Genomic DNA, 143,796 nt, shown 5'->3' on the forward strand with positions numbered 1-143,796 from the left:
CACAATCTACATTAACCAGCTAAATTAGTTAATTAGTCTATTTTACCTGTGAAGTTCTCACTTGCTGTAATGTTGCACAGGCCATTGCAAACATAAAATCTGCAAACAACAGAGAGGAATTACGTCCAGTGGCCGACAAACTGTGCTTTAACTAGTTTCACTGTAAACTACAACGAGCACATTTTAGCTTAATTAGCTCATTTTAATTAATCACCTGCTAAACAGTGTATTGTAACTAACATAGTCTGCTGGTAATTAACTTGTACTTACATGGCAACAATACAATAATATTTTAGCAGAACAAAACAGTACAATCTTATTTTTAATCTAAAGCAAGCTAGTTTAGCTAAAAAAAACCAAAAACAAACAACCGTTCCCGCTAATTGTTTGATTGACGGGCACCAACAGCGGTGAACAGGTAGCCAATCACAGAGCGAGGAGTCAACAGGTAGCCAATCACAGAGCAAGGAGTCAACAAGTAGCCAATCACAGAGCAAGGAGCTCCTCCGCGGTTTTCTGCTAAGGAATAAAAGTAATAATGACAAAGACGGCTATTTTTGGGTGTATTTACGCATTAATATAACATATAGCGAATTTAAAAACCGACATGTTACATGAATAATACATCTTTTGTGCTGTTCAGGTGCTTTGTGTTGATGCAGTGCGGCCCCCGCGTCGCCCCCAGTGAGCTTCGTAATCTCATTGGACGACGGGCTGTCAATCACAGCGAGCGGCGCTGGCAACGGCCTCCTATTGGCTCATCGCGGACCGATGCTGCTCGTCTATTGGCTACTGTATATGCCACTCACCCGCGGCGAGAAACACCCTCCCCGGCGGTGACGTCACATCTCGTTACGCCATTTTTGTTGGGGAGCAGTCGTGTCCAGAGAAGGAGGATTAGATTTAGCACAGGTACATCAAACCGTGCCGCGTTAAACTCACCTCTTTGGGTCGTCCGGCGAGAACGTGACACTCGCTCGTCTCACCGCACTCACGCAATGTCGACAGAAAACGTGGACTCGGACACTCAGGTGGACTACGAGGACGAAAAGCAGGTGTGTTGTTTTTCCGACTGCCGTCTTGGTGTTGTTGGCTAACCACGGAGCGTGCTAGCTGGAGGTGGCTAACATCAGCTAGCACAGGAGAAGTGTGCAACGCTGCAGCAAAGGCGAGGAGGGGGGGGAGGGAGGGAGGGAGGGAGGTGGGGGGGATGTTTGGGGTTGTTTTTTTTTTATTTATTGTAGATGGCCCACCTTACGTAGCACCTTGCCTGTGTGTCACTTTGTTGTGTCCCTTGCCTTGTGTCATTGGCTGGCAAGCCCACAGCAGCTCGGGCCTCATTGGTCTGTCCTGGAGGGGGTCTGAAAACGTGCCATGGAGGGCTGACAGGCTCCCAGATAAAGACCTAACTCGGTGGTTTGTACACTTTTGGAAACACATGCATGGAAGCAACCAGCTGACCTGTTCATCCTGACTGGCCTATGGCTGAAGATGTGTGATGGTCTACTCCTGACAGTGACAACAACTGCAGTGTGACAGTGCTTCCGCATACAGTGGCACAACAACGGCAGTGATGTGCACGTTGTTTGGATCAGTGCTAACGTTATATATTTATATATATATATATATATATAACATCTGCTGACATCAGGAGGTCAGCAGATGCATCCAGTGGCATTTGTTTTGCTCAGTTTTAAAGGCCTGCTGTTTATTTCTACTGGTTAAGTTTGTTGATGTTTGATATTCTAGAAAGCGTAATTTATGTTATATACATTTATATACACAAAAAGACACGTGCTGATGTTTCATTGACATTATTCTGGGATGCACAGTGATTCAAGAGCAAACTGGGGTTATTGTTTTCTGCTGGTATTCTTAAGTACTTCAACATTTATGAAGAAAAGTGATTTAGCTGTTTGTTTTGATAATGCAAATGAATTGTTAATGTTTTTTTTTTTTTTAAAAAAACAACCCCCAATATATGAGAAATATAGCAATAGTTGATAAATGATAAATACATGCACCTGATTGGCTGTGCAGCAGGTTAGAAGTTTCAAATGTTGGCTTCTGTTGACAGACCTGTTGGTTTTTGTGCTTAAGCTTAGATGTGTGCACATACCTTAAGACATTAAGTTGCAGTGAATGGTAATAGTGTGAAATGTTTTGACAAACAGCTTTACTGATGTAGTAACTGTCGCACTTAAATCAGTCAAACTGTGTAAAATAAAGACCTCCTCCTACACATTAGGGCCTCCTTCAACCTGCTGACCCAAAATCACAGCACTGCTTAAACCCACATAACTTTATTTTATTTATTTGTCAATGTCACAATGTTTGTAAAGATACCAAATGTATCAAGAATAATTGCGATGCGTTATATATCCATATATAAATCTTTTTTTACTTTAAATTTAACAGTCCTATTGAATAATCTTTCACCCTCTGAAAGGCGATACAGCTTCAGTGAGGCACCGGAAAAAGCAGATACTGTATATCGATACGGGCAAATAGCGTGGAGGAAATGTTCAGTGAAACTTTGAAGCTTCCTAAGGCGATTTTTCCAGTTTAAAAGTGTTCTAGAGGGTGCACAAAGAACGTGTTGTTGGATTCTGCAGTTTCCCTGCATTGGCGCCGAATATAGTAGCTCATAAATTTCTCGTCATGAACCCAAGTGAATCAGCACACTCGGTGCCACACGTCCCCCCCCCCTCCTCCTGAGGGAATCTGTTCATCGGCTTCTGTGTCCTGAGTCACATTTTATCCCTGCCCCAGCAAGCTTTGCAGGCTGAGTGCCCTATCTTGACTGCATAGTGGAAGTAGGTCTGTGCTGTGGGCTGCTTGCTTCAGGTATACATACAGGGAGTGCACGAATGTCCTTTTTTGGAGTGTGTCCGGTTTTGACCTACATGCACTTTACATCTACTGTTTCTTCAGATAGTTTTAACGTGCAGTCACAACACTTGATTCACACTATGTACACAAACAAGGTGTGTCCTGTTGGCCCAAATGACTGGCCTCAATAACTACCTGACAGGGACTTGAATGACAGGTATCTGACCAGTTTGGCCACTGTTAGTCAGTGGCAACAGGACAAATACTTCCACTGTCTTTACAAATCGCCACCTCAGGCTTCTGTATCCCCCTCCTGGTGTAAGAGCCAGAAGGTGTTGTCAAGTTGTTGTTTCTTTATGTGAATTCCCAGATTTCTTCTAAAAAGTACATAACCACTTAATGAGTCATTATATTTAGTGTAAGGATTATTTATGGCAGGCACAGAGTTATAACGAGGGTTATGTCCACATCAACTGAAAATAACAGCATGCAAGGACTTGTCATTTAACAATTTAGCATATCATGCTTAAAGGGACGTTTCAGAATTTATCGTAAGAACGAATTGTTCATAAAGAAGTACATTAGGCTTGTATAGACTTGTATAGAAGTTCATTTTTTATGGACTAGTTTTTAGCTTTAACAGATGCATACATGAGGCTCTGCCGTATAAAATCTTTCTAAACATGATTACAAAAGATGGCTTTAGCTGTTAGTTGTAAATGTAAGCTTCTAAAAATAATGTAGACCTCTTTTAAGATCTGTTTGTACCAAGCTTGTCCTTTTTCCTGAGTTATATCCTCTATGGCATGATGGTGATATGAGAGACCATAATATAAGAACATTCATGCTGTGACTCATACTATCATAATCTTCAGTTCCCATTAGTCATTGTCATAGTTTTTAGCCCTATTCACAGCAGGTTTTCAAGTGCAGTTTTAGTGTTTTTGAAGAGAGAAGGGGCCCTGATTACCACAGTAGACTTTACTGCGGGAATTTGGTGTTTTTGTAGGAGCAGCAGCATTTTTTTGAATTGTAGCATAACCACAAATGAGTGCCTGTCACATAAGCAGTTGTTCCAGTTGTGCTTAAACTTCCCTGAAGATGTATCAGCTGACACCCTGTGTTTTCTTGCAAAGGAGGCGTGTTTATGTCTGTTTGTTCTTGTCTCCACAGGACTCCCAGGAGAAGAATGCAAACCCGGTGAAGGCAGAGGAGGCCAAGCTGAAGGCCAAGTACCCTGGCCTGGGCCAGAAGCCCGGTGGCTCAGACTTCTTGATGAAGAGATTACAGAAAGGGGTAGGTGACCATGGTTTCTCCACAACATGGTCAGAGAGGAGAAAAGTGAGGAGACAGGATTGTGTCTGATCAAAAAGTGGTCACAGATTTGATCCCCACAGTAGGTATGTTTCTGTCAACGACCCCCTGAATCCCTGCTCGTATACAACATGCTGCATTTGTTGGAAAAAAAACAGAACTGAAAAAGTTTCCAGCTGTCTGGTCCAGCTGATTTTTGCACTGTGATTAATCAAGCCCCAGCATATCACTGTCCTTGAAAGCAGTGTTTGAAAAGCAGATACTTGCAACATACCTTGCATTCATTCTCCTATTTTCTCTAAATTGTTTTATATAGTTCTTAATCTTGCAGAAAACTGACCTCATAGAGACACCATATTGAGATGTTTTTAGCGGGGCTGCAATGGAGCCTCATTGTACAAAATGTTTCTGTCATCTAAATCACGACTGATCAATGTTATGTGTCCCAAAGAGCAAAAGCTTCTATCTGCCATTTTGTTGTCCATTCAACAATCCTACGGGGCTAAATCCATTGAAGCAGAGAGAGAAAAAATAATTTGTCCACTGTTTGAACCTCAGTAGACCAAAATGCAATGCAGCCACATCGGTGGCATGTGAAATATAACAGCCTTGTTCGATGGATTATTTTTATGTGTAATTTGAACAGCAGGGCAGAGAACACAGAGGCATCGTTCTCTCTCTTCTCCCACTTTCATTCTCAGTCTGAAAAAACTGTTGCTCTCTCCACCTACACATAATGTATATGTTCGAGAGAACTTCCACCTCTGGAGATTGTTGAAAGTCACTCTGGGAAATCACTGACTAGGAGTAGGAGTAGCTGAGGCAGGCTGAGGGGAAAGCCAAAAAGTAAATTGCAGTAGTTAATCATTGGATCTCTCCCAGAATGAACATCATCAGAGGCAGATGATGTCAAAAACATCTGAGATCCATTTAATTCATTCATTTTTTTGTCAAGAAAATCTGCACAATGCAATACTCAACGTGGTCACTTTACAATCTTATCTTTTCGTGTTAAAAGGTAAGTCTGTCTTTATACAGTGCTCTCACTGTAATAAACCTCCTGTCCACACTGGCTGTAAAAAGATTCCTTCTGAATGAAATTCCCGCTGAAGAAACAAACTCCACGTTCCCAGTTCTGTGCAAAAATGCATTCCAGGGAATTTGATACTAAAAAAAAAACTTCAAAACAACTTACTTTCTTGTTAGCATTTCAGCGTCACACATGAGCACATGTATTTTGAAACAACCACTGTATTCAATCACAGAAGTCCCATCAAAACAGACAAAAGTAACCACAATCCTAGCCTTCATAGCTGTGTCCCATAATGGCACATGTGCAGTGTAAATTGTTTTCAGACATTAGGGACCGACCAGAAGAATTATTCTCATTTAGCTGTTTGTTAAAGCTAAAAATCATTTTTTTGTGTTTTAACACTTTCAGTATGCATCACGATTGTTCGTTAAGACGTTTATCGTGGCTCTATGTAGCTGCTGTGCAGTATGTGTGGTGTTTTCTACTGGCCTCCTTGTTCTTCTCATCTTTATTATAATAATAAATAACAATAAAGTTTATATAGCACATATCAAAACCAAAGATTAGAGTGTTTTACAAGGAAAAGATACACAGAAAAAACACACAGCATATGTGTTATATATGTATATAATACATAATCCAAACGAAGGCTTATCATAGAAGCTATTTAAAAGAGGTAAAGTAATTTAAGAGGGTATGTAAAAAACCTTTTTGATAAAAATCTGTTTACAGAAATTATGCATGTCTGAGTAAATATGTGGGTTATCTCAATGACAGTGTGTTTTGGAATGCAGCAGCATAGGAAGTGATTGGGTCGGAGGTGGTACAGGCCAACAAGCCCGGGCGGGGGCATGCAACACGTCTAACTCAGACTGCTGAAGCTTTGGTTGAACTTTGGAATACATTCTTGCACAGAACATGGATTTCGTGCTCCCTATCTCAAACATGGGGATTGCATTAGAAAGGGTTCTTCAGTTGCAGGGACTGATAATTCACATCTGTAACTGTACATATGGGAATGTGAGTATTGTTTTATGACAGACATACATCTGTCAGATCCATGTTGTCTTCCCATGTCTTTCTTTGCTTATTTGAACCAGTAAACATCTGTGAGCATCTCTTATCTCTTTTCTCACACAGCAAAAGTACTTCGACTCGGGCGACTACAACATGGCCAAGGCCAAGATGAAGAACAAGCAGCTTCCTGTGGCGGGGCCCGACAAGAACCTGGTGACTGGCGACCACATTCCCACGCCGCAGGACCTGCCCCAGAGGAAGTCGTCCTTGGTGACAAGCAAGCTAGCCGGCTAGCCTCCACCATCCCAGAAGCACCCTCACCCCCCTGGGACTCCCGGCAAATGTCCCTCCTCCTCCTCCTCCTCCTCCTCCTCCTCACCCATGTCCCAAATATGTCCATCCCCTCCCCTCTCTTCCCTTTTCATCCCCAGGCACCACAGGCTTTAACATGTCGGGCAGAGTTGTATAAGTTAAAACTCCATTTGCTTGTATGTGGGTGGGGCGGGGTGGGAGGGATGGAGGTTTAGGCGGCCCTCAAGGTCACAGCCTTCTCTGCCTCCCCACCACGCACAGCTCTGCCCACTCTGCGCACTCTGCTCTACCGCCTCCCTTATGTCTTGGTTTTCGGTGTTCCAAGATGCATCACAGTAGGTGTGTGTCATCGGGCAGGGGTTGGATGGGGTGAGTTAATGCACTTTGTAGTCTCTATAGTATGCTTTGTTCTTTTTTTTGCATCCTAAATGACACCAAAATGCGTGTGAGGGAGTTAGGAACCATGATCGCAGCGCGTTTGTTGATTTTTACGTTCCCTATCTATGCTGGTGGCTGGCGTCGGCGGGAGGGGTTAGAAGATGTATGTGAACAATTGCTTGCGTACCAAATCTGTGAGGGGAAGCTGCCTAGTTTAAGAGTTCTTTAGCATTCACTGACACCATGTTGGGAAATGGAGGAAGTGAATGGAGGCTTCCTTTAGTCTCATCCTTTGGTCACTTTTCGTCGAACAAAATCCGAGGTCATCTGCTGCAGCTCAGCCAAACAGGGATTTGAACCGCCACCTGTTTTTTTTTTTTTTTCCCTCTCTCTGCTCATGTTGCTTTAATTCTTGACTCCCTTTGCTCCTGTTCTCTCTAAATATGCTGCATGATTGTAACATGTAACAAAAAAAGGAATTTAACATGTTTTTAACGGGAGTGGGGCATCTGCTTAGTGATAGGAAGTATCAAAACAAACACACAAAGCCCTCAAACGTCCATAGTCACACTTCCTTCCCTCCTTTCCTGTTTGCTGTCCTGACAATCCATGTACACACGCTCCAGTTAGGGGCCCAGCGTAAGAGCCAGCTGACTATATCCTTGTATTATTTTAAATGGCTGGGAACCCTGCCAGTCTCCGAGTTCAGTCTTAGTTTGGTTGCTGTTGAGTTGCATCAAGACGTGTGTTTACTATGAGCCTAAAAGATTTGTGGGGGGATTGAAGCACCCTGCATAGAGTATATGCTTCTGTAAATAATACTCAGACAAGCACGTAATTCGTGATAAGCTTGGCGCTTTGAGGACCAGACCAGCTAACATGCCTGAGAGAAATGGTAGTGCTAAATCGACTCACTTGGAATTACATCCTGGGATTTCTGGCTTGGAAATTCTGTGCTTTACCAGCTGAGCCAAATGTCACACTGCAGCGATCCGGCTCAGAGGCCGCGGGTACCCTTGTCTTTCCAATGCGACTGTTACCATCTAATCATCTGGCTCACATTGTGATGTGATGAGGCAGACTAGCCCAAGCTGATCTGGCTCACACTGTGCTTGGGTCTCCATGGAGGCATGAAATGTTATTTATCCACCATCACAGACATTTACTGACTTTCTTGTCATCTCTGAATCACAGATCCAGACACTGCTAAAAGTTAGCATTTCAGTGTCACACATGAGCATATTCAATCACAGTCCCATCGAAAAGACGAAAGTAACCACAATCATAGCCTTCATAGCTGTGTCCCATAATGCCACATGTGCAGTGAAAATTGTTTTCAGACATTTGGAACCAGCCAGAAGAATTATTCTCATTTAGCTGTTTGTTAAAGCTAAAAAAAAAAAGTGAATTTCTCATTTTGTTACGAGAGATCATTCTCTCAATGTTTTAGCACTTTCTGAATATCCCAGTGTCACAGTCCGATGTAGTAGTTCCCTTCACACCTTGCCGTTGTGAAACACTAACTTTAGTACAAGAATAGTACTACTTTCCTTCCCTACAACCTTAGCTGGAGTATAGACCTACTTCTACTACCAGTGCCCCGTAGAACGTTTTTTTCTTCCCAAACTGACACACTACACAGACTGATCTTTGATCTCAGGGGTGTCAGAGGGTAAACAGCAGGCAACCTGATAACCACAGGTGCCCAGCCCAGCTCCCAAGATCGTCATCGCAGGCCTAAAGTGGGACACTGCGTGCCTACAAGATACGCTCACTCCAGCACTTGGCAAAGCAGAGAGAGATTTTATAACACATGGTGAGGGGAGCAAAGTGTGAGCCTGTGCTCTGTGCTCCAGTCCCACCCGTTAATGTGGTTCCACCTCTCAAAGAGGCGAAAAAGGTGCGATCAACAAATGTGCAGACTTTGAATGCGTGGCGTCCACACATTCAAGAATCTGAACTGGATGCCGGCGCTCTCTTGAGAATCAGCCTCCTTGTATAATACTGCTTCAGGGAACCTTCACAAACGCACACTCCACCATGTAGGCTAGGTGATAGGGTGCATGCACCATTACATTACTCAACCTCACTTGTTTTTCATTGACTTTAAAAAAAAGTGTCAAATTTGCAGTGGGTGAAAGAGAACTGACCTGTACGTATGTGCTTGTTATGGTGTTTGTATGAATGCACTGCTTTTCTCTGTTCCAGCCATTGTAAATAGACTTCAACAGGAAGGGATTTTTGTGTTGTTTCCCACCTGCTTTTCACTCTTTCATAGCCTGAGCTATTTTCTGATTCAATGGTTCCTCTCTCCTTTTAGTGTAACACTACTTCTGCTTTATCTAAGTGAATTGCAGAGGCTATGTGAATCTGTATCATATGAAAATATGTGTAAATGCTGCTGATTCAGTCAAAGACAAATCTAAGAGATGATACCCTGTAAAGAACACCAGTCCTCTTGATTCTACCAGTCCGACTCTCATCTCCCCAAGTATCTATGTTTCAGAGTCCTATAGCTCTCGTGGCAAAGTCCATTCAGTTGAGACTGTGGTAAACCTCAATGTAACTTCTACCACAAAATTGTGATGGTGTATTGTTGAATTTGATCCAACTTTTGGTCCGGCCAGAGCTTAAAAGAAACTTCTGGAATGCTTTATGTCACTTTGATTGACATGCACTGACCATTTAGCATCATACTGTGTTTATAAGCCTACAGTTTCCTGCTTTAAGAAGTAAAGAATGTTAAAAGAAATGGGCGAATAAGCTACAACATGTTCTATGAAACAACAGTGGGCAGGAGTTCTTGAACGCTACTTGATGTTTGGCTTTGCACGGAGCGGTTCAGCGAGAGGAAATAGCAGGGTACGTTTCGGACCCAACACACAGGGTGTCTCTCGTTCAGCTATGATAAACACGTGCCAGAATGTATAAAGAAATGACAGGCTGTGTGCTCTGAAGTACTTTTGTGCTGCTTTTACCTTATCTGTTTTGTTGTTGTTTTGCAAGTAAATGTTTCTTTTTTCTTTTTTTTTTTTTTTTTTTTCTTGTGTTCTCTTCTCTCATAACTGGTATATTTCATCCTGGCCCGAGGTAACTGCAGGGAAATCAGAGGCACCCTTGCTTCCAAGAAGAAAAAAAAATAAATAAAAAAAAGGGTTTACATGATAAATAGGATGACTGGAGAACACAGGAATGATTTTAAGACTTCAGAAAGTACAGGAGTACTTGGAATGTTTCAGTTGTGTGGGAGTAGGTGAGAGGATTTTTGTCAGTATTTGAAATAAACTTTTACATTAATAATATCTCCTTGTTGTTTTTAAGTGATGTCTCTGCTGTACTCCCCCTGCCCTGCACACACACATACTCTAATGAGAAAAAGACCCAAGTTAAACTGTAATGGCGAGGTGCTGGAAGTACAACCTCCCATTGGCCACTAGGGGGAAGCACAGTCATTTGTCTAACGTGGCCTTCTCGTAGAGAACAGAAATTTCTGGTTTTTTCAAGCATGGCCTGAAAAAGAGTGGAAAGTTCTACTTGTGTTACAAGGCATCGTGGGTAATGTCGCACAGACTGGAACCCTGCTGTTATTACATTTTCGGAAATGTGTCGCTATGCCCTCATGTGCTAAAATAAAGGTTATGTGTGCTTTGGTGCAGTATGGAGTGGTTAAACCTTTCAGTCATATGGCACCTTTTTGTGATTTACTGCAGTAAATAAAGGACACATCCCAGCAGGCCACAGACAGGGCTGCTTTCTCTTCATCCGTCCAGGATCAGTGTCAGAAGAACATCAGTTACACTCATTTATCAAAAACTGATCAAATGACTTTACTTAAGCCAACCGACACTACTTCAAATTTAAAAAAAAATATATATATATATATACTGTGGTGTAAAAGGGAAAAATCTATTAGTTTTAACTGCACTTATTAAAATAAAATAAAATAAAATAGATTACACTCCTCCAGAAACGGGTGTATTATTGTTATGTTATCTTTATTATTAATGTTAATAATAGTATCTGAGACATTATTCTAATTCGTGCTCCCCTGGTCTACATTGGGCACTAATATTATTTGATGTCATGGAAAAACACCCAGTGACCCACAAATGTATATTTTGAGCTTCCCTTTTTTTTTTTTTCAACATAAACAAACATAAACAGCGGATGTTCCCCTCTGTGTGGGTTTTTTTTTTTTTACGTAACGAAACGTAATGACGCTCGATGACGTGTGTACCAGACGTTAGGACAAAAGTCGATAAAGAGAGCAGACTTCCTCATTCGTCTGTAGCCACCCTGCAATGGAGGATGTGTAAATTTAACGGCCAACGCTAGCTTTTTGTTTCATAGGGGCTAGCCGCCATTCTCTATTTGAGCCTTATTTTTCTCCCTCAACCAGTAAACAAACGCCTTACTACCAAGCTAAATATTTAAGATGAATATAATTCAGACAAATCGGGCCGCCTACAGCCTAACGAACGGAAACATGAGCGTATTTCTCACTCAAAATGGAGGCGTCGACGGACACATGCACTACGGACCAGGAGATTCATCCCCTCAGATCGCAATGGGCTCTTCTCTAGCCTCTCACAACGGGAGTGTCGGCTCCAGCGACGCCCCGAAACGGCCAAAGAACCTGGGAGTGAGTCCGACTAATGGGTATTTAACAAAAGCCATTCGCGGGGTCAGCGACGACGTCGAGGACGGCTCTCTGCCGTGCACCCCGGAGCTCCTCTCGGACACTGAAATCGACGTCTCCGGGTGTCCAGCGGGGGACGAAGTGTTGAACAGTGAAACGACGCAACTCATTGACTGTTTCCTGAGAGACTTTACTGGACTTTCTAAATCTCGGTGGAACGAAAGCAAAGCACTAGCAACGATGAAAAGAGTTGTGGATGGCGTTTTGGAGAAACACAGATACGCGTACAATGGTATGTACTGACGCCTGTGTGTGTGTGTGTGTGTGTGTGTGTGTGTGTGTGTGCCTTTATGTTACAGGCTGGGGTTTAATGCTGCTCTGACCTGTGGGAGCCATTTTAAAACTACATAAGTTAACTAGAAGGCAGCAGTCATCCACTTTAATAGTTAAATTAAGTTTAAGTGGATAAGTTGTGTGTGTTTTTTTTTTTTTTTTTTTTCTCAAAAAATTTTTTCTTTAAATGTACAAACAATGATTTTTTTTTTATTTTTATTTTTTTTATATCTAGGTATGATCAGAAAACTGTCATTAGATGAAAGGGAGGACGATGCAAGCTTTGTCGGGGCGGTAGCAAAGAGCCTCTTTGCAGATGGAACCACCAACTGGGGTCGTGTTGCCAGCCTGGTTGCCTTTGGAGCGGTGGTGTCTCAGTACCTGACGGAGAAGGGCAGGGGCAACTGTGTGGAGCTGGTGGGACAGGAGATCTCCTCGTACCTGCTGACGCACCAGCGGGACTGGCTGGTCAAGAACAACTCTTGGGTGAGGAACCATGTCTAATAAGCTGAATGACCGGATGTAGAAAAAGAAAAACAAAGTATTGGTTGCATAACAGCTCTCCATTGTGCAACAAGAGCATACGTGTTCAGTGAATGCCTGTAGCTTGCCCTCAGGTTCCCCCTCTAATTATTCCTCTTATTCTAGGATGGCTTTGTCGAGTTCTTTCGAGTAGCAGACCCGGAGTCCACAGTGAGGAACACACTCATGGCCTTTGCTGGATTTGCCGGTATCGGGGCGACACTGGCCCTGTTGATCAGGTGAATTTAATGGACATTCGAGACAGAGACTTTGTCATGAGCATCAAGTTTTTACATTGCATTGAAGATCACGGCTGACAAGGGGGACCACATCGTGTCCTTTTTCTCCTCCTATCCACCCCCCCAGCCCACGCACACAACTACAAAATAAGTTGATCTGAAAGGACATTACCAGCATACGTCACCTTTCAAACAATTAGGTTTTATTTAATTTTAAATAAATTTATTTTTCTAAATAAATGTAAAAATGTATGTATCTATGCAAAAATGGGCAGTCAGTTGACCTGATTTTCCTTGATTATGGTTCTGTGTTATTATAGAATTCCCTGGCTGTATTGGCCCCACCCATGCCAAAACAGTAAGGGGAAGCTGCATTTTTTTCCATGTATGAAGCCCATTTCCAAATAGCCCATTCATTCATAACTCCTGGGTCTTATGTATGGACACCTCAACCATGTTAGAGGAGATAGGGGGGTGGATTTGCATGAGTGTAGCTCTGCTTCCTTGCGATGAAAATGTTGGATGTGCAGTAGGAGACGTGAGCAATCCACGTTGCAGGACTTTTGACTGAACAGGCGCCTGGAAAATGTTTGGAGTCTGTTTTTGGATGAAATGAACCTGGACTGAGTATGGAAGAAGCAGATTGTGTCAATTGAGTGCCCCAAAGCTGAAAGTAGTCAGACCTCCATATAATGACAATGATTAAAAAAAAAGAAAAGTTCATATCCAGCTTGTAAGCTTGAAGAAAAACAAAAAAAAAAAAATTCACATGGTTTGACCTTTTTGATATTGGTTCAGGGAATCTTTGCTAAAGCCAGAGCTTACATGTACACCCCGAACCCAGTTCTGTTATGCTGATATGTTTCCTCGCTTTCAACTTAACGCCTTCTGCACTTGTCAACCTCCTTTTTTTTTTTTTTTATGTTTATTCACGCCACAACCCAAGACGGCCTAGGCTGCTGTTTCCTCGAAATTTGATGAGACTGCAGCAGCGCCTCCATCACACTAAGCGCTCAGCTGCATCCGCCGAGTTGCACAGTTCTTTGCAAAGCTGGTGCATAACATCTGAATGCACCAGCACAAGCTATATTGTGAAACTGGGGTTAAAGAGTTCAAAATTGTGTACCACTCTATTTCCTGGGTTGGAAGGCTACCTAGAAACTGGGGACTTTAAACAAATACATTGATTTTGACTGGGTACTTTGTCTTAATGTGTCGCTTGAGCGTTGTCTGAGTTTTTGCTTCTTTTTTTTTTTTTTTTTTTTTAATGCAAAATTACAGCCATTTTCTCTTTACATGCTTACATTTCTAAAATGGTTGTAAGGAAGGTTTCTAGACTCTGCTAGACCATAGTTAAATCCTGTTCCACTGTACTGTAACTGCTTGTAACATACATCTGGAAATACAGAAATATTTTTGCACTTAATAGTTGTCTGAATGTCATTTTAATACCTCCAAATCTTAATGTAGACCACATGAAGCCTCTAGCAGGGGAATCCTTGGTGGTGATGTGTGGCTGCGCCCTTGTTTGTTCAGATCCTCCCCGTTGTCTCGGGTTACAGGACAAACAACACTCATCGAGGTCTTAGGAGGAAATGGAGTAGAGCCTCTCCATGGTGATGATCCACAGCAGACCTCCCTGTGTCCTCTCCTGTGGCTAATGATGTTAGCCACCACCCTGGTTACCCCTGCACAGTTCATTGTGAAGAACAGGCTGCTACACAATGGGGAATTGAGGCTGAGGCAATTTTCTAGAGCGGTTTGCACCATACACAAGTGTATTGGGAGTGCAGAAAACAGACTGCACTGCAGTGTCTTGGGGCTGAATATGCAAAGCACCCTTGGTCTTTGAACAACCTTGATGTTGGTAACTAGTTCATTGGAGCAATACATTATTTAAAGTGCATATGCATGTATTACTTTCTCTTCTACCTAGAGTTTTAAAGCCTTAATGTTTGCATTTAATGTATCTGTATGGAGGAGTGTGTTATATTAGCTGGTTTTTGGTTGGCATCAGGTCTACACATAGAGAAACTAGTGAATTTTGGGTAATGTTTAACTACGGAAATGCCAGACATTTTTTACACCACTTTAAATTTTCTTCATCCTTTCAGGGCTAAATAATGTATATCAAACTGAAAATGAAACTTGTGGTTGGCTATGGCAACCGGCCTGTTGGTAGATTTTCTACATTCTCATTGTGGTCACGGTTTGGGTTGTCCGTTGTCTTTCACAGCGAAAGAAAAACTTTTTTTTTTTTTTTTTTTTTTTTTATGAGGAAGTGGTCAGACATGGTTCTTTCAAGAAACCTACAGAGCTCACAAGAATGTTTTTGTTCTCCACTTTATTGCACATTTCTTTTACATTTTCCAGCTGCTGTTTTGTTTAAAAGTGTAAATCACCTGTTGCAGCCTCTGCAGAGTAGTGCAGCTTGTACACCTTGAGAAAACACATAAGCAGGTGAACACATTCCTGTTGTGGGATAGTTTTTAAGGAGTGCTTTCCAAACTATTGTCTGCACACATACTTCACATTATATTCTGCCCAGCCCACAAGTAAAAGAGTGATTCAGAACTTAGACCTGCAAAGCTCTGCTCAGATAACCTATTCAGTTCCTGTTCATTATGCAACCAAACTTGGATTCCAAAGAAATTAAGTGGTTCTCTTTTGGTTCCCTTTTGGGGGTGTGGATTTTTCTGGCAGTTCAAACAAGGAAGTCTGTTTTGACACATTTGAGAATTTCTAAAGAAAACTTAAAGTAAATTTAGTTTCAGAGTTGGATATCATTGCTCAAACATGTTTTCTTCATACAGAAGCAGCCTGTTGCAGTTGTACTTGTAATTGGAGCTTCGGGGAACGGCCCTGTCAGAGCATTGGTTGTGAGCCTCTCCACTTCCCCGTAGCAACAGCCCGCCCATTCATTTTAAAAAAAGCAACAGTTTCTGAGAAGTCAGCTGACGCACAAGTTTATCTTTGAAAGGAGTACTCAGCTGCAGTAACTCGCTAGAAGTTGCAAATACTTAGAATTTAGACCCTGAGATGCAGAGATAGGCAAAAGTGTTTGACGTTTAGTAGTAATACTGGGTAAAAAGGAAACAGTTTGTTAAATTAAAAAGTTGAGTAAGTGCTTGTAGATCTTACCAGCAAAAAGCAGACACAGAACAAGTGCTTAAGTTTCCAGAGCTGCTTCACTGACTGAGAATTGGAGACGTGTACTCCTTTTGAGCTTCAGAAAGTCTTTAATTAAACCTTGGCCTACAGTCTTTGCTCTGCTATTTGCATATACAGAGCTTGTTTATATGCATGTGCAGAATATCCTGAGGCTGTCTGCTCAACTCTTTCCTCTACTGGCAAACGTGACTTTAAGCATAACATGTCTAAATATGTCTCAGAGCATTTCTCTAAATAAGTATGCAACTCCTGCTTTTAGTGTAATGTCTCCGTTTGAGGCCGAGCACTTATTCTTGTGGTGCTTCTGCACTATACTTCCCAGAGATCGCTGTGTACTGCAGCCCATAGTGCAGCTCTTCACTTGCCTTCTGTCCTTTAAGTTTGAGTTGGTGGCTCACTTTAATTCTCAACTATCCTCAATTATTTTGTTAGATTTGATCTTTGACAACGTAAAAGCATCACCTCCTGTGTGCAAGACGTTTTTCCCTGGAAACACCTGTCAGTGACAGGAGCCACATTCATAAAACTATGCAAAAAGCATGGATTTGCATATGCAATCTCTCTGGTCAAAATGCCTGCAAACACCGCGTGCCTTTGTTATGTTTGCTATTTTCAATTGTGCACAAGGTTTCCACTCATTCCTACAAATATCTATAAAAGGAAGTCATCACATTCTCCTGTTGAGCTTGGATGTGAAGCGGACACACTCTCATTGGTCCTGCTAATGTTCGTAAAGCCAAAGCAGCTTTTGAATTGATGACCCATTAACAGCCTATTGACTGATGAAGCATTGGGAGTTGGAATTGATGATCCGCTGTGTATTATCCGCACATTGGGCTACTTTACTCACTGGATGAAGATATGTAATCCTATTTTCATGCTCTGAATCGAAATCAGGCTGGCTGAAAGTCGATATTTACATCCGAGACCTGCGATGTTCTAAAAAAAAACAACTTTATGGCTCCACTGATGCTAACTGATTAGCTGTTTGACAGAAAAAATCATGTTGATTTAAAGAAATTACAGATCTAATAAGGTGTATATATACTTATTTGCACTGGGCTCTACGGCCATTTTATAAACAATTAATGAAGAAATTGATAAAAATTACTGAATGCAAATTCTTCCCACATTCCGTCCTTCTTTTCGCAGTATCACACTCACCTTACTCTTTGTTGTTCAAATTCTTGTTGTCATGCTCCCTCCAACAATGCTCATACCAAATACATAAAAGCCATGCAAGTAAATGAGATGAGAAGACAATCTAGGACATAGAATAGTGCTATATATATATATAATGCTGTGGTAGATGATGTAGTAGTGGCAAAAAATAAACTGGGTGTCGTGCAGTGGTATATTTATATGCCTAATGAGAACTAGTTATGGACTGGTAAGAGCAGGACGTAGACAGGTAATACACATACTGTACATACTGTGATGGTTTAACAGCTTGTAATAAAATAAATATGTATGTATTGTGCAATGTATGCCGGCAGCAGGTAGGACAGTTTGGAGCTGGAGTGATTGGGCTCGTTCATGATCCCGTAGGCCGCCTTCCTCCATGGGTGGCAGCTTGATTATAATTGAGTGTCCTGGTGCTACACGTGCACATATTAAGTATATTATGGGTGTGTATTGCCCCAGCTTATGGGTTCGTTCTTTATACAAATGTCTGCCGTAGGTTAGCAAGCATTTCAAAGGTTTGAGCTGGTTTATTGAACAGTACTGAGTTATGGGATGCAGAGTATGAAAATAGCTTTAAACCAGAGTTTTAAAATGGTCACAGATCATAGGTCAAAGGGGTCAACTCTGAACTAGAGCTCTTTGTGGCGTGTGGATTCTTATCACAGATCACATTTAATCCACTGGGTGACGTGTCCTGTTCCCTGTGAGCTGTCATTGCGTCGTTTGAAACTTTATTCTGTGACTGATGGCCATAATGCAATATTCATAGAAAGCTTATCAGCTGGGACATTCTGGACCCACTATCATGTCTGTGCTGCCACCTCTTCACATTGTTCGGTCTGTATGTTTAAATTGTGATAATACTTTCTGAGAAATGCTCTCCTTGAAAGAACACGTACTTGGAGGCGTCACTTGAACTTTTATGTTGTTACTTAGACGTATAACAAGGAGTTTTTAACTGGTTAGGAAACAATTTGATGCCGCTATAAGCAAAGAAGACCACGAGCAAGAAGCACTTGCTGCATTAGGTCAAATTCAGTCGGAGTCCCCTCGACATCAGACGAAACGAGGTGGTGGAAACACTACCACGTTTGTCCACAGGGGGCGCCAGAATCAACACAAAATGAAAATTCCTTGTAGCTACTTTAACATCCCCCTTAAAGTACTTTATTACTTAATTACTTTAACAGTCGGAAACAAAAACATTTGGAACATGATGGGGGGGGATCGATGATAGACATGTGGGGGTTCCTCTGACAAAAAAGGTTGTTGTAGTGTCCATTTTGCGATGCTAGCTCCTAGAATTTGCGAAAGTCAGGCTCCACAGATCCGTCATATCTTTGTAGATGTGTTTCACAATATTTTTACTGAAACAACGAGGGGATGTTTATTCACAGATGCTGTGAGGAAATTATTCCAGACTTTAGAATAAAACCTTGTTTATATTTTCAGTTCACTTCACCTGGACAGCTTTAATGTTATGGAGTAAGTAAGGTGGGGAACTCTTATTAATATGTATGAATGTGTCACAGTATTCCTCTGTCAAATAACTGTTGCTGCTGTGAGACGCCTGCTACGTGTGCTTTCATTGCTCAAGCAGAAGTTGCTCTCTCTCTCGGCACACAGTGTACTCTCAGGCCGGTTGTTGACCCTGCATTAGGTCACTGGAGGCTTTCCATGTTTTGTTTAACGGAGGAAAGAACAGTTTGGTAACAAGACCAGCATTCCAGGCCAGAAGGGGAGTGACGTTCCCAGCAAGATTCCCAGCTTGTAACAGACAGGAAGGAAGTGGCAGGATATTTTGTTCCAGGACTAAATGCAGCAGTGTATACAGACTGGCACTCCTAAACTGGCACACGTTCAGCTATTTCCTCAGCCGTTCAGGACTCGACATGCCAGTGCTTTTCTTCTTCATTCTCCAGTTTGCAGATAAGAATGAAAGTGAAAGAGCAACCCCCCCCCTCCCCCAACAACAAAGGGCAATTGAGACTTTCCTTCAGTCAGACTCTCTTTTGGGTTGACTCAAAAGTGCAACAGTACAGATGACCCATCTGTTCATTTCCAGACAAAAAGAGAGAATTTGCCTCGGTTTGTTGTGACAGATTGTAATCCACCATCTACCAGAAGGTTGCAGGCTGTAATCCAGTTCAAATGGGATTGAAGTTGAGAGTAAAAGTTTATTCTTGACTTGGAAATAGTAGTTTGATAAAAATGCAACTGAATGCTCCAGAAATAAAGTGGATCTTGAGTTAAGCTTTCAGTTTGTGATATGATGGTTTTACAACTCAAAAATGCTTACTGTTGGGTTTATAACTCGATTTTTTAAAATGTGACCGAAAAAGACCTGAATCAAGTAATACCGGTATTGGACATCGGCTGGATCCTTGTTAGGAAGCCCTCAGTGCAGTGTGTGTGTACCCTGTAGCCACAAAGCAAACAGTACTGTTACGCTGGAATGATACTCAGTTTGTGTTTCATTTTATTTAGGAACCACAATTTAAAATAAAATAATAATGCTCTTTAAACTTTGCATTGACATTGGGGCCCCTCTACAGGACACGATCGGTAGGTAGGTAGGTAGGTAGGTAGGTAGGTAGTAGGTAGATACTTTATTTATCCCAAGGGAAATTCCAGACATAATAATGCACAATGCCTTAGTTTATATTGTTAAATTCCCAAATATACTTGCAAATAATCAAATTCCCAAAGCCAACTGACATGCATTTGATTCTTGGTGTTTGGGGTGCCTTGACGGTGGCAAGTCAGTGTTGGCAAGGGGATAAAATAATCCCTTTTGCAGTTTGATGTCTGCTGAAGAAACCGGTTTTCTTGGCCATGTTAAACAGTGGCAACAGTATGGTGGGGTGAAAGGAAACGTAATCCATCCAAAATAATCACGTCCAATATCTGAATCAAGCTGAAACTTAAGTCTACAAAAGTTAAACTGCTGACTATTTGTAATATTCAGACACATTTGCACTATATAACAAGCTTTACTCTCTACCTACTCCTGTTCTCTTACTACACTCTTACTGCTCCATTTCAAAAGATAAAGATGTTAAAGTCTCAGACTTTTTATGCCAAACCCCAATCACACTTACAATACGCCTGCTTTACTTTAAAAATCTGGAATAGGTGGTTTAAATTTGGGTCGTGACCAGCTGCATCCAGTAATCTACAGTAACCAGGTTATTGCAGTGCCAGTAAACAGGTTCTGATTTCTCGCCTTAATCTAATTTCTCTCAATAACCAGGTTTCTTCTGCACGTGTATTCCTACCAACTAACTCATTCGATCTTCAAAACAGGTCGGAAAAAATAATCTAAAACCGGGAGACAACCGATGTGGGGATGCAAATTCTAACCCTTTCGGCACATTACGTCCTTTCGTTGACGACATGGTTGTTAGGGAAATATGAAACCGTGAAACTGGGTGACAAACATGTGAGAAGTAGGTCACCCATTCCTTTTTTAGTCACTGAACCCAGAAGTGTGACAGTATTTGCTCTGGAGCCTCTGTGTTGTGTTTGCAGAAGCATTGTGACTTAGAGGCAAGGCGTCTCTATCCATTGACTTCTGTATTTTGGGGTCAAACTGTGACAGGCCCGGACTTGTTTGACTCGAGTGCTCCAAGGTGTGATGTTGTTATGTCTGGATAAGCCATCAGGTGAGTGGAGGGTCAGATGGTCAGTGTCAGTTACAGCCCATAAGCCCCCCCCCCAACCCCGCCAGCCTTCGCCTTTTGTTCGGAAACCACATGTTTGCCGAGCAATGGTGCTAGTTTGTTGACGTCTGCAGGCTCCAACATTTCACACAGCAATCTGTGGAGTGCAGGGTTCAGAAGCCATTGAACTCAGCTGAATGGGGAACATTGTGTTTAAAAAAAAAAAAAACAGTACTGCTGATAGTCATCCATTTATGCGGTCATTTGGAGAAGCCCGGCATGTGGCTGTGCGTAATTCATATGACCGATTATCATTTCTCCATTGCCAACGTGGAGTCATGCATCTTTGGATCACATGGTTTTCACCACAGCGCTCACTGAATGGATGAGTGTTTTGAAATCGGTGTTTTAGCTGGAGGGTGACTCGAGGAGAAGTTCACGAGATGACTTCATCGGCAGCAGGATAATTACCCTCTCTTCTTCCCAAATCTGAAGCTGGGATCAGCACTTGGTCAGCAAAAAAATGGACACGGACCCTTGGGAAATGAATCATGGAAACTCCCAGTGTTTGGGATCCTATTGAAGAAAAATATAAATAAATTTCGGTGGTCAGGCAAAACTACTGGGGGGGGGGCAAACATGATGACTCACTCTAATAATGTTTACAATTTGGACAACATGACTAATCAGATCAAGTGAGATTGAGTTTTATTCTGGGTAGTTAAAAGTAGAGCGTGACTGATATATCTGCCGATATTGACTTATCACAGACATATTGGTATTAGCGTATATGTCATCTGATATGTGCCAATAGTTTTTCTTTACTGAAGTTATTTCTTTAAGGAAGCATTAAATTAGTCCTATCAGTGCACAGTCCACATAGAAAAGGTCTATTTTAGCCTCGTTGTTGATAATTGGTGAATTTTCCCCCTCTTAAAATTGGTAAAATCCTACGTTGGTTGGGCTCTAGTTATAGAAGTTGAGAGGTAAGGGAGCATTCAGATATGCATGCTTCACTTGAAGTGAACACAGTATTGTTCTATTGTTCAACTAATTTTAACTAACTTTTCAGAGTTGTAAAATGCCGTCTCTGAACATTTTAAACTGTTTCAAATTCAAGGGTCTGTGGAATTGGACTTCCTGTATTCTGTATTTGATCATCTTACCAGTACCTGAAGCTACACAGCACCACCAGCACAGCCCCCTGCACTGTTTAACATAGGGCGGTTTTCTGCCTTTTCCACTGCAAGAACTTTTCTTGCTGCCATATTTGTAAGGAAAGGATTCTGGTTCTGGCCCAGGAAGGTGACGTCTCCATGCTTGTTGTTGTCCAATCACTGAAAGAGTGTGAAAAGCAATTCAGAAGTCTAGAACAAAGCTAGTATATTTGTCTTATATTCATGGTTCTTCAAACGAAGTGGAAACACTAGAGCAGGAATGTGCCTTTAGTTCTTGAATGTACCGTACTTCTCTGGGCAATAGTTCCTGGCTATTGTATTTTTTTTATTTTTAGGATCTCTCTTCCTGATGTAGTCCAGTTGTACCAGTTGTTGCCATTGAGATTAACGTGAGCAACAAAACAAGCAAACTGTACTGCGCTAGACAAATGGCGGAGAGTTGATAGACCTGTTTGACTAACTTGTTGCGCGTGGAAATTATTTATAGGAGTAATGTAGCAAATGTAGACTAATGATATTTACAGGAGCGAATGTTTGTCAGCAAATAGTGTAGGTGTGGAAATCCCTAGTATAAATGCACAGAAGTGTATGTTAACTTCAACAGGAAGGGGAAAAACAAATCTTAAAGCACACCTCAATTACCCGCAAGTGGAGTCGGAACAATATTTAGTTAAAGTCTCAAACCACAGTTTTTCACGTAACTCGTAAACCCGTTTTCTCTGTCTGGTCATTAAAATGTGTATTCATGTGCTTCATTCATCGCATCTAAGTGGGACAAACTGCGTTAAAAGATTAAGTTGATCTCGTTAACCTGGCCCACTCACAGTCACATGTAGATGCTGAGGGGATTTTTATGTGAGGCTTCACTTGTTTTTGCCACAATCTGTACTGTTTGACCTCTCTTCGGCATAGATAGAGAAAATGTTGATCCAGTGCTATATTTCCAATACACCACTCGCTAACGAGCATTAGAGGCAGTCAACATGGAAAATGACTTTTTCTGTCAGGTGTGATCACACCTACGGTTTGTTTTCTTTGATCTGAACCAGAGAAGAAAAGAAGAGGAAGAAAACTTTTTTTCCATTTGTGTTTTTTAGATTCACACTTACTAACCGCAAGGATATAAATCTTCGTAAACAGAAGGCTTAATAATAACAATAATAATGTTGTATAACCGATTAAACATGTTTTTGTTTTGGGGTTTTTTTTAGATGTGATTACATTTCTTGGGATCCCATAGCCAGCCACGTTCTTACTGACATCTTGAAATATTCCTTTGTCTGCGTTGTTTTCTTGCTCTCTGTCTTTTTACATTGTTTGTATTGTGCATATGTTTGTGGGTGAACTGTGGTCACACTACACAACTACAACATGAATTCAATGTCTAGTTTTGGCAATCTGAAAAAATCACCTGTTTACTTCTGGGCTTGCATTACAGCTTCACCAAGCAGTGTTTTTAGTTTAAGCTGGAATCAAACCAAGGTCTGTGACTGTCATTTCACAGTTCGTATCTTAACTTCCCATTTTGAAATGACAATTGGCAAACAGAGTGGTGAGAGAAGGAAAATACCTATCATGCCAAAGAGATGTTTTTCTCAGGAGTGTTGGGGAATCGGAGCCCAGTGGGATTTTCACGTTGCTATGTCTCTGCTGGATTTGCACACAACACAACTCCACCGACATCGCATGCTGAGTCAAGTGACATCAGAGTTCCCCTTTAATGCGTAACCTGGGAACGTCTGAAGTTGAACGAATGTAACTTCAAGTGAAACTTTGGTATTTTTCATGTGTTTGTGTCTGTAGTATTGAGCAAGTGTATTTCAGCCGGCGGTGTAAACCGGGCAATTGCGCACCGTCAATGGTAGTATACATCAAACCCTTTAAAACACAAAAGTTACACAGTAACACAAAGAAACGTGACCGACCAAAGCCGCAGCAGGCCAACTTCTAGGTACTTTCTTAAAACGTTTTTTTTCTTTAACCAGTCATTTTAATCAACATGCTGCTTCACACTCATACCGTTGTACACACAGCCAGGAGCTCCCCGGTTTGTTGAAGGAAGTGTGTAACCCATGGCCACTTCAGCATAAGTGAAAGCAGTACTCGTTCATGTCCCTGCTCTGATTTAATGCTGCTCCAGGTCTGGACAGAGTACACTTTACCCAACTGATACTAGGTCAGCCCGTTCAGTTTCACTGTAATCTGCAGACCGTGCAAAGTTGTCAGAATGTTAGGTGTTGTCCTGGCTCTGATAAATGTTTTACTAAGCAAATGAAATTACTGTTTTCAGTGCGTGGTTCCCCTGTTGCATGCCACAGAGCATACCTACCCACCTATAAAAACATTAATTAGGGGCTTTTCTATAATCTTTGCTATTGTTTTGTCTCTCAATGCTTTGAATTTGGGTCAGGGCGGAAATCTTTCATCCTCCCCCATAGATGACGACGGGGAGGATTACAGCACAGACAAAATAAGAGCTGAGCTGATAACCAAAGACACAAAGAGACCTGCCAGCTTCAGCCTGTCGCCTTCATATTACCAGAGAGAAAGCTGTGGTAAAGGGTTGATCCCTGTGTTGGTAGTCTGTCATTTCACAGCGAAAAAGAAAAGGTTGCTCAGAAAACAGTATTTGAAAAGATAATCCCCTTAAATTCTGCCATGAATGCTGATCAGATGGATTTTAGAATTATTATAAATATTTGTGATATGTGGTGCTTTTGGCCATCGGCTTAATCCAGTGTTTTAGTATTTAAATCCTACTATACTAGAATTCAATCAAAGTTGCTTTAAACCAGCAAAGAGGTTTAGCAAAAGGTCACGTGTCCATAAGAGCCAGTGTCCTGTTTTAAGTTCTTTTGAGCAACATCTTAAAGGATAAGGATGTGGATAGCCTTTATTTTTCTTTCTTTCAACAGAACCAGCAATGAACTGATCCTTTGCAACACGTATCACTTGTGTAGCCAAAGCCTGATATATCGTCTCTCTCTGTTGCCCAAAAACTATTAAAAACACATCAGGGAGCCACACTGGGTGACGTGTTCCTGCGTTGAACAAACACACTGCACTTTATTTTGCTACTGAAAATGTGTATTAATCCACCGCTGAAAATAGTCCCCAACAAATGCACCATTTGAGTAACATTTGCCAGCAACCGTCAGCCCAACAACCCCCACGCTTCAACTCCACAGAAACAAAATAATACTCACCAAAACTGGTTGGTTAGTCCTTCCACTGTTACAACAATCACCAGCTCTAGTTTGGTAGAAAAACCACACCCTAAATTCACTGTTACATCTGAAAAGGTTACCCTGGCTCTACTCGCTGTTTTTCCTCACTCGTTATTCGGCTCAGTGGGGGTGTACTGCCCCGCCGATCGTGTCTGTCGCTGAGCAGGGGCTCTAACTCGTTCTTTTGGAGGCAGACCATTAAGTTAGCAAAGTAAAATGAGAAAAATCCCCCCAAACCGGATATGGATATCAACTCAGCCAATCATGATAGCTGGTATTTACATCCAAATGCCCAGCCATAATGCCCAGCTGTTTAAGGAAATTAAACTTCTAAAAGAACTATGAACTATGAACTCTTTTGAAAGATTGATGACCAGTGGGAAGAAAGTATTGACAGATGAGCTAACCAGCACATTGTTTTTATGGGATTTGTTGACAAAAGGAAAAAAAATCTAAAATCTGTCTGAAATCTAAAAATGGAAATATAATGAACTCAAATGATTACCAGTGTTTAAGCAGGTATTGAAACGTTATCAGTATTTTATCATTTGAACTGATCAAGTAAACACTAAAGGACTCTAACCTTCACAATAAAAATAACATTGTTTTTATTAGTTAATCGTAGGAGAGTTAATCATTCATAATCCTAATTCAGCACACTTAAAAGGTTTCAGTGGGACTGATCAATAGATGCAACACAAACTACACTATATGAACACTGGCAGAGAGAGATACTAGACATTTTTGACAAATGATGTGAAAACATACAAATTGGCCTGAGGCCCATTTATATTTGCATTGTTACATAATAGGTGTAAATGCTTGCTCCGCCCAACCTAGGGGCCAAACGTGAGGTATTAACAGGAAACCGTTGGCTTCAATCAGATAGAGGGATATTTTGCGAAACAAAGCGGAAGCTTATCAAGGCTGATGATCATAAAAAGGGCGAGGGTGGGATCAAACTCCCTGAGAATGGACTGCGTGGGTGGGATTATGTTGTTCAGGGTAAAGCAATTATGATGCATCACTATCAGTTAACTAATTAGATTATTGACATGCTTCTTAGATTAGTGTTTTGCCTTGGTTATTATAGCTTTCCAAAACGTGTCTTTTTTTCTAATGAAACCCTCTGTTAATAGGAAAACCAGTCTCTGAAATGAATATTAATTAACCTTTTCAATGAAAAGTGGTGCTGCTGTCTGCAGAACACTAGCACACCTTAACACTGCAAAAAAGATATCAAGTCTTGTTGCATGGGCAAGAAAAAAGTTCATGCAGACTTTGCTCCTGTATAACAGGATCTGCTTTCTATGTTTTCAAAAGCACCAGGAAGCACCTGATCAGTTTATTTTATATGTGTGCTTAATGAACAATAATGAATGTCCCTGCCAGCTGCCAGGTGCTATCCGGTGTACTGCAGGATAAAATGTGCATATACATGCATGTCCCTGTTTGCCATGGTCCATACAGTGTGTGTCATCTGATCTCAGTGCGTTTGTGCAGGAGCTGGTGTTTGCATTTCTTGTTTGCTTACTTTCAAAGTGAGCTGGGGTGCTTTTATACTAATGTAGTCAGTATGAACAAAAGCTTTTCATATCCATGTCTTAAGAGACAGACCACAAATGTTTCTTAATCTGCTGATCAGAGGACTGCTATTTAGTAATTCTAAGTACATTCTGTTCTGTATATTGAGTTGATTTAGCATTCTCGCTGATGCACTAATGTTCCCTGAGTTCACATCTCCCTGTTTGAGGAACTAGGAAGTCAAGAAAATAAATTAGATTCCAATTACCCGGATGAGGTTGCAGGTATTTGGCAAACACACACACGCACACATTTTTCTGTACAGAAAAATAGATTTATTTTCCTACAGTTTCCACATGACGAACAGAAGACTAGTTTTCCATATACCAATCACGAGATACAGCAGGGAAATGGAAAACACAGGAAATTGTTCTAAATTCAGTCTCAGACTATATGAATGACTTTAAAATTTGTTTTGCAGTTTAATTAGTTTTACCCCCTACGTGTGCTGGCTCCAGTTTGTGCCTCTCATGTAATGATAAATACATAATCCTCAAAATGTCTCTCCCCCCGGTACATGTTCTCTCCAGTAGCTGATGATGGATGATGAAATGGAGCCACTACATGTGATACAGGTTATAAATACAGGTTATAATAATATTTTTAACAAAGGGACACAATAGAGCAGCCTTTGAGGATTTCTGAAATGGCTTCAGAACAGTGGTAACGTGTCAGTTTTTCTTTTTGTGTTTTAACGGAAACAGTGGTTTAAAGGAACATTTTGGAAATTATGCTTACAGAGTGTGGGGGGGGGCAGCTAGCCTGGCTCTGTTCAAAGTTGAAAAATATGCCTATATAGCTCACTAATTAACATGTTATATTTTGTTTGTTTAATCTTTACAAAAACCAAAGTGTAAAAACAACAAATTGTGTTTTACGAGGTTTCATGTCGGACTATTTTTGGGCCGGGTGCAGTGACTTGAAGTTTTCTTGTCCATTAGGTTTACAAAACCGTTTTTTTTTTACCCCTCAGATGTATAATGTGATAGTCAGCCTCAGAAGTGCTGGGAGGTGGATTTTGTCACTGCTTCACCCTGTTTCTAGTCTTTATACTACGCTAAGCTAAATAACAGCTGGCTCCAGCTCTATATTTACTGTACAGCTATGAGAGTGGTATCAGTGTTCTTCTGTATCTCCAGACTTCAAATTTGCAACAGTGATTACATAAAAGGCAGAAACAAGAGCTACAATTTCACCGCAAACATCACAGAGGCGCCTTCAAAGCGCTGTTGATATGCTGTACAAATGCAACCTGCTGATTCTGACTAATGACTAATACCGCCACATTTTTTATCTTTAATCTAGACATTCTTTTTTGTTTTTTTTCTTTTTACTTACAAAGAAAATAAACTCCTACATAGCACCGACACAGGAAATGTACAGGTATTTACAGGTTAAAGTGCGTGTCGGAAACAGGCTATAAACAACAGCCTCCTACTCATAACTTCACGTGAGTAAACAGTCCTGTTCACCTCATACCAAACCTCTCCTCCAAACACACACACACACACACACCCACACACACACACACAGAAAGACATATACCAAAGTTCAAGGGCATAGGAAGAGAATTTCACACCTCACTAAACAGCGATTTAAAAAATGAATGACCGGAAACGAGTGTCTTAATCCCACCACTAGAACTATTTGGCAAGTTGATACCCAACTATGGGATTGTAGGAAATGATTCATATAGAATTTCAGAACACACAACATTTCACAATTATTTAATTTATGTTTTGTTACGAAGCCGTATTTAGTTGATAAGCAGTTACAAACCAGCTGCTGCCACAGTTATTCTGATCCAACATCTGATCTATTTCATGTTATTTTAAAGCATTCATAATGCATTTTGTCCTGTGACTTCAGTTTCTGCTGACTGAAAGCAGATTCCTCTTATAAATCTTTGACAGGTTATCTGACCTCTGCGAGAACAAACTGCTGTTCTGAGTGTGTTTGATGTTGAATGTGCTGCATGCTGAATTTTTCTCTGAACTAACACCACACTTCCTACGAGCCCATCTAAGCCCCACTGCAAAAGGACTGTTGATACTTTGCTTGTCTTCCTGCTTTCATTTGGATGAGCAATTACAGCCAATTACAGCTGAAAAGCATCCTGTGTGAGCTAATGGGAAGCTGAAACAACACAGTAAGACCCGTTATACCAAACACCCAATAGTCTAAAACATGTCCCACAAGGCCTGATTTTCCAAAAACACACACTACACTGGAGTTTTTTGCCCTTAATGTCTTAGTGTATTTGGACCTGCAGGAATGGGTTAAGTCAGGTGATCATTGTCCTCATAGACAGGTGACTTTCGTCATGACAATTATAGTAAGTGGTTAGCGTTTTTCTATGGTCGCAATATGGTTAGGTTTGGTTGGTGATACCAGGGTGTGTATTTTCAGAACAATGGGATTTTGGTGCAATGAGTGTCTGTTTTTGGAATAACATTCTGTCGGACAAATGGGCTGTTGGTGTACTGGGACATTTTTCAGACTATTGGGGTTTCAGAATAATGGACCGTTGGAGCAGTGACATGGCACATCATTTATGATCATTATGTACTTACCAAAGCAACTGACGTTATTTGGGAATTTTGGGACATTGCCAAGAAGAAGTAAGACCGGACAGGAACCAAGTGTTTGTATGATCAGACAGATCGTTAACAAGCCAACTGTTTGTGTCCAGATTAACTAAACCAATGTATTTTGAGGTAATGCTGAAAATTAGCGCACATTTGGCAAAAATCCCTAACTGCACAGGAAAACTGTATGCCTACAACCTTTGCTAGTGTGTTAGGTCAACTTTTAATGAGCAAGTGTGTTTGCAAATCTGTTGTGTGCAGTGAAGCAATGTCTTGTCCATTGTGTTATTTCTTGTTGCTCAATTGAGCGAACAAAAAAAGCTGCCATGGACAACTCAGAACCTTTCAACCACTCACATTTCTTTGGACTGTGATTGTTGTGATGTACGGTTTACTGCAAGTAATGACACATAGTCACAGAGCGCTTGTTTCTTTGTCAGTCATTAGAGGTTTTTAAATAGTTTGTTCAATCACTTGACAATATCTCCATACATACTTTTTTTTTTTTAACCTGTTTCCCACATTCATGGAGTCATCAATTACATCATTACAGTCAGGTTGACATCATCTCATTTTGCTCTGCAAATATTATCAACATGAGCTGACGTGGTGTAGCATTTGAACCACATCTTCAGATCGGGACCAAAGATCTTTGACCAATCAAATGTCCAAAGTTCACCAACCTATCAACGAGAATTGCCTTTCTTTGATATCTTGTGAGGTATTTTGTGATCAATTCTTCATTGATTTTGGTCGGTTGGAATCCAGCAGGTCAACAAGCCCCTTGAGCGTCCAACCAAAACATCCACATTGAGGAAATAGGTGTCAACTGTATCAGGTTCTAGAAATGAAATGTGATAGGCGTGAGAGGGACAAGAAGGAGTGTTCCCGAGACCAGTCCCACGTGACAACATGGTGTAACTGATTAGTGATAGAGATAAATGTCCGTTCCCAGGCCACAGCATGTGATCAAAAACAACCACTCAAGGTCAAGAAGAAGCATTCCATAGAGCTGATGTCTTTATGTTCCCTAACCTTTTCCAGTTTCCTCCATGTGTTTGTGTATTATGTACAGAACAGCTAAAGTGACAGGCTGGGTTTGTGTTGGCAGATATTGTATTTGTTTAACTGCAGAGTGCTAATATTTTGTGGCTTATAATCCTCACTTTGTCTTGTAGAAAAACATTTAAACAATCATTGAACACTTGTTGTTGTCTTAAGGGTTAAAACACTTTACAGCTTGAAACCATCACACCTGTATTTCCAGGAGTGGGAGAAACTGGAAAAGACAAGAATTCATTTACTTGTATTTGAATAACCAAATGAATACAAAAACGTGCAGCAAAGTTTAAACGTAGATTTACTCTTACTCTCATGTTGGAGGTCGAGGATTGCTGCATTCTTGTGCACCTTGGATGGTCCCATTACCCGTGTTGGGAAGTCGTTCTTCTGACTTCCTTGTATAAATAGTACTTCAGCTTAATTTTATAACAATAATAATATTGTTGCTGCACCAGTACATTACCTCAAACCACACAAATATAAGCTTTGTCAAGGGGTTTCGACTGTTTTTTTTTTTTTTTTTTTTTTTACAAACAACTGAAACCCCTTGACTCAAACAAACATCCTCTATAGCGTCACTATGAGGTTTACATTTATTGTTTTGTGGGAAATGTCTCAACAACTATTCGATGGATTGCCATCATATTTGATACACACACTTGTGTTCCCCACAGGATGAATTGTAATACTTTTGGTGATCCCTTAAATTTTCACTTAACATTTAATTGTTTGTCAAATTATGTCCTTTGTACTTTGGTTTATGCTCAAAATATCTTCAAAACTCCTGTCAACCTCAGCTGTCATGTCTAGTTCTAATTAGCTAATTCTAGCATGCTAACACGTTAAAATAAGATGGAGAACATGGTATATATTAGACCTACTAAACATCACTAATCACTGTGTCTATTGTACTGCCTCACACAGCAGTGTATTGGTCTTGATGTTTGGGCAATTACGTACACCACTTATTAATTTAAAGCAATCTACTTCTTCTCACCTTTATTCCTTCATTTTAATCCGTCATCTAGAAATTTCTTGCAGGTAGTCTCAGCAGATACTTTCTTCTTCTGCTGAAAGCCTGAAATCCAATCAGCTGTGTAGGTTGCTCACCCTGCAGGTGTGATGACAAACATCAGGGGCCTCATGCACTAAGACTTGCGTGGATTTCCTACTAGAATGTGGCGTACAGTGAAAGAGTGAAAGTTCCGTACGCACACAAAAATTCAGATGTAACAAAACGTGCGTACGCAGAATCCCACGCACATTGTCTTTGTACATCGCAATCAACGTGAAATTGAGCGCACATGCACGAGCACAACGCTCCACCCTGTCCCCTCCCTGAAATACACTGATTTGAATATGCTAATTAGTATAAATAGGCCTAGATAGTGCTGTCTTTAGGAAAATGGCAAAAGCCAGGAAAAAAAGAAATGTGTGTATCTGTATTTTGCCAGGTACAGGTAGTAAACTCGGTAGGGTCGGAGAACCGCACCGCAGCGGAGTTGAAAAAGGAGTGGTCAGATATGAAGACATATCTGCCCATCACCAGAGCCTTCAGGCCACAGGTGGTGGAGTCCCTGCATTACGGTAGACTGATATACTGTACTGCTGTATTGTGAAAGGTTTACGGTACGTACAAGATGTGGCGTCACCACGCTCCCAGTGAGCGCTAGTTGTTGTTGTGTGTGAGCCATGCTGATGAGACGGCGGCACATCGGTCCGCACTTTATTGTTAACTGTTAAATAAATATGCCAAGAGGCTAAAGATCATTTGAGTGTGTTCTACTTCCTCCATACGCAGTAGAGGACTGCGCGCCGCAGTAAATAACCCCTTAACACAAATAATCTGCAAATGATTTAAAAATTGTGTAATTGCTTGATTGATTGTAAATAATAATGTCTTTCGCATGCAGTGCAACTGTCCCTGCCCCAATTTCAATGCATCGCCTGTGAGTGTCACCAACTGACAACTGACATAAGCAAAAAATATGTACGTACGCCAGCACTGAAGCTGCCGTGGAGAACCACACATTCTCAGGTTCATTTCACTTTTAGTACATCCGAACGTGAACGTGAAAAATGGCGTATGCACGAATTTTGTGCGTTCGCAACGTTAGTACATGAGGCCCCTGGTGTCTGTGTCCTTTACTTCACCTGGCAAGCTCAGGTGGTCACATGCATGGGGCCTGAAGTGCACATGAACTACCCTGCATTAGTTCAGTGATCCGGCGTGTTTTCAGGCTTCACTGAAGTCCAGCCATGCCCCTGTGAGTCCAGAAAAACAAGAGCTTAGCGCAAAGGAATGCAGAGAGCCCTTCACTGGAACCTGAAGGGGCTCCGCAGCTCACATAAAGAGAGCAGGGACAGTGCTGTGTTTCTCTGGATGAGTTTCAGTATGCACTCCTCCCCAATCATTGTGATTTCACACACTTGTTTTCTACTGCAGCTTTGTTAAGGAATTATAGAAGCTACCTGATAGTCTGAGTAAGAAAGAGAAAGGCAGACTAGCTTTGAACAGATCACATTAAACTGATATAAACCTGAAGTACAGGCCCAGTCTGTTAACCACAGCATCTGGTACCAAAATTATGAAAAAAGCAATAATTGTCTTGCGCATGACCCAAGGTAGGAATGCAAATGAATCATCTTTGTTGTCTGAAAGAACATTTTCTCCCTCTGGTATCGGCTGTTTTGTTTTTAGAAGATCAGTTTTGTGGCTGGATGGATAACATCCATCAAATATCAGAGACTGCATCCAAACCGTGTCTCAAGAGTAAGGCATACGCCTCAGGCTGCTAACTGTAAATACAACCCATTTCAGATGATTTGTTTACTGAATGTGTCTTGTTTCTCTATCATATCAGGTTTTCTCAAGTTTCAGTCATTTCCTCATCATGTCCTCAAGTCATATCCACAAAAGCATGTTTTTCTGACAGCTTTCCTGTAAGACATTGAGCTTTATCTGCCCCCACAGAAAAATTTCCCTGCTTTACCTGCAAAAAATCTTACACCTTCAATGTTTTGACTGAAATACTGGCCAACTTTTGCCTCCCACGCACATCTGACTTAATTAAAGGCTCAGAGAATGCAGGTTCTGGACTAGGAAAATACAGAAGCAGTCTCTCTCCGCATTCTTTCTCGCCCACGCTTTTAAAGAAACAGTGCAGTTTCATATTGCAGCCTACACAGAGTTTCAGTCCTATAATGATAAGAGCGGCTGTGTTAAAGTTAAATTAAACCAAATCTTTTTTACCTTTTAAAAATGATTAACTTGCTTGGGCTCCAGAATGGCTGTTTATGTAGAAAAGAGGGTGTGATCAGGAATATTTTGGTTGTGTTATTACAGCAGCAACAAGAGCTCAATAAAACTTCTGTCCTGAATCTTTCAGAAAAACAGCGTCATCTCCTCAAATGTCAGCTGAATAAAAAAAAAAAAATGGCACAAAAACACAAAGTATGTATGAAAATACTCAAATAGTCCAATTCACCTGTCTACTTAGTGACCAAGACCAACCACGTCTGACGCACATTCAGTCTTGGCCTAGCTATCAGTTCAAATGACATTGAGCGTCATAATCATTTCAAGCAGATTGGCAGTGTAAACAGGACACATGTACTGCTACTGCTTTCAAACACAATTGTTAATTCCTGGAAAATCTTACTACTAGTGTTGGTGTTCGCTCACCTTGTTTGGGTAATTATCTTCAGGGAGGTTTTGAATTGTGTCTGACTCTCCTCAAGTCTCTCTTCTGAAAATGTATTTATTTATTACGAGTCTGTTTTAGATTGTCCTCACTTGCTCATAGGCTAGCCTGACAAAGCCACCACTGGCTCATTGATTGGTCTACTTTAAGTTTTTACTGTAAACTATCTCTGTATACAAACAACCACCTGTCTCACACTCACCCGAGAGGAGCATGATCGGTGGCAGTAGTTCGCTAGCCAGGTGCCGGTAGAGGAGGCAGTAGTGGCTCCCTGGCGCCCCAAGCCCTGAGATGAGGGATGACATTTTTTGGTCATGTCAGCTCCTTGCTGGGAGTGCATGGTTATGGTTGTGGGAAACTGGGGGGCAGACCCATCAGTGGTTGGGTCCGGTGTGTTGTGATTAGTTTTTGGGCCCAGCTGAGAGTCCACCACATCCCTAATGGATCACGCCTCTGGTGGTAACCAATAGCGAAGCCTGTTAGAGGGCGTGGCATATACAAAATAGAAATAGTTTTTGGATGCAACTCCAGGCCCAGCTGGTCCCTGTTCTGTTGCTGTTACTGAGCAGTGTATCTGCTGGAGTTTTATACTGCGTGATTACAACCTCCTGACTGGGTGCAAAGATGGAGCAATAAACCAAAAGTAAGGGCCATTAGAGGGCGTCGCACATACTCATAGAACTGGAGTTACATCCAGTAACTTCTACTTCTTATTGCCATGAATCTCTATTTTAACACAGTCCTTTCAGAAGAACCAAACATTATGCAGCCATCTTTGGAGCCCACAGAAATTGGATAGTATTTTCGGTAAAGTATCACTTTAAATTCGAGCTCCTGATTCACCGTCTCTAACTGGTTTAGGGTGAGTCAGGTGCTGTTCATGTGAAATGAAACCCACTTACAGTAATTAAAATTCCTCAGTTGTGTGCTGAGATCAGGTTATCCGGTTGGAACTGTTCTGATGCTGGTGCCACTGAACTTTGTCCAGACTTCTGTCCCTCCCCCCCTCAGTGCATCCGGTTAGTCAGCTATTTAAAAATCCGGCCAAATCAAGCAGGTGGACACAGTTTACAGAGGAAATGGATGACCATACACATTCTCGCAGTGCAGTCTGCATTTTCAGCTTTTTTGGTCTTCATGTTCCGTTTGTTTCAGCAAAAGATGACCTGCTGAATTCTGACTCATCCGAATAAGTTTAATTCCTCTTTCTTGTTTCTGCTTTGTTCTCATTTAGAAGAAAATGAATGAATTTAATTCCCATTATTATCTCTCAACTGCTTCCTGTTCCTGTTCTGACCTTTATTCCCTATTTGTCATGAGCTCAAACTTTGGACCAGTCACGCTGACAAGTATTCCTCCCCTTTCCCCTATAAACTGTTAAATCTTGATGTCAGTAACATTAACAGAGTCCTTCAGCAGGCTGCCCTCCACAGCGGCTGTTTGCTTTCTCTCTGCCTTTTTTCCCAACTCCTCTATCACCTGACCGTGTTTGCTTCCTCTTAAAGCAAATTTACTCTGTGAGGTATTTGAAAGCCAACTCACAAGAGCAGGCTTGTCTTTGGCAAAGTCATAAACCTGTAAACGCACGTCAGCTCATAGCTTCCCCTTTCATTGTCCCGGTTTCATCTCTAAAAACAGCACTATTTTGGACTTTTTGGGGGACACAGTATTTCACTAAGAGAGCTTCAAAACTTTGACATAAAGTACAGGGAGTGGAGCAGTTTGTGGCTGTGTGTTTGGGAGGAATGGGAGGAATGAGGATCATGATACAGGCAGGCGTCGGTCAGGAGAGCCAGTGAAGGAAAAAAAGTCCTGGGAACATTGAGTACTAATATAACTTATATACACAAATAAGGGTGTGACTGCGACTGGATTTTGAGGTTATAACGTAAAGGGGGATTGTGTGTTTGTTTGGAGGCTATTTGAGGCCATGGTTAAACAGGAATAGCAAGAGCCTTTACTTCAGCTGCGATTCTTTAAAGCTTTTCAGCCTTGGCCTTTGTCCCTGCTTTGAATAGCAAGGTAGACTTTGTGCTGCCCTGAAAAAGACAATTGAAAGCCAACAGCTGGCAATGCAATTGCCGTTAGCGTCTCTCAAGTCAAGATCCAACCTGCTCTCCTCATTAGAGTCACCCAGAGTTTGGTTTTTCCAGTTTTCCTTTTGTTTTGAGTACACAGGAAGGTGTGTGTGTTTGTATGTGTAACTTGTGTGCAACTTGAGCAATAGCGGAACCCGAGTCAATAATGTTCCCACGCATTTCTCAACGTCCCTGAGATAAACTGCAGCTCAGAGAGAGAGTACACTGCCAGTGGTTTAGGCGGTGTTTAATTCCAGGATCAACTTCACCTTCAAATAAGCTCTAAAGAGGTCAGGTTTGTTGGTTGCATCTATGTTAATATGTGGTGTTGGAATGTAACTGATCCAATGGTGGAAGAAGTAGATCCTTTACTAAAAGTACTCATACCACGCTCTGAAAATACTCCACTACAAGTACAAGTCTCACATTCAAAACCTAGCTTAAGTGAAAGTATTAACTCAAAGGATGAAAAGTACTCATTGTGCAGTGAAATGTTCCCCGTCAGTGTTTTGCTTTCACTGCTGTAGATGTTTATGGTTGAGCTCATTTGAATTACTTTACATACTGCTGGGTAGTTTAATCTACAGCAATGCATCATATTCTGTAAGATCATCATACGGTTGTAGCATCGCTGTCCTGTGAGAACCATTTGTCTCTAAAAAGTAAACTTTTTTATGAGCCCTGAAGTACAGCCCCGTTTTCAGCTTTGTGACAATGCATTTCCAGCTAATCCAAGAGGGGTTTTAAAAAGTTTATTTATCTTAAGAAGTAGGAGAAATTTCACCATATTTGGAGTTATAAGGAAAATTGGATTCTGAAAAGTAACTTGGAACTAAAGCTGTCAGTCAAATGTAATGGAGTAAAAAAAGTATAAAGTTGCATTAAATGGAAATACTCACATAGAGTACTCACATACCTTTAATTTGTAATTCAGTACAGTACTTACTAACTAACTTACATTTAGGGAAATATTGTACTTAATATTGTACTTTTTACTCAATACATTTATTTGACAAATTTAGGTACTTCTCATTAACAATTTACACAAAAACACTTATTGTAAGCTTAAAGAATACAATTAATTGTGTGCAGCAGTGTGTAGTTGGGGCTCCTTGTGACAACACGAGTTGTTATCAGTTCCACCAAAGAGACATTTGAACTGTAAACTTCTCACATGGTTTCATTTCAATCACTGTTTGAGGCCAAAAGAGGTCAAGAGAAAATGTGAATACAACAATTTGTGTAACAGAACTTGTTTTTTTTACGTCTTCCCAACCCCATTAATCATCTCATGACCCCTCTGATTTATCTTGTGACCCTTTGGAGGGGCCCGGCACGTAGCTTGGGAACCACCGGACTAATCTAGCTAACTGCATATTAAATAATGAAAATTGCACCTTGAACAGCCACATTAGTTCACAGGAACTACACACGGATCCATTCGTATTATCTCATGTAATATTATATCAGAGTATTCAGGGGACATTTTCTGCAGTATGAAAAGTACTTTTACTTTTGATACGGTTGTGGGATAGTGACTCACAAACCTAAAGCAACTGGTTAAGAAATTTACATCAGTACATGATGGTAATACATTTTAATTTCATGTTGGATCCCATTGCAGAGTAAGAAACTGATTGAAAGTTTAAGTACTCTGGCATTTTAAACTTTTACAGCCTCGGTTTTATATGTTTTCTTCAATTATTCCATTTTATTGAGAACGTGTATAAAGTTTCGCCTTTATGTTTAACTCCATCCTAACCACAACAGTTGGCAACAACACCTGCATCACTGCTGATCTGGCTTCACACTAGTCTGTCTGACACTTAAGTAAACACCTTCAGCTGTGACTTCTGGCTGGGTAATCATCTAATCAATAAAGTCATCACAAATATTCCAACAAACCCGTCAATTTCTGCGTCAGACAGAGAAACCAAACTGCCTCTAACAGCCCGTTGGTTTTTGCCTAATATTGATCCCTTACTGTCTCATGGCCTGCCCCAACATCCTGTTTCAACTTGATCAGTGCAAATTTCTGACCATCTTTTTATGAGCTTGTGCAGGTCAGAGACTTCAGACCCAAAGTATCCTCTAGAATTCCAAATAGGTTGATATCCACAGCTGAACATTTGCCTATTTATTATGTGTTGATCTTCTGCATGATCCCATGAGGCAGAAAAGCATGATTTCATAATAACATTAATAATAAAGTATGCAAAATAAAAGAACAACAACAACAAAATCATACCTGAAAAGCATGCTGTATCTTATAACTCTTTAAAACTCAAAATGAAACACTGTCAGTTTCGAGGTGCATTGAGTGGACTGTTTCAATTTAAGCGCCACAGAAAGTGTTGGGGTGGAGCGCCTGGCTGGGTAGTGGCCCATATCAGCTGGTGTTTTTCGGTGGAGTGGAAAGTACCTAAGTGTTGTCGCAAGTAAAAAAGTCTGTGCACAGAAAACTGCTACAAAATGAATTTGTTGACCTATTCTGACCTCGTTTAACTGATAAATTTGACTGAATGCAACTGAGAACGCTGCAGCTGTGGCCTGATAGAGGCTGTGTCAGAGCTTGTTATTATCAGAGGTGTGTCGCTTCCTGTAAGTCAAAATATATTCAATAAAAGAAAAAGAAAGGAAGGGAGGTGCAAAGGAGTTGTGATTATAATGATGAACTGCTATAATAAGCATCTTTGTATTGCGCTTGTTTAGATTTTTTCTCCATCTTGGTTGCTTGGTGTCTCCACAGCTGACGTCTCAAAAGATCCACTGTCAATCGAACCTTGTGAGGTCCACCTGCTTGAGTTTTCATATTAGGGCTGGGTATCGGTACTGGATACCTTTCAGGTATCAACCGAAACAACCCGGTACCAAGTAGCATTGAAACTGCGCCTGTCAAACGATACCTGCAATCGGTTCTTTTTGTACCCACTACCCAGATCAAGAAAAATATGACTGTTTCTATGGTTTTGCTTTGTATGGCGGTAAAGTGTGCACGGTAAGTCTGTGGCGGAGTTGGCTGGTCAGCATTTCGAGATGCCGGCAGCAAAACGTTCAAAAGTATGGTTGTACTACTTGCCTGTGGCGCCGGGTACAAATAGATGCATCAAATGTGGCAAGATTATTTCGGGGAAAACTAGCAACATGATGAAGCACCTCATCACGCATGGAACAAACTTCAGGGAGGACAACTGCACTGTTTTTAAGAAGCCGGCGTCTACAACACCAGCGTCGTCGTCGTCGTCGTCATCTCAACAGGACACGGAGTAGGGTGGCCATTTGTCCGACTTTTAGTAATTTCATTGGTTACATTTTCGTGTAGTGACCTATCAACACATGGCTAATTTTAATATTCAAATGACCCATGTGTTGATTGCCACAACATGCTACCACCAGGCTGTCAATCAAGCTCTCAGACAGTGAATGTAAAGTGAGCTAACGTTGTTTGTTGGACTGAAATTCTGAAAATGCTCATACTCAGATGTATAAGCAGCGCCTAGGCAAAGCCTATACATCTGAAACAGAAGGTGCTGCATTTTATACCTTTTATCTAACCAGATTAAAACATTAAGAACAGTTTCTGTATGATGTTTATTAGACCTATGCAATCTGAATTGGAAGGGCACGTTGTCATGAGCTGTATCTTGTATATTTATTATTAGCTATGTGGTAGGTGTATGCACCTTTATGTAATCTGGTGGAAAAACTTTAAAATGTAAAACTGAATCAAACCAAACAAATATCTGCTTGTGTGTCCCCGTGTATGCAGAGTGTCCTCCTTTTTGATGTTAAGGAAATGGCCACCCTAACACGGAGCAACAGTCGATAACTTCAGGTAATATCGTTGTACATGTTTGTACAGTTATTAAATAAATATTTGAGCACTTTCAGTGTAAAAATCTTTTGAATGGGGAGGAGTGGTGACATTTATGCAACCGATTGCTTTTTTTTTTTTAAGTTGGAAAAAAAGTATCGAATGAAGTACTCCATTGGTATCGGTATCGTGTTAAGGGTACTGGTATCGGTACTGGTATCGAAATTTTTTAAACGATACCCAGCCCTATTTCAGATGGAAACCTGAGTTTCATGAGTATTGCGCCTGACAAAATATTAAACTTACCACAGTTTTTTTACTTCCTGTGTGGCAGAAGATTTCCCCAAGATAGAGAGCCACCATCATTTTGCATCACTATCATTCCACAGTCCAAAATCCCCACTGCAGTCCCATTTCTCTCTCTATTTGCATCTGCAAATCCATGTGTGCACAGGGAAAGAGCTGTAGCATAGACAGCAAAAAAGGCTCATGTAGTGTACTGCATGCACCAACATTCATCTGTATTTAAAACCTTCAAGATCATTCACAATTCAATTTAAAACTAACCAATCTAAGTTAATCATAATTTAATGTGTAACTTCATGTCCTGAAACATCTCATTTGTGTATGTAATGATTTTAAGTTCTTATAAGGACCTGTAGACACAAGTCTGTCCAAAGAAAATAATAATGATTACAGTCCTTACTCACTATGATTAATATCTAAGTTTGTAAGAAGCGGTTTATTTTTTAACTCTCGTGTTGTGTCACTGCAGCTGTCTCTGCAGCAGAGCCCAACAGCTGAGAGAGGATCAAGGCGGGATGACAACATGCACTCTAAATAAAAGGCTCACATCATGAGTAATTGAGATTGCACAACAAGTTAAAGACCATTTGTGTGAATTATTGGCTGTCATCTTATATCCCTTTAACCTATATTTAGACGGGGAAGGGTTTTGCTGAGTTCTACTTCTGTCAGGCATTTTCTTGATTCACATTTAGCCCAAACAACAGATATACATCTACGCTTGGTCACAGAGCAGTCAGTAAGGAGGTGGGCATTAAGTGTCTTGCTCAGTGGCACCTGGTCAGAGGTTTTTAGAGACAGACATGAATTCTCTGCTAGCTCAACCAATCTGATGGCTTTATATAGACCACATTGGGCAAAGCGGCAGAACAAAATTTTTTGGGAGAAAACACCACACAAGACTAAACAAGAGTCTATAACCACATGAGTGACTCTGTGTGGCTTTACTTAGGCACAGCAATGCTTTGAGCTAACAACAGAATGCCAACATGTTCGAAATGACAATTAAACTGTAACATAATGATGTTTAATAAGTCATCATCCTAGTGTAGCATGTTGCTAATTAGCGCTAAACACAGCTGAGACTGATGGGAATATCCGTTTGCAGGTATTTGGTCTTAAAGGTATCGGCAAAATTGACATTTTGAACTGTTAATGGCTCTAATTGAAAAGTCATTAGGATTAATTCTCTGGGCACCATTAATCTCTACAAAATGCAAAGGCAGTTTTGTTGCGATATTTTAGTTTAAACCAAAGTGGCAGAAAGGCCTAGAGCCATGCCGCTAGCATTAAGAACCAATGGCAATGGCTGTTTGTTCAAATGCCTAATGCCGCGATCACACTGCATGATACCTCTGCCTTCCATGACGGTCAGTAGGTCATCAGAAAGTCATCAAGTCTTTCAGTTCAACTGCATGTTTGAGCCTGACCAATCATAGCTTGTCGTCTTTCACAACCTCCATGACGTACGTTACTGGAGAAGACTCGACTGTTCCAGCTGACGCCACCAATATTATTCCTCTTTCATTTGTGCTTTGAAGAGCATTCTGTGCTGACATGTTTCATTGTCATTGATTGCAGAAGTTGTCACAGAGAAACCAAAACACCTTCATGCTAATGATTTTCTTTGGAAATCCCAAGGCTTCCCAGGCGCTGAGTTAATATTACACAGGAAAACTTGTTCCCAACATGTCACATCTGCCAGGAAGGGGCATTATCAGACTGGCATTATAGTCTGATCAGGGAATAGAATGATAAGCCATCTCTCTCTTTGGCATTCAAATTATGGATGTCAGAAGCAGGGGAAGCATGATGTTATTATGGTACCGGAAAAACCTCTTAGGGCAAAAGGTGAGGTGAGGTGAGGTGAATGGGGGCACGTTGTCTCAACAATGACCATGATCTCTTTCTAGTGTTAAACACAGATTTTGTGCCATACCGGAAATTGCAATGACAAACATCATATCTCCTAGTTTGGTGGACTTTCTGGTTCATTACTCACAATTACGTAATTGCAACTGGTGAGCGGACCTTGCACATGCCTCTCAAAATCTGAAACATCGCTGTCGGCAGCCACAGCGAATGCACGTGGCTTCTGTATCCACACTGGCAATCGGGGAGCTGATGTAAAGATGAGAAAAAGGAGGAAGCAAGTGGAAGATGGCATGCACGCTCTACAACTGCACATATGGCCATTGTTGGTGGTTCCTTCAACAGGCTCGCCTAGCGCTGCTGTAGATTTGTCCACATCGCCCACTACAGTGTTGGAGAGCAATAGCAGCTCTCGCCATGACGGGAGCGTGAGCCTGCACACATTGATTGTTGCAGACTATTTGTTGCAGGGACTTTGCTCAGCCTTTACGTGTCTCCAGCATTAACCCCTTGTAGTCTTTGAGCGTGCATGGCATGGTTTCCTCCGGCCGCAATGAGACAGTGTCAGCTGCATTGATTGATGTAAACTGAAGTGTGTAAACACTGTAAATGAACATGTTTGTGCATGCTTAGAAATGTAAACTCTAGGTGTTTTTAGGAAATGCAGTGTTTGTATGTCTGTGTTTGTTTTGCCTGCTTGTATTTCAGCTTTTATGAGCATATTGTTTGGATCAATTCTTCTTACCAACCAGATTGCTGCACTCACACCTATTTGCACACACCCTTAGTGAAATCATTGGAAGAACATCTCAAACACGGCCACGCCAAGTGCAATTTGGCTGTGCGACAAGTTAATACTGAAGAACAGATTAAACAGCGAAGCAGTGATCACTGTGTTGATTTACAGTCATGTGTGCAGCACACCCACGCAAACTGACAAAACAAAAATGTGCTTTACATACTGTAAGCAGCGGCAGCGGTAAGGGGTTGGTGCTTCAAACCCGGATGTTTACAGGCTTGATCAGTTTGATAACTGATTGGCAGCGGTGCTGTGGGAGTTTCTTTTGAGAAATGGTTGCTCCAAATAGGTGCCAATATCTTAAATGAAAACACAACTATGGTCTTATCATTCTGGTTACTGTGGTTGGTGAATCATTTATCTTTTATTGTTTGAAAACAAACCTTATCTTAAAGATGGAATAAAGCCTATAAAGCATGATGATTTCTTACCAATATAGCTCACTAAAGTAATTAAATGATCAGACACAGCCGAAGTTTCAGAGCATTTGTCAACAGGCAACTTATTTTTAACTGTACCTTAATCTGTGTTTGAATCTAATGTTCCATTCAGCAAATTTAAACAATGAAACCAGAGTTCTGCAGGTGCTCTGGATGATGGAGGAGGATTGTTGGGTTTACTATATTAGCTGAGGAATTATGTAATAGCCTAACCTTGTGAGGCAGCTGGACGAGAATCCATCTTGCCAGACCAACGCTATGCACGTTTGTCCAACCAATCAGCGTCCTTTGAGGAGTTACTGGCAGCTGCAAGCTACGGGTGTGGTTTAATGCTAGAAGTGTGTGAGACGCGTGTGACACTGCTTGAAAACAACAATGGCGGCTGCTGAAGAGGTTGGTGTAGGTGCTGCTAGAATCAGTTCTATCAGAACTTCAGTAAGAGTTTGACTTCGTTGATCTGATTGGTCGGTGACACACAGATGGTTCATCCAATCACCTGCCAAGTATTTCCTTTTCCAAACTGTTTCCAATGACGACTTCCCTGATAGTTCTGTGTAACCAACTTCCTGTTTCAGTCAGGTTACAAATAACGTCTGTTTTCTGACTTTTGCAGATGCTGGGATGTAATGTGACAACCAGTGATCTTCGGCACTCGCCACTGGAATGAAATCTCGACATAGAAGGAAGTTCATCAGCCCAAAAAACTGCAAATGAACAAAGACAATCATGTTCAGCACCTTCATCTACTGCATCTTCCATCCCAGTTGGACTGAACACTGTGATTCTGTGTCGCTCACTGCAACACACACATTGCACTTTTTTTTTAGCGTGCACTTTAGTATCATTATCCAAAATAATGGATAATATGTGGTTGCAGGGTCAATCTAACCATGCAAAGGTTTTGGTGTTATTGTCACAGGTTTTGAGATATCTGCCTCAACCCCGATACAACAGAACCCTTGAAAATGACATTTAAAAACATTCAACAGCAACAACATTTTCATGATCATTTTAGGATGCTTTGAGCTTCATAAATGGACTCTAATAACCTCTGTTGTATTTGAGTGGCAGCAAGTCAAAACACCTGCAGATTCAAAAAGATAAGACTGAAACTCTTTTTGTGACTCAATCTGACTAGTAGTACCTGTCTGCTGTTTGTTTCTCTCTCTCTCTCTCTCTCTCTCTGTCTCGCTCTCTTTCTCTCTCTCTCTCTCTCTCTCTTTCTCTCTCTCTCTCTCACCCCAACTGGTCGAGACAGACCACCACCCACCTAGAGCCGAAGGATCTGTCCTAGGTTTCTGCCTTTTAACAGGCAGTTTTTCCTTGCCCTTGTCGCCAAGTGCTTGCTCATGGTGGTACTGTTGGGTCTCTGTAAATAATGTTATAAGGAGTTTGGTCTAGACCTGCTCTATTTGAAAAGTGTCCTGAGATAACTTCTGTTATGAATTGGCGCTATGCAAATAAAATTTAATTGAATTGAATAGTAGGTAGAAAGGAGAGAAACTATGTTTTTCATTTGCTTTCCCTACAAGAGTTTCCATGGTGAATTTAGACATTCAAATCAATGAGGTAGTTTGTTAATCTCTAAATCTCACCGTTGATCTACTTACACAGTGTTTGTGCACACGTCGGCCATTTTGATTTAAAGTTTCACTTTCGGCGAACTTTTCGCGTTGTATTTGAACGAACTCCTCCTAGGGAATTTATCAAATATGCTTCAAAATTTGTGAGTACAGTCAGAAAATGGTGCTGATTAAAAGTTGTGCTATTTATGCATGTACGTTGAAGGGCGTGTCCGTGGCGTGACCTCAAAGTTGGCCACGTTGAATCGAATGTCAAACTGTGATGCCATTTCCGGCATTTTGCAATGATTTTCAGAGTTTTTTTGCATTGTATTTTAACGAAGTCCTCCTAGAAAATTTTTCAGATCTGCTTCAAAATTTGTCAGTACAGTCAAAAAATGGTGCTGATTAAAAGTTGTGCTATTTGTGACTGTACGTTAAAGGGCGTGTCCATGGCGTTCCCTCAAAGTTGGCAAGGTTGAATCAAATGTCAAACTGTGATGCTATTTCTGGCATTTAAGGGCTTCTGTTTTAACTAACTCCTCCTACAGATGTTATCAGATTGACTTCAAATTCGATCACTTCAATCTACACACATTGGTTATCAAAAGTTGTGCTATTTGTGACTGTATGTTTAACCGTGTGCCCGTGACGATGTGTCGAATTCCACCGATTGGCCATCAAACAAATAGTACTCACATCTTCAGTGTACAGTCCCACCCTGAACACGTCCTCATAACTTCAGCGTACATGATCCAGTCTCAATGAAACTTCACGTGTTTGATAACAATGCCACCCTGAACACGTCTACATGACAATATTCAGACATAGTGATAGCGCCACATACTGGTAAAAGGAAGTATCACGTTTTATACTTTCATGTTCTACTCCTCGCAGGATGATCAGATCCACCTGAAATTTACTTATAAAATGAAAAACACATTGTTGATGATATGTGTTGACTGTGGTGAGGGGGCGTGTCTGTGGGGTGGCGGGAAATTTTGATGGGCCGCCACAAAACACGAATTCGCTATAACTTGAGTGTACATTGTCCAATCGGCTCCACACTTCAAATGCTTGATAACAGTCCCGCCCTGAACACATGTACATGTATATAATATATAATATTTTAATGTGTTGTGCACGAATGATGATTAAGGCCACGTGAAATTTTTTTTTTTCATTGTAAGTGTTAAGTGTGTTTAATCTTGATAATCTTGATTTTCTTATTTTGTTGACCTGACTTGAATTTTACTTTTCTCTTAAAATTCAGAACTACTTTTCAGAAAAACTTACTTTAGAATTCATCCTACTTTTCCTATGAATTTAGAATTATTTTCTTAGGATAAGTTACTATTTTATTATCTGAAATCGGAGTTTTAATTTATTCTCAATTCTCAATGTATTCCTGAGATTCAGAATTTTGAAAGTAAGCTAATTTTTTATTTTATTTATTTATTTTTTCATTTGGCCCTACTGATCCTCTATACTTTGTTCCTTTGTGTTATAGAATGTTATTGCACTTGAATAATTGCTCAAATGTCACAGTATTCTTAAATTAGTGTGTCACACTGAGCACATGGTCAAACCTTGTTAGTAGTTTTCAAAAAGACCATCTGTTCTTCATTGAAAATATTTACTGACTTGTCTTTTTTACAGACAGAAAGCTTTTAGACAATTCTATCACTATATGGAAATGCTTTTCCATTTGCACTTTACAAAGTCTTTTATGGTTGTATTATTATTCTCCTGCACCTAATGTTTTGACAGAGAAATCTACCTGATGTTCACTAATTAAAACCACTGACTTATGGACCCAAACAGTACATTTGGTGACCATAAAGATTGACATTATTTTTGTATACAGTAGACTACTGCAGAATTTAAGTTGCAGATGGCAAATGTTTATTTTAGGTTTCCCTACTGAGGAACTTTTTTTTTTGTAGAATGGCTTCCAACATTTTGTGCATTGAATTTCACATCCATGTAGGAGGGTGTCTCATCTTTGGAATAAAACTCTTCAGCTCTTTGTTCTCATGAATGTATCTATACAAATGCAAATGAGGTTTTATCCTGACTTTTACAGCATCCACCATGTTGTTCACTTCTTACAAACACTCACCTCTTTTAAATCCCTCCCTATACATCCTCAAGCTATGATTTTGGAATCAGACATGTTGCCCAAAAGATTTTTCTATTGCTTCAAATGCTTTCAATAGAATTGAGAAGACTGTGGGCGGGCGTGTTTTTTTCCCCCTCTCTCTACAGTTGTTGGATGTCTCTGGGGAGTCTGCTGGATTATGGAGGGGATTTCTGTTGGATTTCAGTGAAATAAAGAAGACTGTTTTTTAACCACTGAAGAGCTCTCCTGTAGCATCAACCAATCACAAAGCCTGCAGACCTGACGTACCCCTAAGTGGTGTTTATGTGCATTTTTAACAGTAGACATCTCAGACTGTAAGCTGTGTATAATAGAGTATTGCATCATTTAAAGAGAATGTCTGTGAGGCTATAAGCCTTTTAAAACAGCAGTGGCCTACTTTGTTATCTAAATGAACCATGTTACACAACCTATGGGGCTCTATTGTCTGTGATGAGGTCTCCTATAGGAGGCAGATGGTGCCACCAGCTGATGAAGACATGACAAGATGAACTTTGTGATAACTGCCACAAAGTGATACAATGACATCTGTTAACAGCATGGTAAAAATAAAAAGTAAGTCAGCTGAGGAAGTAAAACACCGCAATTGGAGGATTTTATAGGTGCAACAAACGGTTACGAAGAGTCTACAACTACGGTGGCTCAGTGAGACTGTACTAGTTTGCCAAGATCTCCATCTTAGATAAAAGTATAACGAAGATTTTATGGAACAGTCTCAGTTTAATAGCGATGCCTCTATATGACCTTCATAAACAAACAACACCGTCAGTGAGAAGGAGTTACTGTTAATGCCTGCCTCAGGTTCAGATATGGTGGGATTCCCCTTGAAATCAATGAACCAAGGCGGTCGAAACAGTCCTGTTTTTGTCCACAGGGGCCACTAGAATCAACACAAAGTGAAGGTTTTTCCATTGTAGCATTTGCTAATTAATGGTAAACTTAAAGTACAGGCTGATGCGAATGTCATAGTATTTTATTAACCAAACTATTGGACATACATACATACAGCAATCTTAGTTAAGGGATTGCCGTTGGAAGTGAAACAGAAGACGTGCAGAACTGCATGTTGTTTTGATTCTGCCTGGCATTCCACATTAATGCTGCATCAGTAGTTAGGACATCTTGTTCTTCTTAACTGGAGTTGTGAGGCAGATTCCTGCTGTGGGTTGAAGTAACTGGCTAAAACTGCATGTCTGGACTTGCTGAGCATTACATAAGAGATGGATGTAATCTCATCAGACGTGACTGAGCCTTACAACTCCTAGCTTTACTGATGACACACCACAGCAAGAACAGGGCAAGGAGACCTGAAGAAGTGCTGCTGGGCATTTTCACGACACAAACATACACACACACACACAGACATACAGGCGTACTGTATGTGTAATAGGTTTTAACATGTCTCAGCAAAGTCACATTCAGTCACATGTGTCTATAATGTCTGTATATTACCACATATGGGTCCCTATTTATGTAATGCAAAATTCTCAAAATGTATATTTGTAGTTTTTGGTGCTAGGCAGGTAGTGTACTGAGCTTTTACGCTAATGATGACAAGACAATATGAAATTGTTTGAGTATTGGGACGATGTATAGTCATTTATGTTCTTTTCTTTGAGGAAACATTTGGTTGAGCAATGATTCGGCTCTCTTTCGAAAATGAATGCAACTGCCGGAAGTCCTTATTTATGTGGTATTTGGTGTGTGCACTATGTTATGCAATCTCATGTGAGATGACACTGTAATGGTATGACACAAAAATAATAAATTAATGAATTCATTCATAAGGCAACTATGGAAGGGACAGGTGTGTGCCGACTCTATCGTATCGTGTGGTGGATTATCCTAGAAATTCAGAACTTGCTGAAAATAATAACGACAAATGTATTACTACTGTTCATCAATAAGTCTCCAGAGCTTGTTTTGTCTCAATGAAATCAGCGTCATTTCACACTGAATGCCATGAATGTCGTGTTGAACATGTTTCTACAGTAACACAGGAGGGACAAACCAAACACTGTCGAAAGGGTGCTTTCATGTTTTTTTGGCAAATTTCGCCTCCTCCCTATTCACTGGACCTATTAAGATCTGTACTGTTTTCCAGAGCACTAACAGGAACCATTTTTCTTAATTATAAATAAATCAAATAACAGTGTAACAGTCTTAGAAGTCCTCCGAAATCCTTGTTGGTGTATCAGAGGTTAAGAAACACGAAGGATGTGTGGTGACACATTCTTTCTCAGGAATGCAGCGGCCATTCATAGGACACGACAAGACTGGGTGAGGACATTGTGTCTCATCAGTGGGAACATTGTGTCTCAGACAGAATGATGTGTATGTGGGGCTGGAGGAAAAGACAACACCCCTGAAGATCTTTCTATTTGTGAAGCAAGACATCATGCTTTTATTTTGATTAGTCTGGTTGTCAGGCATCACTAAAAGAGACGCTCCCTTAGCTTTAGTCATACTTGTATGTCATTTGTATGATACCTTTTTCATTATGTGATATTATCATGTTTCTACTTCTCTTTGATGTAAGCTCAACAAGGTCTGTAATGTCTGTTTTGACGACCTCAATCTAACTACATCCCTTATCTAAATTTTTTTTAATCTTTTCTTACTTTCATCTTTCTTTATTGTAAGGATCATAACAAGACATGTTTGACTTCTGGTTTGGTACAGCCTGCAGGGCTTTGTTAAGCATTTTCTTATATTTGCATTATTTTCACTGGGATCAAGTCTGCTTGGTTTTCTAGAGGCTGTTCTTAGTTGTTTTTTTTACAGTCCCCTCCTTTCACTTTCATCCTGACTTTCGCTTCTCGTTCTGAATCACTCAGTCAGTGCATTATTTAATCTGGCATGTACCATGCTTTGTGCACTGGGAAATGTCCCCTTTCCTTTATTTACTGTATCATTAACATTCTCTGCAGACAGATAATGAGATCATCATTTTGGAAGTCAGAGGTTTTAATAAATCCATTTATTTGTTTTGTTTTTTGTTGGTGGCATTTTCTGTTTCTAATGTACAAAGAAATTACATAAGACAAAGCTGACATATTAAAAATACTGCTAACCATGGCTTCACCCCAAAAGTGAAACCAAAACACATATGCAAACACATGCAGAACAGGTCATAAACCCCGCCCACTCCAAGTTATCAGATGGGACATAGGCATGGGCCAAACTAAAGTAAACTAAACTAAGTAAGAAAAAGTACATAAACACTTTTTGTCCTGTTTTCTGTTATTTTAGGAAGCCTGGTTCTTAATCACACACTTAGTCACCGCTTTTCATTCACTTGTTTAGCTTGACTTGGTTAGTCTATGGGTACATCCTGGACAGGTCACCATCAAAGTAATAAGAGTCATAAGTGTGAAACTGAACTGAAAATCTTTTTTTTAAAAAACTGAATCACCAAATTGTTCCACTGTCCTCTCTGATGAAAAGTTTCAAGTCTGTTTCAACTCTGCTCTATTGTATCCGTAACCATAGCAAATAGTGATGATGTCACTGAGTACTGACACATCCAGAAGGACACGTCTACATTGCTGCAACAAGCTGAGAAATTCAACCACTGGAGGTCACCAAAAACAGATTTCAAGACGTTGCGAGTTGTTCTTTGAGGCTGAAAAGCTTTGTCTCATGGCAATAAAAGTTTGTTTCACCTCTGACCACACCCAGCATCAGCAGTGATACATCAGAGGTGCATCAACCATACGTCCCTGCTGGTTGTGGTTGGGTTTGGTCAGTAGTGTGATTTGTTGTACTTGTTGTCCCTGTAGTAAGGGATGTCCACTGGAGATCTGGAAAAATTTAAGTTTCAGCTGGTGTTAAGTTGCTCTTTCAGTGGGAAAAGGATCTTTCCAGTCCAGTCTTTTCTTCAGTTATTTGGCTTCAAAGGTATATATCATGATGTCATCAGCATACAAGTAAAGAGAGATATTGTATTTTAGGATAATGAGGAGTATATGAATGGAGACGAGAGTGGTACCAAGTGCAAAACTTGACGGGCTTTGAAGCAAGACAATGGATGTTAACTGGTCTCCGTTCAGCTTTAAACATATTTATCTAACAGACCATGAATATGTTTGTCTGTGGGAGAAGTATGTAGCTGGAACCAGGAAAAATGTCCCCTAGTTTAGCATAGACTAGATTAGCTAGCCTAGTTCTGGCCAAAATTCAAAAATATGCCTACCAACAATTAACATGTTTGTTTAATGATGAGAGTGGCTCTAAGTAAGAAGGCATTGTTTGTATATATAATAGTCTATTTCCAAACTATTATTTTTACCAAATAAATCAAAATAACTTAGCCTAGCAAATTCACCCCCAAGTTTAACCCAGTGCTAGAGCAATAATAGAGGCTAGAAATAATCACCTTAAAGTACATGAGACTACACAAACATTTCAGTTTACACCTTCCTCACATGCAGGCTCAATGACGTCACTGTCCAACTGCTATTAAACGTAGGTCAGGTGCAAACATTTAAGACATATCAAACACTGTCACAGAAGGTCGGCACGGAGCAAATTTCTAAAGAAAACCGGTGGCCATACTTGGACTTTAGATCAAGTACAATAAAGCCAATAATCCAGGAAAAATAAAACAAATATTGAATAAAAATTATATCCAAGTGTTTGCATTGCCACACCCTTTAAAATCTGCTCTATGTACTCCATTCCTATGACAATGCTTTATTTGTTTTGATTGCACCTGTTCCTATTTACCTGTTCAATGTGGTTAAACTCTGGTAATGATTGAGCCTTTAGTTCCGTCAACATCATTAAATTGAAAAAAGAAAAAGCTAAGTTCTACCTCCTGAGATTTAACTAAAATACTATAATATAACTATTATTTTTTCTTCCACCTCTTAGAATTTATTTTACAAGTGCAATTAAAATTTACATTCAGTTATACTTTTACAACCACTGCAACTTCCTGGCATTACATTTAACCTCTTGCATATTTCAGACCTTATCACCTTAAATCATCCATTAAACTACGTCTGTATTATCACTGTCCTCCCCCTCTGCCCCCTCGCTCCTTCTCAGGCTGTGTGTGTGGCATGTGGTTTGGATTCCTGTCCAAGGACTGTGGGAGAACAAGGCCCCCCAGTGTGCTCTGTTTTTCACATTCCTCAGCCCTGACATCAGCCCGGCTGTAGGAAGGACGCTGCCTCAATAGCGAAATGGCTGTGTGCGGGAAGAGGCCCCCCTGACCCGGCAGTCTGGCTGGCGGACCCTGGCAGGGCGGGGGCCCCCGCCATCTCTGACAGCACAAGCCCCACAACAATGCTATCAAAGGAATGCTTTACATACCACATGTTGTTTTGCGGCATAAATTAGATGGAGATGCCCAGCAATCGTTAAGATGGATTATCCCCCCATAGACAGGCCATATGGAAATTTAGGTCACATGCTGAATGTAAATATTTTGCTTTGCAAAATTGCAGCCTGAAGGCTGAAGAGTGATGGCTTGTTTAGTTTTAAAGTCTGTAGAATTTCTGCCCTGGATAGACTTTGTATTCGTCATGGAGCATATGTTGAGGGCCTGGCAGAATATGTATGCTAATATCATTCTATATTCATTAAGCTCAATATTTTATATCTGATCTGTCTGTCTACTATTTTAGACAATATTTCCAACATGTCTACAAGATGTTAAACATAAGCATCTACAGCTATGCTAACAACTCTGTAAGGCACTTAACCATGGATTTGAGCTAAATGTTCTCATTTCACCTGCATGCTAACATGCTTATGATTACAATACTCACATGCTGATGTTTAGCAGATATAATGCTTATCATGTTCACCATCTTAGTTAGCTTGCTTAGTAAAGGCTTTAGCATGATTGGAATGACATCCTGCTAACACCCTCACTAAGGGTTAACTAAAGGTGGTTGCCTGATGTCATTGTTTGCATGATGGGAGTGACATTAGTTTTGCAGAGGTTAGGTTAAGTTAGTGAAGTTAAGGGATTACCAAAGTTATTACAATTCACCCTGTTTGGAACATGAATGTCTGAAGGCCACAAGATTTCACAGCAATCCATCCAATAGTTGGTGAAATATTTCACTCAAAACCACAAATGTAAAACACATGGCAGTGTTCAGACAAAAGTCAGGCGATTAATAAAAATCCCTGGGATTCATCTTCTGGTAACAATAAATGTTTGTTCAAAATGTCATGCATCATTAACGAGTTATGGAGATTTTTCTGTCTGAACCAAAGTGGTGGACCAACAGACCATTTCCATCTATAAATCCACGCCACTAGCTTGGCTAAAAATAAGACACATTAGAAAAGGACACAAAAGCTTGTGGTTGGTCCACCTAAATTAAAACAAATGATGGTTGATTGATACAATGATGGTGTTAAAGCAGAGGTAGTTCAACTTAGTTGCAACTAATTACAAGCATTTGTTTATAGAAATATGTCCATGGATTATGTTTCTAAAATCAGTATTTATCCTCATGTAAAAAGGATACACAGCACATTTTGATTTGAACTTCTTTTCCCTCATAAGGCAATCTGAGTGCACGACACTCAGAATGACCTTCAGTTCAGCATTGCCAAAATTGGAGAAGGCCTGGTTGGGAAGTCAAGATTGTTTATTGTGCACTGAGAACAAAACATTACTGACTCCAGCTCCAATGAGCATGCAACAAAGTCATGGTCAAAATGCGATATGGGCTGTTTCATGATGACATTCAGCATTGTACTTTTTTCTTTAACACAAGTAATGTCACTTAAGTTAAAGTTGAATATTTTCAGTTCTCTTTCTGCTTTTTAATAATATCTGTTCTGTTTTTGAAGCAGATGGCGCCTTCAGGTTTTGTTTCTAGCCTGCTGTGTATTTTATCCTGAATGTTTTCCACATGCAGTCATTCGATGAGGTATTCAGGCTCATGGCCATGCATTCACCTCCAGATGCAGCCTTGTGTCGGGTTTCCCGTAAGCAGAAGGCAAGACCAAATGCTTGTGTGTGTGTGTGTGTGTGTGTGTGTGTGACTGTGTGGGAGGGCGAGTCGGTTGGGAGGCGGGCGGATAAGGGCTGAAGAGAGGAGGCATGGAAGCGTGGGAGGAGGAGACATCAAAGACAAGGGGAAATCGGATCCCCTCGTTCAGACAAAGCAGGCCGTGGGGTTCAGAGACAAAGGAAACGGGATCCACCACGTGACCGTGAACGCCACGCATGCCTCCCCTGTCTGGCTCCATTCAGCTTTTCACTCATTCAACTTTATCAGGCCCCAGTGCCAAGACAAGCAATTGTACCCAACTGAAATTGTCCACTTTAATTAAAAGAGTATGTTGTGGTTTGTGCGTTTGCCTTTAGAGTGTTTGGTGTTTTTTTTTTTCTATCTTAGATTATTTTGTGTGGTTAAGTTTGTTATGGAAGTGGGTTGAGGGTGGTTTGTTCTTTTTAGAGTTATGATATTTTTAATATGGTGGTGGAGTTTGAGGTTTTTGTTTTTAGTTGTTGCTTGCGGGAAAACCACCCTCTCTTTGTCACCTATCTGTTTTCTTTTAAATTGTCTTATAGTACAATCGTTAACAACTAGAGAGCGAAAGCAGATCACACAGCAGAAAAGTCCCATAAAAGTCACCTTTAGATGTTCATGATAACACTGGTATAAAGAGGGATAATGCAGAGCCAAACGTCACATTGTTATAATGCTGATAAACAGTGTTAAAAACATTAAGAAAGAAACATATAAAGAAAATAATTTCTCTCTTTGTGTTTGTGTGTAGATACTCATTTTTGTAACCTATTGGGGACCTTTTTTTTTGCACAACCACTGGCCTTGTCAGGACCAGTAGTCCTCATGGGGGACCAGTGACCAGACCTACTGCAGCAAAACATCTTTCTGTGGTCCTGGTTAGGGTTAGGGGTAAAGTCTGAATTGAGGTTACGTGAAGATTTCGGGGAGGGGCTGGATTGGGCTGTCCACAATGAATAAAGTCAGTCCTAACAAGGATAGATGCACAAACTTGTGAGTGTGTGTGGTGTGTGTGTGTGTGTGTGTGAGTATTTGTCTGTGTGTCTACAACTAGGAAATTCAGAAGCAGCATTTTTTAGTACTATATTTACCACCAGATTTATATATTTAATTACTGATAAATATTTAACATTGCTGTCAATCGAGCATTAACAACTTTTTATTTTTATGTAAATCCTCCTACTGTGTAAACGAAAACAACAATTAACTCTGTTTCTTAATACATTGCTCAGTTCCCGGCTGTCTTTAGCTCCAAAGGATTACATATGTATATTACACACATTAGTAGCACCTGTTAGGAAAACACACAGCTCTTGTTGGTGAACAGCTTTAGTGGATTGAACAGTTCTCACTGGATGTCTCTGTTAAAGCTGAAATGACAAATACATCTTTGTTTGGCAGAAAACATCAAAAACTAGCTGAGTTGGTAAACATGTTTATGCTTGCTTTATGCTGGTTAGCCATCAAAGCCATATCACGTGATTTCTGAGCATTGGAGTCCTTAAATTTGAAACAGTTCCCACTTGCACCCAGCTGGTTCCACCAATCTGCGAAATTGACAAGACAGCTGTAAGATCTGTTCACACCAGCATTTTCAAACGGTGAAATTTCATGGTGAGATCAATTCATTTCAATAGACTCACTGGTGGATTTGTTCATGGGGGTGGGGTGAATTCACGTGAATATTTTGTGTTGTAGAGTGTTTAGTGAGTTCATTACAACTTAACTTTGGTGAACTTTGACACACAAATTTGTGCTGATGACCAACAGCAAACAGTCTCAGCAATGTTGACCTTTAAAGGAGGAGGAAGCTATCATACTAGCTGTGTTGCAGTTATATTTAACCCTTCTCTGTATGAAACTGCTCCACAAAAAAGGCATGGATTGTAGACAATTAGTAGAGAGAAGCTAATGATAAAAGATGCATGCTAGTGACCCCCCCCCCCCCCAATAACTCTTTATTGAATGAAATGATGTGAGTACAGAGAAAACAGGAATAATCTGCAAGCTATTGTGACTGACGAGCATTAGCCTATCATGTTGAACATTTGCTCGCCAGCTACAGTTTACCAACCCTGCGAGCAGTCATTACATCACCAAGCCTTCTGCACTGCCGATATTTTACGAGGACCCATTAACTACCATGTTTTCTGGTGTGCACTGGCTTTTTCTCCATTTGTGTTGAGCACTATGCACTATTGACCACTAGATGCCACTAAATTCTACACACTGCTCCTTTAAGTTTTCTTTAAGGTGGATTTCGCGAAATGGAACTCTACATGTCAAACTTCATATGTCTGAAGCCTTTATCAAACAGGGAGTTTGTTTAAACACGTGATTTATCCATGAAACAGTCCTTCTTACAGTGACATCATGTACCACAGCGAGCCTTTACATCACTCAGGCCTCTCAGTAATGCAGTAACACAGGTAAAGGGGAGTGAAACGTCATTAAAAACATTATTTGCCTCAACATGTCTGAGATGTCCTTATCCAGCTGAGTGTGTTCTTTCATGATACTTATCGCCATTACATTTCCGGCTCACGCCCTTACCAGAAGGACTTATTAATGTGTTTACAGGTGCTTGAGTAATGCAAGCATTTTTTCCCCATCACAAAGTGTCTGGAGGCTCCGGCTGCGGGTGCATCCCAAACAGCTACTGGGTTAGCAATCCTAATGTATTTACTTCCCCCCATTTTTGTTCCTATTAATGCCCTTTCCTGGCACCAAAAATATCTCAAAGGTGGCTGCAAAAAGAGGAATGTCGACCTTCGACAGCGACTGTCTTCAGCTGGAATTCATGACATTCTTTTTTATCAGTTTCTAGAATTTCTCCTGAGAAACTCAAACCAGCCCAGCAGCATAATTCACTTCTCCACTGTCCACCATGGTCTGTATGAACAGTGTGTCCCATTCTGTTCGTGTTTTTGTTTCAGGGTATAAAGTTTTGCGTAGGTGTCATTCACTTCTCTGAATCATAGCCTGGCTTTCACAGTCACCCGATTTAAACCAAGATTAAAACCTGGCAGCCCTGTCACGTAGCAACTATGTTTATGTACAACCAGTCTGCAGCAGGAAATGCATTTTGAAGGAAATGTAATGCTGACCGAATAAAGTTTTCTATTAGCATGTTGAGGAAATGTTGGTAATTAATGAACTTGTCATGTCGCAAAGTATTAGTAAAATGTTCACTGACACTGAAATGGCAATACAATCCACTCATAGAGATACAGCATTATTCAAAAGTCAGCAGTGACTTGAGATGTAAGATTTTTTATTAACATTTACCAAAGTCCTGATCAGTCCCTAACCTTACCCAGAGGACTCTTGTTGCAGAAGACATGAATCCCGCCATCCAGCCCAACCACTTTCTTGCAACTTCACCACAATACATAAATGTAGTGTTTCAAAAAATGTCTTGGAACATAATCCTGGCAGGTATTACGTTATCACCACAACGTAATTATGAAAACAATTTAGTATATTTTAATTCTTACTATAATTTCTAGAATACCGGGTTGCCTATGGGGGATTTTGCAGAGATCTGTTAAACACTGTCTCCACCACCATCATTAAACCTTTATAATTAGGGAATAACTTTGGAAGAATGGTGTTTTATCCCTTCAGTAGAGTTCAGGGATGTAGAATTTAAGGTGAGGGCGCTGTTCTAGAGGCCCACGTCACTTTTAGTGTGGTTTTTCATTTTATTATCATCAGAGGGCAATAAAGGACATCCTGATTGCGTTAGCGGAAACATATTGTTCAAGACTGCCACACCTCAAAGCATATGATTCATTTAATTACCCAACAGTATATAAAGTTGTTCATTATTTTTCTTGGTTAATACTGACCCTGTGACATTTAGTGGGTGTTTCATCATGTGTGTCACAAAGATATTTTTTTGTTATGAGTAAAAATGTAACAATCCATAACATAATCAAGGACCAACCAAGTAAAAGGTGACCAGAAGGATAATATAAAATGTATCAAATAACAAAAGTTAGTTAGTTAAAATCTGCTCTGGAAAACTGACAGCAAGCCTCCAAACCACAAAGGGTTTGAGATAAGTTGCCATTTTATGTCCTTGTACTAAGACATGTTCCAGTCAGAGGGTGTTAGCTCTTTTCCTTATAGCTCAGTGTGGACCTATGTAGAAGTTACAGGGGCATAAAATGTAGTTATCAGCTTCATTTGGGATAATAAATTCTTAGGTTGAATGCTCAGGAAGTCTTTGAAGATATACATATCAGTGAGTGAGTCTACGTGTAGCCAGAGAGGTTAATCCAACCATAAGCTCTATGAACAGATATCTGCATATGAAGGCATAAACTGTAGGCAAGGGTCAATATTTTGGTATTAGAAGCATTCTGGTTTCCATTTTTGTCCAAGTAGTACTGACTAACCAAGTTTCAGCAGGCTTTGGTTGCATGCAGGTTATCAATCCATGTGGAGAGCGTTCTTATACAGATATCTGTTCATAGACATTACCATTCTTGGGCAACATGTAAGATGCATTAAGTACGTTGTAGCTGACTGCAGAGAGCTAATTTTATACATTTCTTATACTGTTGGGTGGTTTCATTTACTCTGTGGCAATGCATTGTATTGTTATGCTCATTATAGGTTTTTACAAAGTAATTATTAACTGCAGCTACCTAATACATGTAGTGGAGTAAAAATATAACAATATTTCCCTCTGAAATGTAGTGGAGCGACGTATAAAGTAAGCTTATGGAGTTGGTTTTTGTGCCCACCTGATCAACGTAAGACCAATGTTTACTCTCCTTTGAGCTCTGTTTTCCTCTCCACCAACTCCAAAGGGAAATATCTAGCTATTTAGTTGCTATATGTTCCACTATGTTTACCACTAACTTTGGTAGTAGGTAGTGTACAGTGGACTAGAGCGTTTAAAGTTGCTGACTGTAAAGTAAAAGTAATAATTGTCTCTGGGAGGAGCTTTGAAGGACCAGTTTGTAGTATTTGGTGGTATTTGTATTGTAGTATTTAGTTGCAGCCTCAACCAAGAGTGCAGGAGAAACATAATGATTCCTATATTCAGGTGATTGTACACTAATGAAAACATACTTATGAATGTATATTCCATTTCTGCCAATAGATCCTCTTAAATGTTAAACTCTGGACCTTTAAATAAAAGGCTTTCTCCCTCCCCTGCAGTTGGATCTTGCCCCGTGATGACCATACAAGTACAATTCCGTCTTAAAAAGACCTTTGACTCTGAGCCCCACCTATCCCTATCTTATCATTGCCTAACCTATAATTAAGATTGACAGTTGCCATGTTTAAAGGTAACCTGATCGGTTTATAATACCATTTAATTCCCACATTTTTATGGATTTTAATTGTTAGGCAACTTCCTCATATAGATGACTGTGCAGCCTGATTGTACATTATGTATTGTATATAACTTTTTGTCTGTGTGCCAGACAGAATGAGCCAACACCATGTGAGACCTACCACAGGGAATTCATTGCTCCGACAGACAGGTTTGGGCTGGCTTTGAGGTTGAATTACCTTTAGGACAGTCTGACCCAGTGGAATGTCTCTCATGTGGTTTGTTTGATATTCACTCAGTGTCTGCCAGTGTGCCAAGTGTCATGAAAACTTCTTCACTGGGAACATCACAAACACAAAGTGAAGTCAGCAAAGGACAGGGCTTGTGTACGCTATCAACAGAGGAAAATGTACTGCTGTGATCACACAGCACACATAACAAAGACACACACACACACACACACACACACACACACACACACACACAAACATACACACACACACACACACACACACACACACACACACACACACACACACACACAAAGAAGAAGCAGGATAATGGCCTGCATTCTTTATGAGACAAAGGTCTTTTGTCTGCTGGTTTGGAAAATGCCACTCGAAACATCTTCGTACCCCCTCTAGTGGTCATTTTCGTTGTAAAGAGGAAGTGGGTACAGGTCAGTCGTCATTCGGGGTGTCTGTGGGAGGAAATTATTTGTGACTGAGAAAAGTGCAGGTGTATAGCACTGTACAGATTTTAGATCAGTTGTCACAAGAAGAAGAAAAGAGAAGAAAGTCATTGTTGTTGATCTCGTCTCGTCCCCAGAGACTCTTGTGTTTGAATATGAGGGGAGAGCCCCGCAGACTTCCTGTCAAACTGGGAGAACCCCGCCTCGTATTTACATTTGCTTCATGACTGTAAAACGCAGTATTTCCAAATCAGGTTAAATATAAATATACATAATAATTCAGAACGGTGACGTAGGCTACTTTGTGACATCTGCTCTAGAAAGGTGCTGGATGAATAAAGTTTTACTCATTGTTACACCACAACATTGCATAATTAATTCAAAACAAGATAAATAAAGGAATGAATCCGATAAAATGAGACATAGTTTAAATGAATAGTTTGACATTTTAGGAAATACACTTACTAGCTTTCTTTCTGAGATTTAGATGAGAAGATCAATATCACTCCGTCAGGTTAGTGTAAGTTAGCGTAAAGAATACAAACTACTGTCTCAACGAAGTGAACTCACTGATCAGCACATTATATCTCTCTCTCTGTTTCTTGGCAGGGGAGAGAGGCTGATCCCGGCTAATGTCTGGCACACAACCAAATAAAACGGCAAATTGTTGTTTTTGTACAAACCAAACAGACAGATAAAAGATATAAATTGTTATTTAATTATTTTTAAGCTGTTTCGCATATTTACCGCAGAACTACACAAGAAAGAGTTGTACAGTTGAACGTAAAGGTGGAAAGATGAGAAAGAACTGCGGTTGTTGTCAGGCCAACCTGGTCCATAGTGTACGTTTCACGCCTAAGCGAGGAAAAGTGTAGCCACGGTATCGGTATCCTTTACGCACTTTGGTGTGACACTGCGGTCTGGTTAGCAACAATGAATATCCGGTAAGACTAAAAAAAAAGCTTGCTGAGAAACATCTCTGGTGACAGTCGCAGGTTGGTTAGGTTTGGGAACCAAAACTTTTTGGTTAGTTTTAGGAAAAAGATCATATTTGGTTTAAACTACTTCCTGTTTTGACTTTGTTTCACACAGGAACCGAACCCCCCTCTTGTGTGCAGAACCGCTGTGTTTGACCAATTCATCCACTCTAATCTATTCCCTGCTAATAGTGCACCTTTATACATGCGTGCACTCTTCCCACCTAGGCAAAAACTTGACACTGACACCGTATCCCTAGTGGATCGGCGAGGGTATTACACGCTCTTGGCTGGTTAAACTTTTGGTATTTGAGTTGCATTTTGGTTAAAACAAACGTTTTACAAGCTGGAGTGTCTCTACATCAGAAGAACTGACTCAGTCTGGTTTTTTTCTGGTCTGCCACATTCTTTGCCCCGTCATAACTGTGGTCACACAGGCTAAGCAGTTGCTGGTCGTCTCGTCTCTACAGTGCTAGTCTATGCTCAATGCTTTTTTACTTTTCTTCTTTTCTTTTCCAATAGTTTGGTGTGTCCAGACTGTGTGAGGATTGTTCTGACCCCCGTGTACGTGTGTCTGTCCACCTCTCTCTCTCTCTCTCAGTGTCGCTCTTTTTTTCTCGATCTTACTCAATTCTTCTGTCTCAGATCAGCGAGCTTCACACTTCCCCCTCCCAGTTGTGGTTGAGTCATTAACTGGAAGTACCTACGCACATCCCACACGTACACACACAAGCACGCACACACACACACACGCACACACACACACACACACACACACACACACACACACACGCACACACATATTTTCTCCATGACAAAGAAACTCCAGTGATCTAAAAATGACTTGATGGGGAAGTGTTCAATTATGATAAAACAAACAAACAAACAAAAAAAAACTTTAAACCAGTTAAAAAAAATAAACATATTCAATTCCAGATTGTTTTAAATACTATAAGAACAAACTGAAAGAGGGAGCTGACCTTGAGAGGGACATTACAATATTACTTTTATTACATGATATGAAAACAATGTAGATTTTATTGACCATAAAGGTTTCATTGATCTCCTCGTGCATCTTTATATCGAGCATTGTTCAAACCTACACAGCTTTCTTTTAAATTGCAGTCAAGGATCCAAAGTGTGTATTTTAAAGGTGAATTTATATAAAATGATGCATGTGGTGTTATTTGATGTAATGGTGAAAAATTTATGAAAATGTAGCATTTTATGGGTTTGACTGTATCATTTTGGTCCAGTGAGGTGTTTGTCAAGCAGATTTGGAAGACAATGTTGTCATTATACCGTTTCATAAAACTTCAGAAGAAATTTAGAGTTTAAAAGGTCAGTATCCCCAAATGACACACACACACAAAAACAATGTTTTTCACATTCGCCCACTGGTGTCAAGAAATGTCATGTTTTGGTTTTATTCTCAGATATTTGGAGATACATTTTTCTGGAACTTGTGCCGCCGAATCAATGCAGCTGAGGCGAACAGAGGTTCATTTTGTGTTGCTCAGAGCAAGGGAAAGTTTAAAAAACATATCTTCCCAGAAACATTGTGTTTACTTTGGACAGTCCCCAGACTTCACTGTTAACAGTCTTCATAGGGACTATTTCTTTGGTAGAAAATCGTTTACAACAACAATAAATCTCCAGGGGATTATCAATGGGACGTTGTTTTTAGAGACTACTTTTGATATATCTGCCTCCTTTGTCTTTTTCTCAACTGTAATTCGAAACCCATCTCTCGTCATGTTTTGGGTGAACTAACCATTTAAGAAAGTATCCATCCTTCACATGCAAAGGCTGCAGGTGCGATAGATTGCATCTGGACGTTGGGAAGAAATGTGCAGACTTGCATATTTATGACCAAATATAAGGTGCAAACAGTGTGAGAACTCAGGTGCTTTTTCTTTCACACTCTTACCAGAGGATGAAAATGAATGCCTAACACACCTTTGTTTGTTGTCAATGAGTATCTCTGTGACTCTATAGAGGTATGAATGCAGTAGGTATTCATGCAATGCAGTCCAACTAACATGTATGTGAAACTGTCACAGATAAAAGAGATGAATGGCATTTTGTATTGTGTAAAAAGGTTGAGGGTTTGGTCAGGATGTAAACAAACCTGCCTGAAGCCGAGGCCCTCATAGACGTCTGTCACTATTATACTAATAACATTTTTTAAAATAATTTTGTTGAATAGAATCAAAAGAAGTTTACCACATTGGAAAATATCAATAGAACAAAGTAATGCATTTATTCCTCCAATAATGGGCTGAGTATTGCTCTTTGCATGTCTTGTTTTTCTCATGCAACTCATTTATAGCCCAAGTGCCAAACACTTGAGGGCATTGTACAGTCAAAACAGTTGCCTATTTCAATGCAACGATTTCATAAGAACTTCAGAGCAGCTGTGTTTACATTCCCAGTGTCTATCTGCTGCCATCTAGTGGCGTACAGGAGGAGTGATTTGTGTCAGTCTGTTTATTATTAGTGAAGGAAATGACTGATACATTTGTGGTTTGGAAATTTAAGATGACGTATAATGAACATTTTTTGGAAGTTTAAAAAAAGGAACAGTATCCTAAAACCTCGAATAAGCAGTATAAGCATAAGTTTCGCTCTTTGTGTACTTACCAAAGGCTCATTGAAGGAGGGGAATTACAGTGGAGGTTCTGGTAAAGTGAAAGCAATTATTTTTCCCTCCAGGGGAGAATTTATTATTGTGTGCTTCCTGAAATACAAACCTTGATGGGAAATCAGATTTTCACTGCGTGGGGGCAAAAGAACTCATGATAACGATATTATCGCAATAGAGAATAAAAATGAATCTATCAAATGCATCTTTAACTTTTACAGTGTGTTTTGTCTCTTTTTCAGCAAATGAACTGCATTCAGACTTTGGGTGTAGGGAGGTGGAGAGAGAGTCTGTAACCAAAAGTGTACAAAAAGACCAATTACACTTAAAAGTGTAGTTAAAGGCAACCAAAGCCTTAAAACTTAAAAACTAACCACTCTGATATACTGGGATTTTGTAAAGTGCTAGATTATTAATGGTTTTACTAAAGTGTGACAGACTTTTGACACAGCTAGTTTTGCCACACTCCACTGCCACACCTGCACATCTTGTTACTCAAGCAATGAAATATATTACTCAATACATATGACTCTTTTAAAAAGTAACATAATTACTTCACTTATTACTCCCTGCCAACCGTAATTAGTTAACACCAACGACTATTAAAATCCAGTTTTGTTTGTTAAGATCAAGTAATGGAATATTTCCAGTTGCTGAATGTTTCCATCTTTTAAACTAGTTTCCTCCATAATTACGAAAATGAATCCAAGGATGTGATTGGATTGTTGGAACGAAAGTAAGGTTGTAACTGTTATATTATTATTATTATTATTATTATATTACTGAAATGTAGCTATTAGTAATTAGTTACACTACTAGTTATTGGGAAAAGTAATATTATTACTAGTAATCAGTTACTTCCCAACACTGCAGGTTAGACATGTCGAGCACAATTAAACTAATGTTAGTTTTGGCTATTGGTTCAGTTTGCTTAGTTAGCTTATTATTGGGACTAAATATTTAGTAATAACTAATCTCTACAGTATCTCTTGTATGATGCGACTTGTTTTAATTAAGTGACGTGTAAATCTCCACTTAGCACGGCACTTATTTACAATATCCAGTAAAACACCAGTTCAAGATAAAATTCCAATACTTTTGTCTGCATATTTCTTGGATATTAACACATAGTAGCATTGTTTGGTCCTTTAATGGAGCAAAATGACAAACGTGAACCCTGACATAATGCTAACAGATGCCTGCTTGCATTATGTAAGACTAAAAGAACCTGAAACTATACAATAATGTATAATAAAGCAAAATAATGCTATAATAATGCAAAAATAATTATGTTAAACTTGGTTTCTATAGCACAAAGCATACACAAAAAGCATTACAAAGTGCTTTACATAGCAGCAAATGATCATGAAATTTACAATACAAAGTAATGGTAAAATCCCATAAAGAGAAAGAAACAGAGGTGCAGAGAGGTCGTCTCATTTCCGAGGTATCTCAGCTTTAACCACTAGATGTCAGCCCTTCTCTTTCCGTCTGACTGCACTCAGTTTTAATTGAATCATGAGTTCATGCCCCACTTCTCTCTCTCTCTCTCTCCCCCCTCTCTCTATATGACTCTCTGTCACCCCCTCCTCTCTCACAGCCAAAATAATAAAATGCTGACTTCTCAAAGTGCCATCAGTCAGTATGCCTGTCTCAGCATAGCCGCCCAGAGGCCTGACACACAGGAGAGAGGAGGGGTGGGGGGGTAGAGTGAGTGAGAGAGACAGAGAAAGAGAGAGATAGAGAGGAGGGGGGGGGAGAAAAAGAGAAACAACTTTCTCTGGTTTCTAACTTGCCGAGTGGCTTCAGCACTGTGCTTCTGTGAAGGTAGGTGTGAGGCTGCTTCCTTCTGTCTCTGTCTGTGTCTCTGTGTGTTTTTTTGGGGGGGATCCTGCTGGCATGCTGAGGTGATCCACACTTTAATCTTTCTCTCTGGGTTGCCTGTTTGCGGGGTTCCCACATCCTTAAGCCAGAGCCGTTTGTGTGAGACTGTGGATTTGTGTCTGAGATGGGAAAAAAGCTGCGGGATGAATGGGGAACATGGGGGAATTGTTGCCTGAAATTCTGAGGTTTCTGTGCAGACGTTTGGTGACTTAATGCTCGACTGGATTTAATTTTATTTGATGCTGACATCAGGCTGAAATGCTCAACTTTTCTGTGGGAGGCTTCTGCAGAGGGTCAGCAGAAAACTGAAATACTGTTGCTCAAATGAAGCTATCAGTATGGTATGTGGAGGGGTTAAGCCATCCAATAGCTGTCCATCGCTGTGCAGTTAATTCGTCACAGGGGATTTGGAGATGTTGTCTCAGGGGGTTGTAGAGTTTGGAAACTGGCAAGGAGGTTTAAGATTGCCCTCCGCCTGCACATCCCCTCCAGATAAGACCCATTAGTGTCTGACATTTGTGTATCTGTCACTAGATTAAATTGTCTTTTGGGGACACATGTGGCAATAGCTGTAAAAGATCAAATGGGAGTCTTTATCTTCATGACCTTAACGCAGATTCAGCTCAGTTAATGTGTGAAAAAGTTGTTTCAGTGACAGATGTCTTTTTTTTTCTAACTGACATACACCACATTCAAACAATGTGTGTCTTTGAAAACAGATCCACTTGTTGCTTCATTAACAGTATCTGTATCCGTGCTCTGCAGTTTTAGATTGGCTGACTTTTTGTTAAAAAAAATATGAAATTCTAATTTTAAACGTCCCTTTTGGAGCAAAATCTACGCAGCCAAGTTGTTCTCTGGGCCTCAAAATGGTGCTCCGATTGAGTCTCAAGGAGCAACCCAAGCCGGGGAGGATTCACACGGCTGGAAGTAGCTGACTTGTGAAGCTAAAATTAAGCTGAGGGCAGATTTGGAATGTTACACTTGGGCGGTAAGACGTGGAGAAGGCGACCCGCCGATGGTGACAAATCTTCTGAGCTGTCGGTGGCAGCAACTTGCAACCTGGTCACTTAAAAAAAACAAAAAAAAACAAAGAAATACACCTTTCCACTTCTGTTTCCATTGCACACACACACAAAAAATGGCTCTACCAAACATAAAACAAACCGCAATGAAACTGAGAGCAGTGACTTCAAAGTTTATTTTCTGCTCCCTGAAGTGGAGTGTAAATCATTTTGGAGCATTTATGAGTGTATAACCTTTGTCACTGTGAAATCTAAACCCTTGTAATGGTCTTTGCTTTATAAAACACACACTCACTCCTCACTGCTGCAGGTCTCAGGGCAGTGCTTTTTGACATGGAGATTCTGGAGCTCCTTAATGGACGAGGACAATGAGAAATTGTACAAGCTCACATGCAGTGAATCATGGTTTTACTGCATTAGTGCCTGTTTTCCCCAGACTTCCACCCATCACGAAATCCAGAAGCTACAGTGTGTTCCAGTGAAATCTCTGAACGCTTTAACTGCTGTGTCCAAAGTGCTTGTGCAGAAACCTACAGACGGTCGGAGATGGAAGGACAAAATTGGCCGCAATAATCAGGGCTGTTGCTTTAGATCCACAGGATTTCTGACGTTAGCTGTTATTTCTGATGATGGAGCCCTGTTAAATGGCACAGTCTCATTAACTTCTACAGAAACCTGCATGACAGACAAATTCAAGCATGTGTTTCCTGTTTTGGTGTGATCTCCACAGACTGGCAGGTCAGAGTTCGCCTTGAGCAAAAGGATGTGCTCAGTTTGTGCACTATGTTTAGAAATAGAGTTATCTTTTCTAATGTTCATCACAACGTTTAGTACAAAAAACTGTAGCATCGCACTCACAATCTGGGATCTCTTTGGGATCAATTTGGGATTAATTCATTAATGCCCACATCAGTGCTGGGCAATTTGTCACTGTTGAATGGATAATTACCGTAGACTGATCTAGTAAAAGGGGGATTTTGATACAAAATTCAGATTTGTTGGCCTGCCAACTAACTCTGGCCTCATTTGTAAAAGTTAGCAGTCAAAGATACCAACCAAGTGGCTCAATGGGAATTTTATTTGCTTCACTCCAAAGGCCATGGACACACCAGAGGACTTAATTTTCTTCATTTTACCCCAATATGAACTGACAATGATATGAAAGAGTATCTAATTCTGTACAAACAAACTAACCACTGACTGAAATACACACCTCTCAGGATTAATTCAGTATTCATTTTGCCCAACATTTTAGCCACAGAATGAGCCCAAGGCTTTCTATGACTTGAGGCTTCTCATTCAATCTGAATTGAGCTGTTTGGCTCTCTGTCCCTTCTTGTGTCTTGTTGTCCTCAGTAGTTCTAATTATGATATTAATCTTAGGAGAATGCCAAAATAATTGAATTACTGTTGTGGTAATGATGACAAATTCTGCCCTGACTTGTTAAGAAGAGTCACACCTAGGTAACATGTCTCCAGATCTGAATGTGTACAACTTGTTCCAGGTCAGAACTGAAGAAATGTGACTCCATGAGCTTTTTCTGTTCACACCGTTAGACCTGTGTCACATATGAGGGAAAAGTCATACCTGGCCCACTTTCAGATAAATATATGAGGATAATATATAGTAGCTGTCATTAAAACCAGAAAGAAAGATAGATAGAAATACATTTATAACAAGGCTCAACTCATGCCACGACTCTCATAAAGACAGCAACTGCAGGTGCAGGAGAGAAATTTAAACTGGAAAAAGAAACGTCCCCAGTCAGCTGGCAGTGGCAGGTGACAGCCACCACTCCCAGTTTGTTTTGGTTCATAATAGAAGCCTACTGGGACTGCTGGGGACAGATGCACATTCACAAACCTCCAGCCTGTTTCCAGTGTGGTCGGAGGCTTCCTGGCATGTGGAACGTGCCAAATTAAATGTCCAAACAAATGAAAACACAATGTGGGATCTGGCTGTCTAACAATTTCTGTTATCTGCCAAAGTCCATGCATGTTTTTGGATATTTTAACTGTTTTATATTTTACTGCTGACATCAATATACCCTCAGAATTAAAGCGTATTGATCTAATCTGGATTTGTTGCTCTCAGTATGAGAGTAAATACAAAACCCACAAAATCATGATCTCTTTTTAAACTGTGTCTGTGGAAGTAGTGTGTTCTTCAGTTCCTTAACTGGCAGGCTGCTGGTACGCAGTTGTCTGAGCCCTCACTCTTAGCTCAAGTGTCAGAAAAGAGCCATGTATTTAGCTCAACAATAAGCGAGGCTCAAAGGCTTGACTACAGGCAAATCACATGAGCCTTGTTTGGATGGAGCGCTGGGTCGCATTCGCTTCTTAAGTCACTGCTCTCTACGTTAAATACAGTAGAAGACAAACGTGCAAAAAACACTGATAAACTGTCAAAATGAGAATTTGGAAACCTTAACATTATACTTTTAACACTTTCGTGCCAAAATGTCTGATTTTTGAGAGAGAATACTGCCTGAAAATTTAGATTTTCATAATTTACATGAAGCGGAATACAATTATTGAATTAATAACTCAAAGGTGCAAAAACAATAAAATCTCATGTCAGGCTTTCCAAAACTCCTTCATACTGACAGTGAACAATATTGACTGGTTGACATATAATAAATTATAATAGGCTAATAGTGATTTGATAAGATCAGCAGTACATACCCACAGTATTATGACCCACATTCTCAGTCTTCTGTTGCATAATTTAGAAATCATATCAAATTGGCTCTTTGGTAATTTTATAATGAAGTAAAGAGCTGAAGCTGAATCTGACTGTTGAGACTTAGGGGCTGTTTCTTAGCTTGAAGGTGGTAAAGGCTAGTAAAACCTTTGATCCCAGATAAAGAGGGAGTCTAGGTAGATTTATCCTCCACCTGGTCCTTTGAACTGCAGCCTCCTTCCCGTCATCCTCTAAATCTCCTCCATCTTCCTCGACACTCAGCTGTGAGATCCGGTGTTTGTGTCTTTGGCTTTACGCATTAGAGCCACACAGCGTCGACGAGGAGCTGCAGGCGTACAGGAGCAAGTGCTTTTTATCATTTTAGTTATAAAAAGATTGTTCATATCCATAACAAGCATTGCATTTCTATGGTTTAGTTATATTAGTCTACTCTTTGACCTGCATAGGAGCAACGCCGGGTACAGGACGCAGTAATTCAGATTGTTCTGCTAATGTGACCGTAGGTGTTTAATTTAGAAACTGTTTAAGTGTTTCTCAGATATGAATTCACAATAAAAAGTCTCCACATGCTGATTCACACACACACACACACACACACACACACACACACACACACACACACACACACACACACACACACACACACACACACACATAGCAGGTATCCTTTGATCAGCCATGTGTCAGTGTACAGAAGTGTGTATTCTGAGTGTGTGTTCTCTCTATAGTGTAATCTGATCAGCGACTCCGACCAAACAGGCATTACCTTCAGGAGAACAAGGGTTATGGTCACATAGTTTGTGTGTCACTGGAGCAAAGCAATGCTACACAGCACAGAACAGAATGGACATCTTCACTGCAAGGCCATTACACCACCTGGAGTAAATATGGACAGCAGTGTGTCCATGGTGACCAAGCCATGCTTTGTACTGTTGTCAAGGAAACCTGATCATTTGACTTTGTATAGGAACTTGAACATTTGACACAAAATGATACCAACAAACACGTTCAACATTATGTTCAGGTAAGAGAGGAGTGTAATTGACCCTGGCAGAAATGTTACCATTCGTAGACTGTATGTGCAGGGAGGGTTGCTGTAGTCAGTCCCAGTAACTCACTGACACTTATAAACACTGACAATTCAACCTCTACTCTGCTTTTAGGACACATATACAGCTTCAAAAGAAGATAAAGCAGAACTCAAGGCATATAATAGGTTATCTCTACTGTACAGCAGAGCAGCCCTGACTAACATCTGGAAGCCTTAAATTCAAATTGAATTTTAAATTTAAACAAAACCTCTGTCTCATATAGCAGGACTCGCATTCAGTGTCAGTGTATCACCTTGGAATGGTATTCAAGTCTTGATTCTCTCATATCAAGCTTAGATTGAATTTATTTATATTTCTATAATATTAACTTTACCATGTAAAATCAAGGAGCACAAAGTGTTTCTCTTTAAAGTTCATAGCATAAATTGCATGCCCTGTCTGCATTGAACGGTCACGAAGCTGATGTTTCTAAAGTAGTCGCCATCACCATTTTCATCATTAGCAGACACAGCACATAAAGACCCACAGGTTTACTGTAGCCAACATAGCTTACTGGCAAACATCTTCCGACCCTTCTGGTCCTCGTTGGCACTCTGGACGAGCTACTAAACAAACATCCACTGATAGCATCAGTTTGATGGTTGATGGTTAGCTAGTCAGTGGGAGAACTGTAGAACTCAGCAATGTATCACCTCCTTTCGAGACGTTTTTTGTCCTGCTATTTGGTAAAAAAGTTGCATTGATGTAATTCCTGCTGCTAAAAGCACAAGTTCACAATGGCCTATGTTACGAAATAGCCCTTTAATTAATCCCTGAGCATAAACATGATTATATACCTGCTGTAAAATGCTCTTGTTGCCATCACAGATCACAGATGTTAATGGTTGCTGACATGAATGAAACCACATTGTGTGACCTGAACTGTGATGGGTTTTCTTCTCTGGCCAAGTTGGGATGTAATTTGGACTGAAAATGAAAACACAAACCTGATATCTGCATTACTCATACTTTGACCCAGAGTTATGGTTGTGCTATTTGAGAGCCCTGGTGTGTAGTTTGCTGCTCTTTGCTGTATCAGAGACTCTTTGTTGGTATGAGTTTGTCTGCCTTTTCATCACCGGGTGTAGATATTTTTTCGGGCGTGTCCACTACTGTATGAGCGAGTGTCCGTCAATGATAAATAAGGGATTGCACTTTCCACCCTCTCCTCTCTGCATTCTGCTATTCTTAGTTGCCGTGTGGTGAGCTAAGGGTTTAGAGTTACAAAGACATTGCTCTCTCTCTTTCTTTACTTCTCTACCCCACTCTACCACTTCGCCTTTCAAACTGCAGTGCATCAGTGGGTGATTATTCACCTCTTGTGTGTTTTAAGGTGAAAATGAAGCTTACAAGTGCGTGAACTTGGAGGCTGCTGCAGCGTATGTACAGACTCTGCCCTCCTGAGTATTGGAGATGTATTATTGGAATTGGATCTATTATTATCAGACAGGGCAGCCGATAATCTCGATGAAGATCATGAAACCATTTGGCAAGGACAGTGGCTCCCAAAATGCAGAGCAGGGGACCCCCATAGGGCAGGGCTGCCCAAAGTGGGGCAAAGGAATTATGGAAAACAATATTATAATACACTGTTTATTTTTTGGCCTGCGGTCTACCCTTCATTTTTAGCTTTGGTCCTCCAAGGGAAAAAGTTTGGGCACCCCTGCCCTACTGTCCTTGACAGGGCCCCTGGGGGTCCCCAGGTAAAATAAGGACAGAGTGATTTATAGCTTTGTCAAATATTTCAAACACTTTGGTGAGCCCTGTTGTCCTATAGAGGTTAAGGTGTGGACAGACCATGAGCTATAATGTCCGGGGACCTTTGTTGTTTCTCTCTAATGACGGCTATCCAATAAAAGCCTAAAATGCCAGACATAATCATTTTAATCATAAAAAAGTTATGAAACTATAAAAAACATTTGATTCATGAATATTCTGATCAGAGGTTTCAGGATATTCATTTGTTGTCTTAACTATGTACTAGAAAAGTATCACCAAAAAGCATGCAATGCGAGTAGAAAAGATATGATAATGCAATACAATATGATATAAACACAGTGATGATACTATGCAATACCGTACGATATAGTACAATATGATACTGGGTACTAATACATTATACGATAAAATACTGTATGTTATACAAAATATGAAACATATCATACAATACTGTAGATTTCGGTATGATACGATACAGTACTGTACAATAAGACAGTTTGATAATGTACAACAGGGTCAGATACAATATGAAATGAGACAAAACAATACTGTACAATACAATGCAATACAATAGGATATCTCGTCTCATTTTTTCATCATTTATATAAAATTGTGTTATACTGTATAAAATGAAAACAGTACAGGGTCACAAGCTAAAGTTGTGATGAAGTTATTTGTACAAATATAACTTTATTTACACTAATCATTTTAATGGCATAAACCCCCATAATTCACCTCTAATGTCTCCCCCCTCTCTTCCCTTCTCTCACAGTGCCCTCTCGCCCAGGGGTGTGCAGCGGTGTGTATGAGTGAGTGTGTGTGTATGTGAGCCGGAGCCATGTCAGACCCCAGGGACATCGATGAGGATGCCATCCTCAAAGGCCTCAGTGCCGAGGAGCTGGATCAGCTGGAGTATGAGCTGCAGGAGATGGACCCCGAGGTAAGGGGGGGAGGGGCGCTTGATTTGTCTTAACGTGCCAGGTGGGCAGCTTCTGATAACTTTCTCCTGAGGACCCCAAGTCCACAAAGCAGATATTTGTTCCCCTGGGTGGTTAATTTAGCCTGGTCTGGATCTACCTGACACCAGGTGCAGCTTGTTGCCTGTCGGCTTAACCAAAACCTGCATTCAGTTTCACTTTATTGCAATGTCTTCCCTTCCGTGAGCACACCAAGACTCAGTTTGTCGCGTACAAGAAAAGGGCAGCCAGAGAACGAGGGCAAAAGATCAATTGAAGTATTAATCAAACATCCCTCTCAAACACTACATTTAAAGTGTTGCCACAATAAACTTTCCCAAATTAAAATAGTAATAGGAAATGCTTCAGGCCTTTATTTCTTCTGAAAGCAACCTTTCTACAGTGCACCGAGTAAATGAACAGATCGAAAGATCATTACATTTTAGATTTGAATGTTCTTGCACACATCAAGCCGTCTTATTCATTTTAAATTAAAAGAATAACGTTTGTAGCCAGGGTTCATGCACCTGACTTAAGCAAGGTCACAATGCTCTGTACTGTGAGGCACATTTAATACTGGTAGGGAGGAAAATCAGGGAAGAATTTCACTTTCATCCATGCATTGTGGGGGTTGGTGCGTTAAGTGAAGTAAAGTTGCAGGCAGTAATCAAAGAATAAAAATGTTGTACACACATTTTGGCAGTAGCAGATTATTTGATAGGTCTAAAACTTTGAGGATACATGAGGATTTCTACTCTCTCAGTCCACCCAGCCTCTGAAACAACAGTGAATCCATTCTCCTGTGTTCACCGACATCAACATAACATTTGACCTATTGTTCTCCCAGAATGCCATGCTGCCTGCTGGCTACCGGCAGCGTGACCAGACGAAGAAGGGCCCAACGGGTCCATTTGACCGCGACGCCCTGCAGCAGCACTTGGAGAAGCAGGCCCTGGAGCACGAGGACAGGGAGGACCTGGTGCCCTTCACTGGGGAGAAGAAAGGTGGGGGAGCAGGCGTCCTGTCTGAGGAACGCGGCTGGATACACTGCCACTAAACATTAAGCTTAACTCATCAAATATTTATGGAACAACACAGAAATAGTTCTCTTGTAATTATAAGAGAAGTTAAAGATTAATTTAAATTAAGCAATTAAATAAACTGTACATCGGAATACATGGAAGCAAAATAGAGGAAATTGATTTTTTTTAATATATACAGCAAGGTTACAGTAACAGTATCAGTAACAAGATTAAATTCTCCATATGCTTTTTTCCCTTCTCCCTCAGACAGCTGTACAGTATTGTACTCTGTGATGCACCACTGCACAGCAGCTCAGGCTCTTAGTTTCAGGTCTGTGTGTGGTTTTTTGCAGCTCACTGACTTTTGGGGCCATTTCCATCATAGTCCCACAGGCTGACATGTCCAAGCCTACACCAGGAAATGATCTGGCTGAGAATATTTGTACTGTAGTTCCTGTGCAACTCATCGAGTAAAACCAATAATGCAACAGGCATATCTATGTCCTGTCTAAAATTAGTTTGCTTTTTTTTTTGTGATTCGCAGCTGAAATTGTAAAGATGAATGTGGAAATCACAAAGAAAAAAAGATAAGAAAAGCACAACCTTGGCTCCAGTGGAAATTTGAATTTATTGGAGCATGGACCACAAATCCCTGATAAGCCTTTCTTTCTCGTGTTTTGGGAAACACGATCCGAACAGAACCAGAGTAGAGAGCAAATTTAAAAGCATTCAGACTGAAGAAACATACATACAAATATCAGATAGAACTAATGTTTCCCTCCCTGCCATTTGTCTCTGGTTTCATCAAATCTATTCTGTCTTTTTATCTCCAGGAAAGGCTTTCGTGGCCAAGAAAGCAGCGGATATCCCTGAAAACGAGCAGGTGATCCTGGAGCCGGAGCTGGAGGAGGCTCTGAAAAACGCCACTGATGCAGAGATGTGTGATATTGCAGGTTAGACAGACACTATAAGTATTACTACTGTTAATAGTAGCAGCAGCTCTCCATCCATCCACTCTGTACAGATTATCCTGTCCAGGTCGTGATGTCTTGAGCCAATATCAGAAACACACATACACCATAGACAAACTATCAGTGGCAGACTATATAAATAACATAATAACAGCACCAGCTCTGTGTGGTGGGGCACCAGCGTGCAGAAAGTCCTGATAGATGAGATTACAATAGTTTTATTAAGTGAGTATAACTACTGAACCTTTGTAATAAAACACACAGGAACCATTAACTATAACTATTTATTTCCTAAAGACACACACGTGATGGTGTCCGTGAGAATGAGCTGTATATTGAGAGAGCACTTCATCACCACTGGAAGGGCACCTTAGAGGGCACTTTTGCGGCGTTTCCTTGAACTTGGGGGCACCAGGGGCAATTGTGAACAGCTTACACAATACCATGACGCTGGAACTATAGCTCATCTAAATGGACTGCATTCACATAATGTTATGAATTACACCTCTTCCTGCTATCGCACGCAAAAATGCCGGCTGTGAAAAATGTCTGTTCCTCTTATGACGTCATCTGTTTGTCCTCATGCTTATTAAGACATACACAACACAGAGTGACCTCAGTGTGTCATCACAGCGGCTCTGACCCACATTCTTCTATCACACAGACCCAGTTATCTCTCTGCTTCATATTGTTTCCCTCAAAACTGAGACAGCTCAGCTCGGTCGCATGCAAACAGACATGGCCAGACATGCGATGGGGTCCAATTCCCCATGCTCAGCAACACAGAAATAAATAAGCCTGGCCCCAGGCCACCAAAGGAAGGGTGGAGTGGACGTGGGGATGGTGGGGGCAAAGATACTGTATCTGTTAAACCAGACCAGTGGGAAACTACTGTGTTCACAGATAGACAGGCCTGACAGTTTTTTAGGTTTCCTTAAGCTTAGAATCAACAGTGTAATGTTAGACAGTCGTGTGGGAGATCGTTCTTTATTTAGATATGACCTAATTTAGGATTTGTAGGCTACATTTGACATTTTTGCTGTAGATGATTAAAGACGTCTTAAAGTCGTCGCTATAGGCCTGGTATTATTCCTCCATCACCAACATGACAAGCAGACAATAGAAAGGGTAACTAAGTGTACCAAGCCCTTTCCCTATTAGTTACTGTTGCTATGCCTAACACGTATTTAACACTCAAGAGTCTTAGTCATTTTGGAAACAATGGATCGTTGATTTTTAAGACTGGTCAACATAAGATTACTGTTGTTGGGAGATGTTAGCAGTTGTAGAGAGCTAATTGTAAATGTGAATGTAACTACATCAGGCTAAAAAGACTGCGCTACAGCTACGTGTGATGTTTTGTTAGAAAAAGCTTTTATAATGAGGACTAACGCGTTTGCCAAATGTAACACTATCTCGGGTAACATTCATCGGGGTTGCTGGAGTGTAAACTTCCCAGAATCCAACAAAGAGAAGGGCAGAGCTGATAGCGTTAACCTAAACTCTGATAGCATCGAGAGCTGGGTTTCACACAGTCGGGAAATGTTACACGGTTAACTGAGCTTTGTTTAACTTGTAACCCCACAAATGAATGTAACATAGTTAGGTAATGCTGCTCCTGGTCCTTAATGAAAGAAACGCTCTTTTACTGTAGGTGCTAGTTTGGATATGTTAACGAAGCTTACACTGGAGCAGAAAAAATGCACTGATGTTCAAACGTTTTCCCTCAAGGGACCCCTTTTCTATCATTTAGTAAACTGACGACCCAGGTTTAAGTGACATATTTTAATACTATATTCAAAACTGTACAATTAGCCCAAATATTCAACTCAGAATTTTGTTTAAAATAAGTGATTTGGATGAATTTTGAGCATTTTATTTGCTGTTTAGGGAACTTTTTATACAATTCTCTGTCTTTATTGTGAATTTTTTTTATAATGTTTTAACAATTATACAGACTTAATAGGCTTCTTTCTTGACCAATTCAATGTTTTATTGTCGGTGACGCTTGGCCATTATTCTGTTATACAAGTTACATTTACTTTTCTTCACAGAAGTGAAGCAGATGCTGAGATATAGGCCTTATGTGCATATAAAACCTTTTAACCACGCCTTAAAATCAAGAAAGCCTTGCGACCCTCGGTGAAGCTTTGGCGTCCCCCAGTAGGGGTCCCGACCACCGGGTTGGGGGACCAGGGCTCTAAACTGAGTATTGCTCTTACTCATTGCTCTTACTACAGACGCAGTTTGGCATACAGAAAAATCCAACTCTTGACAAGCCTGCCTCCAGCGCATTGTCCCTGATGAATAATTGAATAAAGAAGTAGGACAGGTACAACAGAGAAGAGCTGCAAAGGGACATAACTAGCTTTAACAAAATAATCTTATATTAATGCATACTTCAAAAAGCTTAAAGGACCCCTGAACTTCCCCCCAAATATGTTCACATTTCATCAAAGTCTCCAACTACATGCTTGATATGCAGAATAACTGTTAGATGACTTTAGAAATTGGGTGAAATTGAATAATAAAAGGTGTTTTCTTTATTGAGTGTGCCACACGCTCTCTGACAAGCCAAACAGGCAGGCATCCGGAAAGGCAGAGCAGGGGAGCTTGTTTGTCCGGCTCCATCAGAGAGGCCGCCGTTTTAACCCTGGATGGAGTCCAGATGAGGATTAAACCTCAGTTAGCCTCTGTCAAGTCCTTTGTGTGGGCTTTTTGGCAAACAGACTAAAAGGGGATGAATAGATTGACCGACCCGCTTTATGAGCTGAGAGGGAGAACGGTCCAACAAGTCACCCTGGTGACTTAATTTTCACGTTTCATTCATATTAACACGTTGCTATATTGAGCTTTTTAGTTATCTGCAGCCTAGTTTGTGCTGTAAAGCTACTGTGGGTTATTCTCAGGGCCAAACGGGATGACGCGGGGGTGTTTATTGTCGGTAACGCCCGCCCACCCTGAGCAGCTGTCTCCCTGGTCTCCCTCTCCTCACAAGGCCCTTCCCATGGTTCCCCACACTGTGTCAGGAGCCTGGTGGGTAGGAAGGTGGAGTGAGGAGGGGAGAAGTGGGGGGTGGGTTGCTGTCATGGCAGTTGGCCTGTGACAGTTTAACAGGTTACAACAAGAGGAAGAAATGACCCAGCAGGTCTGCCTCCTCCTGGTCACAAACAGTAACAACAGGAGAATAAGAGAAAACTGTCACTATTATATGTTCAGTGAAGGTGAAGATGGAGGTGGAGGTTATATTCTATGTATATGATCATAACCTTGCTGTAGAGCTCATTTTAAGAATTTGAAAGAATTTATTCTGTTTTCTTTCAACACGTTGTCACTTAATGTCCAAACCAATGAAACTACAGTGCATACAAGTTCAAATATATACCTACATTTTTCCAGGTACAATTTAGATGTGCTTGTAACTTACTTGAGTATTTTTAATCTGTGCTCTTCTACTACATTACATTATATATACTCAGTGACTTTTCCAGATGCAATAGATTAAAACAAGCCATGATAAAACCCGCTGTACATGATCAGCTCAGCAACAAATAGCAGTTTAATAGCAGGTAGCGACAAGCTGGTGAACATAGAGGAGTTTTTAGCAGCTAAAGAGACACATATTTCCCCCAGTTGGTGGAAACCAAAAACAGAGCTAAAACCGGAGTGGATATTTGACTTACACTGGCAAGGTGGTCAAAAACACAACTCCAGATTAATGTTAAAGTTGTTCCAAATCTGCTGGATGTGTAATTAGACAAGTTCACCACATCAACTTTATAGGGTGACAATATGTCATTATTTTTACCACAGCACTGCAGCTAGGTGGCCAAAAATAATACATTTTGTGTTGATAATACTGTACTGTTACTTGCATGCAATTTGAAATGCAGAACTTTTACTTGCAATGGAGCTTCTTTTACTTACTATCAGCTTTTTTAGATTAGATTAGATCAGCATTAGGTCAGCATCTACTATGTATTTCTAGGGATAATTATAAAGTAAGAGTCCACAAAGATTATATTCTACCTATACATGAATAGTTCTGTACTGTATGGAATGAAAACACACTGAAAATGTACAGAAACTCTCCAGGCTTTGAGGGTAAATTCTGTTTTTCCCAGTTCACTCATGGACCAAACATTATATCTCATTACATCACAACATTGACTCTTAGCTCACTGATTTCGGCCTTTAGAAGGAAGTTGGACAACACTAGAAGTATCCGCCTTTCTTTAATTGCGTGTGGTCTTTCAACACTGACTCGGTATCAGCTAGAATAACACAGAGAACACCCCCTCACCCAGAAACTTGTGTATAAATGTGTGGTATCATTACTTCAATAGGGCCCCTGGAAACACTGAGATTACAACCAGGGGCCGACTTTGCTGCTGAACTCAAGACAACAATCTTTATCTCGTCAAACAGACACACAGAGCAGAGCCACAAATGAGACGGGGGGAACACAAAACTGAGCCTCTTTTTGTTTTGGACTCCAAACTGGGTCAGAATCAGAAACATTTTATCTGCAGATGTTCATGAATGTGTCCAGTGCAGGGACACAGCAACAGCACAGGCTGCTACAGCGAACGTGACAAAAGCACAGTCCAGGACATATAATATGATCTTATTCAAATATCAGAGTTATTTTTATCTTCTAGTCATAATGATTGTTTTCCTGTACTTGCAGCTATCCTTGGAATGTACACGCTGATGAGCAACAAGCAGTACTACGATGCTCTGGGATGCACGGGCACCATCGCCAACACAGAGGGCATCAACAGTACGTATGACATCATTACAATGACACTTATAGCGTTTTTTAGTTGGTAATCAGATTTTTTATCTTGTTTACATATTCGTTTGATTCATTATTTCCTTATTTCAATCATTATTTTGCTTATTTTAGACTGTATTTTATTCTTGTACAGCTGTTTTGTGTTAAAACAAAATGTACTAATTTACTACTGATACATCTGAGAAGTTATTTATATTATTAGTCATTTATAAGTAAGATATTGGTATCAAACATTTCAAATTATTGTGCCTTAAATGTGCTGAACAGGAACTGATTGGAAGTTGCTTTGTAAACTATGTTATTTTTGACAAGTCAAAGATTGAAATAGGATAATTCTTCATTGCTCAACACCAGTGTAGAATTTGAAATGAAGCCTTTTAAGTGTTCAACTCAATTACAGACCCATTTCAATCCATGTTAAGATATTTCCTTGTGAATACAATATAGTGTATGTCACTAAGCTGTGATGTTGTGCCTCTTACAGGTGTAGTAAAACCAGATCCATTCAAGATCTTCCCTGACGAGCTGCCCAACCCCACCAACGTGGAGGAAACCCTCGAGAGAATCCACAACAACGACAGCGGCCTGACTGAAGTCAACCTCAACAACATCAAGGTCAGCTGGACAGGAAACACTGTCATGTTAACAGGTTTCTGGAAAGCTTCAAGTTAACAAAGTGTTGCTTCAGTTCATCAGAATACAAATATCAGCTTCTGCATTAAAGTGAACCTGCAGCCAAACATTTCCCCAATTCCCAGCCTACATAGTTTCACTTTTTGCTGCTCACAATCTCTCTGAAAGTGGCTCTCACCATCTGCAGCGACAACACTACACCATCCTAATATTCACAGTGGGGGTTGATCAGCTCTATTATCTGCTGTATTGATCAGTTGAGAGTGTAAATCTTCCACATCTGTAAGCCTCAGCCGTGCTCGGTTAATAACCCAGGCACATAAATGTGACGTCCCTCTGTCTGTGCTGCAGGACATTCCCATCCCAACACTGAAAGAGATCTTTGAGGCGATGAAGGGAAACTCTCACGTGGAGTTTCTGAGCATTGCTGCGACCCGTAGCAACGACCCTGTGGCCTATGTGAGTACAATATGAAACGACAAAGATTTTTCAGTGCAACAGGACAGATGACAAATGACAGAGTCGCTGATACATAGCGATACATGGTCATAGTCATACATAGAGCTGATACTTTCTCTGCCATTTATTTAGTTCCCTTAAATAAGTATGCCATTGCCAATAGTGAAGTTTAAGTAAGAATCTGATTTCATATTTAGTATATTTTGGGTATTGAATCCTATCCATCCTAAAAAAAAAAGACTGACTTGTGGTGTCATAGTATCAGGATGTAATGTTTCTGATAAAAGCACTTTAAAACGATTTTCTTTGTTTTATTAATTTTCCACGCCATCCACACAAGGTGATGTCATATTTTACATCAAGGATATCACCAAGTCAGCAGCTTTTTTATGGCCTCTGTTTCCACTTAAGCATTGTTTATTGATGACATACAATTTAAAATAGTTTTTTTGTATTGAATAAGCAGTGTGTAATGTTTGATTCTATGACAATTGATCCTAATTTAACCTAAATTAAAAGATTCCAGAGTTCTCTACAAAGGAGGACTGTGCATTGAACAATCCTAGTTAGTGCATCCATGTGTTTGTGTGCACCAGGCATGTGCTGAGATGCTGCAGGAGAACACCAGCTTGCAGAGTCTTAATATCGAGTCAAACTTCATCACTTCAGACGGCATGATGGCGATCATCAAAGCTATGGCCAATAATGCCACGCTGGTGGAGCTCAAGATTGACAACCAGGTCTGAAACACGTCGCTGAACCCGAGTGACTGATGGGCAACACATAAGCAATAAACACGAGGAATCGGATTGTGTGATTTGAGTTGTAACACTTGTAATCCCGTACCATACAGAGGCAGAAGTTGGGAGACTCAGTTGAGATGGAGATCGCCTCCATGTTGGAGAACAACTCCAGCATCCTCAAGTTCGGCTACCACTTCACCCAGCAGGGCCCGCGCGCCAGAGCTGCCATGGCCATCACGCGAAACAACGACATGAGTGAGAAACGCTCTGACTGCACGCTCAGAAAATCCTTTTAAATGTCCATGTGTTAAGATTGGAGGAAATATTTAAGCCGCATTAGGCACGATTAGTGTGTAATATCCAGCTGAAATCAAAATGTGTAGAAGAGTGGCTGCCACTTTGAGCCACCGATGTGCGAAGACTCATTTGGGCTTAATTTTGAGGGCTAATAAACGTATCTTTATCCACCGTCTTTGTGACTGATTACTCTAATGGTGTGCCATATTTTTAATAATCACATCTTTCTTTCTTCCCTCTGCAGTTCGCCAGCAGAGATTAAGATGAAAGCAACAAGGAGCAAACAGAAGAACAACCACTTCAGCCCCTTGGAGCCTGCAAACAGACGGCCACCGACAGCCTAGTGCCTGCTTTCTCGATGCGATGCGCCAGAGCTCAAACCCTCCCAAATTAAGCTTGCACTGTGCAACCCACCCAATCATTTCATTTCATTTACCGCAGCCAGCCTTTTGTAGACTGCTGAATTCATCATAAAGGCATGTATAGGTCACAAGCAAAATGTGAAGTGTCTTTTTTTTTTGTGCTTTTAGTTTGTGCATCGCCAACATCATCCCACACAAAATTTCATTCATGAAAACATTTTCAATGTGGTGCTATCTGTGGGAAGAAAACAAACTGTAAATACTTTAAATAAAAATATATATTCAACTATTTTTTGTAAATGTTTGGCAAGTTTAATTGTATTGTTTCTACACTGTATCTGGACATATGGAGTATTTTATATTGGATATATGAATATTATTCTCAACAAATATTGGTTTAAACGCACATCGTTTGCTACATTTCAAGTATCTACAGATGAAACTGGACAGAATTGTTTTGTAAAAGCTCAAATGAACCTTTAATTGTGTCATATTAATCCGTATTGGATCCAGGGACAGTGCATATACCGGATTTCAACCCAAAAAGAGATGTTCTAACAAACGTCAGCATTTCTGCAGCAAGACGGTGAACATTAAGTGAAAATCTACCCGCAAGACTGACATATACTGCAGAATTTTACAGATGGGTCCTTCGTGTGAAGAATCACTGTGCTTTAATCCCTTAAAGTCTCCCCTGATCCTCTGACTTCCCTCAGGCACCTGAGCTATTTTTACCCCCCGAACCCTGGTGGGAAACATAACCTAGTCCACTGGGCTTGAGTTACCTTGTTCCAAATATAAGAACCAACTTTAAGAGGGTTGCACCCGTGTGCACCCACAGAGATTTATGAACAGAAACAGCTGCTAACCTCTGAGGATTTTGACAACATTGCTGGGGTTCCTACACCACCCCCCATTTCTTTAACCAGTTTCCTCATTTCTTAAAAGGGCTCTGACTTAATGTCAAGTCTGACATAATCATCAAGAAATAAGCAGTAATCTGATTTTTAGACTTCTCAAAGGTCACATTTTTTGAAGTCATACAGGCGTCTGTGACATTTGTCATCTTAAAATGATTTAAAGTCAGATTTGCCTCGACACAGTCTATTCTGAGGGTTTCTCCTCCCTTTGATCGCTGTTTCACAGTAAAACACAGGTGGTGTATTTTTGGATTGCAATGCTGGGTGCCATGAATGCTGTGACAAACGTATTTAGCATATTGTGTTTCATTTGTTGGTTTTTTTTTCTGGGTTATATTTGCGTCAGACGACAGTGTAAGTTGTAATGCTGAAAGGTCAAACATGATATTAAAGGTCAGAATTTAAATATTGATGCATTTGTCTCCAAAGCATTTTCACAAGCGTTTACATGTCACACTGCCAAGTCTCCACAACAACTGAGAACATATTAAGTGCCTCTCCATGTGGTGGTGATGCTCTGTGCTCACAATTAATGAAGCGAGTGTGCTTTCCACACATATTATCGGTGTCATCAGAAACTAACCCATGTTAAGTCCCTCTGCCGCCCCCCCGCTGACCCTGATGGTGTTATCCAATTTATAGCAACAGTGCTGAACGAACACCCAGCGAAGAACGCTAACCGGTGGCTTCTCTACCCAGATTAGCACCAATGCAGCCTATCTGCTGCTGATTTGGAGCGAAGCTGCCTGAGGATTAGTCCTACCAGAGAGGAGACGTAACTCTGTTGAAAGAGTAAAACAGATGATGGTGAAATAGTCTCACTCATTGTGTAGGTTACCAGAAACCTTCAGCTGAAAAATCAACTGCTCAGGGCCGTTCTTCTGATCCTGAAGGGTCCATGAACGCCCTAAGACTGATGTTTATGAGGATAACACGGTCCAGTCAGTTTGTAAAGTACTCACCAAGTTAATATTAAGAGCTGAGAACATGGTAGTATCTTTAAAAGAAGTGACGACAAGAAACACGTGCAGTCAGACTGTAAACAGCTTAGCTAAACGTATTTAAATTATGACACCCATTCACAGTTTACAGACTGACTGATTCAATTATGACCTTTTGTACTTTCCATACTTATGCTTGCACAGTTTTCCTGTACTATGAGTGATCATTACTGACATTTTTATCCCAATTTATGGCCAAAACACTGAAAATAAGGCCCAATTAGTAATAAACCTGATTTATGTTTTAATGTCTTTCCGACATTAGGACACAACCATGGTTGGAGCTTTTCTGAGGGGCCCCTAAGAAAAATACCCCGCCACAAGAGCCTTGGTCAAACCTGGTATTGTCTATTAAATTCCTTAGGTTTTAAAGTCTGCTTGATGTTCCATGTAGCAACAGAAACAGTAACAAACAGGAAGTGACATTTATTGTTAAGTCTGATTCTGTGAATCATATGTGATGAGATAAAAGCATTAAAAGTTGCAGCTGATGGTCACCGGTGAGTCCGAGGATTACACGGGCGCTGTAGAATCAGCACAGAAAACCATGGGATTCAATAAAAGTGCACAAAGCGCTCCGGCTAAATGTACCACTTTTAATCTGTGTTTTCCCACAGTTCTTAGTCCTCTCAGTGACTTGTAGGTAGAGGGGGAGGCGAAGGAGGCTCCTCGTCATCTGAATCAAACTCCACGTTCTCGTCTTTAACCCACTTGCCGCTCCGGTCTTGCAACCACCCCTCACTGAGAAACAGACAAAAGCAGGATGAAATGCACGGAGGCTGGCACAGATACCCTGAACTGACATCCAGCAGTAAGAATGTGCAACTTCAGGCACTAAATGTTCAGCCTCAGATTAAACATGGTTCTCTACCTTTTGAGTTTGAGGTAGTGCTCCAGCTCTCTCCTCCTCTGGGCTGTTATAGGCTCCGCCTCCTGTGTCACTGCAGCCTGAGCTCCTTTTATGTCCTCTGATGGATGGGACCCTTTAGCTACACAAGACAAAACATGTCTACGATTAAAGCACATTCAGGCCAGGTTTTCTTCAACACAATATCTGCAAATAAAGGATTTCCTCTGACAGACTTTACCTGTTGTGCAGCCACTAGAGCTTTGTAATGAACTGTGAGAACCTTCAGTTTTCTGACTTGCTTCTTCTTGTTCTGATGCTGTGCAGCTGGAAGTGTTGTCACTGGGATCTGAGCCGATGCTCTGTGGTCCTTTTTCAGATTTTGTACTAAAAGAATAATCACGGATTTATGTTTTCATGTATTCCTTTTCTGTGATTTAATATATATATATATATATGTGGGACAGTGTATATTAAATAACCATCTCACACACCTGGTTTTTCTGTGGCAGCTGTTGTATGGCACAGTCTTTAATAAAGCGTGATGTGTAAGCATCCGTGTTTGTGCCAGTAAAGGGGCTGAACAGGAGGGTTCCTAAAGATGAAACAAAGTGTGTGTTAAATGCCACAGAGCGAGCTCAGAAGTGTCGTTTGTCTTTTCCACATCCGACGACAACTTGTAAATAAATTGGTTGGCAGGATTCATTTGCAAGGGTCATATGTTAGTCACAAGACACGAGACAAAAACATGGATTAACACTCCAACCAGACAAAGAAAGATTGTTCAGCTCATATTGTTATTCTCCAGCGATGATTCACGGACATTCTGCATGTTGAATGATCGGCTGACTCGACGACACGTACCAAGATATTCTGAAAAGTTTGTTTTGGAGTCGACTGAACAGCAACTTGACAGAGCGAACACACACACCGTACGCTCACAGCCGTTATAAATACAAACCTGTCTTGTGTCTTCAGCCTGGACGTAATTTTCATGTTTTCTTTTTGTTATTTCATTCCTCAACCTTGCTTTCTTGCCATAGAATGCTTTCAATCCTGGAGAAACACAACAAAATAATGTTTATTGTATAAGCCATTACAATTACTTTAAGATGTTATATTACACCACTGTGGGAAAGTGGACAGCTTTACGACAATATTGGACTTTTATATGATTTTTTTGCATCATTGTAATAAAATTATTGAACTTTTCAGGAACTTATTTGCTAAATGAGGCAAAAACAAACATTCCTGTCTGGTTATTTTATACATAATTAGCCTCTTAATTGATTCAGTTTGTGATAGACTCCTGTGATAGAAGCCTTTATCCATAACTGTCTAACCAGAGATGTATACAAGACATACAGATACAAATATTACCCTTTTGTAAGTATCCCAGAATACAGAATAACTAAACATCCTAAATAAGAGTCTCACCTTCCAGATGCCTTTTCCCATTCCTGTGGACTGTCAGTGTATCCACTGTGTCAAACATCGGACAGTAGGAGCACACAAGGCAAGCGTACCTAGAAACAGCACGAACAACAGGTTACACCTCCCTGTGTGTGTGTGTGTGTGTGTGTTTAACAGTCTTTAACTATTACATCGAGCACCGAGATCTTCTTTCACCTTCCGTTTTTCACGAGAGTCGCTTCATCCTCTGGGATAAAGTGAGACAGAAGATCCGCCACACGCCGTTTCTGAAACAAGAAGAGTGGGTTCGTTCATCTTCCGACACAACGACGTGAGCTCATAAATCTCTTCTAGAACAAACTAAATATTAACGCGTTACCTTCAGGATGTTCAACTGACTCCTGTCGTCACCTTCCCTTTTAAAAGACATGTTTATTTCGTTATTAATCTGGAAACAGCTGTCGGTAACCGGTTAGCTAACGTTAACTAGCTACTTCACAACGTCCTGGTAGCGGTGCTACGTTCCCGCTCATACGGTAAAATCGGAAATACGAGTTTCATATGTGGAAATAACGCTCAGCTCAGTTTTCACGCGGTAAATTGCTTTGAACCGAGAGTCTCACCATAACCTCTAACTACTCCTCGTTTCTCTTAAATTGGAGACTTCACATAACCACGACAACACCGTGACTATGCATCTGCAAGTGGATTCACGCTGTTTAAAACCCTAGACGGCATCCGCGGCTTCAATTCCTCACTCCTGTTTTCCCCAATCGTAGTGAACGCAGCGCTTGTGACCCGCAAGCGCGGCAGTCATGGCAACGAGCGGCAGCTGACGACCGGAAGCATGAACACAATAACAACTCTGTCAGCAACGTTTCTGCCGCTTGTTTGAGAGACAAGGTAGGTTAAACTACCGGCCAGTGTGTCGTTGTCCTGAGGTAAAGACACCAGGAGGGACGGGTCAGCGTTAATCAGCCGAGTTAGCTGTTCTGCTAACTAAGCTGCTAGTCACTTTAAACGTGTGTTTGACGCCAGGGCTTCGGGAGTTGTAGTCTCATGATGTGAACGACGTTTTAAAGTTATCTGGTGGGAAAAAAAACGGGATTTACCGCCGTGTTGCTCGGTTGGCCAACTCAACGCCAGTCGCGGGTATGTCCGGGGAGCGAGCCCCTTGGCCAGCCGGGGGGAAGGGCCTTCTCCGCGGGGGCCGTACGAGGTCATACGGCAGCTTGGTCCGGTCTCCTCTCTCTCCGGTCCGCCAGAGACGCATTGAACACAAAATACAGCCAGGAGAAACTCTTCAAGGCCTGGCCCTGAAATATGGAGTGTCTGTAAGTATTAATTACTCCTCAAACTATACATTACCAGCCTGTAATTTATTATATATTCAGTTTTAAACCCAAAGCCTACATGTATATACATTTTCTTCTTGTTGCCTTCTTGTTGTATGTTTATTTGTTTGTGCACCAGTGTTTTTAAATGTTATTTTCTATTGTACTGCAGTCACATAGTTGTTGAACTGTACTATTGTATATTATTTAGCTTGAGTTGCAAAGAAACATTCATAGCTGCAACCCTGGAGGTCTGCTTGCTTTATAGTTAATAATCAGTTAATGACACACATACATGAATAATTGTCTAATTTTACACATGATCCATGATGATAAATAGAAAGCATGGCAAAAGGAGCATATTGTCAGTATTTTAGTATTAGTATTATCAGAGACCCCCCCCCAAAATTTAACAAAAAATAAAAACAATGAAGATATAATGATGTGCTGAATCTTCAAAAGCATAAATCACAAGTAGGACAGCGCTTTAATTAAATCATTTATTCAGTTGTTACCAATTTGCATGCTGAAAGTCATCTGCCTGAAACATCCATGCATGAATGAACAATTTAATTAGAGTGCTCATGATTTTAGTGAAAGAAAGGAACCATTATCAAGCAGTTTTTCCAGAATTAATTGAGACTAACTTTAGTTTAAGCTCAGTTTGGAAAAAAAAAAAGCCTGATGAGGTCATTTTTTCTTTCAGATGGAACAAATCAAAAGAGCAAACAGGATGTACACCAACGACTCGATATTCCTGAAGAAGTCCCTGTCAATCCCTGTGATATCAGACTCGGACCACTGCAGTAACGGGGTGGATCTGGTTTTAGAGGACAGTGAAGAAGACAATGCAGGCTTTGCTACTGACCAGAATGGGCACACAGGGAACTCCTCTGAGAAGACACAAGATGGTGGCAAAGAACGGGCGTCAGACCTCACTCCAGTAGATTTTTTGAAAAGGTTGGATGGCTTGATAAACCAGTCCAAGCAGGCTGCTGTTAAAGGATGCCAGGAAGCAGAGAAAAGGTATGTCTGCATAGCTCTCGCTGTTTGCTTGTATACACTGGTCACAGTCATGCTCCATGTTTGTGGTGTGACCGACGCCTCAAGTCTGGCCACGTTAGTAGCCTCTGTGCTACAGTTTGAAATTGTTAACATATTTCATATATACACATCCTGCTATCACTACATATGCCTATACATACCTTCTTATCTCCTACAAATTATGTTCTCATGCAGTTTGCATTACAAAAATAAATGTTTTGGGGGAGTGTAATGACCCAGGTTCAAGTTCATATTGAACATTGTATATTTAAAATGTCCACCGATAATGCATGCAAATACTGCAGTCATGGCCAAATCTATTCATTTTGGTGCTGCTTTATGGAATGAGGTGCTACATGACCCTTACACTTAATACACCTGTCCATCTCCCTGACCTCCCAGTTGAACATAACATGGTCAATAGATACCAGCTGCACATGAATGTAATGAATGAATGACATATACTCTCATTGCAAGAGATCTAAATGTCCCTGAAAGCTGTCAAAGAGGAATGCAGGCTAATTGTGGGAATATCAGTGCAGACTTACTGTATCTTTTTTATCTGTTTATTATTCACAGGGTTGCCGCGCTAGAAGCAGCGTGCACCAGCAGGACATCAGACTGGCGTCCGCTCACGAGGTCGCAGAGTGTCACTTCATCTTCCAGAATGCAACAGCAGCAGGCAGCACACGGAGCAGTACCCCTAACTATCACCAAACTCACCAAGAAACTGAGAGACCGGGAAGATGAGATCTTCCAGCTGTGACATGTTGATTCTGCTGCCTCACTCTGATCATTAAACAAACTTTACCAGAAAGCCAGATCGCAGGGTTTGGCCTCCAGGATTAATAGAGCATTACAGATAAAGCAACAGATCTCCAGTGATCCCCCTGCTGCTGCTTCGACTTGGAGCTTAAAAGTCGTTTCACATTTAATATAGACTTTATAATGGGAAGTTACAGTCTTTTAACAGGTTTTTAAAAGGAATATTGCACTTGTGTAGCCTTCTTATTTATTTGTTGAGACATAATGTAGACCATGAAGAGCTTCATATTCTCCCATAGCAATCTTCGGTTTGTTTTCACACACAGGAGATAAGAGCGTGAAATGTTAAAAATGAGAATTCGCAGTCACATGCTGGTTTAGTCACATGACTCTTCGTATGGTGAACTCAACGAGTGGTTTGTGTGTCATGCTACCTCACAGCCTGCTAATGCAAAGTAGGCCAAGTTTTCTGACCAAACGTTTTAGCCGTGGTATGTAAGGTATATAAATCATGTTCATTGTAATATTTAGAGCTCAAAATTGCCCACGAATTCTGTTACTCTGTCTGTTACTGCTGAAGTATTTAAACTTTAATGTAGCCAACGTTTAAAAAAGAGACATGCCTTTTAGAATATTTTGACAGCAATCTTTTTATTATTTTGTTATGGGCATATTTTTATGTAATACATTTTAGAATAAAAAAAATGATTTATTTCATCAGGTTCATATGTTTGTCCACACTTCGTCTTCCAGGGCTGGACTCATCTTATAAAAGCACCTCCAGAAACAGTTGACTGTCATTAGCACTTGATCTTTACATTTCTGTAATTTCACAGTTCAACTGACTTTTCTCCACTTTGCACAAAGAAGATCATATTTTAGCAGTTAAATGCTAAATTACCATATTTGACTATTATATAGGGTGAGCCTGATTTTTCCCTTGCCCGTTAAGATTCAGTGTCTTTGTAATGTAAAACCAAAGAATAACACCTGTGATTCAATCTTCAGAAAAACATGAATTATCGGATTAACATTCAAGCTCATGCAGTCAACAGCATTTTTAAGAGTCAGTCTTTTTGTTGATGCTCCTAAACATGTTTTGAAGCCAAGACTGCAAAGTGTTGGTGTAAGTAATTGTCCACTGTGGGGTTATTTGCTTTATTATTGGCTGCATTGTCTTCCGAACGCCTCAGTAAATACAGTACATTGTGTTGTTGGAGTATCATCTTTGACCACCAGATGGCAGTGCTGTATTACAGTGGCATCATTCCCTGCCTTCACTCTTTATGCAAGCTGTCCAGCTGTTTTGACTCCTCCTCTCCTGAATACACAACATCAGTAGTTCTGAATGAAACATTTCAAGGTCTCAAATATTAAACATCGGATGACGTTTCGTAATCGAATAAAACGGCTGATATAGTAGAAACCAGTTTCTATTCAAGTTTGGTTTCTGTGAACTCTGACTAGAAAAGTATATATCACAATTTTACAGTGTGTGTATATATATATATATATATAACCTCTAAACATTAAAAACTTGAGGAGTGACTCAACCGACTTTATTTTTTATCCCACATGTTAACAACGATGGGGCAGCGGTTTTGGTCTCAAATCACTTGTCTTACGTTGCCAGTCCTCTGCAGCAGTAAGAACAATTCGGACAGTCTTAAGTGAGTCTGCCTGTAGATCTCCCAGTGTCTGACTGACATTTTTATTGTTTCTATGTCATATTGTCCCCTCCTCCACCAGTTTGTTGAGTCCTTTGCAGATCTTGGTGAGGTGGGGTCGGAGGGGGCCACTGGGGTCATACAGTTTGGTCAGTAGCTCGGGGTCGGAGTAATGGTTGAAGACGTGCTTGATGCGACCATGAGATTTAGGGGTGAGATGGTTGTTGACCAGCTTCAGCAGCAGATCCCTGCAGCTGCTCAGGAGCTCCTCCATCACTGACTTGTCAAAGGTAAAGTCCACCTGCACCAGTCAAGGGAAACATAATGTCAGAAAGTTATTACTGTGAGGGTTTCATGTGTTTCTTTATCTCTAATATTTGGAATGAAAAAAGATATAATCTAACTGCGAGCAATATATAAGCAGTATATTGCTGCAAACACGTGTAGCTAGTAATGAGAGCAATGTTCTTGCAAGTGTTGTAAATATAAAATCTATGTGGTACGAGTCTATTTATGTTCTGTCACATGTTATGAAAGCAGAGATGCAAACACATCAAATTAAGGTCACTGAGCGTGTAGTTGCACCTAAATAAAAACAAACTCGTCGTAGCATTTTTAGGCCACATAACACATTGACTCTTGAATACAGAACAGAAAAACGATATGATAATTGCGTACTGTTTCTTTTTTTTTAGATAAACAACAAGTTCCGGCTTTCTAAAGCCTCCATATATCCTGTACATTAAAAGGTTAATATGTAGAAATGTACCTCATAGAAGCTGATAGCCGTCATGGTCCCTTGGTGCAGCTTCTTCTTAAAATCTTCAGCTATTCCCAGCTCTTCTGTGCTAAAACGGTTGTTCCTGAACAGCACGCCGACCTTTACTGCAATCTTGATCAGGTTTTTGATCACCTTCTGGGCCTCAGATTTATTACCCGAATACTCTTTGGAGACCTGGTAGAGTTCATCCAGGATCTCGCTGGTGGTGTCGTCAATGAACATTTGGACGGAGCTTTTGGTGGCCATGGTGCTGAGGATCTTCTTCTGCGCCCTCATGGCCATGTCCTTTGAGCTGAAGGCGTCCATGTTTGCCTGAATGGTCATGGAGAAGGAAAAAGTGTTTTGCATTTTTATTAATAATGTTGATGACAGATTTGTGTCAGTAGTAGTAGTAGCAGTAGTAAATGTTGCAAACTAGTAGTTTCCAACATTGGTGCGAACTATTTCATTAGGACTTCATCCAAAATCAGTTAACTGCACATAATACTGCTAATCATAGAGGCAAAAAGATGAAACACATCAAGTACAGCTTTCTCTGAGTGAATAGATTTCTCATTGGTGTGTATGAGACTGTTTTTGAACCAAAATTTGGATATGTCTTTTACTGCAGTTGGAAAATATTCTCTCCCACTGTCCATACCTTACACCAGATCACAGCTAATCCAGAGCCTCAGTCAATAAAGAATGGGAGTAAAAATCACAAGAAAACTCCAAGGCACTCTTAAACTATTAAAATGCCTTATTGTCACAGCATGGGGTTAATTAGGCAAGTTAGGCCTAAAAACAAACTCTGACACACTTAGCCTTAGCCAAGGAGTCAAAATATATCAGATGTACACTGTATACCTACCTTTAACAATAGGAAAGCCTATTGTACCAATACATATAGACGCAGCTTTAAATAAAGAGGAAGACCAACAATTTCACCCCTGGTTGCTGCTCGGCTCAACTTGAGTCTGTACTGCCAGACAATGAGCATCTTTAGTGAAGTAGTTGGAGGTTAAGTGCCATGTTCAAGGGCCAACTGTTTGTTGTTATGGAGGCTGGCGAGGGCAACACATGTTCACTTCTCCTCATCCAAATTTCCCAGATCATGTGGGGATTTAAACTGGCGACCCTCCAGCCATTAATTTGACTCTCTAACCTTCAAATTGCCACAGATCCAAACACTTGTTCACACACATCATTGAAGTACATTTCAGTGACACAACTGTTCAATTCAAGCTCAAATATTTGGACGTTCATTAAAATAAGCAGTAAACTGATATCCCCACAGTGCTAATTTAACAGACCCTGAAAATACAATGTCCAATTTGAAATGTTCGTTCCAGTGTTTGTTTTTGTATCTGACATGCACGTATGATGCCAACAGGGGAAAAGTACCATGGAAGAGACTCAACAGAGGCTTTTAATTTCTCCACTGAGATTTTAACCACACCTAGCATCCACCACAGAGAACCCCCTCCCCCACCCCTGGGGAGGTCATCAACATGCATACAGCACACAATGACACAACTGAAAAATCCACTGTTTACCTTTGATTGTCAACACAGTTTGAATTAATTCCCTTTTAATTACATTTAATTTTTCCCATAATCTCTATGAAAACAGGCAGATTTGAAGTGAGTCATTCACAGAGAAAAAAACTACATTGTATCTAACTGATGCTCTTATTAGGGAAGTGTACACAGACTGGGCAAACAAAATAAGGTTCAATTCCCACATCAACAAAATAACAAGGATTTAAAGGATTAGAGTAACATAACTCTTACAATTTTTGGAGCAATTATGTGTCCTTGTAGAATACTTATGCTTGATACATAAGTCCTACTTATATCTCCAATCCTACAAACACACACACAAAGAACAATTAAAGTCTTGCTTAACTCCCACTTCACCTTAATCTTAGTATTTGCGATGAGTAAGACAGAATCAACAAAGACATACAGTATCTGTTGCATGCATCAGTGCTACTGAAACTGCTCTGTATCCTCTCCTACTTCCTGTGTTCCATTTGGCCGTATATTCACTCATTTATTGGCACGGAGAGTGCAAACAGGCCTGAAATTCAAAGAACAGTTACTGAATATGTTTCAGTGTAATTTTCCCCACTAAATCCCACCTCTGGCCTGTGTGGACAAGTATTTGAGAGGAACAGGTAGTCTGCATAGCTGAGGCAGGTCCATGCGTGCTGTTTCCAGCCCTGAACGCAGTGGCTACAGTAATTACTGGCCTTGAGTCTGCCTTTGGGTAAAACAACAGCTGATCTGTTATTGAAACATTCTGTACATTAGCAACAGCATATTGTCCATAAGCTGCCAGTTAAATGACTGCCTTATGGCTGCTTTAATGTGTTTCTTTCATGCCTGTTTGTGCTTAGTAGACAGCGTTATTCGAATGATGATATTCTCATTGTCCGACTCCAGTGATGCACAGTCAGCACTGTCTGCAAACCGCTTCCACAGCTCACTAATAAATGAAAAAGTGATCCAGTAACGATCATATCATGCAAATAGGCAGCATTCGCTCTGACTCTCCCCATCCCTGGTGTGCACCCCAATCCCAGCTGCAAAATCCATAATAAGCAAACAGTCACTTTTATAGCATATCTCACTAGGTTCCATTTTACATGCACAACCATTCATTTTGAACAAGTGTCACATTTCTAATAGCTCGCTTTGTTACAAAAGCTTTGGGTTCCCTGTGGGGAATTAAAAAACATTCATTAGATTAATTTCCCTTAACGGTGATAATGGAAGTGGAGCAGCGTGATAGCTATTTCAGATTCATGCTTCAATCTCATTTATTTGCTAAAAAGACTACAGGGATTTGAGGGACATGCACAGTGTGTAGTCATCAACCAGTATTCCACATAGTGAAATGTAACTCCTCAGCTGGAGACAGCTCGCTGCTTGGCTTTTTGTGCATCTACATTGTTTATTTTATGCAGATCTGTCAGGGGGTTGAGGCCGTTTGGAGAGTGTTGAAACATTTCTGTGGTACAGCAGCACATTGCCATGAAAACACTTTTCTGTAATGGACGTCATTCACTCGGTCACATCGAGGACGCTTTCAATGTTGAGCATCAATTTTCTGGTACAGATGGATTGAAGAGGGCTTTTAAGCATCGGTTCGTTGTTGACATCCACCAGGGAGTGACTGTATTACACGTTCAAGTGTTTGTTTCCCTCCCAAATGCCTGCCTGAATTGACAAGCACCTACATACGACTGTGTGACACCTGATAATGCCGGAAGAACAAAATAAAAAAACAAGAGAGCAGAGGTAGAACTATCCCAGTAGAGACAGTTGTACTTTGAGGAATCTTTAGGTTGATGGACGGTCAAACAGAAAGTGCTGATTGGTGGAGCCATCCAGGCAGGCAGGAGAGGTAAATATTTAGCATTCCTCAGATGACTCCAGCAATGAGCCCCGGTGTTAGTGTACATGTAAAAACTTGTTTGCACGTGGATGTGGATTTTTCAGTAAAAGTGGTTTCCGGTTGTTTTTGCGTTCAGGTATTTTTGATAATTAAAGAATGTGTTGGATTTTCTGTCTGAATTTGTGTTCCTGTGTCCTGCATATATATATGTGTGTGTGTAAGTATGACCTCTGTCCTATGTCCCCTCACAGGACTCAGGGGGGGATTCCTGAAGCCCCCTTTGACTCAGACAGTCAAAATGTGCCTTGTACTGTTATTAGAGTGCAGCAGGGCCTCGCTACTATGAACTGACAGATAGACATCCTCACTGAATTTCAGTACCAGGCTTGGTGCTTGGTAGACTGAGTTGTAGCTGATGAGACCGATAGGAGGGGGGTTGGGTCTATTTTAGCTGGCCGCGGCCTTTGATCAGATTGAACAATGAGAATGTTCCAGAAAAAAAAACATAGAAAAGCCATACCACTCAATCAGATGAAAACAAGGAGGCTATTGTTGAAAGGTCATCCCTGAGCTACAAGGGTGGTTGTATTGAGCTGGTAGAAACCTTTATTTTCTCCTGCTGGACAACCAAAGAGGATTAAAAGATAACAGTGACAATACACGATCTCTGTGTCCTTAGACAGCGGCTTTCTGTGCAAGATGAGCGTTATGCCCGGATGAAGTATCACTTCCGCTGTGTGTTTTTAACTGTGGGCAGCTGCACTCAAAGTTGCATGTGTAGATCTTGTTTTTAACTTGAACTTCTTGTGTAACTTGTAACTCTTACTTCAGTGGCACATTCAATTCTTTAAGTTTGTAAGGATTGCGTTGGATTTACATTCAGTTTGCTAATTGCCTTCTGCATTTGATAAATCTTTTGTTTATACAGAAATTCCTCCACAAACGTTCTTTTAGTAATAGACGAGAAAGCATTTTGAAATCCTCAAAAGGCTCATATTGCAGTTTCTCTTTCAACATTGCTCAACTCGTCTGAGTTGCTCAACCCTAGCACCCATCTACATGCCTCAAAAGGGAAGCGAAACAGGCAGCAGTTGGCTAAACGGCGGGTAGTTATCAACAGAGGCCCACAGGTTGTGACCACCACAATGTGAGTGACATGGCAGCCTTCCCTTGTCTTTCTCTTTTTCTTAATGAGCTTCAAATCAAAGTAGGCCAGTGAAGGAGGGAAAGTCCACTGCCTCGAGATTTGAGTTGAGCAACACCTGGCGTGTGCAAACAGAAGCGGGAGCTCTACATCTGTGCATGTCACCGTACGTGTTCCAGCAAGACTGTGTATATGCATATCTCCCAACTCACACTCAAGATGGGGAAGTGGAGAGAGGTCACAAATTTGTTCCAATCATCCCTCTACTCAGTCTGTCTGGGTGCCAACAATGATTACTAATTTTTCCCAGACAAAAAAGGAGACATAACACTAATCTGGGCCCAAAGAATTTGTCTTTTTCTTTCTTTTTTACTGGCACATGAACACGGCAGAAGTGTCTTACCTGCGTGTGCTGAGTCCCCCTCCCTCCTGGTCTGTGTCAGATATCTCTCTCTCCCTCTACTCTGTGTCTCAGGTTGACAGCACAGGCCAGTTGATTTAATGAGATCCCTTCATCTTCACCACGAGCAGAACCAAAACCCAAAAAAACCAGCCCTCCTGCAGCGCTTCTGTCACTGCTGCCACCCTATCTTAAGATAATGTTGAGTTGCACTTCCTTGAGGAACTAAATTGCTATGACACACCCCTCAGCGTGTGTGTCTCTCTCTCTCTCTCTCTCCCCCTCTCTCTCTCTAGCCTCGCTCTCTCTCTCTGTCTTGTTTCCCTCTTAAATTCAAATTCAAACTCTTCGAAACTACTGTAGTTCTCTCTTCCCCTTGCTCATCACACCTTGGTGTTTTCTCTGATTCTGCCTGTCTCTCGCTCTCTCTCTGCTCTTCTCTGTGTTGCTGACGTTGTGCCTCTGCTTGTTCTGACAAGTGAAAACCCCAGAAAGAATTGAGCAATAATCCAGTGATGCAGCCAGTTGAAAAGGGAGTGGCTTAAACCTTTTTTTGTGTTCACCTTTGCTGGAATGCAGCTCCTGTCAGTGCTGCCAAGCACTGTCCCTCCCTCTGTGTCTCTTGTTCAAGGTAGAATCAAAACAACGAATAGTGAGCAGCGTGTCACAGACTGACACACACGTGCGCACACTCACAGCTCACTGACACTCCTTTGATTGAGTTTATGGACAAAACGCAACATGATGCAATTCTTTAATCCTGCTCTCTGCATTAGTGTCTCTAAAGTCTGTTTGCCTGTGTGTTATCTGCTTGTAACACTATATTTTGTTGTCCTTTTATTGTCCTCTGTTGTTTAAAGTTACAGAACAATTGAATGCGCTTAATCACATTTTTGTGTTCAAGACTAGCTTTCATTTATCATTTCTAAAAGTACTTCAATGTTGTCTGCCTTTTGTGTTTCTTTTTAGCACTTTCGATTGTGTGTATTGATTTAAATTTTGTCCTGAAGCAATAATATGTTATCCATGTGTTTTTTTTCGAAGTTGAAGTTACAAACTAAACTTGGATTTGAACTAACTGCAGATAAGACTAGCCAACTGGCTAAATCTGGCACATTGATTGATTGATAGGAGTGCACTTTGTCCCTGATAATTAATCCTGGTGACAAGTACACTTTAGAAAGTAATTCCCCCCTAGAGCGGTGAGTTTCCTTGTAGTCACAGCATAGGCTAATAAAATCTGAAGTCCAATATCACTCTGATGAATGAATCTTTGTTTGAGCTGGTTGCCATAAAACTTGTCTGCCTTGTCAAAGTCTTATTTGAGTGAGTGAAATATAAATATGAAGTTAATATAAGATATAATCAGGAGTAACCAATATTGAGCCTGCCATTGTTCACAACAGAGCAGCCAGTCTTGGCAGCTACAGCAAACATGTCCGACATGAATTCAACGATTCATTTAGAATCAGGAAGTGTCCCCTGATTCTGGAGCTGCTTGTTTATCTGTAGGTTTATCTGAATGGCAACCAGCTGTGCTGAAGTGCTGTTGGCTGAAGCACAGGCCATTCAAAAGGAGCCGTCCAATGAACTCTCGCAAATGTTAATTGTTGTCAGATGCCAGGGGTTAAAGGTGACGCAGAGACCCAGCTGGACTACGAGGAGTGCCTGGACAGGATACGAGCCCACCAGTGTGCGGTGTAGGCTGAAACACACCTGCCTCTTTGTTTTGCCTCCCACTCTGTCCTTCTGCAAGAAATTAACTCAGAGAGAAGTCATGGTAAACTTTGCAACTGCAGAATGAGGTCTGTCACCGTGGCAACAGACAGGAAGTAGTGCTTAAGCGGTTTCCTGATAGCTTCCTCTTTATCGTGTAATGACATCTCACAAGGAAACATCAGCGAGGAGCACTCAGCTGAATATCTGTGTGTGTGTGTGAGTGCAGGCTTGCATGTGTTTGTGTGTATAAGTGAGAGTAGTGCGGGTGAAGGAGCGCAGTTGTCCTGAAATGAGCTCTTACCTGTCTCACCTCCGCACTGTACACAGCTTACACACATTGCCTCTTTTGGTTATGAGATAATAAGAGGAACTTCAATTATGTCACTTATCTTTCATTAAAAGATCACATGGACCTTCAGCCACCAACCTTACACACACACATACAGTCAGCCGCATAATGGCAGTGTGTTATCACCAGATGACTAAGACAGGAATAACTGACCTCATAACCACTGAGGTCAGGGAATTGCGCCTGAAGATTCGGAGCCTGAATTGGATGGAGGATTTGGTGAGCTTAGGTGTGTTTCTACGCGCTGTCTTTCCACTCGCAGCGTTATAAGATAGATGGTGAGCACCGATCCAGATGAACAGATGCTGGTTCAGGGGAGGCCAGAGATTTAATTTGATCAGTCTTCTGCTAACAGGGATTCACTTTCCCCCCACAGCATGAGCAGATACAGAACCCTTCTATCTCACTTGTTTTTGGGTTGTTTTGTTTTTTTAAGATATGAAGAACCTCAGGGAACCAGAAAATAACTCACTCACTGTTCCCAGCCCCTGGTTTATTAGCTAGTTCACTTATTCATTAACTTGTGGTTACCCTATCACCTCCTAGTGGGTATTTCAAGGTATGGCAGTGCCTACAGATAATTCACTGTGTGTGATTCTGTTTTGTTTTGTGCTGAAATGATTGAGTTAATTAGTCATTTAACAGTTTGACGATTTGTTGAATATATGCCAAATATTTTTCTGTTTCAGTCTTTTAAATGTGAGGATATGCTACTTTTCTCTGTTTAGTTGAATAACTTTGGGTTTTGGACTGTTTGTTGCCCAACACAAGACATCTGAAGATTTCACGCTCTTGGAAATTGTGATTCTTTTCACTATTTACTGACATTTTGTTAACGAAACAATAAATAGATAAATTGAAGATATCAATACATCAAGTGACAATGGTTGAAGTGTCAAAATGTTGAGACGTTTCTGGGGATGCTGTCTATATAGCTCTATGTGGAGGTCCACCCAAGCTACAAGCCAAAAACGGGTGCATTTGGTTACACCTATAACTGTAAGGCTGATGTTTTTTCAACCACTGTAACCAGATGAGTATGAGTGTCATGACCCAACTACAAAACAATGAAAACATGACAGTTTTAGTGGCTGTACATACAGTTTTATATAAATAAATGCTATCATACAGTGGAACAAATGCAGTCAGTTACATACAGAAAGTAGAACCAGAACTCTTTAAGACAATGTTGTGAAGGTCTAGCCAAATACCTACTGAATTACCATACACCTAGTTTAAACAAAATAAAATACAACCTCTGATGATGTCTAGTCTCAGTGAATTAAATGAAGCATCCATAGAATTATTTATTTCTGTTTCTGTGGAAGCTCCCGCCTCGGTTAAAAACCATGTAAGCCCTGTCACAAAATGGCTTACTTTAATTTTCCTGTAATTTGTTGTCATTATACATTTGAACATAATTCCTGCAGCAGTAATAGCAGTGACTTCATGAATGGCTTGTAGAGCATAAAGACTCATTGTCATGGCTGTCGTTACATGTCGTACAATTCTGAAGTTCTCTGTTTCTCTGTGCATGTGCTGTTCTTGTGTAGAGGACATACTTCCTTTTTTATGAAACAGTCGACATAAGGAAGCAGTTGGCATGTTGTGTAAGTATGCAGGGTGTTGATATAAGTGATCTTAAAGAAGGTCTAGGCAAATACTTTGATGCATGAGTACAATACAAATGGACTTCGGTGGGAAAAGTGTTGGTCTTCGGTTTAATTCAATTCAATTCAATTCAGTTTTATATGTATAGCGCCAAATCATAAAATAGAGCAGGTCTAGACTGTACTCCTTATAACATTTTATTTAAGTTGCCGTATAACTCTTGTTTTACTCAAAATGTCACAAAAGTCCGGTTGGGATGACATGACATTCAGAATGCGTTAGTATGCAGATCGCTGATAACGTTGAACTGTCTGCTTTGTGTTGCCTCTGATTAAACTTCAATGATATTTTCAGCATCACACCCTCATCACATGTTGGAGTCGTATTGTAATCTCACACTACAATCGTCTGCTCACAGGATGGAGCAGGCGGCGCTGCGCATGGGCAGGTTGGTGGGCAGCTTGGCGTACTGCTGCCTGAAGCTGTTTCTCTTGTTGTTGAGTAAAGGACCCGGGTTCTCCAGCCCGTCAGCGGGCGGCAAAGACTCAGGCATTGCGTTTCCCTGGGGCACATCCAACTTGGCCCCCTTGTTGTTCTTAGTCTTTTTGGGTTTCTCCTTCTCCTGTGGCTCGGTCGAAATGGCGGGGGGTTCGTTAGCGGCCTCTGGTGGGGGCAGGGTGTCCAGGGGGAGGTCGCTAGGGCTTGGCTTCCCTTCAGCTTGCTCATCACTGCCGGTGATGTGGAGGTTGGAGGCCATGCGCTTGGCATTGGTGCTTGTGGAACTAGTGCAGTTACAAATTTGTCATTCACAAAAGACATAAAAAACATTGTCTTAAGTATTACTGTAATCATGCTGTCAGAAATTAAACAGTTTTCCGTTTGGCTCCAGGGATGATAGTTGTTTGAAGACTAGTCTCTTGGATCTGATAGGGGTTTATTCCTGCCAGTGGCTTCTCTCACAATGCAAAAATATCCGTAACAAATCATTCAGCCTAGTATTAGGTCCTTTAATCCCATTTTCTTCAAACAAGCAAATAAATCTGCCCTAGAAGTGAGTCATTATTTGTTATTTTCAGTGAAATCAATACATTTTATAATCATTTTCCAGAACAGCACTTACTGGCCCTTTTCTGTTTGGTTTCAAGATACACTGCACTGGGTACAAGTGTTTAATGAAACATAAGTTTCAAAAGGCTTGATATCAGACTATAGCAACTGTTAAAATTGGTGGTTTCTGCAGTACTGTGTCGCCTGTTTTGTCACACCGTTTTTTTTTTTTTTTTTTTTTTATGGTTTTTATTTTTGTGCCTCAGTAAACCAAGGAGTTGCACTGCCCCTTCTGAGTGAAATTTTTGTTTACGGCGGTCAGCATGAGTCCTTCCGCCAAACAAAAGCACGTAAAACTGCCTTTTAGTTTGCTTGCTGTCTGGTGCTGCAGGGGGCAACGAGCACAGCTCTGACTGAATCAACAGGGGGCATCCTGAGTCCACTCTGTGTACAGAAGAAAAGTGATTCTTTGGTGCTGACTGCTCTGCTTTTGTCTACTCACCCATTAGAGCTCTTGTCCTCAGAGTCTTTCTGTTCACTGCTGTAGCGCAGCTCTGCCGGGGTCTTGAACGATAGATCTTTCTTTCCTTTCAGCCAGTAAGTCTTCATGTAGCCTTTACCCTGGAAGATGTTAGGGAAGTAGTGTTCTGATCACAGATGTGGTATGAACATGTAATCTAAAATTTATTAATCAATATTTAAACTGGGAGGCCCCAAATATCTCAGCTATTGGTACAAGATAGTATTTTCATCAATACTAATAAACACCTCATTTTGGAATAAAGACATTCAAGTATTACAGCTATAAGACGTAAAGTATTAGTCATAATGTCCATCTCAATCAGTGGATGGTATATAAGAATTTAGCAAAAAGTATGTGTTATGGCTCACCTTTACAAAGATTTTGCCCCTTTCCTCAATGATATAGGGCTCATGTTCCAGGTGATCTTTGGTTGTCTGACTGATGTGTATCTGCATGCCCTGCTCAGACAGACGCACATACAGAAAACTACTGCTAAAGCTGAGTATTGAAATACAAGCTCCATCTGTACTGAAACCTTTTTAAATCATCACAGGGAAGTGAAAACATTTAGCTTACTGGACTCTAATATGGGAGTTCATTCAGGGTTTTCTTCCTTTATGGGCGTGCATAGGGAGGAAATTAGGCCTGCAAACTACCTCCTTTTTAATTTTCTTTTCATCACAGAACAGATTTCCCACAAAACATGACATTAACTTATATTACTGTACGTAATGAAAAGCAAATGAAGTGATTAGCCCATTCCATTAACTAAAAAGCAGCGTGCACAATGCCATCATTAGACAGAAAATGGTTTTCTATACTAATCTACATGAATTTGACTGAGGGAAATCAGGAGCGTCATTGCAGTTATTTATACTATTGCCATGGGTTATTTAGCACATTTTGCTGGGCGATGGGTTGTTAAATATGTTAGTGTAGTCACCACTCCATTGCTCTCCATCCTTGAGGCTGTGTTCACAGTGTCACCGAACAGACAGTAGCGAGGCATCTTCAGACCCACCACACCAGCCACCACCATACCTGAGTGAATACCTGAAAGAGGAAACAGTTTACAGAATCAAACAAGCTGATTTATTTATAAACTGCCTGAATCCATGTTTTATTGCAGCTATTCTCACATTTTCCTCATGGACAAAAAACTGATGTACATTTCCAGTAGTTACTTAGCTTGCACTCATCACTCAACATTTATCCAGACATTATTCCAAGGTTGTGATTTATAAGCACCCAACAGCATCGAGGGGTCAAAATTTAAAAAATGACTTAACTCAATTCTGACTGAAATTGTAGGTTTGCGTTTGTAGTGGAGATCTGTCTGTCAAGGACTACCTTTTAGCCCAATGCATGACCCTGACAGAATGAATTGTTTACAGAATTGATGGATGAATGGATGTTAAGTACAGTATTTACCTAGACTGCAACGTTATGACTTATATTTTATCAGTTACAGACCATAAAATCATAGTTTGTGCCACAGATAATGCCAGTTACCAGTGGTGGATGATAAGTGGTGCATAAGTCAGTATATTATTTATTTCTTCTTTCCTTCAAAATGTTTAGTCACAATTCATGCACCTCAGTTCCAGCGGCTTGTCTGAAGTTTACAGATGAATTCATTTGACTAAATCTTAATATAGAAATGACAAAACATGAGGTATATTGGGAAAAGCTTGTTTTTCTCCAAAGGTATCAGTGGTTAGGGTCAAACAGTGACCCCTTGTGACAATAAGGAATCAGTGTCTTGGTCTGTCTTTACCTCGGTGCTCCGGTTGAGGAAAAATCTTTCTTTTGTCCAAGATTATATTTATTCGGGTCACTTAAATATGACAGAGTGGATGAGTGGATAAAAAAAACCCAACCTGGAAATGTCTGAAATACAAGGATCAAAAAAACTGAATCCCTACCAGTTGAGAGTCAGTGATGGGTGGCTGACCCTGAGCCGTGACCTCCTGATGGCCAGCAACAGCCAAAACCCAAATCAGCAAATATCATGGCCTTATCATGGCTGACAGTTGTACTGCTCACCGACTCTGATCTGGATGTTATCTCCTGTGGACGGATCTTTAAGGTGGTCGATGGAACTCAGCATGTCCAGGGCCATGTCGCAGATATGGTGCGCGTGAAAGGTGGTCTTGTTGGGCACGCCTGCCACCACCATGTAGGCATCGCGAATTGTCTCCACCTGGATAGAAAGGAGAGTGAGGAATTTATGTTGTGATAAGAGAGTGGGTGGAACTTTTTGACTTGTTTTAATTGGGACAAGTGTCACTCCACAACCCAAATCAGTAGGAATTTTACTTTATTTCACAGTGTATTTTCCAGGTGTGTGTTTGTGTGTGTGTGTGTGTGTGTGTGTGTGCGCGCGCCGTCTTCAGACTGACACACACCAGAATGTTAACGGTAAAAAATCTGAGCTGTTGCAGCATTCCCCATGGTGTTCAAAATGCTGTTTCAGATGTTTTCCTACCTTGATAATAAACTCAGTTGGAAAATGTAAAGAAAATCATAAGCTATCATTTCACATTCAGGAAAAAAAACACCACTTAAAAAAGATACATCAAAAAAATCACAAGACATTGGAAAGTACCCGAATCACACGCAGACACGTCAGTCTGTGCTTCTCTCTTGGACTGACCTTGTAGACGTTGTGCTTCTCACTGAGTGTGTCAAAGACGATGTAGATTTCATTGAGCATGTCCACCACCTGCATGGGTGTGATGTGGATGCAGATCTCATTGAACTTGACCACGTCGCTGAACAGGATGGTCACATCTGGGAAGACCTGAGATACAAACAAAGATAAAGTTAGGATAAGCTCACAGTGTGAGCAAACACCGGTATACTCACTGGGTGCCTATACCAGGAAGAGATACTTCACAGTAGCTCAGGGTTCCTCAGTCATAGGTTACTTTAGTCATCAATTAGATTGTTATTGTTTGTGTGGATGGATATTCATTCTTAGTTTATGGTAATCTGTTTTTTGAGATTACATCCAACATGGATGTTTTGTAGCCTGCACTGTAACTGCTGCTATTTGTTCTGCTGTACATTTGCACAATAATCAGTCTGCTGCTTTTATCTATGTTTGTATCCATGTTTTATCTGTGGAGTAAATGCCATTTTGTTCTGTTGTGCATCTCTCATGTACGGTCTTGAATGAAAATAAGGTTCTATCTTTAACATCTTTGGGCCATGTTGGAAATGCACGTTCTCACTTTGACTTGGTATTTGTTGAATTTATTTGATATTTTTGTTGCATAAATAAATCAAAACTCACTACATTGTTATTGCTCAACAGTGTTCTCACTCTTCTTGTCCTGACTTGCTCAACTGCTGCAGTTGAAGCCAAAAGTAGTTCTTTTGTTGGGAGCAAACTTGTCATTTTGCTTGTGAGAAAATGGCATTCGATTTCATGTGGAGTTCACTGCCAAGCTAAGGGCACTGTTGCATAGCTGACGCCTGACCTCCATGTGGAGTGGGTCAAAAGGGCAAATAACGCTTGAAATGAAAGATGTTCTTCCTTGGAGAAAATGTGGTGTTATGGTCACAGCAACACATTACTACGATAGCAGAAAAGCAAAAAACATCTACGGCCTCAATTTTGCAGGTTTTTTTTCAATTTTTCCGAACCTGATGCTCTCATATTTTGTGGTTTTGGAGTATCACTATCCTTGCTAACAGCACTGTCTTGTACCTGGCACGTCTCCAGTGCAGTGATCCCCTTCCTGAGGCGGTCGGCCACAGCTTTAGGGATCATGGCGTACAGCAAAGAATCCCCTCTCTTCTTCTCTTCGTCCAGCTTCTTGATGATTTCCTGCAGCTGCGCATATTTTTGTTGCTCCTAGAGGATCAGAAACGGGACACAAGAGTCTACAGTTACAGTCTCACCTCTCTTAAAGCTCAAAAATCCCTCTTTGCCTTCTCTAATCCTCTTAATCCACATCTCTCCTGCATGACTGAAGAGGATTTAATGGATGAAATCAATAGGGGGGCACAGCTTTCACCTGGGCTCACCTGGTCAGGCTGTTTCATGGAGAGAACTGGCAGTTCTTACATTTTATGCGCTAAGTACATCATATAGGATGACTTCTGGTTTTAGTCATAGAAGTCTTATAACTGTACATTTTGTAGAGCGACATGAACCACCTTAAACTGCCCCTTTGGTCTGTGATTTTGTAAAATGTAATTCCCCCAGTTGAACACAACTCTGCTTTGTTAGCACAATACTCTATCTCTGCAGACTAAGGAGTCAGTCTTCACCTGATCAAGGGCCAGCTGCAGCTCAGCCGATTGTTGTGTACCGGCCAAAATCAGCTCTCTGCTGGAGTCATGCAGGTTCAGATCATTCACGTACACACCCATCTTTATCATGTCCTCCACTGTCTCTATACTGCAAGAATAAAGAGAAGAAATCAAGTAAATATAGTGTAAAAGGAAAGAAAAGCAAGGGAATCTTACTTAATTCACTAAATTAGCATACCTGTAAATAAATCCAATCTCCAAAATGTGTTATTATTATTTAGGGGAAATTGAAGTGGAACAATAGTATTGTATAAATATGGAGTCAAGGCAGACGTCAGATATGAAGGCAGTGACAGAATGTATTTTTCTGCAATGGGAATAAATGGAAAAAAGTGACCTGAGTTTTCAGTGCTACATACAGAGAGGCTAACACACTGATCTACTTCTATAGAGCACTGTGATGTCTTGAAATTTGTTTTGAATTTCCTTAAATTCTAAATAAATAAAGGCCAGTATTAAAAAAATCTGGAATAGTTCTGGGTTGTTATCTGTACAAAACAACTGAAGGCTGACCTGTACTGTAGTGGCTCACATGGTAGATTCAGCATAATCCACCAATCTATTTCTATTTCATCAGTACAATAACATACATACTGTTTTCTGTGTATAAATTAATACATCAAAAAAAGGACACAAAAGGGACTCACAGTCAGACCCAGTCTGAAATAGACCTGTGGATAATTAGACCAAATCCAAAAAGCAGTTCACCCCCACTGATCCAAACAGAGAGAGAATACCAACACTGGCACTGGCTGACTATCACGCAACACAAGATAAGCTTTTACTCTTATACACATTAACATACAGACCCAATACTTGCAGCAATAAAACTGGACCATACCCAACCTTATTAGCGTGAATATACTATAAGTATATAAGTATGGCCCTGGCCTGGAGTCGGGTCCCGGTTTCTAGGAACCAAGTACACCTGTGAAGACCTCTTCTGAGTCAACAAAGTCAGTCTGTAGGTTGTGGTCTTACATGGGTGTCCCCAGGAAGATGAGGGAGTCCCACTGGGGGACATACTTCATCTGGCCCTTCAGGTGGAGAGGTTTCTTTGGAGGTTCCCGCATGTCCTCAAAGATGGTCTCACTACACTTTCCTGAGAAGAACCACGAGAGACAGGTCAACAGGATTGTGGCTATTAAAATATACCAGCAAGAGGTGAAAATAGATTTTTAGGATTGAAATATTAAATGTTGTTAGTGGTTAAATGTCCAACACGTTCTCATCCCAGGTTGTCACATACCGACACTCCTTCAGCATTTGTATGAGACACCTTTTCATTTATAATTCAACGTTGTAAAATGGTTGCCGTTCAGTGAGGTTTAGGCAACAATAGTACTTAGTTAGGTTTAGGAAAAGAAAGAAAGAAGATATATAGAACTAAGTTACATGACTTGCAAGTCACGTTGCCATAACTGTGGCAGCAAATTACATGACTCAAGACACCTATGTTACGTTATGTAATTAAAACTTTAAATAAGCCTAAATCAATGTTGACTTTTGGTTTCACATGGGACATGGGACAAGTCCTGTGTTTGTTTAAAGCCCTGACAAAGCTCTAGTGGTCAAAACATGTTGGCTTTTTTAATGAATTGGCTATCACAATAAAGGCTCTTTTAATATATTCCTTCCTCATTGCTATTTTTTTAAGTTCCTGGATTGCCTCTGTTTGTTCGACCCATCCAGCCGTCCCGACCACCACTGTGCTCGGACTTGCTTATTACAGTACATGACCTGACCAGGATGGGTTACATTGGAATTACATGAAAACCTAGTGTGTCTCACACAGACACAAAAAGGTACCTTATGCATCTGTATGAGACGCCAAAACATTGGTATTTGATGGAATGAGAACTGCCTGAACAGACACAAGATAGAACAGTAAGATGAATGTTTTCAGAAGAGCAAACAAACAGTTAACAGTCAGTTAATAAGTCAGTTAGTAAAATGTTCTGACCGGTGACAGTCTGGAAGGCCAGCAGTTCAATATCTTCCCCTCCAGAGTTGGCAGAGCTGTTGTACTGGGTGAGAGCGCTGCTGTACTCTTGGTCTGTGCCCTTCATCTCCTCCACTGCCTTCGGCTCTGATGGAGGGAGAGCAGCAGAAACAGTGAGAGGATGGATGACTGACTGAACCAGGGTGTGAGTGAAGCAACTGAGTTAACGAGGGCATAAGTGTGTGAAGTGTGTGCGATGAATTCCAATCACACTGTCAGGCAGTAGCGAAATGGCAGTGCTCAACAAAAGGGATATATTACAAATTCATCACCTTGTTATAAGTTTGGTTCTAGTGCGTCGTTGACGGTTATGTTCTCATTTATGCCCATTATGTTTTGCAACAAATGAATCTCTTTGTTTTATTTCTTTTCATCCTCTTTTATTCTGACAAGATATTTTTGAGTAGTATTCACCAGGCTGCTCGCTACTTAGTTTGCATCCTTGTTTCATTGACATGCAAAACATATTACTCTTTACAGTATATTTTTAAATATAGTTATGTGTGCTTTGACGATAAAGTGCACTTAACTTTGTAGTTAAATGAACAATAGTGGTTTGGCCCTTCAATCACTTTGATATTCATTTCTGCCTGAATATATTATAAATATTTTACTCTGGCCAGATACAATCACCTTGGCAGAAAATGAGGGCGTGAAATGAGGGGATGGACATTTTGTGATCCCATCCATTTGAAATGAACCTTTTTTATACATTATACATTTGAAATGAATTAAATGATTGAAATGGAAAGACTGGTACCTCTTTCTTCTTCCCTCTTGGCTTTCTCACTCTCTTCCTTTTCCTCTGGCTCCTCTTTGCTCAGTTTGGGGATGTTGACCTTTTGCTTGCTCTCCACCACCGCTTTAGACAACAGCTCAAACACATTGTTCAAATGGGTGTAGATCTGACGAGTCAGCAGAAAGATTTTTGTGGCTTAGTATGTCAGCAAGGCAGCGACTTAAGTGACATGAGAAATGTAATATTTACTAATATAAAAATTGGACTTTCCAAACTCACATTATCCCAACTGAACTCCAGCATGGGTCTGACCAGAGTGAACTCCTCGTTGACCTTCTTGCCCTGGAGATCGGAGAAGACCTCTTTGAGGCCGTCGCCGATGCGGTACATGGTCATGTCCCGGCGGAAGATGACGCTGAAGGGGAACATGTCAAAAAAGATACCTCGCTTCATTGGCAGCTTCTCGTAGCTCGGTGCTGTTTTCTGCTGGGGCATGCGGTGTTTGAAGGCGGCGTTGTCAAAGTTCATCTTATAAACCTGAACGAGCAGAGAGAAGTTAATACGTTCTTCAAAAAAGTATGCCTTATTAGACAATGTCACCTTTTATTTTCTATACAGTTGTCAGTTTATTAGGTCAGCCTAGCTAAAACTAATGCAATCTAATACAACAGTCCTGAAATAAAACCTACCCTCATATAGGTTATAATGCATTTTCTTTGTTGAAACCGTTTTAAAGAGGTGCCAAAGTAGCAGTATAACTTTTTCTTGTGAGAAAAGTTAGCTGTAACAATCCATTTTAATGATAATGTACTGTCAAAAGTTTCCTTTAAACATAATGTAACAAGTGCATAGAGAAGATAAATGAGACAGTCAAAGTCATGTTCTGCCCTTATGGGCAAATTGAAAATGACTTTTTCCAGAAAGAAAGAAAGAAAGAAAGAAAGAAAGAAGAAAAAGGATGTAATGGATGTAATTATGCATTTGGACTTTTAAGAGATTTCAAAAGCTCAAATTTATGAAAATACTTCATAAAATTATTGATTTTGGTTTATTTAACTGCTGCTAAGGAAAAAATATCCCAAACTATCACAAAAATATTTACACTAACTTCTTTCAAAGATTTAATAGAGTTCCAGAACTGATGGATTATAATGGAAGAACCCCTAATCAGTGACTTTCTCACCTTCTCTAAGCCTTCAGATTTAATGTGCCATAATTTGTCACCTTATTTCCAATATATAAAACATTATCAAATGGTTATTAACATCAATTAGGTTATTAGCTACATCTTATTAACTAAGCCTTATTAAAAAGTGATGCCAACAGAAATAAATGGATACCACTGGGCGTTATCAGTTACTGTATGATAATAAGTGCAACTTGGGGTTCACTGGGAAGTGAAGGACTTGTTGGCTGTTTCAGGAATCAAAACAGCAACTTTCTGCTTATGGGACCAACTCTAATACAACAGAGGTGACATTGATGTTACCTGATGCTGGATAGCATGAGAACAGGTATACAAGGTTGCACATTTCAGATTTGTTCTGCTGTGAATTATGAGTTTACCCAGAGTCCCATCCCAATAAACACTTATCTCCATCCAATAAACACTTGCTGTCTGAGTGTAAACAACAACTGTGCCTGCCGTCTCATTGAAGGTGATGGAATCATTTCCATACTGATAGAACTGCCACAGGGTCAAGGTCAAACGCTCGACAGTTCGACTGATACCTGACCTAAGCCCGGTTACGTACCACATACGTCATTTTCTCGGTTTCCTCTTTAGACAGGATTTCCACCTCGATATCGGTGTTGTAGAATTGCCGTCCCACTTGAGAGAGCTGTCCTGCAGGAGCCAATTACACACACTGGTTGGTCATGGATGTGTAGGTAGTAGAGGTCCATTTTTTGCTTAGAAGTGATTTAGTGAAAATGTGCTTGTGTAAACGGAATTTCAGAACAAACTGAAGAGTAAGAGTCACATTTATCAATGACTTTGCCTGGATAGATGAACATTGCCTGATGGCGTGACGACTGCTTTGTCCCCGTGAACCAAGTCATTTATTTTACTTTTCAACACAGCATACTGTACATAAAGCAAACACTTTCAGTTATCAATCTTTACTAAAGAGGAAATAAATTTAAGAGAAAATTGGGAGGAATACGATGACCCCCCCCCCATAAAAAAATATTAGCAAACTCTTGCATTATTGATGTTTTGGATCTGAAGTTGACCTGTTATTTAATATTCTCATTTAAAACAATTGAATCCAAATATGATCAGCTACTCAAAACCTACAGTTTATTAAGGTCTTGTAGGTTTTAGTCTGTTTACCACAATTTACATTTAATTTGCATTACCATTTTGGAAAGCACTCTCCAGTGCTCCAAATGACTTTTCCAACCTTCCAACTGGTTTCAGTTCAGTTCACTACAGGATGAAAATTAATGTGCCAAGACTTGGATACATATTATCCATCACAGTGAACATTAAAGTTAAATGATCCTTTTATGGTAATGCAGCTGAAAGTGCAGATCGGTTTATCCATAGTGCATTACGTTTTGCAGGAAAAGTTTGACTTTTGCATTGAAATAAATGTACATCTGTGGCTCCCTGGAAGGTAGGAAAATATATTAAAACATCCAAAACGCTAGCCAAATATGTGACAAATTATTCCAAATAATTCTACTCTTCTGTGCTCTGACACTCTGAGGTCTGGGGTTGGGGATCAAACCCAGTTTCCTGTCACTGTGGTAAACTGTGTAACCCCCAGTGTTTCCCCCGCTGTGCTTCTCGTTACCTTTGACAAACTGAGTGAAGCCCTTGCGGGTGCTGCGGTAGTGCAGGGTGAGACTTGTCTCGCACTCCTCCTCCACGCAGAAGCTTGGTGGCTGCACCTTGGGGAAGGAGAAGCGAAAGTACTCGTGCAGGTTGTCCAGCTCATTGATGAAGTCGCGCACATTTCGCCCCAACACCTAGGAAACATGGAAAATGAAGATATTCAAATTCAAACAAAAACTGTGGTTTATATAATGAATAATATGGTGTTATAAAGGTATTTTTCATATTGTCAGAATACTGGGTAGTTATAATGTATTTTAATGTCACTTTCAGCCCCACTACAGATACAGATACTGTACTGTATATACAGTAATGTATTTCCATTTGAATTTTATCTTCTTGTTTTATGTTTAATGGATAAGACCTTTGTTGACCATTAGGGAATTTCATTGGGATAAATGTTTTCAAGGTGATGCTTTTTACCTTCTCTGTTCAGCTATATTTAGGTATCACCACGATAACTACCCCATTCTTATTCCATTTATTTGGAAATGTGAAAAATACTGTGTGTTAATGTGTGTGTGTTGGGTGATTTATTCTTGGAAAAACCCTAAAGTACATCAGTCAGTGATGGAGAGTAGAAAGGAAGACATTTCTTTATTGCTGCTGTAAGCTAAAAGACAACCAAGGGGAGGTTGTGGAGGGTTTACTATATCACCTTAAGGATCCGCTCATATCCGTAGTTTCCAATCCTCTTGACCATATAGACCCCGAAGGCGTACATCAGCTCATCATGGGTCTTTCCCAGAACCTCGCCTGCAGCCTTTGCCAACCGCAGGATCAGGTTGTCACTGTAAAGACGGAGGAAAGTTATTAATTCATGTTTGTTTTGAGTTATTTTTGCTTTGCTGCTATTAGTCCCAATGAGATTTTAAAATCAGCTTTTCATTAGAGACATTACCAAAAAGAAGCAACCATGTAAAAAACCTGAATAATTTCAGTCAATCAAAATCAAATCCAGGGGTGAGACAACAGCATAGGGTCTCTAAACAGTCAGAACAGTAATTGATAAAGTAAAGCTTTACATAATTAAATTGCTCTTCTCTGTACAGCTGTTTATGACAGTGTGTCCATCTTGTTTAAGTGCATCGTTATAGTTGAACACAAGTTTGTCTAACCAAATAATAAATATTTCCTGGATGCGAATGGCAGGAATTCTTTTTTAAGGTCTCAAAGTGCTGCCCTTGAATTGAGCATTGGTCTAAGCATTGTGAGGTTCCTGTAATATTATACTTGTGTGCTGTGACAGTTCTAAAAATGTGAGTCTTGTCAGAATGTTGTTTGCTGAAAACCAAGACATTGCACAGGTTGGTCCCAGAACTGTGCAGTCACCACAGTAAAATGGGGAAACGTGATTTACCAAAACAACAACCTACTTGTACATTTGATGTCTGACAAACTTGAGGTGGGGTATCTCTGCTCGGTTCTCGATCAGCCTCCACACATCCTCTCCATAGGATTCATTAATGTAATCGTTCACTGCTTCCAAATACAGGCCGTACATCTTCAGGGGGTTGGAAACCTCCAGACTGAAGCCGAATTAACTGCTTAGCTGAGAAGAGACAAGGGGAAGAAATTGCATATCCAAACAAATGAAAGGTTGAAGTCATCTTTATTAGGGTCCGCAGTTTATAATGGCACTGTTGAGAAAATATCTTAAAATCTGTTCTTCCTTGAAAGGAGAGACCTTTGGATCTGTCTCCTCGTGAGATCAAAATAAGACATTAGCTGTTTATCGCATATACTATTCTGTTCACCTACATGCATCGAAGGAAATGAGGAAAAATGCTATTACCTGTCTCACAAAAAAACCTCATGAAACCTCAGATAACTTCCTCAGACACCAGCTACATCTAAGAAAAGAGAAAATATTCTCAATAAGCTGCTTGGTTCTACACTTACTGTGAAATTAGACCACTGTGGCAAATACAAGCTACTGAAAAGATATCTCAAGGAAATCGAGTGATGCGTAATGCTCCTATCTCACCGGCTGACTACACTGAAACACATAAAATAAAACCAAAAAGGTAAAACAAAAACAAAAAACAAGCAAAGGATGTAAAGGTGAAAAGAGAAGCCCCCTTACCTGCAGTCCCTCAATACTGTATAATCCTGAGCTCCAACTGTGCCAGCCAACGCCACAGCATCGCTCCCTGCTGAGAGTTTCCACCTGCAGCTGACATGTGGCTCTCCCCTGACACTTGCCTGTCAGGTCAATAGGTGACCTGGCCAAAATAGCAGCACCAAGGCATGTTTGTGGCAGGTAGCAAAGAAAAGGCTGAATTCTGCGTTTTTCAGACTCTCGGCTGCGTGCATTGGCAAACACACTGGGTCTAATTTGTAAGGTATTTGTATGGAGATGAAGTCTGTGGGTGGCTGTTATTGTATACGGGAATCCTTTAAAAAAAGACATTTAGTTTCTGTTATGTAAACCGGAGCGCACAATGTGAGGCTCATTATCCAAATTTAGCCTGTACTTTCCAACAACTCATTAGGGCTACCAGGTTTCTTGGCTAATTACTCCAAATTTGCATAATTACAGTCAGGTGCACATTAAACTGACGGGCATTGTGTTGAGATTGGCGTTTGAAAGGTTTTGTATTGTTTGTTGCTTTGTGTAATGAAGCTGAATAAGTCATTTCAAAACATCCAGGCCTCCTGTTAAGGCTGCTTTTATCTGATGAAGGTTGAAATGTGACAAACATTTGTGTGTTGACTCCTATCATGATGTCTGTTTTGACCTGCAGAAACGACTTTTGCATTTGAAAAGAACCTTTTCTCATCATAAAATGAGGCGTATATGATAGAGCTGAAGCTTTATTAAACAACTGTCAAGCAGTGCGGCTGCTTCGCGGCGTCTAAGTGAGGTGACACATACAGAGCATCTGCAGATTCAAGTCTCACCATTCTTCTCACCATGTCCACTAGGGGGCACTGTTACAACAGCCTTGAGTTATTACTGCTTTATCCAGTTCTTCCGCTGGAGGAAATCAGCTTGAAAATTAGAAGAAATGTGTGACTCTGGCCTTTTGATAAGTCCAGACGAGGCAGGCATTCTGTTATTTTATGACATTTGTGGCCTTTTATATCTGTGCTGTTGCAAAATATACAAGCCTGTTTCAAAACATAATTTTCCTCCATAAACAGACCACATTTGGTCATATAATAACTCGACTTTGACTTTTTTTCATATTTAAATTCTGACCTGGAAGGTTAGGAGGCTCACACCTATCATGTAGAGGTCTAATTAAGAAAACACTCAGAGCCAGAATACATTTTTTTCCAGCTACCACTTTCCTCCACTCCACTAGGAAACCAAAGGTGTGCTGACAGCTAGCCTGTAGTACCCGCTCTGAGTGATAATGAGCCGTTCTCTGTTCCATTTCTTGTGTGGCTTTTGGCTTCTTTTTCCCCCTCTATTTCCAGCGTTCCCCTATTTGCCAGGTGCTGCTGTCTTTAATGGCCTCCGGTGTGACTGTGCCACACGTCGGCCCTGGGAGGTCCGTCGCTGCCTCTTAGCCAGGGAACAGAGGGAGATAACAATGTGCTGATGGTGCCAACCGCAACTCCACACAGATGCCGCTGGTGCTTTCATTAAAGACGACATGACTCATCTTCTTTCGCTCCGCCAATATTACACCCTGCTTTCCTTCCTTCCCACAAGGAGAGAGGTGCCGCTGTTTCAAAAGGTGTCCATTCATGTCATTTTTCAAACGCTAACAGGGAGCCAAGGAACACCTCCCTCCCATTGTTTGATGTGAACAACACAAACACACACAGGTACACACAAACCGACACACAGCCCTGTATTCTTCCACCACACATACAGTCTACATGTCTTTTTCTCTCTTACTCGTATGTTTCCTTTCTGTCCCTGCTTGTTATCTGTTAAAGGAGTTATCAGGCTCAGCCAGCCTAACGGAAGGATGATCCAATCTCTGGGGAGTATCAGGGTCAGCGAAGGAAACCATGCATAGTCAGACCTATTCAGCAGCTCCGGCAAGAAGTGAAGGGTTGATATCATTTTTATATTGTCAAAGCAGGAAGAGAGCTCACCATTCAAACGTGGGACATTGATTAAAGCATCAGCACGAAGCACAAACAGGTTATTGGAGCATTTCCACTGAGTCAGACCGCAATGTTATTGGGTGACAAACTTACACCATAAACTGCTTCTTATTGTTTACAACCAGCGGCCCCTCCAGATAAAATTGTAAATCCCTTCGGTGTAGCAGGACTGTGACTGCACAAAAGCTACAGGGATGAAATGTAGGATGTGGCAAAATGGAAATGTGCCTCTGCGGAGGAGCGGTAACTGTTGTGACCCCTTGGTTGAATACCTAATAGGAATCTATCTGTATCCTAGCCTCCTATCTCTCAATCCCCCCCGCCCACTGCAAAAGAATGTGCTATATTTCTCAAGCACAATCCCATGATACCACCCTCTTATTGGTTTTACTATAGACACAGCAGGAGCTGGGCTATAATGCTACGCTAGCTGAATGCTAACGATGTCGGGGCATCTTATTGTGGGTTTATGCAGCAACCGAGGGCCTCTCTCTCTCATTGTATTTATAGCTCCTTTGTGAGTTCTTCCCCTTCCCCTGCCTCCCCCTGCTTCCTCCCTCTCTGTTTCTTCTCAGTTTCACCTGTCAGCATCCACATCTTTCCCCACTGTATTCTTTACTCCACCTGCTACTTTTCTCTTTACGCAGACCTGCTCTCAATCTCCCGTAATGTCGGCTCTCTCCAGCCTTCCATCATTATTCAATGCACCATTTTGGCGATATCAGTCCGGATTATTGTTATGGTTCGTCACATGCCCGTACAGCTGTGTCCTCCCTCCCTGTCTCTCTCTGCATTAGCATTAATTGAATCTTCCACCACCGTTTAAAAATGATGTGATATGGGGTCGTCCTCTGTTACTCCTTTTGCATTGATTTCTATGTGGCTTAGTGCGGTGGAGCTAATAGCACCTGACCAAAAGCTGCTCACATTCACTCTGTCTCTCTACAGGCCCTCTCAACTGCAGCAGATGGAAATACAGTGCTCTTGGAGGTGTAAAAATAGTGTCAAATCCTAACAAAGGCAATTCTAGAACGAGAGATAGGAAAAAGGTAGAAGGGGGGGTTGCACGCTGTTTGGAAAAGAAAGGAAATTCAGGGTTCCACAGTCTGAATATAAATATTCCATTAACTTCAGCCGGCTCCATAACGGCATGGCAGTGCGGTTATGCATTCAGTGCCTGGAATTTGAAATGAAATTATGGTTGAGGTGGAGAGGGAGGTAGTGGTGGTGAAATAGCCGTTTCCTTTCTTCCAATTTTCTCCTCTTCCCTCTTTCGCCCCTTCGCCTTATCACGGGTGACACTAATCCAATTTCAGCTCTGCTTGTGACAGCTCTAACGTGGTTTTGTGTACCGATTCCACCCCCCGTGTGGACCCACACACACAAACGCACAAGTGATGCACGGATACTCCAAAAAGGTCACATACAGTATCCAGACAGATACAGAATGTTCACACGTGCGCCCACGCATGTTCATTTGTCCAAACATGCACGGCGCCTGCACCTATCCATGCACACAATACAATTATTATACAAACATTCTTCCTGTTATTTCCCAACACCAGCTGACAAATAATACATTAGCTCTATGATCCGTGACTTTAAAGTCAAACCTCATCTGAATCCAAACGGATTCAATAGATCTGCTCTGCGCCGAGGGGATCCAGATTCTAGGGAGCTCAGAACCTAAAAGGTCAGTTCAGCCAAAAGAAACCAAAAAAAAAACTCTATCCAGCCATGCAGATACTTTGGGGTTTTCTTTGCTCAGGTTTTGATATCTTCATCACTCAAACCTCAGCCAACACCCCAACACAATGGAAAGGCTTTTTTTTTTTAAAGCAACGTATCTTTCCAGTGTAATCCACAGACTTCATGTAATTTATCAATGCTCATAACATCAGTAAATATACTCAAACCATCTGAATGGCTACATACTGCTAGGGGTAAATGGGAAACAGTTTAATTCTGTGTGGACTAACCCTTCAAACTCCATTATTGTATTGTATGTAAACTAAATGTTTACTTACAGCTGAAAGCTTTGGAAATAGCTTAGTAAGTGAACCTTGAGTTTAGAGAATTTTTATCCCCATACATGCGGGGTCAAGGTCAAGAATGAACCTCCATGATGACATTATTGTACCGTATCGTAGCATTAAGTATAATACCTTAGTTGAATTTTGTGAACTTTCCCATTATGAATGTGTTTGTTTGTGTACCTTCAGTATCTGCCTTAATCTGCCTTTACCAACAATTTATTGAACCTAAAATTCAAGATATTTTTATATTAAGATGACCGGACCTCTGGATGCACGAGTCTGTTCTTTTACTCCCAACACATCACATGGCTGTATTGCATTCAGTCTCTTGCCGTTGGTGGTGAAATTAGTCTCTGTGCACCTTCTGTGATGGATTTCTTCCTGTTTGATTATTGAATGGCGCTGTAGAATTGTGAGATTAGAAATAAACCCTTGGCTCTTTGATTCTGAGTGACTCACACCAAAGCCTGACGTTTGCCATTGATGTTTTAGAAATTCTATTGTAGCGGCTGGAAATGAGAAAAACACAGCACCAAACAACAAAACTGGCCAGAAATGGAAGGTATAACCAAAAATAGTTCAATCAGGCCTCATGATCAAAGTTCAAAACATAGCATTAAACAATATTGTCACTCCCAAATTCACTGGTTTCAAAGGCACAATTTTTTTGTTGCTTTTACAGTTCTTTTACACATTAAAAGTAAAACAGGCTAATATCTTTAATGCTGAAAACCACAGAAATGCTTATTTTCCATCTACAATTCAAGCCTGATGACACTGTCTGCTGTTTATACAGATGCCTAAAACCTATGTTCAAAGACCTATGTTCAAGTTAATGTGACAAGGACCTCTAGTGACTGTGTGAATTATGACTCTTGTTTGTCAGTGACAAAAGCGTAAGCAGCGTGACGGTGTTATAGAGCCGCTAAGCCTTGTTGGGAGGAAGTCAGAATGGATGGATTAGTCAACAAAGCATGTGACTTGAGCATAGAAGACTGCTATTCATTTCTCATTGAATCGCTTATTGTTGTTTTAACTCCCACCAGTGGTGAAGGAGGTATCCTTTACATATAAATAAAAGTACTAATACCACACTGTGACTACTCCATTACAAGTAAGTTCCACATTCTAAACCTCTAAAAGTACAGAATTTAATCAACATTTATTTAAAGCATCAAAAGTCAGTGTTTTACTATCATATATGATGTTTTTGATTAATATTACTGCTGCATTAATGTGTATGTTACATTTTACTTCTGTAGATGTTTAAGATTGTGCTAATTTTAACTACATATTGTTGCATAGTTTAACTTAAAGAAACACTAGACTTGGTGAGGTTTATTTTTTTCTATCCACCTTAAGTGAAGTTACAATGTTAAGATTTGTGAGGTAATATTACGGCTTTTGTCTGTGGTGGCTGGCCGTGAGCAATAGCGATATTAGGCCTGGTTCTGGTTAAACAAACAACCTCTGTTGGGATCATTTTCATAATGTTGTCACTTAATAACAGTTTGAGCCTGTCGACCAAACCAGAGTTGATGATTGAGTTGAAGACTGTGGAAAGACCAACAAAGACAGTTTTGGTTATTTAGTTTCTACCCAATTTTAAGTGTGTTTTACAATGACCTGCAAGGTAAAATGACTGGTTTTGTCAATGGAGTCTGGTCAGCTGAAGTGCATTCTTATCTAACCTTAAGGAAACAGGAAAAGTTTCTCAACCTATAAAGGCACACTTAAGCCATCAGTTTATGATTATGCATTATTTCTAATGGCCAGCAGGGGGCAGCTCCATGGGCTGCAAAAAAGAAGTCCCTATTCTCACTTGATTTATTACCTTAGTAAACAATTTCCTAATGAGTTTATGGTCTCAAAAGTCTTCTTCCATACAGCATTATGTTCAATTTATAAATTAGGATCCCATTTAAAGTAAAATAAACTATAAAGCATTCTTTGTGGCGTGGCTACCTTGTGATGGACAAGTCATTCTCAGTGAGTCAGATCAAACTGTCCAACTAAGCAGTGCTGTTTTTGTAATTTAGTCTGGAGGGAATGGTGCATATACCTGTTGTTTTACATATTCAAAGAGTGACAGATTGTGCCTTTAACAAGGTTTTTCAGTGGATTTTTGAAACAATGCATTGATGGCTACCTGATGAACAATGTTTTCAGGCACTATATCACCTAAATTAAAGTTGCCAAGAAAGCATTTTCTTTCCAACCAAGGCATTAGTTAAATGTGTTTATTGCCAGCGTAACTCAAGGCTGCTAACAGATGCTACAGCTCTGTGTTGATTTCACACCTTGATCGTGTTATTAGCAAGCAGGAGACATTGCGTCACTGCAGTCGGGTGGGTGAACTGAGGACACTGAGGGCGATCGCATAAGTGATAAATGAATTGTAATAATGGCTATCAGTACTTTATTCATTTGTTCCTTTTATCTGTTTTCTGTCTGTGGGTTTTGGCAATAACTGGCTTTTTATATGTAATTTACTGATCTGCCATCTGCCCACACTGATTTTTATGGGCCAAACAGCCCACACTGGACTGAATGAAACCAAACAGCAGATAATTGTGCCCATTGTTAGTAATGCTGGCAACAACTCTGTTTTGATTTTATGCTAAACTCAGGATGTTACTTTGCATGTAATTTCATAAATGACAACCATTTGGCACCTTACATGAGATGATTCTTATAAATCAGTTCACAACCTTGATTTGCAAATTCCCATCTTGTAGGCTCCAAAAGTGGCAACAGACCTAGTTCCAGTCATGGAGGTATTTCTGCTTCTGTGAAGTGGCAAGAAAAGAGTATGCGCTCAGAGAGTCTCTGTGAAGTGAAGAAAAGTTTTGCATTTTATTTTAGTAACTTGAACAAGTGCTGAGGGAAGCAGTTCTCCAGCGGCTTCTTCTCCCAACGTGTGATTTTACAGTGTCCACGCAACACAGTAAGCCGAGAAGACGACAACAAAAAGATGTTGAATCTTCTGCCTCGACTTCTCTTGCAGTTTGTTACTGCCACACACACATGCACACACTTACACAGAGGCACAAAAAATGCCTATGTACACATACACTCAACCCGCATGCATGCACACGCACCCTTCAGCACATCAGTGAACATCCCATTTCCCGGTCTTATTCCTGAGTTTCCGCTGGGAATCGTTCTTCAATTGTGATTTTTTCCCCTTCCCCCTCAGAGTAGGCTTTTGCTCACTCGGGTAGCAATGTCTAAATGGGAGGCAAGGTCATGGAGTCTTTGTCAGGATGCTCCGGAGAGAAAGCACAGAGAAAACAAATGATGGTGAAACAAAAAGCCAACATCACCCTCCGCAGCAAGGGAGGTAATTGCATCAGAAAGTGGTAATTCAAAACAGGGTCGTGGCCGGGCTGTGGTAGGCCAGATCGTGAGTGTGTGTGTGGTTGTGTAGTATATTGTTTCAAAAATACAAGTCTCCAATGGTGAAGCCGTTCAGTCAGCGTTGTCTGTCGTAAATCATTCACACAACAGTGCGGCAGAGTCTTGGAGATCATGGCTGAAGTATTGTTTACACTGAAATAATGGATGAACTTCACTCTCAGTTTTAACCACATTCGTCACAAACTGTCATCCAGCACAGCCTGAAACCTAAGAATTCTTACTAGCGGATCGATGATGGTGGTAATGAAATGCTTCGTGGGTAATAATGGGCTCTGCTCAGTCCTTAGCTGCTCTATTATTATTTGAGAGATAGCATCAGAAAAGTATTACAACATCTAGTATGATTCAATAGGTTTGTTTTGTTGAAAGAAAATAGCACTACTGGAACTTTTCTGAAGCCATCAAAACTCAGTTTCTCCAAATAGATAGAAACAATCCTTTACACACTCCGAGGCATTGAGTTTTTGTAGTTCTCATTCTCCTCACTGTTACCTGTCAATACACTTTGTATTTAAAGAGTCTTTAAGACTTTTAAAGGACCAGTTTGTAGGATTTAGGTGCATCTAGTGGTGAACTGAAACTGCTCGCCCTTCAAGCATGTAGGAGAGGCTACGGTGGCCGAGAAACTCACGGCAAACGTGAAAGAGCCCCATCTAGAGCCAGTGGTGTCTGTTCTGGGTTACTAATTCATGGTGGTTCAACATGCCAAACTCCACAGAAGAGGATACTCCGCCATGTAGATAAAAATGGCTCATTGTAAGGTAACAAAAACACAACAATTCTTATTTTCAGGCGATTACACACTATTGAAAAAATGCCAATAAATATTATATTACATTTCTGACAAAAGATCCTCCTAAATGTTACATACTGGACCTTTAAGTCCTCACAGATATAAATGTCGCAATACACCAGCTCCTCTCACTGACGTAAACCTGCTGAGTGTAGGCTGTCCAGTTTAAATTTACTGGCCTGAGCAAATGGATTTCAGGAGTTTTCTTGTGTCTGCAGTGTAAGGTTTTTAAACCAAGCCATCCCGTCACACATTAGGAGCTCAGAGGAAACATCATCGGTTGGTGATATACTGTCTCTTGTTTTTCTGAGCTCATGTTGTTTTTGTTTTCCGTACTGCTGTAGATAACATGGATATGCTACATTACCAGATATTTCCAGGTCCCAAGTTTGAGGGGGAATTTTCAGTGATCCAAAACATCAACAGAAACTTCAGCAATAAATGATTTTGACGGTAGTCCCCCACAATAAAAGAGCAAGAGCCTCTTTCACAATTCTCCTTCAGTGTTCAACTATGATACAGAGAGAAGTCTTTTGGAAAAAAAGCAAAAAGACCAATTGCTACAGTCACAGTAGTCTCAGTAGACCAGAATACAATGCAGCCATAAGGCAGTTTGGTTCTAAGAAACAGGAAATTCTTACTTTTCTTGGAAAAGTGTGTTCTTTTGTTACAGCAGCTATAGTTATTATTAAATCTCACTCTACCAACAGCTAATGCAGGTAATTCTGGTCACTTTCTCTATGTACAGTAAAAAGCTGTTATGGGAAATGTAAGTATCAAATGTAGGAGTGCAGTTGAGGTCAGCAAAAACAGGTAAATCACAGCCATTGATCACAGAACAACCGGAATGCATTGAATATCACAGAGAAAAAAGAATCTGGAGTGGGAATTGTCCTTAAATCCTGGCAGCCTGCAGCACAGGACAGGTCATCTGGCAGCCGATGAGTCCCAGTAGCACTTTAAAGCGTGATGAGCTGGTTAAACACCCCCTGCTGGATAAACCACTGCAGTGCTTCTGTCTGAAAGCTCTTGAAATGGTCTGAGTCTCTGCAGACCCCCTCCCTAGCACAGCGGCTGGTGGTGAGGCCCAGCAGCACGTGTGTGGACAGGATCCATAATCCTCTGTGTCTCAGAAGACTCTTCTGGAGAACAGACGATACGAAAAATTTGAACTTGACTCACACTGTCCCTCTGCAGTGGGAGGTCTTTTTTATCATTCATGACAGTGTGTATCAGCATCTGCTGGCAACTGTCAGTTGGCAACACATCTCTGCAGCAATGTCACTCTTATTTAAGAAGTTTGATGTTTGAGGGCAAAGCAGCTAAAGATAGAATGAGTAAGAGAAGGAAAACATACAGTATCTTGATTCATTTGTTTACATACCAGTGCTGCTACGATAAAGCTATGTGCATTTATGAAATAATGTATACATTTTATGTGTAAAATATGATTAAGATTGATTTTATTGTGAGAAGATGTGGAGAAGAGCAATAGCTCATGAAGGCATGGTAGAGAAACTGGGATTAAAACTTCAACTGGAATGTTTTTAAGGGATAATAGCTAACTTTAATTATTGACATGGTACAATTTGACATCAAAATTATTAAAACTAGGTAGGCTGGAGCCTTTGAAGCAGTTTGTAAAAATGTCACCGTCTGTGAATGATGTAACCTTCTGTCCATCAAGAAAATGAAACTGCTTTGAACTTTTTTGGAAGATTGGGTGTGATACTGATACTCACAGTGCTCCAGCTATCCATGTTATCTGTCTGTGCAGAGGTCTGTTGTTTTAACATTTCCCTTTCTGCATATGTGCTCACTTTAAAGATAGCAAGTGACTGCAATAGATGAGTTCAAGGGGTGTGAAGACAGTGCACAATGTTTTGGTGTAGAAGTCATCAGAATCTTGTGATACACTGTCAACCAGAGTATGTCAGCCAGCTTGTTTTGCCCTTGTAATGTGTGGATTTGTGTGCATGCCAGTGTAGATAAGACACTGCTGTGTGTTTTGCCAGTGTGTTCGATGTATCACTGTGTGGCTGGTTTTGGATGCTGTGAAGCCAGGTCTCTGCCAAGTGATTGGGTCTTAGCAGGAATCTCCACATAGGGGGTAAATAGATACCAGATTGCTGGTCTCATACGTTAAACTCATTAATGAGATGCCTGCCAAAGTGCCGATGTGCTTGTCTGGGTACAGGCTCTATATAAAATGTGATGTTAACATGTACATTTTTGACTTTTTTACACACTTGTACAGTAGATACTATATAGCATAACATTTTCATTCGTTCCCTGCGTACAGTGGCTGTAGCACATTTAAACTAAGCCCTGTCATATCACACAGAACATGTGAGATTACTCCAACATTTTGGGAACAACTGTTGTCTGTTGTCCCAACTGTTGGAGTTTCATGAGCAGATAGATTGTATCTCTCTGTGTAATAGAGAGATAGCCTTGCCTAGCACATCATCAGCCTGAACTGAAAGCAGATACAGTTAGCCTCGACCAAAAGTGAACAAACATTAATTAAAATGTGTCTTATTTCCATGTTGTATCTTAGCATACTGGTCACCAGTACATTCAAGAATCACCTGGGCTCTGCTCGGATGTAGGAAAAGACAGCATGAGGACAGGATTTCTGAGGTGTGTGAGTCCAGCAGTTGTTTGTCAGTAAATAGCTGCAATGAGCAAGCGTGTGACAACCCCTAGATTGGACAGTTTTGAAGTAGTTGAAAGGTACCTTTCAAAAGGGCAAAGCTAGCAGTTTCCCCCTGCTTCCAGGCTTTGTGCTAAGCTAAGTTAAACATGTTGCAGAACTACCTCGAACCGAAAAATGAAAGTGATATGCAACTTATACCAATGCTGCTAAGCCAGAGAACAACTGTATTTCCTAAAATGTTGGAGTTTAATAACATGCTACGTTAGGCAGTTTGCCGGTATGAAACATTTCAGGTCGGTAGATCTTCCCTTGCACTGAGCTTGCACCGTAATGAGTTTTGTTGCAATGGGAAAAGAATAGAGCAGATGCAGGGGATGAGAGCGCTGAGCAGTGTTTTCTCTGTGTGTTTCTGTGTGTAAAACACAAGATAGAGTATGACTCATGCCCACTGGCTGTTTGCATATCTTCCAATCAAGTACATAGCTGTAAGTGTTATAATGGTATACAGAGAAAATAGATACTATTGTCTTTATCTCCGCCGTCTCTTTAGTAAAAGTACAAATAGGCCTACTGCAGTGTAAAAAAATATGAGTGGAAGTCTAGCCTGATTATTATGTCCATTTTCTTATCACTTCGGTCGCTGAAACAATCAGAGATGTTGGTTTCCTGGAACCAAGCCAGTGGCAGTCCTTAATTTTTTTTACTAAGAAAGTAAAAAGTAGCCATAGAATTATTAGCAGCAAATGTATTAAAAGCAAAAAGTTGTCCTTCTGCAGTATAATTCCCCAAACAGAGTGCTTATTATTATGTTATTAGTACTGCAGTAATAAGCAGTAGATGTTCAGGGTGGCGCTAATTTAAACTATGTAATATTAGGATTGTCAAGTACTTTCTTCGGTTGGGTCAGTTAGACAGTATTTCTGAGGAGTACAGGGCACGACCTGGTGCGCTTGACTGAGAATTTTGAATTTGATCATTTCAGATCAAATATTTACTTTTTTCTGTTCTGGTTGGAACCATAATTTGAATTTCAAACAAAAAGGGCCCTGCTTAATATGCATTTGGGAGGTTTAACATCTAGCAAAGCATAATATTTTAAAAAACTTTTTTTTTTCAATATAAAATCTTATAGCTGTAAATGTGTCACAATGACTTCTACAACATTTGTGGAGTACAAGTATAAAGTAGCATAAAATTAAAATACAAGTACTTTTAAATTGTGTTTGGGAACAGTACTAAACATACTTTCCACTGTGTGGATCAGTTGTCTGGAGCATTTTAGCTCTATCTCAAGATCTAAAATTCTGTGTCCATTGCTCATACAGAGGGCAAGCACTGCTAATTTGTTTCCTGCCTTTTGTGTATTTGAGATTGGGCAATAAAATACATTACAACCATCCTTTAAAGGTCTACAATTGAAGACCAGGAAGACAGTTCTGTCATTACTCTGAACAAGGCCTGCCAGACCAAGATGAGCCATTAAGTGTGTAAGAGGCTGCCACTGGGGAGCTCGCTGTGTACAACTTCATCAGTTCATTCAAGAGAAGGCTGCGCTGCAGGAGCAAGGCTTCCATCTTTAACAAAACCTCTCATTTACTGCAGCTACAACTCTCCTTTATGCTTCACTTGCCTGTGACCACCCAGTCCTGCATAACACTGTCGTTCCTGGGATGAGATTACCATAAACCTTCAGCCATCCACATTCATAGCACAAACAGAGAGGCCCCTGCAGCGAGAGGACACAGAGGCTTGATTTTCACAGCGCTATTGTCTTCCTGGATGCTGGGCGGTGAGATAAACCGAATATAGAGGAGGGGGGGGATTGTCAGTGATGAGGGTGGTAGTGCTGTTGTGGGAATGCACGTTTTTCCTGTGCCACCAGTGCCAGATGCTTGCAGTGTGCCAAAAACAGCCACGTGCCACCACCCCCCACATCCCCGTCCCCACGTCCTTTGCCAGCTTGACACAACCATCTGCGTGTTCGCTTGGCAGCCTCTCCCTCCAGTCAATTTACATTCTTGCATGATTCTCATTCCTTCCCGTTTGAGCCCTCAAGGGAATGTGTCAAGGTGTTGGAGTCCAAGAAGTCCCTTGAGGATGCCTAAGAATGAGCTCAGCAATTTGTAATTCCTAAACTCTACCCTGAGCACTCTGTATTCTATTAACATTTATTAAAGCATATCAAAGGCCTGAGAGGAAGCACTGAGAAAAGTATTTTGTTGATGTCGTGTACTGACAGTGCTCAGATTTTAGGAGGTATGCAGCTCTATCTATCTACCTTCATCCTAACTTCGACATCACCCGGGGGCCAAAGTTGGCCGCTTTTTTTCTTCTTAAAGTGTGATTACATTTTCTGTAAAGGGCCACAGATAGACTCATTCCATTCTGGGCCAGGAGAAAATGTATCTGTGTAGAAATAGGCCTTTTGTTCATTTCATTTTTTCATCTCTGTAGAAATTGAGGTACAGTTAGACAATCTTGGCGACTGTAAGAGCGAAGTGCAACACGAGAGAACAATTCAGTCAGAAAAACAACAGATGGTGAGGTGTGCGGAGCAGGAGGGGAGATACGGCATATTGTTTTTGTGTAAGATGAAATCAGAGGTAATAAAGGAAATATAATACCAACTGATCTGTGATCACATGCTATCTGCCTTCTCTTAACTTTCTCATTGTGTCTCCCCTCCTGCCATGCCTCATTCTCTTTCTCATACCAATTAGTGCTGTTTCAAATTGTTCAAGTGGTTTTTATTGCCAATCAGATAGCCGTCGTGCCCCGGAGGTCTCCGTTTAATATTTCATCTGCAGCTGTGTGGATATCGTAAGAGATTCCCCATTCCTCTCATTTCATTTTAAGCTTTCATTTAAACCCCACTGCTCAGAATAGAGGTATCGAAACCCAGTCTAAATAACGATGATGACATTTACATGACTAATTGATGCTATGGTACCATCCCGGCTTGTTCTTTCGAAAGCACACAAGTGATGGAAAGCGCTAATCCATGCTGATATAGGGATCAGAATCATACAAATTTAGAACAGTGGTATTAGCCAGGGGATACACAGTAACTAAATAGTCGAAGGGGATACATTGTCAGTTGTTTCAGGCAGCTATTTAAATGAAGATTGAGGGTATGTATGCTTCCTATGTAGTAGGATTTTACTTGATTTAGTATACTGGAGTTTATTGTACATATTTCTTCTAATGGCACAGACACGAAGAATCCAACGAGGACGCATCTAGATGCACTGAACCACGGATCACTCTGCGAGGTGCTTTCAACATAGCCGACAGTAAACTATTATTAAACAGTAAACTAAAATATGTTTCTGAAAACATTTTAAGCAAAAAATAGACAATGTTGTAAAGTAATCTTGATTCATATTTCATCAGCATTACCCAGTTTTACGGTTTGAGCTGAGCTTCGTGAGCCTGTTGCATTGTGCTGGATGGACTTCATTTGCATAAAGTTGAAGTTGAGTTGTGTTTATGCAAATTTAGATACAAAGAACGGCTAGTCAACTCGCTGTGGCATATCCATCATGCACCACGCGGCTGGATCTCCTGCTCACCTTAGGACAACTTAGGGGGATTAGTAAGATCCGTCTACTTGACATCAGTCAACGGATCCAGTGTGTCTGTACCATAAGGGTCACTGTATTACTCATAAGCTCTTTCATTATTCACTCTTCAAAAACATACTAATTTATTCCCTCTGATGTCCTCTGGCTGCTCTGCCTAAACTGTCAGGGATTTTATGCAGTTTCCTGATGGAAATATAGTCTACCTGCTTTTAGTGGTTAACTACTTTAGCCAATAAGTAGCTAGTTAGCAGTGCAGTGCCTTATTAGCTTTGAACTACCAGGAGTGCCAAACCTTGAATTTTTAAAAACAGCTTTCACTGATTAGGTATGAATACTTGTTGCATTTGTAGTGTCAGCAATAACCAATTAAACAGAAAAGCTAATGTGTGAAACCCTAGTGAACTACATCAAGGTTTTACATTTGTACTCTAGATAGAAGACTTAATTGAGAGTCGAGAGTGTTCTGATGTTGAATATATCTGATTGGTTCAATTTGCAGCATTTGAAAAAGCTGCAGTGGCTTTTTACAGTGCGAGTGAAGGCCAGTTAAGGGATAGAGTATTCATAATGTTTGTTAGTTCTTAATGATGACACAAAGTGAATTTTGATGAGAAAGATTGAATGCAAACAAAACATGTTAATGGAGACTCAACAGGGTACCCTCTAAGCAAGGCACTTTAATCTCAACTCCTCAGATTCAGTTGCTCATTGGGCAAAAGCAGAAATCTGTCAATGTACTGGCTCCCAGGTGTGCATAATGTGAAACAGGGATGAAGAATGCTCAGCAAAGCATTCTTTGAAAGAATATAAAAGTGAGAACATCTTAGTTTTTCTACCTAGATGACAGCACACTGAAAAGCCACAGTTACTTACAGTCATTGAACCATTTTCTGAGACCTGCAAAGGTTGTTCTTGATGTTTTTGGCACTTAATTAGAGAAGTTGATGTCGCCTCTGAAATTTGATGATAAAAAGTTGATGTGTTTTATTCGCATAAAGCGCTCTCACAAGCCTGTATATATTGCAATAATTTACCTCTCCCCACTCTGGTCTGTCAGCACACCAGACACAGCGTTGTTTTATGACTTTAAAGTTATCTTACATCACATCACTGAGAGCTCAGAATGGCAAAGAGCACAATGTTCCCTCTCTTTCCATCAGTATCTATTTATGTATATATAACACTGTGTACTTACACACATTCTCGCCTCCTCTCTCCTGCTTTATCCAGCCTCATCCAGGATTCCTCCTCCCCAGTGCGACCTGGACATTTCTCACCATTTAGACTTGTAACAGTATTGATTCACATGTAAACAGGATGTGGCCCTCATTTTCCCATGGTGCAGTCTCACCTTAACTCATACATCAATACGTCAATGTTCTCTTACCCGACTTCAACAGTACACACAGAGAAACTGATATCCAGCATGTGCTAAATTAACACTTATCAAAATAAATGCACACATGGCGCGTACATGTGCACAAACTCAAGCATAACTGGTCTGTGTATCTCCTTTGTTCCTCTCTATGGCGGCAATATAGAGTTTCACTGCTGATGCAGTTACTAGTGGTTGTTTCACAAACTATGTGAAAATCAAAGAATTAGCTATTAGTGTGCAGAGTTAAATAAAAGGAGGAAAAAAAGTTAAATTTAGTTACGTGTATGTCAAATGCAGTACAGTGTGGATAGGTTCACAGTTTTTCATGTCTGTCTAAAAACAATAGTCAGATGCCCACATGAACACAGAAACAGGTTTTGCTCGCTGTAATCATTGGCCTGTTCATACTGGCCGTTAAGAGATCATCCTGTGCTCCCAGTGTATTTGATGGGGGACACAATCCACAGTCCTCGTTAAAAATGCATTCAAAAGTTTATGTGAAGGTAATATGAGGCTTCAGCAATCTGACTTTGACAAATCAAGAGGATTCCTTCCAAAGTTGGCCTTTTTAGTACAAAATTCCCTCTCTCTGTTACTACAGTATCCTTCCACTGCAGCTCAAGAGGGAAACCTTGTTCAGGGAAACACAAAGAGGAAACGTTATACTAAGAAGACTGTAACTTTGGGAGACATCCACTTATTTTGTCTTACTTTGTTAACTCAGACCGCAGAAGCCACATATTCGCTTCAAATAAACTTTCAAATCAAAATATCTTGAATGATAGTCAGATAAGTATATATTATATTTTTGCAGCATTAAAGGACCAGTGTGTAAGAATTTGTGTCATCTAGCAGTGAAATTGCAGATGGCAACCAGCTCACTTCACCGAAAATTTGGTGGCCACACAACCAGCTAGAGTCAGTGTTTGCTCTGTCCATTCTGGGCTACTACATCTGCAGATTTGTGTTCTCCTCTAATCCCTGTTATTTCCTAAAGAAATGTCTAAATTAGATCTCTGTCTAAGTATTGGTAACGATGGACTTAACACTATTTCAGCCTTTTTTTGGTTGCATCTTCTTCTTGATGATGATAAAACCTCTTCTTTTCTTCACATGGTGAATGTTTTTAAATTTACAGTAAGACGCATCATGTTTATTACACAAAGTCTGAGATGTCTTTCCATACCACACTTAAGTAGTATCTGTCCCAGACAGAGATTGTTACCTGTTAACTGTAAGTCAATCACTGCATGTTCGACGAAAGTCAAATAGATTTATCTAACTACGCAGACCACTCACACTGCGGCTGCTCTGCTATAGTGGATTGCTTGGCAATTCTGATGCTTATCATCAATTTCAGTTTGGAGCTTTTTAATGCCCCAGTCTTATTTCGCACTGAAAAGGTGGATTATATGCATTATTCACATTCTAATATTGTGGTGCCATTACAGTCCCCCCCCCCCACCACTCTGCCACATGCATACACATCCATATACACCCACACACATACTCTTGCCTCGCAGTGAAGAAATATGCGCATACTGTTTACAGCCTCATAAATTGAGGATGCAGACTCAGACATAAAAGATTACATAAAGCCATTCCTTGTGGTTATTTTTCTCGGTTCATTTTCCTCACATGGAAATTAACTGCAGAATTTCTCCTCTCCGAGTCCCCCAGGTTGACTGCATGAACCTCCGACTCGCCTGCCGAGCCGCAGCAGAAACTATTATAAACAGGAAAGCAGAGCGAGTAGCCATGGGCAGGGAAGCCGGTCCACGTGGGCTGTCTAAAGAGATGTGCAGTACAGTAGCCTTGTAACTGGAAGCCTTGGAGGCCCCCCCAAAGCAAGAGGAAGACTTGACTAGCTGACCATAATAAATTATTAAGCACCGGATCAAAGCTTAGGGAAGATCAGGGCATTTGCAGGACTGTTGGGGTCGACAGGGTTCATCTCCATGATTTGAAGGTTTTGAGGATATAATAGCAAGAAGCAGGGAATTCATTCATTTTACATCCTCAACATATGTGATGTTGAACTCTAGTTGTTTAGGATTGTGTGGTATTTTGTTGTGAGAAAAAACTTTTTTGACCTTTTGACTCGGTCAAAAGAGCATGAGGCAGAAAAAGGCTTTTATAAAGTTGCAGTGGTTCCAGTGACTGAAAAAGTCACCATGTTTCTGTTTTTTTTCTTAAAACTTCGGACTACATCAGAAAACCCCACCCTATATGTATGTGCTTGTTTGCTTTGTGAAGTGGCCCTGTTGAATTGCAGCAGCAGGTTATTGTACAAAAATGTTTTATTCAAAAAAATGTTGATCTGTGCTGTACACCTACCTTCAAATAAGAATACGTACATACCAGTGCAATAGTTCTGCAACCTGTTCAATATTAAGATGTTTCATAAATTTAACAACCTAACAAGATGCAGCTCAGCTCCAAATGTGAGTACTGGTTGAGAGTGCAGCAAGCAACGCTATGGAGAGCCTCCAGCAACAAATTGAGCTTCTTCTGATTTGCATTTGGTTTGAATGCTAGATTATCTACTGTTACCCACACTTAAAGCAAGGAAGCTACAGGATATTATTCCACTATGAGATCCTACTGTGCAATGATAGAAAGATAGATAGAAATGAAGCGCCAAAATAGAGGATACATCTAATATCAGCAGAAAATGAAAATGTGGGGAGTTTGTCATTGACTTATGTCCTTTATGCACATGAATCCTTAAAAAACAGATTTCCATTGCCAGAAACAATGACAGAAATTACAAATGTGCAGCTGAAACACTATGCATCTCCCAACACGCATGAACATCTGGCCAACACCTGTAACTGCCTCGCTGCATCTCTTTATTGTAATACTCCACAGGCAAAAGTCTTCATCTCAGGTTACACTAAGTCAAAAGCAACTTTGGAAAGAGGTAAACAACAGTAACCTGTTTTGTGACTTGCCAGGAAAACGATTGAGCCTCATTTTCATCTTTTATTGCAATGTTTACCATTCTTGCCCGCTCTGAGGTAAAATATCCGTTTCTGGAAGGAATCGAAGAAATAGTTACACCGTTTCAGATGATTTATGTTAGGAGTACTGCCAATATTCCATTATAGAAAGGACAACATAGGGCTTATTTATGGGCATATTTTCCCTGTTAAATATTAGTTTTGGCTCCTTTTACTGCTACGCATAGTGTTCCAGACCAGCTGCATAGTTAATAAGACAGGGGTGCAGTGATAGCACGCTCGGCCATAACCTTTATTCTTCCCCCGTTGACGTAACTGGATCGATAAGTTAACACAAAATACAGGAAATATAAGGGCAAGAAGTCACAGTCCACCTGCCTGTGACCTTTTTAAAAGAAATTCAGGAATGCTGCGTCTGAAAACACCCTGTGCTGCCTCACAATGCTACAGTACAGGATAGCCGAGGCTTTACTGAAGTACTACAATAGAGGCGAACAACGTGAGAATCTAACAGAAAGGATCAGGTCGGAGCAGAACAATAACAAAGTGTTGCATCATGGTGCTTGTGGCTTCTTAAAGCACCTCCTTTTTCTAAATGGACTTGTTTGTCTGCCGGGGGGTCCTGTCAGGGGCTCCGATGTCATTAATATTTGATAGAGCTTGATGGAGGTAACCTTTAAGGCATCCCACTGCTGTACACTCCCAGATGACCTTTTCTTTTTAGCTGGACTCCTTCCCTCAATAACTAACTTGTCCTGATGCTGGCTGGACAAGGTGTGCACACTAAGAGAAAGTATTTACATAGTACATGAGGGAACTTTGCTTTGTAACAGTGCTGGAGAATACATATATTGTATGTATGGCAAATACTATACATAATTAAATGAAGCTAAAATCACAGTGATATAATAAAGCCACAGAAAGAACAACATCTGCTGTGCTGCAGTATGATTACAGTTGATTTTTCCAACCTTATAAGCGCCATACAGATGGAGGTTTTCCATACCATATTCACATTGCTGCCATCCAATTTCCAAATCACCATAGGCTTCTAGTAATGGCTTTCCAGGCAGTCACTGATATCCATTTATTTCATTACAAAGTGAACATAACTTGCAATGACTTGAGATACAGTTGCATCACAAAAAAGATTTCATGATTTTCTCATAACTGTTTTGAAACTGCCCCTGTAGCAGTGTTTATAGGTGTTCCAACCTCTCGTCGAACAGAACAGAAATCTTTTTTCTTTTGATATTTGGCAATTTTCCCATACAGGAGTGTTCTTGAATGCATCACCAAAGAGAGTACTGAAAATGATCTCTGCTAGCAGCAGCAGTACCACATGATGGTGGTGTAACTTTGACAATAAATAAATAGGTGAGAGGTGAGAAATGGTTTACTGTGACGGATTACCTATCTCCAGTTTAGAAAGTAATGAAAACAAACAAATCAAAATCTAAAATCAATCAAAAAATCTATTTATATTTTTTTTAAATCTATCTAAAACCCTGTCAAAAATGGTCAGCAACAATGTAGGTGTTTTGCATTTTGAAGCTGCTGCGCTAAAAATGAAAACTCTCCAGCAAAATGAAAAATTGCTGGTAAGGTTTGACTGACCTTTCCCTGACCACACTGAATTTATTTTCTTCTTATCTTACACCAGTTCTATGACATGCACAAGGCATCGATAGCACACCTGAGACAGGGTTGCAGGTGACCTTGAGCCCCTTTGTCTGGCCAGTGCACTTTCAGCAACTATGATGTTGGTGATGACAGCAACAAGATCTCCAAATGAAACCAAAAAGTAATTTGTCCATGCACTCTAGAACACGTGAAAGTGCTGATCTGATGCTCGTATTGACAGAACATTTGTATGTGCCTTTTCAAACATCACTGTTGAAAGTAACTCAGTTTTACCAACGCTTTTGTGCCTACCGTTTACCTTCGTACCGCTGTCCTCAAACTGCCCTCCATATGTCTGGGAGGCTGTGTTCAATCCCGGTCCGGCCGTTCACTGGGAGGTTGCTGTGTTCTGCAACGTTGCATGCTAATGGCAACTATAGCAGCAGTTAGCAGAGTTGAAGCAGGGCAGCCAGAGGACGTCAGAAGGAAAACCAGACAATATTTTATCCGTAGAATATGATCCAGTTACATCCAAATCACTGATAAAGTTGGGTTTTTGCACAGCCTCCAGAAACCTAGCTAATGTATTTTGCTCCTGCTTTGCTAAAAGTTGAAGATTGACTGATGGATGGATTTGACTATTATTGGTTGAAACTGGTTGGTTCACTGTTATGTAATTTTCTTTGTCACTTGAACATATGCCATTTTGGGGCAGTCGTTCTTCCTGATAGGACAGGTTCATTGAAAGTTGTTCATAAAAACCAACACATAAAATGCGTATAGGTTCCCCATCTTGGCAAGTCAAGTGCTGACTCTGTTTACATTGATATTCATTGGACTGATACCTTTCTTACTCTATTTGTTGACTGCGACAGCAAAATGTGCTTCACTGTACATATATTGTGAGACTGTGAAAGGTTTGTTTTGAAATAATCAACATTTGAGACATTTCTTGACTGGCGCTATATTACCGAGGTTTCCCAAAGTTTTCTTTTTTCATCTACAAGTCCCACTTCAACAACATAGCACTCTCTGCTTCAGCAGAGTCCCTGTTTGATTTCCCGAGAGACGCTCACCGCCTTACCAACTGATGTGAACACAATTACTTCAAGATTAACGTCAAGAAAACAAAGATGTGATCACAGCACTCAACTGATATGATACCAGACATCTGGCTGGCCTGCAATGCTGAAAAGGCACTGGTATTTGTATGGTTGGACTGAGGATGATGGTGTGCTTAATTTTGATATATGTACAGCGGCACAATGCAACATGACGTCAAAAACACAATTTAAAGCTCCATTTATTAACATTTTTAGATCAACATTGAATGAAATGTTAGAGCGACACTACATACAGAGCAGTTTGGCTGCTGTTTCACATTGGCTGCAGACTCTACAGTAAGTCCTTCAGAAATCAAATGCAGAGCTCAGCAGCTGCACAACACTCCAGATGAACTTTTTATCACCAGCTGGATGATCCTGTTGATTCCTGCTGAAGCATCCTTGTCAGACACAGAATTGTCTTGAGGTTCTTTTCTTGTGATGAAGAATTGTCTTTCATTGTAAGCGGAGAGAAACAAGGGTGTTGAGGCCTTCCACAGCTGAGCTTAGTTGTCACAGTAAGTTGGTATGACACATACAAAAGACTTGCACAGACCTACCCTGAAATCTTTATTACTCTATTATCAAAAATAAGAGAACTACTAAAACTTATGATAATGACAAAAACACAGGGGTTGAATATATTTGCATGTAAATTATTTCTTCAAAAGTAATAATATTCATCTATTTGCGTGCCCCCCAATAGGTGTTCCTTGTTGCATTGCTTTCCTATTACACAGCCTGAAGGGATAATTGTCTCATTCTTACCTTAGAGTAACCAAAATGATGCAGCATGTACGGGTTGTACATTTGTATGCAGAGTTTACCCACTTTTCTTTGTTCTTTTAAATCCAAACTGAGGTCTTTCTATGTGCTCACATTTTCCAGAATCAACAGGACAAAAGAAACGATTGGGAAAAAATCAAGATGAATCTGATAATCACTAGTGCTGGCAGAAAATAAACAAACAAATCTTTTCTACTAAGTTCCCTATGAGGTTTGCTCTGTCACATTCTTCTTCCAAGAAATAGCCTCTCACTGGAAGCATTAACCTTAAGCAGTGTTACAAACTCACTAATTAATGTGTGACAAAGTTTATCTTGCTTTAAGAAGTGCAGGTGGTGACTGACTGACTCGTACGTTTTTCCCTCAGGGGGATTTGCAGTCTGCAGCTTCACCACCGCTGGATGCCACTAAATCTTACACACTGGTCCTTTTCAAGTAGCGCCATCATCAGGTCAGTTTTAGAACTTGTGCAATACTTTATAAAACAACAATACAAATACCTGCAAAAGTGATGACACCCCCATAATCCTCAGCTGTAGTTCATGTTTAGTTTGCATGCTAACACCCTACACTATGTAAGTGGAGGCATTAGCTCAAAGCACCACTGTGAGTAATCACAGATGGCTGCAGACTCTTGGTCTTTTTTTATTTACTGGGAAAATAATACATAATTACAATCAATGAACAGAATTATCGCGGGATATAGGGTAAATCACTCCACTGTTTCCTATGTAATCAGCCTGAAACTTCATATTTTGGAAACATAAAGCTTTAATTTGCTTCCACTCGATACCAGCACAACCTGTTAGTGAGTCTTGCACTCTGGTAGCCTAAGAGGTGTGCAATAGCTTTTATTTAAATATAAAAAAAAAAAACCAACAACAAAAAAAAAAACCTCTTGACCCAAGTATATACAAAGATAACACTCAAACTTCCCAGCAATAACATTTCCTGATATTTGGCTAAAAACCCAGGCCTGAATTGGAATAAAACTTTAACTAACATTAGACATAGCATGCATATGCAACATCTGGGGGGCAGAAATCATGCTAGTAATATAAATTTATGGGTACAAATTCCTCATTTGTAATAGAAAGAAATACTAATAGTAATCCATTTGTACAGATGATCAAAAAAAGACCTGCTGGGCTCTGTACAGATTATTTATGTACAGAGTGTTTTGGAGAAATGACCAGAATTATAAGCTCTCATGCACAGGCTTTGCATACAACACATTTTGTACCTCAAACAGAGACTCATTTTTTCCTCATTTTGTGTTCAAGCAGGAAATGGCCTATTTTATCAGAGACCATGATACCTGCGTTTCTTATAATGTTCCAGTACTTATTTATAAATGCTTGGTTGGATAGAGTTTTAACATGCTGGTGCATGAGAACTGGAAGAATTCACTGATGAAAATCTACTTTGTACAGACTAAAGTCCGGTACCTGTTGCCAGGAAATGTAATATGCCCATAAACATCACAGTCCACATAGCCAATATTTGATCAGCCAGAACCTTTCCGATCGCATATCTAAAAATGATTCAGTTCTTTTTTGTGTCAGGTGTCATCGTGTTTTCAGGTTTTGAAACTGTCTTCCAACGAGAATATCAGTCTTACTAAACAGGTCAATAGATGTTGCTCTTTACGCTGTGTGAGATTCAGAAGACAAATGGGTATAAAATAGCTTCAGGAGCTGCTGGATAATGATTTTATTTCATTCTCAGTGCAGTGTCCAGCAACACTGCAGATTGTTCGGGGAGCGGATGTGTTTGTGCCATTGATCTTGGCCATCTGATAAGGTAGCCCAGCGACAGGCTGTTAACCTCAAACGGAGGGAGCATTAATCCATTTCAAAACATCCCGCTGCTTTTCGCTTTGCTCTGCTCGATTTCTCCTGGGCAGGCACACAGAGGAAGGACAGTACTAAACGACTCCTGTCTCCCTCGTAACTCCCTTTTTATTTTTCCTGGAATGCAAAGTGTTAGTGGTTTTATGAAATACAATCAAAAGTCCTGACAAACTTTCAGACATGCATTGTAATCAGTCAAAGAAAAGAAACAGGACTGTTTCTCTACAATACAGAAAATTGGATTTGTTAAAGTCTGTCTGCAGCTTTATACTGGTTACACATTTAATAGAGAGAATTATTTAGCCCTAAAGCGGTTTACAGGCTTTTTGAGTTAACAGGTCATCCAGTTTCAAATGTTTACTACTGTAATGAGAGACGGTAGCTCTAAAAACCGTTTAGCTTGAGGCGTGCCTGAAGAAATGCACAGGATTGGGCCCTAATAGATTTGTTATAAGAAGTTTCACTGAGGGAATTTTATCATTAATGGGTGTGTTTTAAAAAGAGCTGAAGGTTAATGGAAAGTGCCTTAAGGCAAAACACAGGATCGCTTAACATCGAGGGATGGTTACTAATGAATTCTGTGACTGATAGCTGCTTTGAGATTATTGTATGTCATTATAGGTGTGTGCCACGTTGCAAAACACAGAATCTGATGTAACTATTTCTAATTAAACTAAAGTCAATGGAAAGTCAACAGGATGACGACACGATGACCAGATGTGAACTGTGGGATTTGAAGACTTCAGCATATCTGATAATTACACAGTGTATGTTTGTTACAGGAGATTGAAATCAATGTAGTTTAATACATTTTGATATATTTTTTTATCTGCTGCATTTGAAGTTGAGTCATTCAGCCAACGTAGCCAGTATCCCTCCAACACGTTCTCACTCCCAACTTATCAAGTACTGCCGCTGTGTGGCCCACCGTTTCTAAATATAACCCTGTAGGTACCCCTTTAGCATTATTTCTGGACATGCAGGGCTCTGCAGTCAGGTTAGCAAGAATAAATATGCAATGTCTGGTTAAACTTTCAAAATAAAGCTTGCATGGTTAACCTGAAATGGTCACACTTTGGTTAGGTTTAGACACAAGTACTTGGTTAGGTCCTGTTAGGTGCTGTTAAGTTACATTAAGTACCTGATAACTAACATACGTCACTGGAAAAACATGACTTACTTTTTAAATTCATAGGACACAAACAGCGCTCTGCTGGATTAAAGTCCTGTGTTTGTTGGAGCCATCCACCCCTTCCATATGCAGACTTTCTCGCTCTGTCCCCTACGCAATGGGCCACTGCCCTAACTGTTTGACAACTTTGTAGGGATGGATTCCCATGGAATTTGGTACTGACATAGATTCATATTAACCATAGGATAACATGTAATAACTTTGATGATCCCCAGACTTAGCTATTTGTCGAATACTTTGGTTTATGACCGAACTTTCTGTACTATACACTGACTGTGTACTACACAATACTCTAAGAAGCACTTTGAATTCACTAATATGACTGCATGCTAATACACTGATCTAAGATGGTAAACATGGAAAACATTATGATAATAACCAGTGTGTAGGATAGTGGCATCAAGCCTTGTAGTTGCTTCATTAGTTTCGTTCCAAGCAGATAGGGCTTTCCCGGTTTTTTGTAAGTTTAGAACTCACCAAAAATGTGAAAGGCCTTTTAAGAGCCAGCCAGTTTTTGGTTTGTGTGTTCTGGGCTACTTTAGAAACACGGCAGACAGTTGAAGAGGATCGCTCCCTCTGTTGACAGAAACTGCTCATTCTAATGCAACCAAAACACAACTATTCTTATTTTTAGGTGATTATACACTAATGAAAACACACAATATTTCTATTCTATTTCGGTCAATAGATCCTCATTAATGTTACACACTGGACCTTTAACATCAACATGTTAGCACTGTCATTATGAGCATTAGTTAGCATGCTGACGTTGGAGTACAGTACAGAGCTGCTAACATGACTGTAGACTCTTAGTTTCTATTTCCATTAATATATTCACACTGTGATGGCCCCTGCTTATGTATATATAAACATATAGATGCAATAAAATTATCTTGATAACCAACTACACAGTATACATGAAATACCCAATTATCAGATCATCCCACCTATTTCCACAATCTACCTACCCAAATCTCGAAAAACACCCCTACCAAAAGGATCCTGTTTTTTTTTTGTTAACAAAAACACATACATAAGTTTCTTCCCAACACTATACTGTAGGTCCATACCTATACAGAAAATTTAAATACATACACTGACATGCATGCACAAATGCACCAACAGGAATCTACACATGTAAATGCATATATCTAATTTATACTGTCTGCGGAACAGAAATACCTGTAATAAACCTAAAAAATACACCTAAACTCTAGAATGAAAGAATAAATGAGGTTAGTATCCAAGAATTTGTGTTTTTTTAATGTATGTCTTTTTTTGTGTGTGCATTATTTGTAGGTATCATTTATGTTTTGTCTGTTTAAACAAAGTCATTTCAAAAACACAAAGAAGTACTGCTTCGGATGTGGATTCTTTGAAAGCCATATATTATGTATAAAGACAGTTTGCAACTTTCTTTGTTGTTTGCTTGTTGCAGCTCTGGCAGCCGTGCAGAAATTATCTTACACTGCATATGTACATCTTGCTTTATTCTGTGTTAAGTAAGCAGGTTTACCTGTAAACATTTGGAGACTTGTGTGCAAAACGGCTGGTGAAGCACTCCTTGTGTCCTCGAGGCTTGGCAGGACATCAAACCTGTTCTTTAGTTTCACCAGACACCGTGTTTGCTCAAGCGCTCGCTGCTGTACTTGAAGCCGGACATTTGAGCTGTTGTCTGAGGGGAGAATACAGCTCACTGTACGATTATCTGAGAGGGGAATTCTTCCTGGAATGTTATGCATGTTTGAGTGAAGTCTTATTTACCTCTCCCTGACACCTATTCTCTGTGTGCTGTGTACGAGCCAGCCTGTTTGGCCATAACGATTGGGGTGTCTGAGCATAATGCAGTTTGACCCGTTGCTAATGATGTCCTGACACTTGCTTAACGGAGCTCTACATTTGGATAGCTGGCATCTAATTGGAAGTGACAGGACAGCACCTGTAGCTCTCTCTGCACAGTGTTTACCAGGAGGATGTTAGGGGTGACTGTGTGGGGAAGAAGACTAAAATGACGTGTTGGGGAATCTGTACTACACTTCTCTTGCGGTTCTTTCTTCTCTCTTGCACTCACACTGTTTAACCCATTCATTCATACTTGCGTATAACGTAGTACAGCTCAGCTCATCACTGTCAACCACCGAGCAACTTGAGTGGAATGATAGGGGTTAATATTTCACTCACAAGACATGCATGAGCAGCTAGCTTTGGCTCAGAGTCAGAGAAAAACAGGACAGATCAGGAGGAAATGGATACAGGTTAATAGACTTATAAACCGCACTAGCTCTCAAAGAAATCATGCTGGAACTTGAAGCTGAGGTTAACTGTTGGCCATGATGCACTGTAACTTAGATGGATAAGGTTAGGTGGGATTACTGGCAGTCACACCTGTAAAAGTGCAGTTGAGTGTAGTTCGAGATAGAAGATTGTACTCTTATCTCTGCAAAAGAAAAAATACTACAGCCAACAAGGTCAGCGACACTAACTTGGCATCCATCAGTCGATGGCACTGAAAACACCAAATAGCACGAGAGGATAACTGTTGTCTGGAAAAGTCAGACTAAGAAGCAGAAACTCAAGTCTGAGCTGCCAGAAAACGCTGGCAGAGCTGAGGGTGTATACAGATGGATGTCAGATTAAAGGAAATGAATAAATGAGTGGGGAATACACACGCTTTGATACAGGTCACGAGGATCTCAGCCCAAATGAACACCTATGGGAGATTTTAAAACTGTCACCGAAAAACCAAACAAGAGAATATTTTTGGAAGAATGGTGTTCATCCCTACAGAAAGGTTGGACTGAGACTTGGACAATCTATGCCAAAGAGAAGTGAAGTTGTTCTATTTTTTTTTTTCACATACTCAGATTTCCCAATGTTGCACAGTGAAATAACAGGGTGGCCTACTCTATAGAGGAATTGCCATTCATACTTTAATTTAATTAATCTGTTTAATAGTTAGTATTAGTGTCCACTTTACTAAAAGTAAGGTCAAAATGTCCTCAAACTCTTAAGTTTGTTGACATGCTCCCATGATGAATTCCTGAAGTGTTTATTTGTTTTGGTGAATTTTTAATATTTAGAGCAGGGCAGCTGGTACAGCATTCATCTACAATAAAACATAAATGATGGCAAAATAAATGAGAAAACTAGCAGAGGGCTGAGAGGCAAATCACTGTGAGAAAATGAAGCAGCAAGCTCTTTAATAAAGTTAGGTAGACAGTTTTCCTGGATCAATAACAGCAGAGAAGCAGCTGAAGGTTGTTCTGACACATTTGTCCATCAGTGCAGGCGACAGCACCTTTAAACTTTTCTATTTCTGGAAGCTTTCGTCTCTGCTCCATAAAATGAACTCCATTTTTTTCTCGCTGTCTTTATCACCCCTGCCCAGGCATCTCAAGGAGTTAAGAAGGAAAAGAAAAGACTCCATATTTTTTCTTATCCTCATTAGGCGCTAGCAAAGAGCCCCTTTTTTTCCTTGTGGCCATCCCGCCTGCCTTTGTCTCTTAAATCTGTCTCCAGGCCAGGCAACGGGAGTCGTGATGGAGCTGGTGCCATACAGGGTGTGATCTTCTCCGGCGATACTGATGCTCTGAAAAAGGTACTTCAGCGGAAGGATGGGAAACGAATGTGCTTTTTTGAGCTCACACGTCCTGCGGCTTGGTATTCACAGGCACAGCCAACTTAATTTCAGCAGGAATGGCTACTAATCAAGTAGTGAAGGCGTCATTTCACATTTTGAAGCTCATTTTAGTACCTAACATACCTATAAATTCTGCAAGGGTAGTTACAATTCTTTTCTCATTTAAAAATGGCTGTATTTAGTTTGGCTATTGTGCAGTCACAGCCATCTGGAGGCAACAGAGTTTGGCAACATAACAAAGGTGAAAAATTGAGGTGTTTATCATGATTTAGCTGCAGTAGGTAAGGTTTTCGAATAGAAAATAATGTATTCCATGCAATCAGCCTAAATTATTTTTAGATGCAGCACTTTTTCTTGTGAGACTCTTAACCACATTTCAAAGAGAAATATTGTACTTTCCTTCCAACCATCCTTTTCTGAGAGCTGTAATTGTTACTGTACAGATTAAGGCTTTACATGCAAGTTCATAAACTGTGATCCATTGTTAAGAGTTTAAACTAGCCAGCAATACATGGAGTAGTTTTACCAGCTACGGTGTAAAAATAATCTTCACAGGTTTAG

The 143,796-nt window shown here is 40.5% G+C and overlaps 8 protein-coding genes and 2 long non-coding RNA genes across 12 annotated transcripts in view; 5 read left to right on the plus strand and 5 right to left on the minus strand.

Annotated features, from left to right (window-relative positions):
- hormad1 (HORMA domain containing 1) overlaps positions 1-769 on the minus strand; it is an 8,881-nt gene extending 8,112 nt beyond the window's left edge. The window contains exons 1-2 of one of the 2 annotated variants that reach the window (XM_051406864.1): positions 372-769; positions 47-99 (exon numbers count right to left, since the gene is read on the minus strand). In XM_051406864.1, the coding sequence (XP_051262824.1) occupies positions 47-94 (48 nt within the window). In that variant the 5' untranslated portion in view covers positions 95-99; positions 372-769. Of the gene's footprint in view, positions 1-46; positions 100-270; positions 347-371 lie in introns of those variants that run through there. The other variant, XM_051406865.1, reaches the window with a different exon arrangement.
- An 84-nt stretch (positions 770-853) lies between these two features.
- On the plus strand, positions 854-10,188 carry ensab (endosulfine alpha b). The gene is made up of 3 exons (XM_051406874.1): positions 854-1,055; positions 4,006-4,128; positions 6,320-10,188. Exons 1-3 carry the CDS (start codon positions 999-1,001, stop codon positions 6,488-6,490), a joined length of 351 nt encoding a protein of 116 aa, XP_051262834.1. The 5' UTR covers positions 854-998; the 3' UTR covers positions 6,491-10,188.
- A 967-nt stretch (positions 10,189-11,155) lies between these two features.
- mcl1b (MCL1 apoptosis regulator, BCL2 family member b) lies at positions 11,156-14,045 on the plus strand. The gene is made up of 3 exons (XM_051406872.1): positions 11,156-11,817; positions 12,094-12,344; positions 12,507-14,045. Exons 1-3 carry the CDS (start codon positions 11,322-11,324, stop codon positions 12,621-12,623), a joined length of 864 nt encoding a protein of 287 aa, XP_051262832.1. The 5' UTR covers positions 11,156-11,321; the 3' UTR covers positions 12,624-14,045.
- A 22,309-nt stretch (positions 14,046-36,354) lies between these two features.
- On the plus strand, positions 36,355-47,211 carry LOC127367208 (uncharacterized). 2 transcript variants are annotated; one of them, XR_007885450.1, is made up of 3 exons: positions 36,355-39,324; positions 39,828-39,893; positions 43,903-47,211. It is a non-coding gene; the product is annotated as an uncharacterized LOC127367208 (long non-coding RNA). The 2 variants fall into 2 exon arrangements; XR_007885449.1 differs by lacking the exon at positions 36,355-39,324 and having other exon boundaries at positions 39,339-39,893.
- Positions 47,212-59,507: 12,296 nt separating this feature from the next.
- LOC127367210 (uncharacterized) lies at positions 59,508-60,633 on the minus strand. The gene is made up of 3 exons (XR_007885451.1): positions 60,466-60,633; positions 59,945-60,009; positions 59,508-59,646 (listed from the first exon to the last, which is right to left on the minus strand). It is a non-coding gene; the product is annotated as an uncharacterized LOC127367210 (long non-coding RNA).
- A 4,682-nt stretch (positions 60,634-65,315) lies between these two features.
- tmod4 (tropomodulin 4 (muscle)) lies at positions 65,316-82,574 on the plus strand. The gene is made up of 10 exons (XM_051406866.1): positions 65,316-65,448; positions 72,817-72,984; positions 73,848-74,004; positions 74,856-74,975; positions 79,684-79,776; positions 80,276-80,406; positions 80,776-80,883; positions 81,480-81,623; positions 81,737-81,881; positions 82,168-82,574. The coding sequence occupies exons 2-10, from the start codon at positions 72,883-72,885 to the stop codon at positions 82,188-82,190; spliced, it is 1,023 nt and encodes a 340-aa protein (XP_051262826.1). The 5' UTR covers positions 65,316-65,448; positions 72,817-72,882; the 3' UTR covers positions 82,191-82,574.
- Positions 82,575-84,617: 2,043 nt separating this feature from the next.
- On the minus strand, positions 84,618-87,017 carry scnm1 (sodium channel modifier 1). The gene is made up of 8 exons (XM_051406873.1): positions 86,846-87,017; positions 86,683-86,753; positions 86,491-86,579; positions 86,015-86,109; positions 85,548-85,648; positions 85,295-85,440; positions 85,078-85,195; positions 84,618-84,947 (listed from the first exon to the last, which is right to left on the minus strand). The coding sequence occupies exons 1-8, from the start codon at positions 86,894-86,896 to the stop codon at positions 84,836-84,838; spliced, it is 783 nt and encodes a 260-aa protein (XP_051262833.1). The 5' UTR covers positions 86,897-87,017; the 3' UTR covers positions 84,618-84,835.
- Positions 87,018-87,308: 291 nt separating this feature from the next.
- On the plus strand, positions 87,309-90,326 carry lysmd1 (LysM, putative peptidoglycan-binding, domain containing 1). The gene is made up of 3 exons (XM_051406875.1): positions 87,309-87,800; positions 88,507-88,826; positions 89,424-90,326. The coding sequence occupies exons 1-3, from the start codon at positions 87,621-87,623 to the stop codon at positions 89,608-89,610; spliced, it is 687 nt and encodes a 228-aa protein (XP_051262835.1). The 5' UTR covers positions 87,309-87,620; the 3' UTR covers positions 89,611-90,326.
- tnfaip8l2b (tumor necrosis factor, alpha-induced protein 8-like 2b) lies at positions 90,242-97,446 on the minus strand. The gene is made up of 3 exons (XM_051406876.1): positions 96,986-97,446; positions 92,046-92,369; positions 90,242-91,577 (listed from the first exon to the last, which is right to left on the minus strand). The coding sequence occupies exons 2-3, from the start codon at positions 92,361-92,363 to the stop codon at positions 91,335-91,337; spliced, it is 561 nt and encodes a 186-aa protein (XP_051262836.1). The 5' UTR covers positions 92,364-92,369; positions 96,986-97,446; the 3' UTR covers positions 90,242-91,334.
- Positions 97,447-100,138: 2,692 nt separating this feature from the next.
- LOC127367563 (soluble guanylate cyclase 88E-like) lies at positions 100,139-115,970 on the minus strand. The gene is made up of 17 exons (XM_051407526.1): positions 114,224-115,970; positions 113,514-113,689; positions 112,796-112,928; positions 112,097-112,271; positions 111,050-111,141; positions 109,575-109,832; positions 109,317-109,461; positions 108,518-108,643; positions 107,536-107,656; positions 106,513-106,642; positions 105,947-106,093; positions 104,888-105,034; positions 104,278-104,434; positions 103,175-103,284; positions 102,600-102,689; positions 102,211-102,329; positions 100,139-101,443 (listed from the first exon to the last, which is right to left on the minus strand). The coding sequence occupies exons 2-17, from the start codon at positions 113,639-113,641 to the stop codon at positions 101,074-101,076; spliced, it is 2,448 nt and encodes an 815-aa protein (XP_051263486.1). The 5' UTR covers positions 113,642-113,689; positions 114,224-115,970; the 3' UTR covers positions 100,139-101,073.
- Between the last annotated feature and the right edge of the window lie 27,826 nt (positions 115,971-143,796).

Source organism: Dicentrarchus labrax, unplaced genomic scaffold, assembly GCF_905237075.1.
Source record: "Dicentrarchus labrax unplaced genomic scaffold, dlabrax2021, whole genome shotgun sequence".
Lineage (NCBI taxonomy): Eukaryota > Metazoa > Chordata > Actinopteri > Moronidae > Dicentrarchus > Dicentrarchus labrax.

Bases quoted from the DNA above. Each gene is read 5' to 3' on its own strand.
- LOC127367563 (XM_051407526.1), bottom strand. From the start codon at position 113,641: ATGTACGGCCTGTATTTGGAAGCAGTGAACGATTACATTAATGAATCC. The intron at 109,833-111,049 runs GTACGTAACCGG...CTGCTCGTTCAG, and splicing joins CCGAGAAAATGACGTATGTG to GTTTATAAGATGAACTTTGA. The intron at 102,330-102,599 runs GTGAGCCATAAC...AACATCTTCCAG, and splicing joins GGGGCAAAATCTTTGTAAAG to GGTAAAGGCTACATGAAGAC.
- scnm1 (XM_051406873.1), bottom strand. From the start codon at position 86,896: ATGTCTTTTAAAAGGGAAGGTGACGACAGGAGTCAGTTGAACATCCTG. The intron at 86,754-86,845 runs GTAACGCGTTAA...TTCTTGTTTCAG, and splicing joins GTCAGTTGAACATCCTGAAG to AAACGGCGTGTGGCGGATCT. The intron at 85,649-86,014 runs GTTTGTATTTAT...TTTCATCTTTAG, and splicing joins AGGCTGAAGACACAAGACAG to GAACCCTCCTGTTCAGCCCC.
- mcl1b (XM_051406872.1), top strand. From the start codon at position 11,322: ATGAATATAATTCAGACAAATCGGGCCGCCTACAGCCTAACGAACGGA. The intron at 11,818-12,093 runs GTATGTACTGAC...TTTTATATCTAG, and splicing joins ACACAGATACGCGTACAATG to GTATGATCAGAAAACTGTCA. The intron at 12,345-12,506 runs GTGAGGAACCAT...CTCTTATTCTAG, and splicing joins TGGTCAAGAACAACTCTTGG to GATGGCTTTGTCGAGTTCTT.
- lysmd1 (XM_051406875.1), top strand. From the start codon at position 87,621: ATGTCCGGGGAGCGAGCCCCTTGGCCAGCCGGGGGGAAGGGCCTTCTC. The intron at 87,801-88,506 runs GTAAGTATTAAT...TTTTTCTTTCAG, and splicing joins CCCTGAAATATGGAGTGTCT to ATGGAACAAATCAAAAGAGC. The intron at 88,827-89,423 runs GTATGTCTGCAT...TATTATTCACAG, and splicing joins TGCCAGGAAGCAGAGAAAAG to GGTTGCCGCGCTAGAAGCAG.
- tmod4 (XM_051406866.1), top strand. From the start codon at position 72,883: ATGTCAGACCCCAGGGACATCGATGAGGATGCCATCCTCAAAGGCCTC. The intron at 74,976-79,683 runs GTTAGACAGACA...CTGTACTTGCAG, and splicing joins AGAGATGTGTGATATTGCAG to CTATCCTTGGAATGTACACG. The intron at 80,884-81,479 runs GTGAGTACAATA...TGTGTGCACCAG, and splicing joins GCAACGACCCTGTGGCCTAT to GCATGTGCTGAGATGCTGCA.
- tnfaip8l2b (XM_051406876.1), bottom strand. From the start codon at position 92,363: ATGGACGCCTTCAGCTCAAAGGACATGGCCATGAGGGCGCAGAAGAAG. The intron at 91,578-92,045 runs GTACATTTCTAC...TGACTGGTGCAG, and splicing joins CGGCTATCAGCTTCTATGAG to GTGGACTTTACCTTTGACAA.
- ensab (XM_051406874.1), top strand. From the start codon at position 999: ATGTCGACAGAAAACGTGGACTCGGACACTCAGGTGGACTACGAGGAC. The intron at 1,056-4,005 runs GTGTGTTGTTTT...TTGTCTCCACAG, and splicing joins ACTACGAGGACGAAAAGCAG to GACTCCCAGGAGAAGAATGC. The intron at 4,129-6,319 runs GTAGGTGACCAT...TTTCTCACACAG, and splicing joins TGAAGAGATTACAGAAAGGG to CAAAAGTACTTCGACTCGGG.